At 38.5% G+C, this 144,179-nt stretch overlaps 2 protein-coding genes and 1 long non-coding RNA gene across 3 annotated transcripts; all 3 read right to left on the minus strand.

Annotated features, from left to right (window-relative positions):
- Positions 1 to 3,147: 3,147 nt before the first annotated feature.
- Positions 3,148 to 55,376, minus strand: LOC103183236 (mucin-4). Its single transcript, XM_042339235.1, has 49 exons — positions 55,314 to 55,376; positions 53,796 to 53,975; positions 53,023 to 53,159; positions 51,934 to 52,052; positions 50,004 to 50,219; positions 48,666 to 48,785; positions 47,865 to 48,076; positions 46,306 to 46,372; positions 45,772 to 45,939; positions 44,895 to 45,011; positions 42,781 to 43,044; positions 42,042 to 42,188; positions 40,376 to 40,560; positions 39,608 to 39,788; positions 38,670 to 38,795; positions 36,640 to 36,762; positions 35,515 to 35,634; positions 34,238 to 34,477; positions 33,760 to 33,882; positions 32,885 to 33,007; positions 32,503 to 32,631; positions 29,736 to 29,869; positions 28,586 to 29,651; positions 27,171 to 27,304; positions 26,614 to 26,775; positions 25,355 to 25,510; positions 24,202 to 24,332; positions 22,905 to 22,993; positions 22,478 to 22,660; positions 20,883 to 21,035; positions 20,627 to 20,746; positions 18,443 to 18,651; positions 17,950 to 18,031; positions 17,424 to 17,603; positions 17,105 to 17,206; positions 14,948 to 15,187; positions 14,369 to 14,497; positions 13,548 to 13,726; positions 11,430 to 11,592; positions 10,751 to 10,849; positions 9,374 to 9,562; positions 8,869 to 8,978; positions 7,565 to 7,623; positions 6,723 to 6,925; positions 6,462 to 6,630; positions 6,085 to 6,273; positions 5,337 to 5,389; positions 4,778 to 4,881; positions 3,148 to 3,817 (listed from the first exon to the last, which is right to left on the minus strand). Exons 1-49 carry the CDS (start codon positions 55,374 to 55,376, stop codon positions 3,764 to 3,766), a joined length of 8,001 nt encoding a protein of 2,666 aa, XP_042195169.1. The 3' UTR covers positions 3,148 to 3,763.
- Positions 55,377 to 59,321: 3,945 nt separating this feature from the next.
- LOC103176052 (serine-rich adhesin for platelets-like) lies at positions 59,322 to 99,407 on the minus strand. Its single transcript, XM_042339236.1, has 66 exons — positions 99,389 to 99,407; positions 99,148 to 99,255; positions 98,780 to 98,884; positions 98,222 to 98,329; positions 97,621 to 97,728; positions 97,099 to 97,206; positions 96,731 to 96,835; positions 96,173 to 96,280; positions 95,572 to 95,679; positions 95,050 to 95,157; positions 94,682 to 94,786; positions 94,123 to 94,230; positions 93,522 to 93,629; positions 93,000 to 93,107; positions 92,632 to 92,736; positions 92,074 to 92,181; positions 91,473 to 91,580; positions 90,951 to 91,058; positions 90,583 to 90,687; positions 90,025 to 90,132; positions 89,424 to 89,531; positions 88,902 to 89,009; positions 88,534 to 88,638; positions 87,976 to 88,080; positions 87,376 to 87,483; positions 86,789 to 86,893; positions 86,345 to 86,425; positions 85,982 to 86,086; positions 85,461 to 85,565; positions 84,993 to 85,100; positions 84,626 to 84,730; positions 84,106 to 84,210; positions 83,636 to 83,743; positions 82,749 to 82,853; positions 82,279 to 82,386; positions 81,912 to 82,016; positions 81,327 to 81,431; positions 80,857 to 80,964; positions 80,490 to 80,594; positions 79,903 to 80,007; positions 79,433 to 79,540; positions 79,067 to 79,171; positions 78,546 to 78,653; positions 78,076 to 78,183; positions 77,709 to 77,813; positions 77,122 to 77,226; positions 76,652 to 76,759; positions 76,286 to 76,390; positions 75,764 to 75,871; positions 75,294 to 75,401; positions 74,927 to 75,031; positions 74,340 to 74,444; positions 73,870 to 73,977; positions 72,963 to 73,073; positions 72,134 to 72,241; positions 71,522 to 71,677; positions 71,004 to 71,255; positions 69,783 to 70,058; positions 69,086 to 69,223; positions 67,973 to 68,101; positions 66,212 to 66,322; positions 63,176 to 63,289; positions 61,898 to 62,008; positions 61,471 to 61,584; positions 59,998 to 60,111; positions 59,322 to 59,326 (listed from the first exon to the last, which is right to left on the minus strand). Exons 1-66 carry the CDS (start codon positions 99,405 to 99,407, stop codon positions 59,322 to 59,324), a joined length of 7,278 nt encoding a protein of 2,425 aa, XP_042195170.1.
- Positions 99,408 to 124,827: 25,420 nt separating this feature from the next.
- Positions 124,828 to 129,590, minus strand: LOC121849908. The gene is made up of 3 exons (XR_006085394.1): positions 129,509 to 129,590; positions 128,491 to 128,558; positions 124,828 to 127,099 (listed from the first exon to the last, which is right to left on the minus strand). It is a non-coding gene; the product is annotated as an uncharacterized LOC121849908 (long non-coding RNA).
- Between the last annotated feature and the right edge of the window lie 14,589 nt (positions 129,591 to 144,179).

Consider the following 144,179-nt stretch of genomic DNA (forward strand, 5'->3'; position numbering starts at 1 on the left):
TTGTTACCTTTGCATTTGTTGTATTTGCTTGGATTTCAACATTGTCGAAACACTACATTTTGGAAAAAATGATAGTGTTATCTCAGGGCTGGTTGGATCCTTGCAGAAAGAAACCCAAATAGATGTTTCTCGTGTAGACTGAGAAAATCCCCTGTGTAATATAACGCTCGTCTAACGTTTTGATCTAAATTTATTGGAAGTGTTTTGTACATTCGATATGTGCATTTCTATTAGTGATCGCCTTGTTCTGAATAGCTTCTCTACAGAATTAATGCCTGTCATTAACATGAGGGCATTAGTATGTTGCTGCTAGGCTTTCTCCATTTCCCTTACTCCTTGTTTAGCTATCTACATATTCCGAGAGGACATTTCTGGGTAAGAAGAGTGCAATCGGTCAATCGCAGGCTCTCTAGTGATTTACCAATCCTAGTAAACCTGCATAGATACCTATAACACTGACAATGGCATATGGGCTATTACTGGTAAATTTATTTCCACCACCCTCCAAATCCCTTCATCTTACTGCAGATGCTTATTTGTTTTCCCTCCAGCACCACCTGAGAGGCTGATAATCATAGGTGAGCACAAACCATGAAGGTTGACAGACAAAATAATCATTGGGTGTCATCACAGCTACGCTTGAGCTTGATAGGTTCACACGACCAATTTCAAACAGAAATTACAACCTAGGAGTCAGAAGCAGGACATGGATCAGAAACTCCTGCTGATTTTTGATGCTCCCTCATGCAGATTACAGAGGAAGCTGCAGCTGAAATGAGATTGAACCTGAGACCTTCTTGGTCTATGTGGCTCAGTCAGTACCCACCACATATTACATTTACCAACTGAGGCCATGAGTAGAACTTTCTCGTTACTACTATTCCATTGCAGCTTTCCTTCTGGAATTCCAAGTATAAACATTGGCTCAGAACTGGTGATAACATCCTAAAAGGGAAAGTATCACAGTACAAGGTTGAATGAAATACTCCCTCCCTTCCCCAAATTACATTGATACAGATGTGTCTCGATCGCTTATAATACACAATATAATTGTATTATCTCAAAGACTGATCTGGAAAAGGAATGGTGGCAGTTTTCATCAGAATTTAAGATTAATTCTGTCTTTGGAAGAGTAACTCCTTTTCTCTCTGTACATTGCACAGGTATAATGAGCTCACCAGATACAATTACAGTAAGGATTACAAGTGTGTTGCTCAGGGTGTATATTGAGACTTACTGTAAAATGCATTGTGAGGAGAGTAAGGGAGTGATCTTAATACATAATGACTCTGCAAGGAAAAAGACACCATTCCCTGTGCATCAGTATGAGGGCAGCTCACACTTGTATTATACAGAAACATGAACTGCATGTGTAAAGCATTGTATAAATTGTCTTTTATTAATAAAAAACATGTTTATTTCTGAAACAAAACTACTTAGCTGTTCATTGTTAATTGTTGGATATTTCACTAATTTCTGGCCTAGTGTAGATCTGTTTATTTCCATGTCTTGTTTGCACTTGTTTGCCATCTGCACCAGAGCAGTAACTGATCAATTGTATCTCCCTATTGCCTTGAAGAGAGATACCCCTGAACTTGCCCTTGTTCTTTATTCTCTTCAGTGTTTGCTATATTACTACCCAATGATCTGTGGGATAGATTTTAATATTTATATATTATATATTATTATATATATTTATATATTATTTGCCGCGTTCGCCCACAAATATACAGTCAGTTCACTTTACAGTGTGTTCTGTGAAGCGCTTTGGGATGTCCTCCCGACGTGAAAAGCGCTATATCAAATGCAAGGATTATTATTATTATTTTAAGAATTTTGGAATAAGAAAGTGTTTGATAATACAGCCCCATTAGACAACCTTTTCGTATTGGATATCCACCTGGACCAGAGATGTACCAAGTTGCATGACTCAATGATTTACGTGATCATATTATAAATGCAGTCACTCTTTTCAATCAAGATCAATTTGTTGATGTGTCACAAGCTTAATATGGTGAGACTGCTTTGCTATCGTGGTTGCCTAGCCCAGCTTGAATCAACAGAACCATTTGGGGAACATTGAGTAATTACTTGTTTCATAATCGAAAAGTCAAAATTGCAATGAGCTATTTGACATTTTAACTGGCCACTTCAACATTCTGCTATTGTTTTAATATTTAAGCTGAGTGCTTCCCAGGCACATCTTTGTGGTTCGAATGTCAAGAATCAGTAAGTGTAAACAATTTTTTTAATAGTCGCTGTCATAAAATCTGAGATCTGATCAGTTGGTACTTCTTATTTCTGTACTACAGTAGAGCTACCATTTTGTTCGAAAGGGTCAATCAAAACAAGATTATAGAATTGGACACCTGAGTTACCAGGGGTATTTAGTCCAGAAAAATGTTTAAGGGGGTCATCTTCTTGATTTTTTTTGGGTCCTAAAGGACACAAATAAAGTGGACTCCAATAACATATTTGATATAATCAAGACGTCAGCTTGTGATGTCAGACATCACAGTTGCATTCTCACCTCTGAACTTGAAGGTTGTGGCTTCAAGCCCCATATCTAGGAAACTGCATTTTCTGTGGTACAGTCCTTTTGATATGAGATGTTCAGGTGGTAGTTTGCAATGTTACTATTCAAAAAGAGAAAATATAGTTTCTCCTCTTTTGGCTGTTAGTAGGAATTTCCTGCGACAAACCACTCTTGTCTCTCGGTCAAATAGTTGTAGGCTGAGTGCATCTGACTGATTGTTTGATTCGGCCCCGAGTGATTACTGATGAGCTTATTTGCATATTGCTGCGCTGGTGGAATTAGAATGTGGTACTGTAAATTTCATGCTGAACACGTGTGGCTGTGATGGCCATAGATGGGTTTTTCACTTTGCTGACGTTTTCCTTGTGCTATTAACTATTTAAAGTGTCAAAATACTGTGAAATTCACATCAGCCAAGAGGTCTTCGGATTTAAAACCATGGTTTACACATTTTGTGTCATTTTTTCCATGCATGGAAGTTCGTCAATCTAAATTTGTTCGCCTACAAAATACACAGCGACTGCACTCATTCTGTGAAGCCTTTTGAAATGCTGTATACCAAATGAAAGGATTAATTTTATTATTGGTTAATAATTTAGTAGATACAAATATAATTTATTGATTCCTTTATTTAAATGCTTCTGTTAAAGTATAGAATTTTTAAAAAATAAACTGCTTTGAAACACAATATAATTACCTCCTCTATAACTTTCATCAAAACAAAGTCCTGTTCTTCTTACCCAACCAAAACCGCCAACTGCATTTGTTGCAAGCTTAAAATTCAGACACCGATACAAGAACGTAACTACATATCCATACAGCTAATGTAAACATCAGAAAATTGATATTAAGTAGATTTCTTTAAATCTTATTTCATGGTTATTGTAAACATTTTTGTTAATGTATATTCATGAATTGTTACAATTATATAATCTGATAACATATTGATGACAAGTGTGCTTCATAGTAAATTGGCTGTAATTGCAAGAGCAGATGCCTGTTTTTTAATTCGCAGGACACCTTTAAGGAATTTGTTAATTCTCATTCTTTCTAACAAGTATTATGAATTGATTTGAATATAATGTGATTAAATTATAGGCTAAGCAATTGAAGACAATTACAATGAGCTTTGATGTCTGCAATTTTTACTTCTATTAACTCTTAAGTCTGTTCCGTTTCAGCATATTTCAATCCAGGAGAAACATTAAATCCTGTTGTGTTATGGATTTATTGTCCTGAGTCAGCATCATTCTTGTTGAGTGATGGCCTTTGAATGGATATCTAGAAGAGAAGGATGTAGCATCAGGTATGGCAGACACCGTATTTAAGAAATGAAATGTCTATCAGCAGGTGGTTGGATAGGAGAAGGAAGATGCAGCATCAAGCCTAAAGTTTTCTATGCTTTTGATGTAAACATAATTTAATTAATAAAACATAAAGCTGGATTGATTAAATGTTCCATAAGTACCATATCATTTGATGCACAAATAGGATATTGTGTGGCTAAGGCATCAAACAGCCAGCAACAATAAAACTTACAATTTAATTAAGTAATAAACTGGGTACGGCCATCATTTATACACAGAAATGAAACTAACATAGATAGCATTTATAGACAGGGGCATAATTACCTCCTCTCTGTGCGTTTAAGCAGAAATACTACACTTGATGGAATTTCTTTCCCCAAGTTAGTCTCTTATGGTGAACATTCTGTTTGGAAGCTGCTGCCTAAATAAATCCAGTTGGTGGCATTATGGCTTACTCACCAACCCACTACCAGTTGCCTCTGCTTGACTGTCTCCAGCCTCCTGCTTGTCCCTTATGCCCTCTGTTCCATCATCGGTTTCAGCCATTACAATCCCTTTGCCTTGCAGGCCTCCCCCATCTTCAGTTTGTGCCTGAAGAACTTCCTCTTTGACCGTATTTACGGTCACCTCCCCCTGGCTTGGAGTTGTGCTCCACCACCGTCAAGCTCTCTGGGTCGCTATTGTGTGTGAGGAGGACTTTATAAATGCAAGTTGTTGTTGTAGAAGATAATCACAAGCTGATGGGGACTTCATTTTGAGATAGTTACATAAATGCTTTATAGATTTTTTTTCCTTAATTCTCTTCCTAATCATAATATACTGAAGCACATTGTTGCCAAGCTACACAACTCCCAAAGGTTCTTGAAACCATACTGAATATTTCTCGTTAAAAACTATACACAATACAGTACTAAAAAAGAAGATTGTTTTATACCTTTGCTAGGTTGACACTGCTGAGATGTGGCTTCCAACTCACTGAAGACAAATTCTTAGGGTTTGCAGAAGGCAAAATAGAAGTTGATTCCATTTTGGAAGTCACTGAAACAAACAGTAAGTAAATTACCACCGATACAAGAGATAGCTAATACATTAGATATGCTTTTAACACAGAGGTGAAAATTAGAGCTCAGGTACAAATACAGTTACTTTGCACCATTGTTTTAAAACTGACAAATACATCAATTAATAATTTTTTAAGTGTCCGCACTTTATACACGAGCTACATTGCATTAAAAAGTGTATAAATGTTCAAGAAATTCAAGTCATTACAACGTTGATGAATCATAGGTTAACATATTGTGATGCCCATTCAATCTGGAGACTTGGAACTATAACCACAAACATTTGGCAACCAAAAGCTCTTCCCTCCAATATATTGATTAATCCAAACATTTATAATTCTTTGAATAAAGAATTTTCTTTTATGTTCCAAATCTACTACGGACTAATTTCTATTTGTACCCTCTGGTCTGAAGAATATTGGCTGTACTTACGGTGCCATGCGTTCTTTTGCCAAGAGAATGTTGTATTCCCTGCGCTCCCAGTACTGTTAGAAAAAAAATAAACAAGACAACAAGAAGATTACATTTGTACAGCAAAGCTCATCAGAGAGTTTCTTGCAACTATTACAAAGCGTAAAACTTAGTTAGTCCCTTTTTGCTTTCTTCAGAGTATTCTACTGCTTTTTGGAGTTGCCCATCTCCTTAACTGATATCTGCCAGCGACTTAGGAAATCCTGACTTGAAAGGCGCTATACAAATGTAATTTGTTGTTGCTTCTGTTGAAATTTGTGAGCCACATGATTACATTCGGAATTTGACCGAGGGCTAATTTGAAGAATGTTTAACACATTTGCCATTTCCTACTTCTCTTTAGTATTGCTTTCACAATTAATTCTTAATGGACAAATTTGGATGCCATCTACTTTTAATGTAGCTAAAACATTCCTCGAGTTTCTTTTATCCTTTCGATTCATTGTAAAGTTGAAATTTTTGGTGATTTACTTCTCTCCTAATCAACAACTTTCACTTTTCCACACAATATGAGAATTTGGAGCAGTTTCAGTAATAATTTAGACAGACTGGCTGTGAACCCAGTTCATGGTGTAATATTCTGGATTGCGCATTTAGGCAAGTAGTTACATGCTAATTTTTTATATGTATTGTAATTTTGCATGAATCTTAAAATATGAAATTAGGAATAATCTGTATATTCTTTGCATTAGTATGTGATGTAGCATACCTGCTTGTGTCATTGATGAGTTGCTGCCGTTTAGATGTTTTGCATTTCCATACGATAAGAAATATTGCTAATAATAGCAGGAGCAGGAAGGCAAGAGCTCCAAAGAGAATACCAAAAAATGCTCTGAGATTCATGGATAAGTGCTCGCAGCGATCACCAAAAGTGGAATATATGGTTCGTGGAATACAACTGCAAATGAATACAGATAGCATTTAGGACTTTCACATAATTGTATCTTGTAAGTTATTCTGTGTTTCATTCTACACTAGAGAATTATAAAATGTTTAACAATCCAGAAAGAGCTGAATCCACAATTTATTAAGGTTGACAATAAGACTGTTGATTCACTAAAATATTCAAATGAATGTGTTTCGTACATGCACTGTGGCCCTGTGGGCAGATGTTGGCACTTTGCTTCATTCAGACAATGGTCCATGTCGCAGGGAGATCTACAAACCACTCCGTCTTGTTCATCCCACTGAACCACATAGCCAGCAAATACAGTGTTGTTGCAGCTGAAGTGACTCAACAATTCATACTGCAATACTGCAAGAAAAAAGATGGAAGGTGCATTGTAATCAAACTATCACAAGGTTAGAGTGTACAGGTGATTTTCTAATATTGGGTTCAAACCTTACCCTTTTTTACATCCTGAATATCATCTCTGTTTACAGTTTCAAAATCAACAGTCTCATCCTGCAATGAGCGCCGTGACCGTTGTTTATTAAAGGCTTTTATAATCTCGTTGATTAATTCATCATTCAGGAAATCGATGATTGTCTTGTTTCCGTTATAATTAAATGATGATGCCACAGCAGTAGCTATTCTCCCACTCAATGCCCTGTTAATGCAAAGTAAAACGTTAGTTATGTTAGCTCTTTATATGAATAATTTATTACACGCAGGTCAAAATTATTTCAATTCCCGAGTCATATAAATGCAAGTTGTATAGCAGCGAACAAGAAAGGTATCTGTGGTATTATTTCAGCTATGAGAAAAGGTTGAGAACATTTAATACATAAGTTTTTAAGATATGAAAGGTTTTTGCAAAGTTTGAGGTAAATGGTTCACTGCAGCAAAAGTTTCAATATCAAGTATTTGTTACAAATTAGGAAGATTGAAGTGAAAAGGAAGTTATTATCAGACTTATGGTATGTTATCAGCAAAGGTCACTGAAACGCACTGAAACCTGGTTTCAGGAGACAATTAGATACATTTCTGCATACAATGTGCTATGGGATACGGTGATAAAACAGGTGGGAGTTGAGAATCAAAAGGGATGAACTTGTTAACCCTAATGGCCTTTTCTTTAAAGTTCTTATATCGCTTGAACACCATTTGTGCGGATTATTTTCCCCCCCGACCTGTTGGCTTAATTTAAACACTTAGGAAATTATTCTAAAAATCTTGTTTAGTTGATCTATTGTATGGGTTTAAAATAAACAACACTTTTAACAATTAAATCCTAAAATGTACCAACCAGAATACGGGCTCCATGTTGCTATCAAACCTTGGTATGTTGGACATAATTTTAAGGACCTAAGAAATAAAGAAAATAAAAATTATTTCTCCAATGGAAATACCTAAAGCACAATGACTGTCCTGCAGAAGTTATAGTTGATTGTGTCTGTTCATCTGACACATCTAAATCCTGGTGAGGTGCTGAAACCCATTATATAGGACACAAAGGATGTTAACCTTGAAGGGTGAAGAATTGACTGAGCGCATCAGAACCTTCTTGTGCTGAAAAACCTGAGATTTCACAATACTGAAAAATGCTGTGACCTCCCTCATTTTCGTTGTTTTCTACAGCCAACAGGTATTGTGTCACCCAAACCACAACCTTTTGATTTATTGTGTCTTATTTCTTACTTTTTTGACCTTGCAACAATTATAATGCCAGTACTGGCATTGTATTTACACTTAACTGGAAATTGTGGCTCACCAGACTGGATCCCCCCACCCCCACATAGTCTGGCTAACTCAGGTTTGGTGCAGTACTTGACGGGCAGACAGGAGCTGCTTGCATTTCTCATGCTTCAAGCCTGTCCAATGAAGAGAGAGGCGTTTGAATTGAGGCTAAAACTCAAAACTCTCAGTCCATAGGGTTGGGATTAAAACACTGTTTTTAGAAACTTGTCACAATTCAGTCCCCAATGTAAAATTCACATTAGTTAGGGCAGTAACATTTAATATGACTTACGCAAAGTCCGAATTGCAGGCAAACTGTGGAATTCGATTAAAATCAGATTTAATCAATAATCTACACTGCATGGGTAATTCAATGCAACTAGTAAGTCGCATGAGGTGATACGTTCACCAGTTCCCGCAATTCAATGCGTCTTGAACCTTCGCCGCATTCACACTTACCGGCAAGCATTGGAATCGCATTGAATCGTGAGAAATGGAAGTTTTTCTACCCATGCGTTGACGGATCAAAACTACATTTCCCGCGATTCAATGCAGCCAGCCAGTAAGTGCGCATGCAACAATGGGGCAGGATGTAATTTCCTGCAATTCAATACAGTCAGTAAGTGTGGGGTTGGGGTGTTATGAGTTAGGAAGTGATTATACGAGTAGTGCAAAGAAATCTTAAGCAGTTTTGATAGGAAACTGAATTGGAATCGGGTGAATGTACGACTTAACGATTATGATTTATAAAAAGTTTTGTTTGAGTTTTACTGTATTAGAGAACAGTACATGTAAATTGGCTTCAGTCATTGCATGTGGATGTGTGAATCATGGAAATACATGTTAAAGAAACAGCAGCAATTGGCTCTGTACCTTTTCTCTGGTGAGTTTGTTCATCAAGTCTGCGCTACTTTGGTTACTTAGAATGCTTGAATTGAAGTTGATCAGTCTTAATGTTATATTCACACGTCTCTGTGGAATCGCTGAGAATAAAATGTAATAGGATCAGTACAGGACCATTTGAGTCGATCAGTTGTTGTAGATCTGAAATCCACTTTTTCATCATATCTCTCAATCCCCTTCTTAAATGTATTTCAACTGCCACCATTCTCCATTTATTACTTGCCAATATTAATATTTTGTCCCCATAACTATAATTTCTTCTGCCAATGTATTTGTTGACCAAATTGTTTAGATTTTTGTTACAATCTACAGGCTTTTAAAGTCTCAGCTTGGTTTTGAAGAAACTGCTGAGTTATCTGGTTATTCTTCTCTAGTGAATCTCGTTGGTTTGCAGGCTAGAATCTGATGATTAACCTGGGTTCCAAATTCAAAAACAAACCTGTTTTTAAAGAAATCAGAAGCTGTGGAAACTTACTCGACAGAGGTTCTGCCATGAACTGCGAGGTTGGAAGGCTGCAACGATCTCCTTGGTACTGAGGTGGACATTCACAGGAAGGTGAGCAGGCATTGGTAGGCTCAGGAATACAGGTTACTCCATTGTCGCAGTAGGAGGCCGGACATGGAGAAGAATCACAGAGTATTGCAGCACACGTTGTACCATTTCCTGAAGCGGTAATTGAAAGTATTAGGTGTTAAAGTACCAAAGTTCTGACTTCTACAAATTCTGATGCATCTTTTAATCTAATTGAGACTTATTTCAATGTCGCTTAAATTTAAATTGTTAGATTACATTTATATTCCAAATTATTTATGCCTATGTATTTGAATGTTTTCCAATTGTCTGAGGAAACATTCAAATACATAAGTCTGGTATTTGAATGACATATCTGTGTTTTTGGCATGTGTCTGTTGACAAAAAACAAATACATTTGTCTGGTCTGTTGCATCCATTTGAGAGCATTTCCTCAGTTATTGTATCAGATTGCAAGAACATCCTGACTCTCTTTACCATTCTATAAAGAACTGGACACTATTCAACAGCAACTTTCATTTGATATTGTGCCCTTCACGTAGGAGCGCTTCACAATAGTTAGATTAAATACCAAGCAAGAGAGGAGGGGGAGGTGACAATAGGCGCAGTTGAAAAGGTAAGTATTCCTCTTAACATAACAACAACAACAAAATTACATTTGTATAGAGCCTTTCATGTTGGGAGGACGTCCCAAGGCATTGGACAATCAGTGTTTCGGATCTGAGCATTCTGTGTCACTGCAAGAGGAAACCCTGAATGATTTCCCCCTCCATACACCAGTGGTACTGAATCTAACTGTAAAGTGAATTGACTGTATATTTGTGGGCGAAACGTGGCAGCCAATTGCACACAGCAGTGTCCCACAAACAGTCGTGCATTGAAAATGATCAATTTATTATCTTTTGTTTTGGAGGGATTATTTTTGTTCCATTGCCTAGAATTATGTGGGAACCAGGGATCAGGGTTTAATTTAGCACAGTGTGGAAGTCAGAAATAACTCTTTGAACATTGGGGAAAGGCACTTTTCACAATCACCAAAATGATCCAGGTGATCTGATACCATGCTCTGTGAAGACAAAAGGATCTTCTAAATGTTCGAGCAACATATGTAGATCCTCACATTACCTCCCGTCCAAACTGACATTGTTATTGCAAAGGCTCCATTTTTCATTCCTGGTCTGTGCTGAGTTATACGAGTTGTTATAATTGATCTGATTTATATGATATATGAAGAATGAAATGATTACGTGACACTGAATCTGATGGCAACATGGCCCACAGAATTAGTGGAGCAGGCTTTAGGGAATGTTTATTGATTACCTGAAAATCCTGCATGACAGGAACAATTGTAGCTTCTTATAAGGTTGGTGCACGTTGCGTTCTGGGAGCATGGATTCATGTCATTGCATTCATCTATATCTGTTGGGAAATTTGAATGATGAAAAAATATACATTAGTATGTATTTCCAGCTGTCATGTAATGTGAGTGCACAGAATGCTTTCAGTCTAGTGTAGCCCACTATGTGGCTCTTTACATAATCCACTGCAAAATGGGGGTCAGTTTCCATGTTAGCATTCTCCAAAGACGATTCTATTCCCAATTCCAGCTGTGTTCTTGTTCTGACCCAACTGCCTGTTCCCGAAGTGCTGGATAAGAATAACTTCCTTAATATAAACACTATTTCGCTGCCAGAGCTGTGATTGCAGCAAACAATAACCTCACATTTAAGAAGAAACTTGATGCATACACCGGGAAGAGAGTGGATTAGGAGTGGTGGAGACACCATATGGACCATAAACACTGGCAGGTATTAGTTGGGCCAAATGGCTTGCTTAATGCCATATCATTGTTTATAATTCTGTGTAATATTAGTTGCAACTACAGTTTTTTTTCAATGTTGTCTCACCTTCCTTTCATTTGTCATGTATGAAATGCACCATACAAGTGAAAATTGGTGTTACAAACTTTGTAGATTGCTTGAAATTAAAAGGTGATTACCTGTGCACTGTTCACCGTTCCCACTCAATCCCGCTGGACAGGGACCACATCCAGAGGAGTCATTGCAGTTTGCCCCAGGGAAGCAGTTGATAATCTGACACTCATTTGTTTCAGTCTGACACTCACTGCCACTGAATCCAGTTTGACATCTACAGCTAGCTTTCTGCAGGAGAGGAAGGAGTTAAAATGCATGTATAAGAACTCCTTTGAGTTATTTATGTGCTTTTTTTTGTATTCCATATTGACAGGCCGACTCATTTGGAAGCACATTTGAGTTAGGTTCAGAAGGTTGTGAGTTCAGGATATTGATTAGTAAGTCTACTAAATTCAACAAGAGACGAGAGACTTAGTGGCACTACGCTGGCACTTCAGTGCAGTGCTGGGAGTATGCTGCATTGTCGAGGTGCCAAATTTCAGGTGCGATGTTAAACCTGATCCCGTCTCACTGTTCAGGTTAAAGATCCTATGGCACTGTTTGAAAAGGGCCCTTGAGACGTCCTCCCGACGTTAGAGAGTTTCTCCTAGTGACCTGACCAACAATCCCCCAGATAAAACTGGTCATTTACTTAACAACTGTTTTCTCGACATAATCATGAGCTTGACAGTGAAGCACTTTAAGATGGCCTTGTGATGTGAAAGCCGCTATATCAAATACCAGGATTATTATTTATTATTTAGAGCCTCTTCAATGAGATATGACTCATTGATGGTGGAGCCTCAGGTGGTTTTTAGTCTGCAGGTGGATTCCATCTCATAACAGCAACTCGAAACCTTGTGTAGGAGCTTGTATAGGAGCTGATTTTCGTTTTCGCATTGTCTGGGGAAAGTTGTATTGGTTAGCTATGATAATAATAGTAATCCTTGCATTTGATATAGCACCTTATGACATTGAGATGTCTCAAAGCGCTTCACAGTATGTATTTTAAAGCGCACGACTGTGCAGTTTGTGGGCGTACAGGGCAGCCAATTTGTGCATAGCAATGTTGAATGCATCAATGAGCTCTCCAGACAACTTGAATTCACAGCCCACCCCAGCCAGATAAATGACACTGCCAACAAGAAGTTAGATGTACTTTTGGAAGAGCCTGTAAGGTACATGTCAAGGCAACTTGCAGCTCCTGAAGGGCACCTATTTTGGGCTGAAATCCACAATTATCTTATCCAGAAGCAACACTCCTGCAATTGAGAGACTGACAATATTAATGCTGAGATAAGCCCGCTCCCCCTCTAATAATTTTATTTCATTCCCTGGACAGAAAAGACAGAGAGGATCCAGCACTGCTGTCCTACTCTGGCAATATGTTACAACTGAACAAGCCATGAAAATAGGACCAGAAAAAATGGAACAGAAGGTTTGCCAGGTGGGGGCTATGGATGAAAGGGACTTGGGCCTCAAATGTATTATGAATTACTCATGTGTCCGTTGCTTTAAAAATTACATGACACTTCAAAAAAGAATGTAGTTTCTTCTGAGTATACAAACCAGAATAATTCCAGATTAATTGGTTGTTCTCATGGCTGTTTGTGTAATAGTCATTACACTTTTCAGAAATTATTGGTGAAGCACTTTGAGGTGTTTCAAAACCAGAGTCCTGTAGCTCAGTGGTTAGAGCACTCGCTTTGCAAGCGAGAGACCTGGGTTCGATTCCTGGCAGGGTGAAACCTTGGGCAAGTTTCCTTACTCCACATGCCTGATAATCCCTCAAAAAACACAATAATAAATTGGTCATTTAAATCCACGACTATTTGTGGGACACTGCTGTGCGCAATTGGCTGCTGCATTTCACCCACAAATATACAGTCAATTCACTTTACAATCTATTCTGTGAAGCGCTTTGAGACATCTAGAAGATGTGAAAAGTGCTATATCAAATGCAAGGATTATTATTATGATATAAGGAGCTATAAAACTGCAAGTTCTTTCTCGAGAACACTGCGATGTTCAACGTTGGTACTACAAGAGTAAATTGTCCTTATCATCCATAGTCATTGATGCTCAATTATTTCATGCCAATATTGGCACTTTTGAAGGACCTTCAGCAATGTTTGTTAGACGGATCAATTATAACCAAATATTTTTCAGTCACAAACTGACTAAAGTATTCGAATTATACTCACGTAAACAGAGGATCCATTGATTCGCAAAGTTTCATTGAAGTTGCACTCCCCGTTATTATTGCAGTTACAAAGCACGAGTCTGGGATGAACAACTGAAGATGCATTATTGGATCCAGTTGCTTCAATTTCTAAGAAAAATCCATCTGTGCTTCTTGGAATCCAAGTTAAAGTTCCGTTCGCTGTTGAATTCAAAACAAAGTTGGAGGAGATGGAAGGTATTTTGAATAAATCTTTCTATATGGATATTTTGAATATAAATTATTCTCCAAGCCCATGGCATCTTTTCAATCTGATTTACGGCTTTACCTTTTCACTTTCTTTTCAGAAATTCTATTAGTTGAGGTGTGTACTCATTAAGTTGATGCTGGGACCAGGTTAAGTATAGTGCTCAATGCATACATTACTGCCAGGCTTGCAATTTCCGGTCTTGAACAATTTATTCTGGGTTTCAGGAGAGTTAAGTGTATTGGTATATTTACTTTCTCTAAGGGGCCTCTAATAGTGCTGGGGGAAAAGATCATCTAAATGCCAGATTTATCTCAATTCATCAATATTCCCAGCTACTCTGATGCCTGGTTTTTGAATAATGAAAATATCACATTGGTACAGAGGAGGAGGCAATTTTCTGGGGTTATCAAAAAACATTTATTTTTGAGAGAGTAGAGAGAACTTTACTCTGCATCTGGACACCATCTCACTGACCTGGAAGCGTTGATGCAACAACAGCCAGGGGACTTTTTTTTAGGTTGTCTTCAATGAAAATATCACTCCATATATCAAGCAAATGGTTTTACAATGAATGCTGTAATTTATATCAGTACCTGTTAGATTCAAATCTTGGGAGATTATAGCTGTAAATGTTCCTTCTGTTGCTGTGAAGTAGGAAGTTATTTTCTGCAGCAACACCCCCCGAATAACCTGGTTTCCTTCAATAAATGGTGGGAAAGAGCCTTAAAAAGAAAAGAGAATTTGGTGAATGATAACATTTGGTGTGTGTGTGTGTGTTTGCGCTCCCAAGGATTCTTCTCACTCAGCTCAAAATAGAAATAGAACTTTTGTAATTATAAGCTGTAATAGGTATTTATTTTAGAATTGATGGTTGATGCAATACTGATATTTGAGTAGAGTTATTAGTAATATCACTACTTTTTTCAGTGTCAAAATAAATATTAACCTGCTTGGAACTGCTGTAAGTCTAAGGGCGAAAATTTACATACATCTATAAATAGCAAGCTTATTTTAAGTAGGTCATCCTCCTACCCCTACCCTCCAGTCCTCCTGATCCCCAGCTCGGATACACATCCTTGACAGTCCTGTACATTAGGACATCCTCCTGATGTGAAATGCGCGATACAAATGTAATTTGTGGTGGTTGCTGTTGTGCAGCCACAAATGCTTACGTAGTGTACTATTCTGTATGGCAAATGCTGAGATTTGTGATGCTGTGGCCAACCCAATTTCTTCATTCCCTGTGGTTAATGAGTCAAAAATACACTGTGTGTTATTTTTGCACACGATGGCAATTGCTCCAAAGTTCGCAAACTTTCTGATGTCCTCCATAAAGACTGGTCGAAATGAGTCATTATGAGACGTGCTTAATCCAGTGGCTGTAAAAAGGGATCTGTCAGTGGGCACGGTCCCTGTTGCAATAGAAAGAGAATGATCCATTAGTTCAGGTTGATAGGTGTTACAAGGATATGGCTATGGAAAAAAATATTTGTGTAGAGAGCTGTACAGTACTTTTCTTTTGACAATGTTTTAACAAGCTTTCTTTTTGGCGTTTATAGTATCACATTGTTTAAAATAAAACATTTTCCACTTCTTGCCTAAAGCTACTCACTCATGCTGGGATACAGTTGCAGAAGTAGAACAGGAAGACATAGGTTTAGAGTTGCAAAGGGCAATTTCAGGACAGACACCAAGACCGTTTTTCTTTATCCAGTAGTAATTTATGATGGAACATTTTGCCGAGACAGGTTGATTGCGTTGAATCGTGGGAGACAAAGTTTTGATCCTTCGCGCATGCGCAGAAGAATTTCATTTAGAATCGATTCAATGCGAGTCCAATGCTTGCAGGTAAGTGTGTATGTGGGTCAAGACACATTGGCTTGTGGGATATGTAGTCTGGAACCGTCACTGCATTCGCACTTATGACTGGAGTGATGAATTACCGCATACGCACTTACCGGCTGCATTGAATTACCCATGCGCAGTGTTGATTATTGATTAACTCAAATTTTATACAACTTGTACAATTTTGCCTGCATCTTGGACTTCTCATAAGTCATATTAAATGTGATGGTCCCGACTGATTTGATTTATGTGAATTTTACTGTATTAGGAGTCTCTGCGTGTCAGCAGGGTGCCTGGAACAGGAGTAAGAATCTGAATTTGTCTTGTTCGAACTCAACTCAGCACAGATAGAAAACAAATCTGGAACCTTCATAAACTGTATGGCTGAGTGCCAGGGTCTGTCAACCTGGCTCAGTTGGTAAAACTCTCATCTCTGAGTCAGAAGATTGTGGGTTCAAGCCCCACTTTGAGACTTGGAATCCAGCGCAGTGCTGGGAGTGTACTGCATTGTCAGAGGTGCCGTCATTCGGGCAAGACGTTAAACCTAGTTCCCGTCCGCCTGTCCAAGTGGACTTTAAAGATTCGATGGTACTATTTGAAAAGAGCAGGGAGTTACTACAGATAAAAATCGTTGCTCAATCAATGGCTGTTTGTAGAGCTTTGTCGTGCTCAAATTGGCTGATGTGTTTTCCCACAAAACACACAACAGTACAGTATATCCTATGAAGTGCTTTGAGACATTTTGGCAATCTGATAGGATACTGTATCAAATGCATGGATTACTATTATCACACTCAGCTTTTGGGGAAAAGGTTGTTGATGTATAGAATTACAGGTTAAGTGATGGAATATAGCATTCAGTGAATGATAGTGGAAAAATAGAAACGCTGACCAGTTTCTTCTGGATATCGAATGCGATAACAAAAGGCATATTTTAGAATTAGAAATAACTGTGATGTTCACTAGCTCTGTCAGTGTCCCACAGGACGGCAGGCGATGAAGAGGCAAAGAATTAGATAAAGCAGTAAGTGTGCTAAGGACCACAAGTGAACAGAGTATCAGCTAAATAATGGAAATTAGCACTGAAGAGTATTGCTTCAAACAAGTACAGCATGGAGGATAGGAATATTAAAATAAATTCAAAATCTATGGGTGATGATAACCGTCTTAAGTGACTAATTCAGTTTGTTTACTAATTTGCACTTTTACCCATTTAAACAAAATTACGAGTGTGAAAATTCCCTCCGCAGGTGTGCTATCCCATCTACTTGTATAGTATACAAACCGGTTCACCATCAAATGACATTGCACAACTTTCAATTTCACGACAAATGACTCTGCTTAAATAAACATTTTGTTCTGAAACTGCTGACAAGTTCTAAAGCAAACACGGTTTATGTTGAATCTTATTGAATCTTCCCTGGGATCAGAATATTCTTGATATAACTGATCTCCCATCTCGGATATATTAGCATTGAACTCACATGTTCTCCCGTAATCAAAAATAGCAGATTCCGTGCTGTTGATGGGTATAATGGTACCGTTTGGCATTTTTAAGTCATCATTAGGATCTCTGTTCCATAGACCTGCAAATAGAGAAACAGCAAAACAATAGTTTGCAATAAGTTGGATTTTGAGTAAGTGTTTCAAATATACCTTTGCTAAATTTGCCAAATACTCAATAAGCAAACCTGCATTATATTTATAGTGCGTTATAACTGGATTGTACTGCACCAACATACTCATTTTGGTTCTAGTTGAAAGGGTTTGGGGCCAATCTCTGTCAATTGAAATGTAGCTTACCAAATAGTCCTTCTGTTTTGTTCAAGTAATCTTCAGGTAAGAATACTGCGATGGTTAACATGGCAAATTTTGCTGTTGCTGTTAATGAAATTCCTCCATCAAAAGTAGCTGTGATTGTTGATCCGCTTGCACTCTTTTCCAGAGAAAAAGCACCGTCCTCATAAATCTCTTTACTGGTATCTAGAACAACAAAATATATGCTCTTACATCTGTTATTTATCTTTCAAATATTCTGCATTGATGAGGTACAGTGCAGCTGTAACCTTATCTCAAACACAAGTATTTTGTTGGGAGGGAGGCATAAAACAGCTGAGATCAGGAAGTCATCAGACAGCAGTCACCAGTGCTCTGTCAAACCAACTGCTATATTTTGCCACTTTTGCAAAAGTCTGTACGTTTCATTTAAATCTGTTTTGCTCTTCAGCTTTTTCAGCAGCTGCTAAATGATGGGAATCCTCTGCATGCCACAGTAACCACAATGACTTTGGACATTCAATGGAGTCAGAAAAAAGTGAATTAGGCTCACCTTCAGCAAGAAGCACAAATGTTACATTCTGATCGTTCAATATGGCATTGATGGACTCATTGTCTTTTAAAATTATCTGGAGCTGCAAAGAAAGTACATATCTTTAAACTTTAAGCCATAAACTATTGCCCTTGTTGAGTTTGGCAGCACAGTAAAATGAGGACTTGACTTTGATTTCACACTTGATCTTTCTGATGGACTTAGTGAGCCACAAGTTTACTTCTGGAGCCCAGGTTCAAAAACAGCCCAGATTAATGGAATGAAACTGCTGCAATAGTCTGAAATTAACAGTTTGGACAGTTTTAACCTATTTCTCGTAGGTGTATGTTCACATCGAAAAAGGTGCAACAGATGAGCATAAGCTTAGAAATGCATTTCTCCTGCTGTTTCAAAAGGCTAAAATTATTGCTGGTTTGAAACATTCCTAGGCTGCAGGAGGCTGCTTTTACTACATCCATTCATTCTTAAGATGTTATATTAAGAGGTTACTCACTGTGGTATTTTTTGTAGACAAATGCTGAGCTGCAAATGCCATGAAGTTTGTGGCTTTAGCGCTACCAGTTTGTCCAGTGCGACCATGCAGCTTAAAAATGGTTTTGGTGCTGGAATCTTGCACATTGACCAATACGTAGTCACCAAGGCCGTTAAATGTGTAGTTCAGTCCATCTATGGTAGTGAAGTGAGGATCTCCAAGTGCCAAGACTGCAGAAATACAGAACGAAACTGAGGTTCACTTATGGTTCCATCAAATTAATCCAAATCTAAGCTTCAATCCTGCTCCTTATGTTTTAAAGTGCTTCAATACCTTCAACCTATAAATGGATTTACTTATGTTATGCCAATACATATTAATCGGGCAAATGTTACTCGAAAGACAGCATCTTGCATGCTCTTTGTTCTCTGCACTCTCACTGAAGTAGAGATCAATTGCATTGTCTACAAACTGATTCTTTCTTGGACTTCAAGATTGTGAAACTCAATTTTATTTTGTGTTTTTTCTGTAAGATTTATAATGAATAAATAATGCTTTACAGTTTTACCCAGTTAAACTCCAACAGGAGCCAATGCATACTGTGTGTCCCCAAATCTTGGCTCTTGCCAACCTGGGCCTAATACTCTTTAGAATTTGGTAAGCAGCATGTGTCTCTCCAGGGAAAGAATACACATTTCATTCTAGACATTGAGTAATTTCATGTATAGGTTGCGTACATACGTGGAACTCTTGGTTTGGATACTCTTAAGCATGGTGATGGGTTTCCTCATGTGTTAGACACCCGCTGACCAAAAAGAATTGTACTGTACTTTTCATGGAGTAATTGAGGGGCTGCTCCTAATCCCTTTACTACTGGTAGTGATAATGGTTTGCTCTAGCAGTACAAGTGATGCATTACAATTATGTCTGGAGTTATCTGATTTTCTTTTTCTGGCATTGGTGGTATCCTAATATAGCCTTGGCCATTCACCAAAGCTTTCTTATTATGAATCAGTACATAATGTGAAAGAAATTTTGGACTCACACTTAACAGGAGTTTTGATAGAATAGATAGGAAGAAACTGTTTCCTCTGGCAAGTGGGAGTCAGTAACCAGAGGACACAAATTTAAGATAATTGGCAAAAGTACCAGAGGGGAGACAAGGAAAATATTTTTTTTACCCAGAGAGTTATTACAGTCTGGAATGCACTGCCTGAAAGGGTGGTGAAAGCAGATTCAATAGCAGCTTCCAAAAGGGAATTGGATAAATACTTAAAGGAAAAATTTGCAGGGCTAAACGTAGAAACAGGAGTAGGCCATTCAGCCCCTCGAGCCTGTTCCGCCATTCTATAAGATCATGGCTGATCTGTATCTCAAGTCCAATTACCTGCTCTTGCCCCGTATCCCTTAATACCTTGATCTAACAAATATCCATCCACCTCAGCCTTGAAAATATGAATGGAATGGTTATGGGGTAGGAACAGGGCAGTGGGACTAGATGGATAGCTCTTTCAAAGAGCCGGCACAGGCACAATGGGCTGAATGGCCTCCTTATGTGCTGTAAGATTCTATGATAATAATAATATAATAATCCTTGCATTTGATATAGTGCTTTTCACGTCTTCTCGACGTCTCAAAGCACTTCACAGAATAGAGTGTAAAGTGAATTGACTGTATATTTGTGGGCGAAACGCGGCAGCCAATTGCGCACAGCAATGTCCCACAAACAGTCGTGGATTGAAAACGACCAATTTATTATTGTTTTGTTTTGGAGGGATTATTATTAGGTGTGTGGAGTAAGGAAACTTGCCCAAGGTTTCGCTCTGCCTGGAATTGAACCCAGGTCTCTCGCTTGCAATGCAAGTACTCTAACCACTGAGCCACAGGACTGATGTTTATCAAACATGCTGTGCAATATGTTTCACACTGATGAGTGAAGAAAGTATAAATTTGCAAAAGTAGCAATGGCAAAGCATTCTGATGAGGGGATATACTTCAGTAAATGATCAACTTGATAGATACTTTATATTTTATGTTATGTATCATTCTTTGTAATGCTCTCTCTGTACGGGGGGCATTTGAGGCCTTAATTCCATTTTTGCAGTCTTAAACAAGCCTCACTGATTTTCATGTCAGCAATAAAATTAAACATGACATTTATTATGGGGTTTCATAAGCATAACATCATTGCACTTGTAAAATTACCTGCAGTTGGTGCTCTGTATCCTTGACACATATCTTTTGGTCTTTTCATCTCATAATAGGAACAGAACAATGGGTCGTCAACTTTTATGCAGCACCAGTTGTATGGATCTAGGTCGAATTCTGTCCAGGAAGATTGGTAATCAATAATATGAATTATATACTTTTGTCATGAGCAAAAGATAAATAGATCAATAGAGAATTAATATGTGCATAGAGGAAGTAGAACAATATTTCACAATTTCAAATGAACACTTACTCTGGTTATTGGTTAAGGAGGTTATTTGTCTGAAGGAAACCCAGTATCTCTCCTGCCACCCTTCAATGAGTGCATTCTTCCTGTTGTAAATGCACCTCAGACTAGCATTAAATGCATTTGGACCAGTAGGACGGAGAAGCTTGGTTGATGCATCTTTGGAAATTCAACAAGAGTCATTTAGTGTTGGTCATACATCACAACACAACCCTGTGTGGTCTCCTGATTGATTAGAAGTGACTCAAATTTTAGCTAAAATAAAGCATTGATACTTAATACTGCAATTCAATCTGCTTGTTAGTAGCCGTGTTGTTTTGCTGATTTCTATTGTGTTGCAGAGAGAAAGTAAGATACAGATCATTCTCACTTCCTGCATTCATCTATATGTTTTTAAGGAAAATAACTGGGTGAAGGGGATATTTCTATTTTCCCTCAAGGATTCAATTTCAACCCGAACTGGACTGATGGGATGAAATCACCACAATAACAACTTGTATTTATATAGCACCCCTCACTCAGGATAACATCCCAAAGCGCTTGACAGTGACGGAGCACAACGCCGAGCCTGGGTGGAGGTCTTCAGTCGCAATCTGAAGATGGGGAATGAAGGAGCAAGGTGGAGGGATATAGGAAGAGTGTTCCAGAGTTTTGGAGCGTAGTGGCTAAAGATGTGACCATCGATGGTGGAACGGAGGGCATGGGGGACATGCCAGACAATGGAGCCAGTTGAGCGGAGGCAGTGGGTAGTGGGTTTGGGAGTAAGCAGGTCAGAGAGTTGGGGCGGTGCAAAGGCATGAAGAGATTTGAAAACGAGTGTGAGGATCTTGTAATCAATCCTTTCGGTGATGGGTAGCCCTGGTATGATGGAGGTGCGGAGTTTAGTATGGGTGAGTATTGCAGATGGCAGAGTTTTGGATCAGCTGAATTTTGTGGATGGTGGAACTGAGGAGACTGGCGAGGAGGGCATTTGAATAGTTGAGGTGGGAGGTGACGAATGCATGGAAGAGTGGATAAAGTCTCCTCTGCCTGTTGACAGCAATGTGAATTGAGTTTGGATTATTTCTCTGGGTGTGGGCTCATACACAAAATACTATTAATTTGGATATTTCACTCAGAGCAGAGTCACAGAATATCATGCTGTAAATACAGGAGAATGGAGAATCTTCTGAGACTGACATCTCAGAAAGGTGCATCCTCAGTAGGACCATTTATCAAGCATTTAATAGTAAATGGTTGTATTTCCCAGGACAATCATCACTTATCTTTAATCAGAGAGAAACAAAATCACCAACAAGTTTAAAAAAAAGTTACATTCAAAAATGAAATAATTAAAAAAGATTTTTTTAACAAGGATATAATGCCAGCAATAATAAATTATCTAATTTCCAAACCATGTTGGGGATTTATTTTTCCATCCCACTGAGACTGCCAAGCCTGCCTGTTCAGACTGAGGGAAAACTACTATGTAGATTAACTGTCTCTGGATTTGTTTCACATGTGTTAATTAGTTCAAATTCAAGATTGAGATACTTAAAGCAGTTAAGAAAGACAAAATAACTCATTATTTATCTTCAATAAACAGTTGGTGGAAATGTTACCTGACTTGAATTTCCGGAATCGATTTTCTGCCTGTCCTTGGTTAAATGTACATGGACAGGAAAATAAAGCCTGATTCCAGTTAGCTGGATCTGGCTCTGATAGAAACCAGTTCAAACATTCTGCTCTGTAATTCTTCTGTGGACTGCCCTCAATTAGTTTATATGCCCAGAGGCCTTTCAAATCTGAAGAATAAAATTAAAACATAAAAGTACTATTCCAAAGTTTGGAATAAATGTTTAATATTTAGCAGTATAAATATTAACATTATATAGATTTACAATTAGAATCTATACTTCTGTAATTTAAATATTATGCTATATTCCAAAGCTAACTCGCAATATTTGTTTTAAAAACATCTAGTTGTATTTTTTGTGAAACAGATGGTGAGGAAATAGTCTACAAGTTCTTTGTATGAGATGAACAGACCTGTATTTGTTCCTATATACTTGTCTGGACGATATCTTTCAGTCACAGTAAGTTCTGTTTGTTTGTCATTCTCAAAGTATCCGTCTCCACTGAAACAGAAAATAAACGTTCAGGAGCTATAACGTTACAGTAATTGTGATGAGATTACTTGAATTGATCTGGATTTTTGGAATTATCTTTGTACTCAGTCGTACCCAATGTTTTTGGTCAGCCAACCAAACACATTTCTTTATTGAATTTTTCTTCGTTTATGGCCGCATTATGGGTATCGTGGCTCGGTAGCTACTGGAAAATAAGTATTGATTCGTCGCGGACTTGTCTGGACTTGTGCAGGTGTTTGGGCCACTTCTTGACATTCCAAGAAATCAATCACAATTGGCTGGTTGGAGACTCCTGCTCTAACTCGTGTAGTGTAGCTTTGTAAACATTATCAGTATAAATATCCTATTTTGGATGACAAATCTGACCTTTGGTAGATCACCTTTCATTAAATGTTCTCCCCTCTTAAAGATGTGGTTCCTTGTTGGGTTACTGATCCATGGGGCACACTGGCATCAGCACTTTGTCAAACTACGAGCTTAATCAGTGACTCAGTAGGACACTTAGCTTGGCACATCACAACCAAACACAAAAACAGTCAGGAGTGGGATCCATTGGTTGATTTCTTGCACCCTTTTCACATCAGTGGCTCTAATCCAATCTGTACAGGAGACTGAGAAACTTCTTACCACCCTTTCCCTTTCGTCTCTTCTACAAAGTGCTGTCATTGAACACCCAAGTTTCAGGTCATTTATTCAATGCTTTTATTTTGTCAGCCGGGTGACTGACACCTGTGGAGACCCATTGCCATGCTTAAGAGATCCAAACCACCACCACCAACTTGCCCTTATGTAGTGCCCTCTATTCAGGTTAACGTCTCAAACCAGACTGAATTCCATTTATGTATGCTACCTACAAATGAAAATGTTCCTGTATCTGGAATGGATTGAACTCTCTCCCTGGGGAGACACACTGTTTCAACCAAATGATGTCCTGTACTGTGGGCGTCCCCTTCCCTCCACGTAGGTTTCTGAATAAAAATATTTAACTAGCTCCACACGTATAATTATGTTTACCCACACATACACAGTCATATCTTGTAAAATCACAGTAAAATCTTGTGAAACACTTTGAGATGTTTCAAAGATGTGGTAAATTCTGGGATTATAATGTTAACACTGTTGCCAATGTTATGGTTCGCCAACCAACCCAGTTTCTGTAGGGTAACATAATATTGTAGTTGGAGGATTAAACGTACCTGTTGAAACCTATGAGAACATTTGTAGAAACGAGGGTTGATACATCCCAGTTCATTCCATCACACTTGTAAAATATGAGAACAAAGGACTGACTGCCATCTGTACTTAAAACTGCTTGGAAGGTGTTTGTCTGAAAAACAAGATGGTACTGTTTGTAAATGGATTGTTTGGATGCTGCTCTAATACAATAGTTTTTTTAAGCAAATAATAAAACAACATAAGTATAATATGTAATTCATAATATAATGCAACATCCAGCAATGTGTTTAATAAAATATCACATAAAATGTAATGTTGTGTCATGTAAGTTTCTTCACCCCCGCTGGATACTCCACAACCCTCTGCTACCTGGTCCAAGTGGTCAAAGCGCATGTATTAGTTAGTGTTGGTCAGTGTGTGCACAGGGGAGGTTCAGCACTGAACCTGATCTTGGCTTTACCTGATGTTCAAAAATGTTGATTTTTCAGTGTCACTGAATAGAGATCAGAAGCAAGAACATCAGCTGTTCTTATTCCTGTAAATTATCTGGAATTATGACTTCTTTCACTTCGGGAGAATGTCTCAGAACACTTTACAAAGATGGAATGGGAACCTGAGCTAGGATGGAGATCAGGGGTGGGAACAAGTGATGAAAGGTGCAGTCAAAGAGATGTCTTTAGACAGGTTTTAGAAAGCAGAGAGGGATGAGGTAAAGTGATGTCAAAGAGTTTTAGTAAGGGTTAGAAATACACCTGGTGATGGGGCAGAAGGTGTGGGGCTTAATGTAGACCAGAGTTAGTGGGGAAGAGGGAGTAGAGCCACAGGAGACCAGAGGTTCAGTGGACCAAAGCTGCAGAGGCCTTTAAAACTAAGGAGGATCTCAAGCTTGATCTGCTGGGGGCGGGGAGCCAGCGGAGCTGCCTTAGGATGGGGTGATGGGCCTTTCTGCTCTTTATGGCTCAATTTGACAATTTGAGGCCGGAGGATATTCAGGAGAACACAATTAGGAGAATATTACTTGACCACTAAATACTGAAATATAATTTTATTAAGCGAAAATCCTTGAAATATTTAAAGAAATTAAAAAATATTATTTTGGTAATTATAATTGGTAATTGATAACCACTATTGATCTAATTGGAATAAATGTAAACATAAATAAGCAAATAATACCTTAGATTGTAACTGAGAGGCAGGGAATGCAGGTATTTTATCCCAGGTTATCTTTAGGGTCCATTTTGCCTTATATTGAATTTCAAAATACTTTTTTATTATTCCCTCTACTCTCTGTATCAAACTGGGAGATTCAGATCTATAGGTATGGTATTCCTGTAAAATACAAGCATATTTGTAATTAGAACAAAAAGCAAATCATCCTGACACTCTGAACCTCCATAATGCCCAGTGTTATCTACTGTCGGAATGCTACAATTATAGTAGATTTTAGAATGAAATAATTTGAAACAATTAACTACAGACAGCTCACCATAATATCAGATAATATTGATCATAGAATTACGTAGCACAGATGCCTAACTAGTCCGTGCTGAGGTTTATATTCCACAAGAGCCTCCAGATCCTCTCTCCTATAAACCCTATATTAACTTCTCCTCAAATATACATCAAGTTTCCTCTTGAATACATTCATACTTTTTGCTTCAACCACAGCTTCCAGCAAAGAATTCCATATTCTCAATGTCCTCTACATAGAGAAGTTCTTCCTAAACTCCTTATTAGATCTGTCCAGTCAACAGTGCGAAACATTTTGGGATATCCTCATAATATGGAAGGGCTATATAAATACTGTATAACTTGCATGTTATTGGCTTTCTTATATTTATCCCATTTCATTTAGGCTCACCAACAAATGGAAACATCCTATTAATTTCTACATTATCAAATTCTTTCATAATTTTGAACACCTCAATCAGGTCCCCTCTCAATCATCTCATCTCCATACAGAAACATTCCAGTCTGTCCAATCTTTCTTAATAGCTATATCCACTCATTCCTGGTAACATTCTAGCTGCTCTCCCTTCAATGTTATACTATCCTTCTTGTAATATGGTGAATAGAATTGCACACAGTATTCTAAATGGGATCTAATCAAGGTTTATGTAAATCTAACATTACTTCCCTACGTTTCTACTCTATTCCTCTGGATATAAAGCATTCTGAACCACGTGAAACCTGTATAATACTTTTTTTTCTTTTTATTCTCTGCTTCATTGATCCATGTATTGACTCGCATATCAAGTATGATGCCTATTTGACTGTGAGTGCAAATAGGCAGGCTTAAACTGAGCCTAATTCTGTTCTGGTTTGGAATGAAATGTTAGTTTCCCTCAGTAAACATTACGCTAGTCTAATTTAATTCAGTCTGTTCACAATGCAATTGATACAATTGCCCAACTGCCCAAATGTAACTCTACCTGATAGAAAACTGTTGCACCAGCTGAAAGGTCTGCGTCTGCCCAGAATGCGGCTATCATGGGGATTGTCGAAGATGCAGTAAAGCCACCTGAAAATGGATTGGTGTATCTGTAGACCTCAGACTCTGCTGATGGGAAAACTATCAGTCCATTGTCTGTAAACTGGTAAAACAACAAAAAACTTCACAAAAAGCAGTTTAAACATTACAATTAAATATAATCAATCCAGATCATTTGCTCGCTCTTTATCTCCCCACATGAATTATCTCATCAGCAATAATGTTGCAGTAAATATTCTGCTAGGTCCATTGTACATAATGTGAACAACAGAGGAACCAGCGCAGACCCAAATGCAACTTTTCTGGTCACTCCTTTCCAAAAAGCTATTTTCACTTAATCATTGAGATTTCCTATTAGTAAACTAGATTCCAACAAGCTACTTTGCCATGAATTATTATAATTATATCTAGTACTATTAATTGCAAAAGCTTTGATCTTCCTCTGAAGTCTCCCAACTTTGTCAAACACCTTTTGTTTGAGTTCATTACATCACTCACGTAAAGAAGAAACTGGAGGCTGTTTCCCATAGGAAAGCCGATTTCTGGCTTGAAAATGGGAGATGTGACATCAGATGCTGCTGTAGTCAATGTTTGATCTCCAAACTCCACTCCATAATCCAAAAGTTTGAGACCTACCAAAACAAAGTATAATTAAGATACAATACGAGGGCCAATATATTCCCAAGGTAAAATCAAACTTGAAAGTAAAATCACTTGACAATGGTGTTAAATATGCTGGGAAATCATAAACTAAATAGGTCTAGTCGAGATGGTTTGGTTTTCAAATGTCCAACAAAATTAGGCTTTTTATACAGGCACGTTATTTCAACCAGAGATGATTACTCTCAAGGCTGGGATCAAGGTAACTGTTATGGCATAGCAGTCTTTCCTGCTCACATGTGTAAAAACATGTCTGAGATGGATGAAAGTAGTACATCTATCATACTTGTGATTTGTTCAAAAAAAATCGCTACATAATTTTTAGCCAAACTGAGTTCAGTTTTATGGAAGTTATGTTCACGTCCAAAACAATGACAGGATCTGGGGGGGAGCATTGCCTTCTTTTTAGGACAAAATTGATGGAGTAGGTTAAAGATCAATAAAATGGTACCAATACAATGTACACTTTACAGTAGAGAGCCTGATATCCCAACTGATCAGCAATTATTATTTTCACAATAATGCCAAATAATACCAGACTTTTTCTCGCTTACTATGTTCTCTCTGTGTTTCTGACTTTCTGTCTCTCTCTAATCCTGTATCAGACCACTGATTAATTAAACCTTCTTGCCCTGCGAGAAGAGGGGGAGGAGCAGAGCTTGAAGGAGTTTTGGGATAAGGCAGAGTGGTGGGACTTGCTCTGTGAGCTGGTACAGACTCGGTGGGCTGAATGGCCTCTTTCTGTGCTTTACATTCCCATGTTTGTATGTTTTCTATGCTGTTTTAAATGGACTCGTGAATATTCCTACCATTGGTTTGTACAATCAAAGAGTTATGCAAACATTTCAGTCCGAATTTACTTCTGGGATGTTAGTGTTGATGCACTTAAGTGACATTTGATTATCTGGCGTGCAGATATCCAGTGTTGTACTATATAAACACTGTATTAATAGCCCATGTTTGTAGGGAGGGGAATATTGAGGGAATTAAGGAGGCCCCACAAACACAAGCTTTGTTTTGAGTTCCTACGAAAAAATTAACTGGAGCACAGATAGGTCAACAGGCCTTGATTTCAACCGTCAAAATGCAGGGAAGAAGAGAAAGAGTGTGTGGAATGTCTGGTAAGGAACGTTCAAAGGAAAAATAATCATAGTCTTTATACTTGGGAAAGAATAACTAGCATTAGTTGGTGTTGATTGATAGCTGAGCACAAACTGAACACAATGTATGGAAAGAATCATTTAAATTCTTACATCCACCACCAGAGGTACTTGGCAGGGTAGTTGTCGCTGATGTGGTTTTGGTGGTGCCTGCAGTGCTTTTGGTGGTGCCTGCAGTGGTTTTACTGGTGCCTGCAGTGGTTTTGCTGGTGCCTGCAGTGGTTTTGCTGGTGCCTGCAGTGGTTTTGCTGGTGCCTGCAGTGGTTTTGCTGGTGCCTGCAGTGGTTTCGGTGGTGCCTGCAGTGGTTTCGGTGGTGTCTGCAGTGGTTTCGATGGTGCCTGCAGTGGTTTTGGTGGTGCCTGCAATGGTTTCGGTGGTGCCTGCAATGGTTTCGGTGGTGCCTGCAATGGGTTTGCTGGTGCCTGCAATGGGTTTGCTGGTGCCTGCAGTGGTTTTGCTGGTGCCTGCAGTGGCTTCGATGGTGCCTGCAGTGGTTTTGCTGGTGCCTGCAGTGGTTTCGGTGGTGCCTGCAGTGGTTTCGATGGTGCCTGCAGTGGTTTCGATGGTGCCTGCAGTGGTTTTGGTGGTGCCTGCAATGGTTTCGGTGGTGCCTGCAATGGGTTTGCTGGTGCCTGCAATGGGTTTGCTGGTGCCTGCAGTGGTTTTGCTGGTGCCTGCAGTGGCTTCGATGGTGCCTGCAGTGGTTTTGCTGGTGCCTGCAGTGGTTTTGCTGGTGCCTGCAGTGGTTTCAGTGGTGCCTGCAGTGGTTTTGCTGGTGCCTGCAGTGGTTTCGCTGGTGCCTGCAGTGGCTTCGATGGTGCCTGCAGTGGTTTTGCTGGTGCCTGCAGTGGTTTCGGTGGTGCCTGCAGTGGTTTTGGTGGTGCCTGCAATGGTTTCGGTGGTGCCTGCAATGGTTTCGGTGGTGCCTGCAATGGGTTTGCTGGTGCCTGCAGTGGGTTTTGCTGGTGCCTGCAGTGGCTTTGCTGGTGCCTGCAGTGGTTTTGCTGGTGCCTGCAGTGGTTTTGCTGGTGCCTGCAGTGGTTTTGCTGGTGCCTGCAGTGGTTTTGCTGGTGCCTGCAGTGGTTTCAGTGGTGCCTGCAATGGGTTTGCTGGTGCCTGCAGTGGTTTCGCTGGTGCCTGCAGTGGTTTTGCTGGTGCCTGCAGTGGTTTCAGTGGTGCCTGCAGTGGTTTTGCTGGTGCCTGCAGTGGTTTCAGTGGTGCCTGCAGTGGTTTTGCTGGTGCCTGCAGTGGTTTTGATCGTCCCTGCAGTGGTTTCGGTGGTGCCTGCAGTGGTTTGGATGGTGGCTGCTCCTGAAGTGCTGATGGTTGTTGCTGTTGTGGGTGAAGAGTTGACGGCTGCGGTTGCGGGTGAAGTGCTGTTGGTTGTTGCTATTGCTGTTGTGGGTGAAGAGCTGTTGATTGTTACTGTTGCGGGTGAAGAGCTGTTGGTTGTTGCTGTTGTGGGTGAAGTGCTGTTGGTTGTTGCTGTTGCGGGTGAAGTGCTGTTGATTGTTGTTGCTGTTGTGGGTGAAGAACTGTTGGTTGCTGAGGTGGTGCTTGTGTTTGTGGGGACTGTTGTGTTTATATTTGCTCCAGGTGTGGTTGCTATTGTGGTCAAATTTCCTAAACCAGTGATATTTAAAAAAAAGAAAGGATTAGACAATATACAAGGTGTACCAATCGCTTCTACTACAGTTTAAAACCCAAGTTATTTTTGGTGATAACTGTGGACAGCATGACTGGTAGGATTGTATTTCACCTGAAAGCATCATGTATCCTTCATTCTGCAGCTTTTGCAATAAGCAACCACTAAGAGAATTTAGGTGAAGGATCAACACAAGCAGAAGAGGCTTTGCTTTACACCAAACTGCAATCCAACTTTCCTTTAACTGGCACTGCTATGACCGGTGGAGATAAGAACCAGTAAAAAAAACTAGTCCCTCTCTCAACACAATGGTTTCCTTGAGCACATGATCAGTGAAGTATTTTCATAGTATTATATTTTAGCCATAATATATGCTCTGTTAAAAACTTATTTTGTCTTTTAAAAGACAGGAAAAATCAGTTGATTTAACCTCAGTAGCCAGACTGTCACTGCACTTTTATAGTCAACAGAAATGTCTGTGCTTCTATTCAGCTGTGGTTGATAAAATGCATATTGTATCGCTTGTACTGTGAGGAACAGGTGGCTTCAAGACTTTTTCCATCTGTACAACATGTGCAAGTAGAACTTTAATAAAACTTCCAATTTGCTCAATCTCCTGAGGGAGGTGACAAACTACCAGAAAAACTCTGAAAGATGATGTTCCTTCATACCCAAAGATAATTGAATAAAACTCGGTTGGGGGGTGGGGGGGGGGGGGGAATTCTACCTGGGTCCTGCAGAAACTTGTTTGCTTTGTACTTTAGAGCATTGCATTTGGACAATTCTTAAATTGTACAGTTGGTTCCTTCATATCCTTGTGGAAAAGAAGTTGAAAGATCCCTCAATATTGATGCAAATGGAATTAATTTTCTCTGAACAGATATTACTATCAAGATATTCATCCACATCCAGAAAGATCAATAGAAAAAAAATCATATTCTTGTCATTTACTACAAAGGCTATGGTTAGGATAGTTCATAAATGCATCAATATTATTGCAAAGAAAGTTTTTAACATTGAATTGTCTCGTTACAATTTGAAGAAGTGCTAAAGGAAGAGAGAGCAATTTTGTATAAAGGCAGAATGCATTGGACTCCAGATGTTGAGGACGAAGAGCTAGGGGAATTGACGAAGAGGGTGGGAATTAGGAGATGCACAAAACTTGGAGAGGCTGGTCAGAATGTTCAAACTTGGCTACATTGGTCAGCCAATAAAAATAATCAGACACACAAAACAAGAGGCATAGAGTGAACAGGAGGAATGTCAATATGGAAGTTGTAACAAGAACATATTATTTTAAAATGTGAAGAGTTGATGATTTTCCAAGCATCTGTATAGGAAAGAATGTCGTGCCATGGCAAAGGTTAGTTCTTATGTTTCTAATACTTTTAGCTATAAAATTGTGAATTGATGGTACTCTAATAATTAGCACCAATCATTTCACTTGTTAAATAACTCCAAATTAGTGTACTAATTAATTCCATTTTATTGACAAAGTTTAACCTAACAATATTCAAAAGAACAAAGAAAGAACCTAAACAACTAAGCAAGGCGAGTTCTTCCAGAGACTCGGTCTTATCCTGGTAAACAGATGCAATTGAAAGATCCCTCAATATTCTCACAAATAGAATTATTGGTCCCAGAACAGACATTGTCATCAAGACATTCATTCACACCTGAAAGCATAAGAGATTTCTTAGGACTCGGGTTATTGTTAATGAAATAATTTAATAATTTGAGTGAGCAAAGGAAAATAAGACGTTGTTTGAAGATAATAAATTTGGAGGTGGTATAAAGGACAAACAAAAAACTGGGTTGTGCTAGTAAAGGTGAATAATATCAAAAAGTTCACACTGTAGATAAGGGATTGGTCAGATCTCATCTAATAATAATAATAATCCTTGCATTTGATATAGCGCTTTTTACGTCTTCTAGACGTCCCAAAGTGCTTCACAGAATATACTATAAAGTGAATTGACTGTATATTTGTGGGCGAACGCGGCAGCCAATTGCGCACAGCAATGTCCCACAAACAGTCGTAGATTGAAAATGACCAATTTATTATTGTTTTTTTTTTGGAGGGATTATTATTAGGCTCTGTGTGGAGTAAGGAAACTTGCCCAAGGTTTCGCCCTCTGCCTGGAATTGAACTCGGGTCTCTCGCTTACAAAGCGAGTGCTCTAACCACTGAGCTACAGGACTGGACTCCACAAGTACTGTGGAGTAGTGTGTGCAGCATTTGCCATCAGAAAATAGTGGTAATATTGGCTTTGACAAAGTCAGTGAGGAGATTGAGGGTCTTCTTTTCTGTTTGGAGTTTTGGGGAAAATGCAAAGCTTATGAACTAAAATAACTCAGACTTACCGTTGCATACAATCCCATCTCCAGAATATCCAGCTAAGCATTGGCAAGCATATGAACCTTCTAGGTTAGCACAGAGACCTCGACTTTTGGAACAGTTATTTGTTTCTGACAGTGAACATTCATCAATATCTGCAGATGGAATTTTCAGACATCATTAATATCAAATCATGAAATCTCTTATAGCGCTTGTTAAAAAAAAATAAAAGAAATAAAATCAAAACGACAACTCGCATTTATATTCGGCCCTTCACACAGGATAGTGTCAAGGAGAGCTACAGAGGTGGCAGGGTTGGAAGCTAATATAGAGGAGTATAAATCCCAATTTAGCACATTTATGATTAGCAATAATATTGAATGAAAATATTTTGTAATCCATCTGTACCTTTGCATATTCCACTGTTACTCACAAATCCAGTCTTGCATCCACATTTGTAAGAGGCTTCAATATTAACACATAATTGCCCCGTCTCAGAGCATTTATTTGTATTCTGACATTCATCAATATCTGGAAAAAGAAAACAAACCCAATTCCATTCAAAAGTGCTTGAATCAGAGAAATATTCCTGCGAACCTACATATATTGTACTTTCATCAGAGTGTGACCTTTATCTGAGTATCAAGGATGTATTTTCACATCTGCACTGAGCTGCTGATATCCTACTTGAATTCTAGTCATAATGATTCTGTGGACTTCAAAATTTGTAATGATATTTTCATCAGCCATAGTATTAACGGTAGTAGAGTAGAATTTTTCTTTGGCAGATTTTGTGAGCTAAAATATGCAGCACAATGTTAGATCGATGAGTTTCGATGAGTAATTTACAGTTCAATGTTTGCCAGATTCAAAGCATGTGAGCAATAAAGTAGTGATGTATTGGATTAGTGTGAAAATACTTTAAATTAATATGTTGACATTACTCAGAAACAATGCGCAAAAATAATGAAATTTGTAGTTTAAACTACGGTTAATGTTTTTCTTGATGTTGAGTCTTTGGTTGAGTAATCAGCTCCGACAGTCTAAGAGACTTTAAAGTAACCTGGTAACAATTATTAGCCTCAACACTTATCAAATTCCAAAATATTAATTAAGTACAGTTGATGTTACATAATTGACATTATGGGTAGATTTACTGAACATTGATACAATCAGTAAGATAAGATAATTCCAGTCAGCAAACTATTCCGGTGTAATATGTATCCTGAGTTTTGCTATATTCCATGAGACACTTACAATCAAACAATCATCTCTTCAGTTACCTTGGCAAGAACCGTTCACCCTTTCATATCCAGGAAGACATTTGCAGGCATAATTTCCAAAGCTGTTTTCACACACCTCATTGGAAGAACATGTTTCAGAGGTGTCTGCACACTCATCAATATCTGCAACATCATATAATTCATGTTTCTTATTAAAATCCATAACCTTTTTTTAAACACAGGACTCGCTGCTTAGATCAAGTCAATTTGCCTTGTTTTAGTTTCATTTGAAATGAGTTTTGAGGGATTACTTTTTAACCATTACCTCCCATTTGAAGGGATTTGTGCATCAATAATGCAGGATGAGATTTTCTGGCTAATTGATCAGATGTTGCTTCTCTGGCTCCCTGCCTTATAATCCTTTCCCCATTTTCTCCCTCATAAAATGTCTCATCATTCTTTCTCCCCCCACCCAACCACCCCATACCACTCCCATTTCTCTTCTCACAATTTGCCTCTATTGGACTGTAAACAATACCTTCACAGAACGTTCCATTTCCCTGGAATCCAGACATGCATGAACATTTAAATGAGCCCGCTGTGTTATTACAGGTCGCCATTTTGTGACAGTTGTCCTGAATCTTGGCACATTCGTCAATATCAATGCAGTTGGGACCCTCGTATCCAGTGTTACACATACATGTGTACGAGCCGACAGTATTCAGGCAATCCGAATTGAAGACACAGTTGCTCCGATTTGACGTACATTCATCAATATCTGTTTTCAATTAAAACAGCCAAACAAGGTAACAGAAATAACATGACTTCAAAATTATTGGTTAGATTCAATCAACCTCTTCCTGACCGCTCTAACATTCTCTCTGAGATTACTGGAATTTGACCACTCTGGTTTCACTCGCAGGTATTTGAAACATTATGGAAGTAGATTTTGGTATTGATAAACTTAAATGAGTGGCCGACAAACATAGGGCAGAACGCTACATAAGTGAGAAGTTGAGAGAGAAATCAAGAAATGCTAAGATAATGCCAAGCAATGTTTAAAAAATCTATACAGGAATTAGGAAAAAGGGGGACACTGAGGGATTTAAGGAGTTCTTGAAGTCCTGTGACAGAATAATTAAAGTAGGAAATTGAATTGTAAGTCTTGATTTCAACACAGGGAGTTGGACTGAGAGAACCAAGAGTGGGAGAGAAGAGGAATGCAAGTGAGGAGAATATATTATTACTGTGGTTTCTTCTACTGTTCTCGTCCTGTTAAGAGGGAGATGGTGAGGAAAGGACAATGGCGATAGTTTGAATAAACAGACTGAAGGTCATTTTTTGGGAAGAGGTCATCGGAGAGTACGTGGTAACTTTACTGCCACTCAGAACATTCCTCCATCAGTGGGGTTCAAATTGCAGGTTGTGCTAACTGTATATAAATGTGTCCTCAGAAGGAAATACAAGTCCATATAATGTAAATAACCAATGATTCTGTAACCCTTCTCATTGGTGGCATAATTAAGTGTACCTGTAAGTCCCTCTTTACACATGTGTTTACTAATAAATAGCACACCTCACAAATTTACACCTCAGTTACATGTTGTTAATTGATGGTACTCCATTGTGATTACTTACTAAATTCTAGCATTAAAATAATTAGTAAATTGGATGATTATTCTTTTTTAAAAAGGAACTTTGGTAAATAAAAGTTGCAATCGGTAATACTCTACAGAACGTTAGAGTCACACCAATGCCTGCTGCAAGACTCAGTTCTTCCAGATATAAAGTCTTATATAAAAACATATTTCTCACCTGCACATTGGGCTCCTTCATATCCCTGCAGACAGGTACAATGAAAAGATCCATCAGTATTGCTACAAGTTGACTTACTGATGGCTGAACATTTATTGATATTAAGACATTCATTAATATCTGAAAGAAAATGAAAGAAAATAATGGAAATGATTTTCATTCCATGTAATGATTATAACAATGTTCAATGGTTAGTGGAGTTAGTATAGAGTGTCAGCAAACTGAAGGAACTGAGACCTCAAACTTCCCATTACAATCTGATGAGTTGGCAGTCAAAGGGATGCCACTTAATATTAAATCACAAGTTTCTTCATTCCATTTATGCTGGAAATTAGAATTACGAATAACTTTGTGATCAATGTGACAGTATTATACAGAGATATGGGATTGTGCAATAGATCTGAACACTTCATTCAGGCTAGGTTTGGACACAGTACAGGGTGATGGGATGAAAGTTTTTTTTATCCCCAATACTATAACCATCCCAAATCAAATTTTCCAGAGGCATGAATGTTAGGAACAGGAGAATCCTATTTGGAGTTAGAGCTTCCATTACCTTCATGTAGAGGAGATATGACTCTGAAAGATATGTTTTAATCATTGTGATTGGACTCAGTGATATTTCTTGCATACGTAAATCTCTGACAACAATCCACAAGTTGCACGATTATATGAGAAGTCCTTGCACATGTGCAAGTCTATAAGAAATTTATTTGCTATCTCCGATTGGCAAATAGATCCAAATGGTAATGAAGCCAGGGAAAGCCTGAGGGAAAAGTCGCCTGATGATCAAATGCATCTTCGAGCCTCTATCAGTATTTGCATAAGGGCGATTGCAAAAATAAATTTCTAATAGTTTTCCATGAGAGCGAAAGCCTCAGAATTCATTATATGTATTATAGTTGTTTATGGATGCATCAAGTGTTAGTTTGTCCCTCAGGAAGCAAAGAGCCAATGTAAAAGTCATGGAAAATCAAAATGTGCCAACACATTCCGTGCCTCAGGTGCCCAAATATAAATATCACTAAGCAGACTTCATTGTAAAGTAAGATTTAGGGATTGAAATGACCTATTCTGTTTACACATTAAATGGTAAAATTAAAATTAATAGTCTTCATATTGTACCAATGCAGAATCGATATGGCTCGCCGTTGTATCCAGTCTTGCAAGAACATGAGTAGTTTCCCATTGTGTTGGTACAGTCTGCGTTCTGGGGACATGTGGAAGCGTTGTTGCATTCATCAATGTCTGAAAGTCATATGAAATGGGTAATTACAAAAATGTGTCTTCCTCAAGAGGCAAATAGGATTCATGGCAACTGTAATGGCTAAAGGTTAATTCTGTTCACGTCATATCTTTATAGATTTATATTTATGCTTGCTCTGTTTCTACTTCAGTTGCAAAGGTTAAAATAATTAGCTTTTTCACATATTATCAATAGTAGCCTTGTAATTAGGCGAAATGATTAAACAATTTTTCACAAGCAGCTACAATATGTTTCCAATAAAATGAACTAATATTGGAAAAAATAGTTTGCAGAGTACTTATAAAATTGTCTATCACAAGATTAATTTTAATTTTACAGATTTTTAATTAATAATCGAGTACGTTTTCTGGCATTGCTCAATCAACAGATTTTTTTCTAAAATTCCTTTTTTAAATTAAGAAACTTAAGTCAGAAACAAAAAGCTTAGCAATAGTAAGCAAAAAGACTAGATAAACCAAGAAGTAGGCAACTCCAAGCTTTGCTGTGAATTGTTGGAGGAAGGGAATAGTGAGAGTGGTAAAGGGTGAATAATAATAATAATAATCCTTGCATTTGATATAGCGCTTTTCACGTCTTATAGATGTCTCAAAGCGCTTCACAGAATAGATTGAAAAGTGAATTGACTGTACATTTGTGGGCAAAATTAATAAGGTAGTTTTCCTGGAAAAACATTCACTACACTTTACACTGAATCCTGATATGTGCTCCCGGTGTGAAAAACCTTGTCAAATTAAAGGACTTTTTTTTATATATGGGGAACGAAGTAATGAGGCAATTTTGCACGGGGAGAAGGAATGGCATGCAGGGCAATTTAGTTAGAACTTGGAAGGAAAGTTCAACAATAACCAGTATCACAAGATTGGTTTGGATAAAGAAGTCCCATTCAATCTCATCAAAACACCCACCCTACCAGCTGCCCATCACTTAATCCAGCTGCTTTTTACATGAATACCATTCTGGCCTCTACCACTTTTTCTGACAACCTGTTTCAGTCATTTATTCCCCTCTACCTAAAGAAAAACTTCCCAGTACCTGTCCGGAAATTGCCGTTTACAACTCTGCTTGTTCTACTGTCTTGATGCATCCTAAAGTATTGAACTGGGTTTATTTTTTCCAATCACATTTAGAATTTTATACACCTCTGTAAGGTTTTCTCTGAGTCCTCTTCTCTCTGAAGACTGATTAGCCCTAGCTTGTCTAATCATTGCTCATAGCTCATTCCTCACAGTTCATCGCTAACACTGGGGATCATCCTCATTGCTCTACACTGCACTGCCTCTAGGGCTCAGGCAGCCCTTTTATGTAGCCCCCTTACATTGCTGTAATTAGAACTGCACTCTCCCATACTTTCCCTCATGATTCCAACCCCCAGCTCAGGTGTAAAGCCTTAACTGTGCCTCTTGACGTGAAAGGCACGATATAAATGCAATTTGTTGTTTGTTGGTGTTGTTGTGTGTTCAATGTGCCATCTGACCAGAGCCTTCACAGCATTTCAGTTTGAATATCAAACCCAAGTGTCAACTGACTTAATAATATAAGCATCCTGCTTGCCATGTTTATTGCTGCCTCACTGTTTTTACGCAGTGATTCATAAATCAACTAACTTATCATGGACTTCCCCCATGACGAGTTCTATTCCATCCATGGAATACTTGTGTTTCCTATTCTTGGATCCTTTGTGTAATATCAATAAAATGAAGAGAAAGTTTAGCAGAAAGTATGAAAAAATGCCAGAAGAGTCTCTCTAAACAAAGGAGCAGCATTTACGTTTTAGCAGACTTTGAAATTAAGACCTGTTGATAGAAAACTGGCTATTTTGAAAAGGAACTTTAACCATAAAAGCTTGAAGATGTTCAGATAGTTAATAAGTATTGCATTGTTGTCGTACCAGCACACAGAGAGCTGTTGCTCTGGTCGATCTCATAACCCTCATTACAGCTGCAGTTGTATCCTCCAAACACATTGGTGCAGATCTGCTGACAAGAGGAGATGTTCTCCAGACATTCATCAAGATCTAGAAAAAAAAGTTTAGAAAGTAAGATATGTTGAAGCCAACATTTCTCTTGCTGTTGGGTGTTAAGCGACAGATTACCTGAATGCTGTCTCAGGATCATGTTCTTGCAAAAAAGGGCACGACGTGAAGAAAAGAACTAACATAAACATTAATTTTGGTGTAAATGATCAAAATATAAAAGTGCACTATAAGAAATGGTGAAGTTGTAAATGATATCTGATAATGTTAACAATAATGTGGAAGCAAGGGCAACAAAAGCAAAAATTGCAAGACCATGCAAAGTACAGCGAACATGCTATAAAAGGTGAGTGAATATACAAAGAATTTGCATTGGCCAAATCCCTTTTTCACCCTGAATTCATAGGAAAACTTCAAAAGAAGCAGAAGGTGCTAAAAGAATCGCACATGGTGAAATCTTCCCTACCCCCAAATGAAACAACTGATCCCATAAGTGGAGGCTGTGGTGTTCACGTGCATTATACATAGGACAATATTGTAGTTGAGTCAGAGCAGTATTGCAGTGCAATACCAAAATCAATATCTTTGTATCTATGCTGATTTTGCATCTACTCTCTTCACAGAACAAGGGATGAATTACCATGTCTGGTTTAGTATAGGAACTCCATGAGTCAAGACATCAACTATTAATACCCATTCTTACGTCTTCATAGTGAGACGTGATGATGCACGGTCAAGGCCCTGCTTGTCCCAACTGATTTTATTGGGAAAACTATCATCTAATACATTTGTTACATTTATTCAGTGTTGTATTTATTTTGATGAGAGACTTCAGTGAAAGTCATGTTCCTTACCATAACACTTTAAACCATCTCCTTGTAAATAATCTGGACATGGATCACAGGTATAGCCCTCTTGTGGTGCCGGTTGATCTTTGCAAGTGTCGTTCAGGAAACACTGATTGTCTTCACAACCATCAAAATCCTCTGTGCAGTAATCGCCAGTGTAAGCTTCACTGCAGTTACACATCGAGATCTTGATTAAAAACAAAACAGGCATTTACATTTTAGGATTCAATTAGAAGAATGTTTGTTTTCTAATAATTTCATAGGAATTCTCCTGTATTTTAAACCCAACAGTAGAACAGAATATCCTACAAAAAAAAACTAGGGGAATAATGTGGAATTAGAGTAGCAGCCAGGATTTACAACTCAAACACAAAGATATATGCATACTATAAATTAAGATCAGCAGAGACAAATGCACGGTGGCACACAAACTTTCTAAAGCTACATTTCTAAATTTATATAAAACCTTGGTTAAACCACATTTGAAGTTATGTGTCCAATTCTGGTCATCACACTACAAGAAGAATGTAACAGCGATGGAAAGAATAATGAGCAGGTTTACTAGGAATGATACCAGGGATGGCAGGTTCTACTGTTGTGAAACCCATTTTGTTCAGGTGCTATCACTGGTTGATTGACATAAGGAAACCAGCAGGAAAGGTAATATTTTGTGTTTGGATTCTCCAATGAATCTTCACCCATTCTCAAGCACAATCTCTTCAAATTACAGCACATGATTTTTTATTTCAAACTATTTCTTACATTCTACCTTACCTGAAAGGCACTGTTATTTCTGTCAATAGTCAGAATTGATCCAGAATAATCACAGGTTGAGTTGATGCTGCAGTTGCACAATATCAGTGTCAATCCTAACTCAGCAACAGCTTTTGAATCATTAGCTTGTACAATCACAAACACTGGAGTGGCACTTGTTGGATGCCAAGTGAAGTTTCCATTTTCTATCAGATTAAGAGCAGAGATGCATTCCTGATTTTCAGAAATTCTGTACATTCAAATACATTTACAAAGCAACTCCACCAAAGCAAAAGATCTGAACATTTTACTTTTTAAAAAACTTCTTGCCTGAAGATGCTGATAGACAAATACCACCCACCCTCAAGTAGCTTGCTTAAGTGGTCATTCCTTAATTGTTAGTGAGTTCTGTCAAACTATTTTATTGTGAGGGCCATCACAGCGAAACTCAATGTTTTCTTCGGTTAGTAATGTCCTTAACAACACTTTCCAGCTGGAGATACTGGTAACAGATCAAGAGGAGGAACTCTGAATTTCCTTTTCTGGAGCATGAAAGCACTGAGTTCACATCGAGTGCTGCTGAGAGCAACTGACTCAGGATAGAATGGGAATGGACCTGGGACCTTATTGTAAGTTTGTATTGGAAAGTGCACTTGATCAACTAAACTATTAAGGTTCTGAGGCCAAACTTGCTGGAAACATGTTCAGCATTTTGTGTGCCTCCTGCACTCAGGTTATCTAAGGCCAGGCTTCATAGTAGACACATAGATTGTAATTAGCTCTGATAGTTAACAGGTTATGTTTGAAAAACCTCTCTTCATTGGGATTACATATTTATTGCAGCTCCATAATTTTATGAGGTAGCTATGTGAAAGGCTGATTAAGAAAATAAATGTTTACAGTTTTGATAATACTGTATTTCAGTAATACTGTAGTATGAAAACAGCATTATGCTACTGAAGGTCTAATTTCTAATTGCTGTAATAATATAATATTAATTACAGATTTTTTTAAAATCATATAGTAACTGACTGTACCAATTAAAAATATAGCTCAGAACAATATTCACAAATTGGAGACATGTAGGTTACTATTGATATTTACTACAGAATGGTAATGAACAAGCTGAGAATATACTAGCACAGAGATTTATTGCATATAATCTGGGATCATATGTGTAATGAAAAAATAATTATTTAGTCTGAAATAAAGTATCAAATGGAATATTTCTTTGAACCATCCACAGGATCCTAGTGAAACTGCGTGGAAGCATGAGCGAGAGCAATTGGAAGCTATTTTCTCAAAATATATATAGAAATTCCAAATACAGCTTCAAAATGTGACTGAAGCCCAAAACTCTAAAAATAGGGTGTGGACTTACAGCCCAAAACTGTTCTTAATTTAGCATCAGATTGTCAATCTCATCAGAGAGCACAGGGCGTTGTAGAAATAGAAATTAACATCATGGTTCTTCTGAGAATGGGTTTGAACCTCATTGTTGAAGCAAAGTTATAGGAATTTAACTTAACATCTGATCATACTGATTTTGGGTGCCTTTACTGGTCATGGGTGATTACATTGGAAAAAGTTTCCTTTTACCTAACATCTTTCATCTTCATGATCACAAAATTGCTCAAATATGCTGCAGGATATGAAATGCAAACACATATGATAAAAGCATTGGTACCTGTCATACTGATATCTGCAGAATCAGTCAGCACTGAAAATATCACCTTATCGTCATTGAGATCAGTTGCGGAAAAAATAAAGAATACCGGCTCATCAAGACGGGTTTCAAAGACTGAATTTCCAGTGATGTTGGGTGGGAAATTATCTGTGAAATGTTACACATTTATTATTGACATTCCCAGCTCTCTTATATACAAGAACATTGGAGGCTTTGCACACAAGAGCAAAACATTCCTATTATAAATTAAAAAATAATTATAAATTAAAAGAAATCAAAATACGGAGTTGTGTCAAAGTACAAATACAAATACTGTAAACTGAGCAGTAAAATATTTAAGGCCAAACATATTCTTTTTGGAACAAGAAAACCGCAAGCCCTTTTTGATGAGTTTGAACCTACCCACCTTCTCATTACATCCCTTATTCCATTCATTCCATCCCTCATATGTCTACTTGCCTTTTGAACCTCCTTCAAGTCTCTCATAGCTATTACTGGTTTATGTTATGTTAGAAGTCACAACAAAAAGTCAAGGAGTTACAAATGAAATAGAATCAAGCTATATGACAAGCTAGTAAAATATATAGGTATGAAATCCTACCAATTCAAACTTATCGCCACAAATGAAACATTGAATAGAATAATACTCTGGAGGGAGTTGAAAGTTACTTTAAATAATGATATGGGACAAGAGCTTGTAAAGCACTTTGTATATTCAGGTATTATTTGACATACTTACTCATTGTACTATTCTGTGATCCAAAAGATGTGATACTTTGCAAGGTTGCTGCTCCAAAAGAAAAGTCGTCTGTACTTAAAATGTCAAAAATGCAATCATCATTTCCTTTGCAGGTTTCGTTCGCTTTGTTAATTTTCTCTTTATCTGTCGTATTCAACAGTTCATCGTAGAACTTGGGTACAAAGCTATTGTTGTTGTAGGTGTACCAGGTCTCCCCAGGATAACTGTTGTATGTGAACAGGGTGTTGTTCTCAGTCGTTTTCCCTAAAAAATGATTTTAGCAAATTGATAAAGGTTTTGCAAATCATAAAGTTATAAGAACATATAGAGAGAAATTAGTACCATGTCTTCGCCAACAATCCCCCAAATAAAATTAATCATTCTCTCCATGGCTGTTTGTGGGACAACAACAACAACAAAATGACATTTATAGAGCAACTTTCACATTGAGAGGACGTCCCAAAGCGCTGAACAGTCAGGTGTTGGGGTCCGAGCATGGGGGAGGGGGTGTAGGGGTGAGGGAAGGCAGAGAGGTGGGAGGGAGACCAAAGGCATGGTCGAAGAGAAAGGTCTTGACACCAGCCTTGAAAGAGGCAAGGGAGGAAGCGATGAGAAGGGAACATGGGATGGAGTTCCAGAGTGTGGGGGCAGAGAGGCTGAAAGCCCGGCCACCAATGGTAGAGCGGGTTGGGCGGGAGACGTGGAACAGGCCGGAGCCCGATGAATGGAGGGTGCGGGCAGCTTGGTACGGAGTCAGCAGGTCAGAGAGGTAGGAGGGGGCAAGGCCATGGATGGCCTTAAAAGTGAGGACAAGGATCTTGAACTTTGGAGTCCTGTAGCTCAGTGGTTAGAGCACTTGCTTTGCAAGCGAGAGACCTGAGTTCAATTCCAGGCAGAGGGCGAAACCTTGGGCAAGTTTCCTTACTCCACACACAGCATAATAATAATCATAATATTAATCCCTCTAAAACAATAATAAATTGGTCATTTTCAATCTACGACTGTTTGTGGGACATTGCTGTGCGCAATTGGCTGCCGCGTTCGCCCACAAATATACAGTCAATTCACTTTACAGTATATTCTGTGAAGCGCTTTGAGACGTCTAGAAGATGTGAAAAGCGCTATATCAAATGCAAGGATTATTATTATTATTATGGGGGATGAGGAGCCAGTGGAGTCGGGCGAGGGTGGGAGTGATGGGGTCACGGAGCCTGGTGCGTGAGAATGCACGAGCTGCAGAGTTTTGTATGATCTGCAGCTTGTGAAGGGAAGAGTTGGGAAGGCCGATGAGGAGGAAGTTCCCGTAATCGAGCCTTGATGTGACGAATGTGTGGGTGAGGGTTTCGGCAGCCTGAGGGGGCCGTGGCAGAGTCTCTCACTGTTGTGGAGGTGGTGGTAGGCAGTGCCGGTCATGGCGCGGATGTAGGGAGAAAGGATGGTTCAGGGTCAAAGCCAGGTTCCTGACTGGCTTAGTGAGGTTGAGTGTGCAGCCGTGGAGGCTGATGCTGCCAGCGTCTGAGGTGCGAAGGCAATGGTGCGAGCTAATCAGGAGGGCCTAGGTCTTGCTGACATTGAGTTGGAGAAAGTTGGCCCTTGTCTAGGACTTGATGTCAGACAGGCAGTCGATCAGGACGCCAATAGTCGTGGACATTGATGCATGCAAATTGGCTGCCATGTTTCGCCCACAAAATACACAGTGAATCCACTTTACAGTATATCTTGTGAAGTGCTTTAAGGCATCTCAACAGATGCTATATCAAATGCAAGAATTTGTATTATTTTCACAAGCATTATGCGTGAGCTTTAATAGTGAGTGACAGACCATTCAATCATATGGATATCACAATCAAGCCCAACCTTATCTCGCTTGAAATATACATGGGCACCTTGCTAAGAGGGTATCTGAATAGCGATCAGGAGAAGACTGTAGTTAATTTAACCTCTTCCAACTCAGAGGCATAAGAACAATTATAGCACCTTAACTACTGTCCTGGCTGAGATCAGCAAACTCAGCAAGGGTCAAGATTTGCACATCTCCAGCACAGTACCTTTACCCACTTGGCCGTTGGAGAGCTTCAAAGATTGTTTTTAAAGTATACCATTTATTGCCTTACATGTCAAGCCAAAATCAAAGAATATATCATTGTCACTGGGCAATTTTTTTCCATCAAAGTTGAGATATGTTCCATTCGCAGCTTTGAAGTCATCTGTTGCATCATCGTTCCAGACACCTGGGCATAGACGGAGGAATAGTTGCAAATGAAACACAAAAATTAATTCTTAAATCTGATTTTATTTATGAACACTTGTAACTATCGTATCCTGGTATCTCTGATGTTCTCGGACCCAACTTCTCTATTTGCTCTTCTGCTCAGATAAAACAGACCTGCTGTGCATCCTGCCTGCTCCACTCAGTGAGTGGCTGATGCTTCAGTGACTATACCCCTAATCTCTGGAATTCCCTATCTGTATCACTCTGCCTCATCCACTCTCTGTTTGTGTTTAAGTCCCACATTGAAGCAAATTAAATTTTAATTTCATTTCTTAAAACATGTTTTATTGATCTATGGTCATCGCCCCCGCCCCCTTCTCCCTCTCTCGCTAGGTGTCCAAACCTGATATTGTGCAGCATTTTGAGACTGTGTGAAGAGTGCTATATAAATGAAAATTGTTGTTGTTGCTCCTTTTCGCTGATTCTTAAACAATAAGATTACATTTGTATAGCGCCTTTCACGTCGGGAGGACATCCCAAGGCATTATTCAGCATTTCAGAACCGAGCTGAGATCAGGGAGGGAGAAGGGGGGTGACCAATGGCATGGTTGAAAATTAAATTAATTAAATTGATTAAAGCAGGGATCACTCATTCTGTGGTTATACTCTTGCAACAACAGCCTCAGTGAAGGTTTCCAAATGATTGGTGCAATGATGTGACTTCCTTTTCTTCTGACAAGATGTGAAGATATAATTTTGTAAGTGGCAGTAGTCCTTACCTAAGAGTCCTTCAGTCTTGTTTTTTAAATCATTATCTAAGAAGGTGGTAAAAGTCAGAGCCCCCTTTGTTCCTGAAACTGTCACAGATGTTCCACCTTCAAAAGTCGCCACTGTCTCGTTGTTACTGGTCGTCTGCAAGGTAACTTGATTGATGTAAGTTGAATTTTCTGTAAAGGACAAAGATCGCAAACAGAGTTCAATGTTAACGCATTCAAATAATGGAATAATATTTTCCCTTACAAAATAATAAGGGAATATAATAGCCAACAATATAATAGTGGAGCCCTCTTAAAATAAAATCAAAGCACTCTACATGTCAGTATAACTTAAATTTGGTATAATGCAAACATACTTTGGGCGCAATCAATTATAAAATCTAACCTTGTTTCAGATTCACATTTTGGGTAAAATCTAATCTTGTTTTAGATCCACATTTTAAGACCAAACTACTTTGTTGTATTTGTTTATTGTACTTGTGGATACCGTAGGTAGGCGTGCAGGAGGGCAAAAGTGAACTAACTAACTGCTCCTACCTGTAACATTTACAGCCATTCCATCTAACAACACGTTAATCTCATCACCAACAAGATTCCACTGAACCTGAAGGAAGAGATTCACATATGTACTTGCAGTCAATCAAACACACAATATTACATATTTGTCAATGCAGAAAGAAACATTTCCACCTTGTCCTAGCAACAATAACTCTCATATCAGGCACAACATTGATTAGATACAGAGTAAATTTCCCGCTGCTTTAGTGTCAATCATTATAAATACGAAACAGAATGACTAATACTTTTCATGATCATCATCTGATAGACCCAACTGTTCTATGAAGTTCTCCCAAGAAACCTGAAGTGTGATTCAGAGAGAAGCTCCGTCTTCACTGCCCAATCATTGATCCTCAGATCAGCTAGAGTTGGATATAAAGTGGATCTCCATCTGTATCGCACTGCAGAATACTTCAACATCAAGGAAAGGGCAGGTAAGATACAGTGCAAAGATTGTTTTACTATGGCAGGTCAGATAAATCATCGGTTAATTGCAGAGTAAAACGCCTTCTTTTCTGCCTTCATTGCTTAGGTGTGAAACCAGGAGAAGGCACAATTCTGAAGCTGAAATACAGGTGTTATCATTTTTAAAAAAATCTTTTCATGAATGGCCGAGCTGAAGCCAGGGATTATTAATAATAACAATAATAATCGTTGCATTTGATATAGCACTTTTCACATCTTCTAGACATCTCAAAGCACTTCACAGAATATGCTTTAAAGTGAATTCACCATATATTTGTGGGCGAAACGCGGCAACCAATTGCGCACAACAGTGTCCCACAAACAGTCGTGGATTAAAAATGACAACTATTATTGTTTTGTTGTTTGGAGAGATTATTATTATTGTTAGTGGTTCCCAGTCAACTGTTCCACCAATAATGCTATTGGCTATCCAAAACTTTGGAACTCTTCAATGCATTGGACATAGCACACCATTCATTACTCAAAGATTATAATATAAGAAATTAAATGTGTCATTTTTAATTTCAATAGAAATAGTAACAACACCAAACATTTGAACTATTTATTTTCAATATAAACTCTTTAATTGGTATCAAATAACATCTCAAACAAAATAGAAATATCAACCCACCAAAAATTTTAACAGGACTACCTAAATTTTGTACACTAAAGGAACATGAAATGAAAAATTAAGATTAAGAAAAGCTCATGCTGACCACCAAGTCACTCCTTCTTCAGATCACCCCCTACTCAAACGCCTGAGAGAAAAGTACTGCACTGTAATCCTGAAATGTAATCAACTCAAAAACAATTGAGAATATTCATCAATCCCCCACATCTGCACTATCTACCCTTTATACCAAAGTTCACAAATAGTCATAGTAATTCTGGAAATAATGTTCATTTTCTTCCATGGCTTTCCCTTTAAGAGAAATCTTGTACCCAATTAAATATTTATCTTGTTAAGATAGCACTCCTTTTAGACTTAAGCACGTCTTAGTTATTTGCACTTAAAGTAGTTAAGCCAATCAAAGATAATGTGCATTATCTATTGTCATAGCCACCATCCTTACCTTTGTTCCACTTGGTCCTTGCGCTGCCAGTGCTACAAAGTTGGTTGCCTCAGACGTCATATTTTCCCCGGCTTGAATGGTTCGTCCTTGGAGAGCAAATATCACTGTATTGCTTTCATCTTTCACATTTAACAGGATAAACTCGCCCAGACCATTGAACGTGTACTTTACATTGTCCAGGGACACCACATGAGGGTCTCCAAAGAAGAAGCCTGTCAACAAGAAACAATAATTGTGGAATAACTTACTGGATACAATCATGTCACTCGAGAATCTCAGAACTTGCAAAATCCTCCTCCACCTATGCCTTTTCTTAACCAGTCCAGTAAACATTGGGTATGGGGAAAGGGACTGAAAGGATTGCTCTTAAAATAGCCAGCACAGTCACGAGGGGCTGAATCCTTGCTGTATATTTCCATGGTTCCAAGTTTAATAATCTGAGCTCAAAATGAAGAGCTGAAGAAATGCAGAAGCAGAAACTGTGAGAGGAATCCTTGCCATTTCTCTTCCCTGCAAACCTACTTTTTGTGGTTGTTGATGCTGCAGGAATGATGAATTTGTAAGTTGCCCAGTATATAAGGTCCCATCAGATCAGGAGGTTCTAGATTCAATCTAGTGCGATCTCTTTCTGGTCCATGATGAGTGAGTTAATTGCAGGCAGGAAGACAAGTGAAGGGACCATAACTGGCATAAGTGTGCTGTGTTATAATTACTATTATTTTCATTGATTTTGGTTTATTGTATAATAAATAATACTTTCTCTCTAAAAGCAATTACTTTCAGTGAAATATTATTTTATACCTATACGAGGAGGAATGTAGCCAAAGCAGAAGTTCCGGGGCCTCTTCTCGCGGTACAGTGAACAGTAAGAATAGCTGCCCGAGTCTCTGCAGCAGTCATTGTACGGATCAATTTCATTCACTGAAGAGAAAGAAAGAAAAGTAACAAGTTAAATCAAAAGGGTCTCTTAGGATTATCAAGAATATGTACATAGGTTAAGATTAGATCAGAAATGTCATAGAGACGCCTGGTAAGAATAGACATTGTAAGAAACTGACACAGAGAGACTGACATTTTACTGTCTAAGGTTTAAGACTGTCTATGGATGCAAAAACTGCTGAGGTGAATTCATTTCCTTGGTACGTTTTGTTATAAATTTGAAACAATCACATGAATTTGATTGGTAATTTTGCTCACCCTTGTATTGTTGTCTATGAGCTGGTATGATATTGTTCCAAAAATTATTCCAGTATGAGTAATAATATCCCCTCCACCACCAAATCCACCAGTTGTAATATATCCAGGGTGTGGGGAGGAATCGTTCTTTTTCTCCATAAATCAAGCCTCCAAAAAATGAATAGTAACATCTGACTCCAGAACCAAATGCATCAGGGAATCTGTTCTGCATCGTGAAATATAACTCTGGAAAAAATAAACATCTTTAATTCTCTCCATATTTAATTGAAGACGATCATTCCTTGCCTTGCCAAGGATTCTGTTCTAATAGGACCACAAACAGGCCTTGAGTGTTGGTATAATTGCTTCTAATAGAAGTTAGAAAAGGGAGAAATTAGATGAGAAGTGCTCCTGATACAATTATGTCTACAATCCAAATGAGGAGTTACAACCAGTTGAGATAATACAATAAAAGGCACATTTGGAAATAAATATATTCTATTTTAAATGTAATATTTTATACTTATTTATCACATGTATAGATAGGTTCTGCATAAAAGTAGCAAGTTTTTTTTAACCTTAATTATCTCAGTTTAATCTTTCAATGAAAAGTGCATTTTTGCAGAATTGATTCCAGCTCCGCTCCCAAATGGTGCAAAGACCTACCAAGAACATTGAAGGGATCACATTTTAATAATAATAATCACATTTGTTCTACCATCTTTCATGTCTGGAAGAAGTCCCAAAGTACTTTACAGGATTTATTGTAAAGGAATTAAGATTGATGCTTGCAGTCCTATAATTTCTGTTTATTTGAATCAAATTGTTTAAACTTCACATGTCGCCATAAATTTCAGTTGTATTTCAATTTTTGTGTTCTTAAATAATCAACAGATCCAATAAAAATGTTTCATTTTGCACTACTATTTTGCAGATCATAACACCAAAATAAATTAAAATTACCTTGAGGTTCTTTAACTTCAGATCTGTAATAACTGTTGAAAGTGTTTCCCCAGATAAAGCGAAAGTCAAATATAGCCTGCCAGAAAGAGCAGGGACAGGGATTGGTATTCCAGTATGGAGAGGGCTCTTCTCTATACCAGTCCAAGCACTTTTGTCTTGGGTTTCTTGTCAACTGGGTATTTTTCTCCAGTCGGTAAGCCCATCGTCCTTTTCTTCCTATGAAAACAAGATTACAGAAATTAAAACAAAGAAACAAAGCGAGTAATCTCCTGTGCGTTAAACACACTGCGATTGAGACATTAAACTGAGTCCCTGTCCATGTGGGCGTTAAAGATTCCATGGCACAATTTGAAAAGAGAAGGGAGTTTATTCCAGTATCTTGGTGACAATCCCCCACATAAAATTGATCATTCACTCCATGGGACACTGATGTGTGTTAATTGGTTGCCTCATTCACCCATAAAACACACACTGATATACCACTTTACAGTGTATCCTGTGCAGTATTTTGAGATATCTCCAAACATAATAAGGTGCAATATCAAATGCAAGGATTATTATTATTACTGCAGAATGCAAGACTCTGGCTAAGGGCAGAGTCTTGCATTGTGTACTAATATGCTTAAATTCAGAGCCATTAGCTGCTTAATAACAATTGTGTTCCCAGTTGTTCAAAAATGACCCTATTTGGCAATGGTGCTTTTCAGCTGTTGCTGTTCCTTTCTTTTCCAATGAGTAAACAGCAATAATAATGACCTTTCCCCTGGACCATTAACATTTGGTAATCACCTGCTGGCTCTCATTGGCTGGCTCAGCTGGTAAAGCCTCTGGCTAGTGTGAAATAACCACAGTTTGAGAAGGTTCAATACCCTGGTTTGTGGTGAGTTAGTAAATCCTAGTCAGGAACTGATGAACTGTATATCAGTAACTTCAGAAGAGGAGAACAATATATTTGAGAGCAGTAAAACAAAAAAGTTACTTCTTTCTGGTGGCTCAGTGAGTAAATGCACCAGGTCATTTGATATTAGCACATGCATACTGCTGTCCGTTTGACTATTGGGCAATGTGTGCAGCCTTTGACTGGAAATAACAATAATCCTTGCATTTGATATAGCGCTTTATCTTGTCTTTAAGATGACTCGAAAAGCTTCACAAAATTTACTGTAAAGTGTATTGACTATGTTTTGTGTGCAAAACGTGGCAGCCAATTGCACACAGCTCTGTCCCACAAACAGTCATGGAATGAGTGACCAACTTATTATTATTATTTTTGGAAGGGACTATTTCCCCCGCACAAGGGATCCTCAACCTACTGCTAGATAAACAGAGGGTGTGGAGTAAGGAAACTTGCCCAACGTTTCATTCTACCTGGGAATTGAACCCAAGTCTCTCGCTTGCAAGGCAAGTGCTCTAACTACCGAGCCACAGGACTACACCATGTAATAGTAATGGACTTGGCTTGGCACTCATTGTCCAGCATCACTTGGAATGTTGACTTGAACCACCTACATTTGGATAGATTATGGTGTCTGTTGTATCCAGTGTGAGTTACATTCCTTGTAATGTAATTTCAGGTAACAAAGCAACAGGTGAGAAAATTACGAAACAAATAATAATTTTTTTTCTCTCGGCTGAGCCATGGTGAGAGCCAGCCAGCGATTGCTTAAAGTTTAACGGTCCAGGAGAAAGGTAATTGTTATTGCATAATGATGTTTAACTCATTGGAAAAGAAAGGCACAGCAACGGATGGAGTTCAAACATACTTTCTAATGGAATTTGGAAACTTATCTCGGATGTTTAAAGTAGAAAGTCAGTTTTAAATATCCTTAAGGAAAAATACATCTGTATTTCACTGCTGGAAGTGTTAATGTTTATCCTTTTAAAACAATACTAATGATTAATAGATTGGAGTTATATTAGCATGACATACCTGTTTGGAAGCCGATGTATTGATCTGGCCGATATATTTCTGCAGGTGATACGTAAAACCTGGTGTGAGGGTCGTTAAAGGCTGGAAAGTTTGAACCAGTTTTTGAAAATCTGGACCCACTGTAAATGAAAAAAAGGAATGTTGAATCATTTAGCTGCATAGGTGAGGAATAGAGAGGATTCCAGGCATTAATGATTTTAATTTATGAAGAATGGTTCTGAAAGTTGGACTAGATCTCAAAACCCTCTTTAAAATACTTTCTTGCTTCCCTGCTTATGGTCCACATTGTCTTTGTGAAGCACTGCAAAGCATTTCTAAGTGTAAAGTGTTGTTGATCTCTTTCGAAATAAAGAGATTGTGAGGTGACAAGGCAAAATGTTTCAAGATTACAAAGATTAACAAAATCTTCAATATGGAAACACTTTAAGCATCAGTTACAAGTTAAGATGTTTGGAGGAAGGGAAGTATTTTTGGGTATAGTGTCTGACACATGTAGACACCTATCACCATGCTTAAGAGTATCCAAACCAGACAGTGAGTTTCACATATATATACATGGAGATTTCCCTGTGGTTGGAATGGAATGTGCACTCTCTCTGGGGGGGATGAACTATGTTTTAATTCCAGAGAGGATTAAATGCAAGAGCCAAGGCTTCGGAACCTCAAACTGTGGGTTGGAGTTTAATAAGTTAAAACCTCATAGCTTGCCATTAAAACCCTTTTCTGGCAACTTCCCCCTGCATCCAGCTAGGACCACCCAACCCATAAGGAGTGCCAAGCCAAACCATCTTGGTTTGCAAGATTAACAGGAGCTGAGTGGGAATAATCCCCGTTTCCCCAATTTTCCACTCCATGTCCTGCTACTGAGTCAGGTTGGCTGATCTGGAGTACTGCAGATCCACCTGGCTCAAAGTATTGACTGGATTCCATCATTCTGATGCCAAGAAGACATCTTGGAGCTAGTTCAGCTCCAGGGAGACCCTGCTTACCTCTCTCCTCCAAAAGGTACACAACAGATAAAGAGATTTGTGGAATAGGTTACCAGGAAATGTGCTGAAGCAGAGAAAATGACAAATAGGTCATAAATACCTATAGTATCCCATTAAGGCATAGTTTCTATAGTAAGATCTTGAATTATAATTCCAGTTCATTCCACCATCTTTAAATTGAATTAGACAAAAGGAATAGACCCCATCTGTGGTCAGAACTGCCTGATAAGTGTTTGTCTGCAAAGCNAAAAATGTTTACCACGTTATTCATCAATCTAAAATTACGTAACAAAAGGAAACGCAAAGTATTCTTGAAGAATAGCCGATTGAGAGACGACAGTAATTAGATATATTATATTAGGTATTTTAGATATATTAAATGAGATGTCACTTTACAAACAATGCACCTTTTATATTTTTGTGAGCCTAAACTTCACCATTGTAATGAAAATACATACGGTGTACAAGTAACTTCATTTAGCATGGTGGAGGTTTTCTAGAAGAATAAATTAACAAAAAGTGGGTAGAATGGAAGTACCATTAAAGCAAATATAATAGGAATAGAATAAAGAGCGAAGGGGAAAGATTAGTCAAACCAAAAGTCAGAATTAAAACTACTGACCATTTTATTTTAATTAGTAGTTTTTTTAGTTTATTCCAATGAAAACTATACTAATAAATCTATTCCTGACTGCTATATTATTGCAATATTAATGATTGTCTCAGTTCAAAGAAACTCGTTACAAAAGCAGTCAGTGAGGCAAGAAGTCGACAGGAAGTCGAAATGGAACATTGTTCTGTGACTTTCTATCATTAAAATAATCAGTCACAAGATCTGGAACCTCAGACACAATTCAGAAGGTTAATACATACGTTCAGAGGATCTCTGTTTCTATATCCAATGTAAGGGGATACATTTTCCCAAGTAATCTTGAGGGCCCATTTAGGTGTGAAGCTTTCAATGTCAAGGTCGTAGTAAGCATTTACTTGCTTCTTGATGTCATTCTGAAGTTTCTGACTGTGAGAATCTCTTTTGACTGAGAAATCATAGTCCTGAAATGATACATAGCGTTAGTTTTTTCATCGGCTCTTTTGACAGATACACAGCATGTTCCATGAAATGTTAACGACTCAGAATCAATTGTCAATTATAAACAATATACAGTTTTTCAGTGAATTGCAAGGTTCAGGATCATTTACTTTTCGGATTCTTTTCTTCAATTTTTCAGCTAACTATTCTATAGATGGTAACAGTTAGAAAACAAGGTAATGTGTTATTTAGTTTTCAACATTTTGTTTATTTCAGGAAACAAAAGTACTTTTGAGTGTACATGTGCTGAGACCAATCAGTGATTTAAAGGTAGTTTGGTCTTGCTCCTGGAAAGAAACAGGAACCCTGAAAAGGTTAGGGTCACTGGTTTCAAATTGGTCATTGTTGTTAATTTATTTCCTCTTCCGTGCTGGCAGAAGGTGTTATTCTAAATCAGGGTGGTCCAACCTTTTTGGTGTCAAAGGCCGGATTAAATGTGTGAGAGAAATCTGCAAGCCGCAAAAGCAATATTTTTGATTTTCCCTTCCAGAAACAAATATTCATATAGAAATCCTATGCCTTGAATTATGTGACTATTATTTAATAGTGATCGTATCAAATGGAATTAAATGCTACAAATGTTTTAAAGTCAAAAGATAAGATATCAACTCAGCACATAATTCAAAATAATAAACAAAACAATTTTCATACAATCCAGTCTAAATCTACACATAATCAAATTATTTTACCTAACATACATTTCCTTGATATTTAGAAGACCATTAAATGTCTTAGCATGAACACTGTGGAAAATATTTCTCTTGAACCAGGGCTCCAATGTCACCTTCAAATTCAGTAATGGTAAGTCGGAGCCAGCACCCAGGGGTATTGCTATCAAGCCTGTTGTCATATATGGACTTAACGAGCTTCATTGTGGAAAACAAAGGAGGAGGAAGAGAATAGAACCCTGGGGCACAACACAGATGATCATGTGTAGGGTGCAGGAGAAACCATAAGAGGACACAAAATGGTGGCAGTGGGTTAAGTAGGACTATGTACATAATAGTTCTTTGTAGCAGGATTTTGGACCTCAAATTTTTTTGTTCTCAGGATCTTTAAAAAGAACAGATCATGGAAATAAGCTGTTCAGGGCTCTGATTTTATCTTTATATATATATATAAATATAGTATATGTATGAACTTGAAAAAAAGACTTATTAAGCTAAATATTGTCATTTTATTTACCGGTTTCAATTGCACACCTCTGTTATTATAATGGTATACATAGCAATACTGTTCAGCTTTAACAGCCAGTTATACAAAAAAATTCTACAACAAATATGAAATCTGATTCTACATACCTGGTAATATATGGCTCCAATTCCTCTAGTTAAATCTGCATCGTCCCAGAAAGCAGCGATCATTGGAGGTATACCCCGGGAAAAGTATCGGCTGAAACTCCAGAAGGTATAGGAGTATAGATATTGCACGTAGCTATTGTGTCTTTGAAATATGATCAATCCATTGTCTGAAAACTTTGCAAAGAAGATTCATTTTATTGAGCTGTATTTTGTGTGTTTTAATAATGAATGTAGTATTTCTCAAATCAAAAAAAGTATGTTTTGAGAAGACTGATTTTCTGTGAAGGAGGCATTTCTCCTACCGCTATCACAATTCTTATCAAGTGTATATATGGTACCTCAGAGTCATACAAAATTTTATATTCCTATTATAATTTGCAGCTGTATAGTATATTAAGAATATAAGTATGGAATGAGAGAAATGAGAAAGTATTTTTTAGTCTATCAAGCTTATTATTTCCATAGACTTTGTACAATTTACATTTTAATCTATTAGAAGGATAAGAGCCCTTTTACATAATTGTGTAAAAACTACCCAATTCATCCTTGGATACATATCCACTCTTCAACGCCTGCCCATTATCTCTACAGATAATCCTTTTAAATCCTGCCCCACATTGTCTCGCGGAGCATTTGATTATCTCAGGTACAGGTCTCTATAATCTCTAATACAATTCCCATCTAAGTATTTCTGGCATAATCAATTTGTTAAATGGCAGTCTTACTTCCAAATGTTACTTGGATAAGCACACTGCAAAATGTTTTAGAGGCTTTAGAAATAGACGTTAGTCACAATTAAAACAACAAACTGCAAACAAGAACAATGTAGAATAGCTCCAGCTATTTCAAGACCTAAGTATGCATCAAACTTTCCACTGTGGTGATACAGCCATAGAAATTTGCAGAACAGAAGCCTTGGCTCGGTCTCTGAAAGGTTTATTCATTTGTCCCAAGGGAGTAATCACACCCTTGCAATTATCACTGCTGTTTTTTTACGCCATGTAATTACTGCTTTAGTTTCTTTCAAAGTTTAGCTAAATCTGTTTTGAGAAACAAGAAATACATGTCTATGACAGAGCCCTTAGGAAGTTTGCCAGGAATATTGTAAATGTAGGAAATCATGTTTGAATGAATGTGGGGATGGATGATAATTCTGATCTTTTTATCTTTAGGAATTAGCAATCAATTGTCCAGAACTTGCCCTCAGAGATACAATAGGTGGAGTGAAAAAAGGCAATGGGTAATTATAGACATAATGATCTTGAAGAGACAAATGACCCTTTCTTAGCATTAAAATTAACAGTTAACAAAGAAAATCTTAAACTTACATATACTCTGTAGTAAAACGTATCATCAAAGGGAAAGCCATTAGGGATGTTGATGATTGGAGAGTTGAAGTCACGTCCTCTAATTTGGAGTTTTACATCTCCAAATTGTGGTCCGTAGCTGAATAGTCTTATCTCTACAGAAGAAATTAAGTGAAACAATCGTGTCTTTTACAAACAAATAATTGTGACAATGTTCAAAATGTTCAGTGGTTTCCAGCAAAAAATGACAGAACCATCGCATATCAGCTCAGATTCAAATTAGTCATTATACAAATCATAAATATTACAGTTGAAATATCCTTATGTGCAATTCTTGAAGTATAGATATCCAATCATGGGCGGGGGATCGGACTTCTGGTTAACAAATAGTACTTTGATTGTCAGCCTGGTTCAGTTGGTAGCACCCTTGAATCAGAAGGATATGAACTTAAGCTTTATGTCCCAACTTTGAACTCATGTGGAGTCTTGTAGCTCAGTGGTTAGAGCACTCGCTTTGCAAGTGAGAGACTTAAGTTCAATTCCAGGCAGGACAAAACCTTGGGCAAGTTTGCTTACTCCACACGCCTAATAATAATCCCTCCAAAAACAATAATAAATTGGTCATTTTCGATCTACGACTGTTTGTGGGACATTGCTGTGCGCAATTGGCTGCCACTTTCGCTCACAAATATACAGTCAATTCACTTTACAGTGTGTTCTGTGAAGCGCTTTGGGACATCCTCCGGACGTGAAAAGTGCTATATCAAATGCAAGGATTATTATTATTATAAATTAGGTTGACACTCCAAAACAGTCCTGGTGGAATCCTGCATTGTTGGAGCTGCCGTTCATCAGATGAGACATTAAATCGAGGTCCCATCTGTCTGTTCAGTGGATGTTAAACATCCCACGGCACAATTCAAAAGCATTTCTGTATTAGCCTAAACAAATGGTCACTGCACCTTCCAATAAAAATCCTGTGAAGTACATCTATATCAAAGGCAAGGATTATTATAATAATAATAATGCTTGCATTTGATACAGAGGCTTATCACGTCTTCGAGACGTCTCAAAGCGCTTCACAGAATATACTGCAAAGTGAATTGAACGTATACTTTGTGGGTGAAACGTGGCAGCCAATTGATCACAGCAGGTTCCCACAAACAGCCATGGATTGAAGTGACCAATTTATTATTAGTTTTTTTTCAAGGAATTATTACGCTTGGAAAAGTGATCTGCCAATTGACTAACAACCGAGTTCCTACTTACTGCTTGGTAAACACAGGTGTGTGGAGTAAGGAAACTTGCCCAACATTTCTCCCTGCTGGGAATCAAACCCAGGTCACTCGCTTGCGAGGTGAGTGTTCTATGAACCCCATATTATTATTGGAGCAAAGGGGTGTTCACAATGCTGTAAATTGATTTGTGCAATAACAATGCAAAATTTCTCATTTTGAATGTTAATCTCTGAAATGGTTAAAATCTGACGGTAAGATTGTGGTCAAGAGAAATATTTTCAAAATGAGGCTCAGGGAAACCTGCAACAAGCTAAGAACGCAGGTAAAACAAGCTTTTGTGTTGCCGAAGATACCTGTACAGATAACTGCACAAGTAAGATAAACAAAACATTTATGGTGTATACAGCATCCATTTCAAATAAAATACATCTTTTTCAGAGATGGGGCCAGCAAAATTCAAACACCTGTATTTTTTTCTTCACATAGTAACAAGATGACAACCAAAGGTAGCGTAGAGGGACAGATGGAGAGCCAAACCTGTACCACCAACTAACGGCTGTGAAGGAGATGACAGCCCATCTAATCCACATCCCATAGGGAGTGGAGAGGTTTTGAATTGTTTTGAGTGACACGACATCTGGTATTTTGTTAATGATGATCAATTTACTTTAACTCACGTAATACATGTTGTGTCTTATCTGCATAGTGACAACAACTACTTGCATTTATATAGCGCCCTTCATGCGGTTTAGCATCCGGGAGCGCTTCACAGTGGAGGAGTCTGACAACGAACCAGGGGGGGAGTTGACAGCAAGCTTGATCAAAAAGGAAGGTCAGACTCCGCCAATGTCAGGCGCTCCAGGACACTACCCCACGTGAAGGGCGCTAAGTAAATGCAAGTTGTTGTTGTACAGGCTTGATGTCACAGAATAAATGATGTAAATTCTGACTCAAAAGAAACTTTTCCATGGAACCAGGTGCTAATATCTCACAAGAATTATCCATGTAAAGTTACTACATTTATTTTCCTTAATTATGGAAGTTATCTTAAATTACATCATTAACATTTCTTGTGTAATTTTGACCTCAAGTTACTAAATTATCAGTGCAAGATAGGAATGCACTGATCAAAAAAAATAACCTCTTATGAAACTATACCTTTGCAACTGAAGCCATCACCTTCGTACCCTTCCTTGCAGGAACATGTGTAAGACCCCAAAGTATTATTACATATTCCGTAATTCGAGTCACAGTTGTCAGTCCGACGGGAACATTCATCGACATCTGAATAGGAGAAGCAAATTTCAAAATAGTATTAAACAATTCTTAAGTTGTCTTCATTAATGTTAATAAACAAACAAGTATCAAATTGAAAGAATGTGTATTAAAGTCTCATAAAAAGGTGCATGGCTATATTAGGGGCAGGAGGTAATAATTTATAAGATAACATACTGTGTAACATCTCAAACTATAGAATTAAACAATTATCTCATTCCTCAACAAAACAAATTTCTGATTTGCACAATATTAATTTTCTTCATGCCACAGAGTATTTTCAGGCCAAGAAAAGTAGCATTACGAATAATTCTGTATGAGTGATTTTATACACAAGATTGCTCTTCACTTTGTTCCAGTGTGGAAATATCAGGTTTCCGTGATCCTGTCCTGGCAGTTTGGATTAGAAATGGTGGCCCACAAACTCTGATCATAGCACTCTATGTCAAGGCATTCTGCTGCATCAATATGTTATGCCTCAGCACCAGCTTACACCAATGTTGCATTTATATTGAACCTTGGTGAACATCCAGTTGCTGAAATCAGATGGTTATTTTTGACCTGCTGCACATAGCAAAACGTCTAGAAGAAAAGCAACTTCACTCAGTATATAAATACAGTTCAAGAGTATTGCTCAAGGAACATTTGGGAGAGCAAATTATAATTTAAAAATATGTAAAGCAGTTTGTACACAAAGCAAAGTAAATGTATCGCATGGCAGCAAGGAATTCAATGCCTCCAAGATCTAATTCTATGTAGAAGTTAATACTAATGTTTTTGTCCTCCATTATTTGTTTGATGCTATTGTTGAATTATTATAATTCAATTAATCCAACCTTAAACATAACAATTCTGGGACTGTACCTGTCTCGCAGCTCTTGCCTTCCCAGTTGCTCTGGCAAAAGCAACTATAGTCATTAATTTCGTTCACGCAGAACCCATTATGTTGGCATGGCCTGCTGGCACAGTTGTCAATCACTGTAATTCAATTTTGAAAGAAGTTATCAAGAAATTGTATCAGTCAATCTCCAGAAACAATATTTATTTGAATCATTTAAAGCAGCATGCACCTTATTTAAAGTTCAACATATAATTTTAATTAAAAATGCTTTACTTTTACACCTACTTTACACCTAAAAACACAAGTTGTTGTTACATTTTTTTTTGAAACTTGTGAAAACTGTCTTATTTCTGAATGTGGATATAATTTGTTTACAGTTTTTGAAGTTTTCCTGTACTTCTCTTACCAATTTCATCCATTTGAACACTTTTGGTGAAAGGCACAATTGACCATAAGGATATTTAACAAAGCCTGCTATCCTCAAGGAGCATCCACACACACATACACACTTTAAAGCAAGTGGGGGTACAGGTGGAAGTAGTCAATACATAGAACTTCTGCAGCATGGGAATACTGACTTTAATTGTAATTCCCCTGATGCGATGTGTTAACATAGATGGAGGATTATAATTTGGAAATTTGATGTTCTTTTGTTCCAATAATGTGACAGGATCTTTAACATCCACCTGAACAGATAGATGGGACATCAGTTTTAACGTCTCTTTCGAAGGACGGCACCTCCGACAATGCAACACCCCCAGCCCTGCAGCTTGGACTACGTGATTCCAAGTCCTGACGTGAGGCTTGAACCCACAAGCTTCTGACTCAGAGGCCGGAGTGCTACAACTGGTGTGAATCGACTTAATCTCTGGTCAAAAATGGCTTCCCAAATGTTGACTCTCTCCGGAATTAGGTAAGCGGGGTGCTTCACTCCATTCCAGGCCCAGAAATATTTCTATGTGGATGTGGTATATGCATATGTGGAATGCTGTCATTTTTTTATTCCTGAGAGTAAAGATGGGTTTCCCCATATGTTAGAAATCCGACTAACCAAAAAAAAACACTTTTTTGACAGTCCACTGGGCCACAACAGAATTTTGAATAGGTTAATAATGTTGCATTTGACACTTCAATAGAATAATAAAAACACCAGTGTTTGGCACCAGGTTTTGGCACAGACATTTGCAGAGCTATATTACAGTAGGAAATATAAATGCTGTTTACTGCTTCACATCACTTTACCAATGAAAGCAACTTAAAATTGTTTGCAGCAGTTTCAATCAGTAAAGACATGATTAATGAGGAAGGAACATTTGATGGGAAGAGGGTAGCAAAGAGAGGGATCACAGCACAGAACAAAAGAGGACAAGATTCCTCTTTATCTCTTAAAGTGGCACTTGAATGAAAACATTCTCCTCCCTCAGCTATGCAACAATGATCCAACAACATGTTGGACAGTTACACATATTGAATATCAGATGCATCTAAATACTCACGTTGTTCACAAAGTCTACCAGTATATCCAGGGGCACACATACAAGTAAAAGCATTCACAGAATCTGTGCAGCTGGCTCCATTCTGACAAGGCTGGCTCAAACACTCGTCAATATCTGATGAAGAAACAATAAAATCTATTTGAACAAATTCAATGAACTATTTCAGATTTGTATATTTCTGAAATGGAAAGAAAAGGAACGGAATATAAAGACATGAAAAGTGTGATTATATCATTGAAATATAGTATATGAGCGGATAGCTACCATTTATATTGCTGATCTCATGCCCATATTTTTAAAATTATAGCTATATTTAAATATTAAGTAGGATTCAAATTTTGAGTAATTAGCATGTGATTTTTTTTAAATCTGGGGATTTGCATAATCTCTCTCAAACTAAAGGACAGAATGCAGATGAGTTGCTTACTGGTTTCACAGAGTTGTCCAGTGAAGCCTGTGTGGCACAGACAGCTGTAACTTCCTGGATTGTTTTCACAGATTCCATTAACACAGGGACTAGAAACACATTCATTTACATCTGAAAACAGGAACCGCAATTAGAGTTCATCCAATGAGCAAATTAAATCAAAACATTTAGACACATTACATAAAAGCTTCAGAGGATAAGGTGGAGCAGTGTGGTTGAACACCTTGCTCTGAAAGCCTTCCTTTTATGCTGTGAATTTCTATGATTCTACAGCACATTTAAGGATGTGAATTTGACAAATTCTCAATTAATGTAATATATTTTAAACTGTAAGCTATTCTGTTGAAGTGAATAGTTGCAACCACCTCAGCCATGGGTTAGTTTTTACAATACAATTGCATTCCACATTTCTTCATGCTGCTAAAAATGTTGTTCATTTGTACATCATAGTCCAATGAGAGTAAGTGGGCATGTGGATAGTTGCCTTGCGGATACTTTGATTCTGTTGTAGTTATTACGTCCTAGGAATTTTATTTGCATTTCTAGTCATGTTTTTTTTTGGAAGATGACAATGGCATATAAAAAAAAGTTAGGTTCAATCTTACCAGTTCCTATAGGTTGGCATTGAGTCTGATTACATGAATTAATATAATTTTATTTGTGGGAGGATGCAACACGTGGCTTGTAAGAAACAATAGGCTTGCTGAACTTCCTATTATTTGGGAGAGGGGATTCTTTAGTTTTTTCCTGTTGCTCTTAAAGTCTTTGACCCACACTGAGGTTTAATGCCACATGCAATGGCAGTCTTCCAATTTCACACAACTAACTATTTTCATGTGTGAACCTAAGACAACAAGTGTTTTAGGCAAGCCTAATCCAACAGCAACACACCTGCACTGTCCAACTGGAATGATTGAATTATGATAGCGAACAGGAACCCTAACTTAATTTTGTCCTCTTTAGCTCAGTAGCTTTTAAAACACTGAATGTTTGACAAAAACACAAAAAGTTAAAGATTCTATGGCCACAATCTGAATTGTGCCGAGGAATACTCTCCCAGTGTCATGGCCAAAAATCATCCAAATAAAAAATTGGCCACTCACCCATGGCTGTTTATGGGACATTGCTGTGCTCGCTGGCTGCTGCATTTCTCCCACAAAATAGTCAGTCAATTTTACAGTATATCCTGTGAAGCACTTTGAGATGTCTCAACGATGTGATAAGGCACTATCAAATGCAAGGATTATTATTATTAAGGTCTTGTATGAAACATCTTACCTTGTGAGCATATTTGTCCAGTCCAGCCAGTGACACACTCACAGTTGAATGAACCATTTGTGTTAATGCAATGACCTCTCCTGTTGCATGGGTTTGATAGGCACTCATTGATATCTGGTAGAAATACATCCAAATGTTTAAATACAAGGCAAATAGCATGATTATAACATAGATTATAACATTGTACCAGACATTCTGTATTCGCTCCATAATTTTTAATAATTTTCATTTTTTAAAAAAGAATTATCAATAAAAGAAATATGCTGTACAACAGTTCAGATTCTGCTGTATATATAGGTCCTCTTTCATCTGTGGAACGTAAACAGTGAGGGTTCACAAGATTATAATGTTACATCGAAGACCTTGAATTTTCACTTTATAACTTAAGGAAATTGTAGAGATTCCAGAGAAGTTAGAATTTTTATATATTTGATTCTAGCACTTAGATATTGTCCTGAAGCGAAAAGCATTGATAATAAATATAAATTTATGCTGTAATAAACGTTACCCAGGTCTTCACAGGCAATTTAGTCTAATTTGTTAGTGACTACTTCTCTGGACATTGTATTGAAGGAAGGAGTTTGTACGGTGGAAGATATGGTAATGGATATATTTTTTTCTTGATAACCTTTGGATTCAGACTCTACCAATGTTAAGCGCTCTGAGACACTACCTCTGCATGGAGGGCGTTATATAAGTGCATGCTGCTGCTGTTAGGAGAGTTTCTTTTGCAGATACTTGGCCCAGTGATTAGTGACTGAGATCACTTAGACTGACTTATGGTAGTTTTGTTGGTTATTTGAAGGCAAGTGTTTAATAAATTGTTTAATAAATTGTTTAGATATGAAAAGAGAAAATTGAGAGGTAACATGATTGCTGTCTTTAAGTTCCAAAGGGGCAAAACAATATCGATCATGACAGGCTGTTTCAGCTTGTCCAGAACAGTAAAACCAGAGGACATGGCCTGAGATTGAAAGGGAGTAAATTCAGAACAAATCTACACAAACACTATTTCAGTGAGCGAATAGTGAACCTGTAGAACAGGCTCCCCAGGGAGATGGTTGAAGTAGAAACGTTGATTCTTTCAAACACAGATAAGATAATTTTCTTTTAGGAAATACCATTATGGGATATAGTACATAGGTAATTCAGGACATATGTGCATGTGACCACCAGGAAAGTAGAAGGCAAACGAGTTGGACTTTGGTCTTTTTTTGTCTAGCGTTTCTTATGTTCTTGTGTTTAATTGTTTAAATTACTTTTCGTTCAAGTATACTTCTATGCTCTTATTCACTTCACTCAGGAAATTAAATAAGTTGCTTTGGGTTAACTTATTTAATTAACCTCTCTCTGTCATTTGGCACTGTTCCTTCCCTCCTCAAAATAGCTACTATCACCTCCCACCTTTAAGAAACCTTCCCTCAACCCATCACAGCTATCCAGCTACCGGCCCATCTCAAATCTACCCTTTCTATCCAACGTCCTTGAAAGAGCCGTTGCTTCTTCTCCATCCCCCGCGCTGTTTCGTGTGGTGTTCCTCAGGGTCCTGTCCTCGGTCCCCTCCTCTTCACCCTCTACCTGCTCCCCCTTGGTGATGTCATCCGCAGACATGGGGTAAATTTCCACACGTATGCGGATAACACCCAACTCTACCTCTCTGCCTCCACCCTGAATTCCAGGACTACTGGCATCCTGACCGACTACCTGTCTGACATCAAGTCCTGGACAAGAGCCAACTTTCTCCAACTCAACGTCAGCAAGACCGAGGCCCTCCTGATTGGCTCATGCCAGCACCTCCAGATCTCAGGCGCTGGCAGCATCAGCCTCCACAGCTGCACACTCAACCTCACTAAGCCTCACTTCGTGGAGTCCTGTAGCTCAGTGGTTAGAGCACTCGCTTTGCAAGTGAGAGACCTGAGTTCAATTCCAGGCAGAGGGCGAAACCTTGGGCAAGTTTCCTTACTCCACACGCCTAATAATAATCCCTCCAAAACCAAAAACAATAATAAAAAAATTGGTCAGTTTCAATCCACGACTGTTTGTGGGACATTGCTGTGCGCAATTGGCTGCCGCGTTTGCCCACAAATATACAGTCAATTCACTTCACAGTGTGTTCTGTGAAGCGCTTTGGGACATCCTCCTGACGTGAAAAGCGCTATATCAAATGCAAGGATTATTATTATTATTATTATTATTAAGCCAGTCAGGAATCATGGTATCTTGTTTGATCCTGAACTGTCCTTTCTCCCCCACATCTGTGCCATGACTGGCACTGCCTACCACCACCTCCGCAACATTGCCAGAATCAGCCACGGCCTCACCCCTTAGGCTGCCGAAACCCTCACCCACGCATTCGTCACCTCAAGCTTTGATTATGGGAACTCCCTCCTCATTGGTCTTCCCGACTCTTCCCTTCACAAGCTGCAGATCATACAAAACTTTGCAGTTTGTGTACTCTCACGCACCAGGCTCCGTGACCCCATCACTCCCACCCTCGCTTGACTCCACTGGCTCCCCATCCCCTAGAAGATCAAATTCAAGATCCTCATCCTCATCTTTAAGGCCATCCATGGCCTTGCCCCCTTCTACCTCTCTGACCTGCTGATTCCGTACCAACCTGCCCGCACCCTCCATTTATCGGGCTCCGGCCTGCTCCAAGTCTCCCGCCTGACCCGCTCTACCATCGGTGGCCGGGCTTTCAGCCTCTCTGCCCCCACACTCTGGAACTCCATCCCACGGTCCCTTCGCCTCGCTTCCTCCCTCACCTGTCTCAAGGCCGGTCTCAAGACCCTTCTCTTCGACCGTGCCTTTAGTCTCCCTCCCACCTCTTGGCCTTCCCTCACCCTCGGGTCCCCGACACCTGACTGTTCAGTGCTTTGGGACGTCCTCCTGACGTGAAAGGCGCTCTATAAATGTCATTTTGTTGTTGTTGTCAATGCTGGAGGATGCAGAACATGGCTTATTAGAAACAATAAGCTTGCTGAACTTCCTATTCTTCTCATTTTATATTTTATGTTCTTGTGTATCTGAACTAACCTTCGTTACACAATTCCCCACTCCAGCCAGAAGAGCAATCACATGTAAAAGAGGTTCCTTCATTGATGCAAGTTCCATTGATGCAGGGGGAGGATTCACACTGGTCAATTTCTAAAATAAACAGAAAAAAAATCATTTTTAAGGAGATTATTCAATTGAATTTCTTATGATGGTTTAAGTTAACATATGAAACATTGTATTAGAAATCTACCATTACATTTATCCCAGAACTCCTTACTGAAATATTCCAGTAAGTAAAATACAGTTTGCTTTTATATATGCTTTTCAAGTCAGGAGGATGTCTCAAACTGCTCTACATAGCTGACCAAGCATCTGAGCTGGGGGTGTGGGATGGGGGGTAGAGTTGAAGAGAGTGGTGAGTGGAAACATGACGGAAAAAAGGCTTAAATAAGCTTTAAAGGTGGGAAGGAAGGAGGCGAATCAGTATATCAGCCTTTTAATACATCAGTGATATTCTTGCATCATAATGCAAAACTTGAGTATCACTGACTGACTGGGTCTCAGAACTATCAATAATGGAGCCTATTCAGCTTTGTTTAAATTATTCCAATCTTTATATATCAGGAGCGCGTGCAGTAAAAATTGACAAAATCCATTTTTCTGTACATTCCTCCTCCCCCTCCTGCTTTTCTACGTCTATGCCACATTACACTCTTATCTCATGTGCATCACTGCTAAAACCCTCTATTATGCCTTTGTCACCTCCAGACTCAACTTTTTAATTGCCCTCCTTGCTGGCCTCCGCAGTCCACAAGCTCCAGCTCATCCAGAGCTGAACTGCCCACATCCTTACCCATACCCTGTTCTTGCTAGTTCCCCTGGCTCCCCATCCACCAGCGACTTGATTAACTTTAACGTTCTCACTCTCACCTACAAATCCTGCCATACCCTTGCACCTCCCTACCTCCATGATGTACTCCATGCTCACGCTTCTGCTCTTCCCTCCGCTCAACATATTTAGACTGTTGGATGTTTTCTGCCCCACCATCAGTGGCCTAGCCTTCAACAACTATGTTGCCCACCCCCTCCACCTCCCACCCCAGAACTCTTTCCCTCAACCATTGGGTGCAATCTCCTCTTTCTTTAAAAGACACCTAAAAATCTACCTCTTTGACTGTGCCTATGGTCACCTCTCTCCTCCCCTTACCGCCTGCAAGGTATTTGGCAGCATTTCAAAGTGCTCCAGGTCATTTCTCTACGTGAACTTGTTATATTGAGTTCAAAGTGTCTGACAGAAGTCTGGATATCTATTGCATATGCCATTTACTACATTCAAAGTGGCCAATACATATCAAACTACAACAGAAAGTATGTTATTGATGGAACTGTACTCCTTTTTGAGGTCATGGTCAAGAGAATAACAGTCATTTTTAAATTCCTGCCACAAGACATTTAGTTGGAAGTTGTTTAACTTATGAACATTTGGCAAGCAAATGTGCGGTGCTTAAATAGTTACTGGGAACAGGAGAGGATACTGCTTTAACTTGTGTGTTGGTCTCTCGGAGAAATATTCTGTCTAATTTCCTGGTTCCAATGTATCCAAATATGAAAATAAAACTTAGATAGTTCTTAAGGGCAATTTGAACCTTTAGTTTATCAAAATATTTGATTATCTTTACAAAACTCTGCAAATCCACAACAAGTCAATCACCATCCAAACAAGAAAGACAGGTCAATGTTTTGGATGTATCTCCCACTTTTGTAAATTGCTTGCGGTTTTCTAATTGAATTTTGACTTACCATTGCAACTTCTTTTGTCCCCTTCATCCAACACATAACCTGAACGACATGAACATTTATAGCTTCCCAAAGTATTTTGACAAAGCTGGGTACACATATTCAGGTCATGGGAATTGCATTCATTGACATCTGTATAAAAAATGAGATATACTGATGACATAGGCAAGATTACATTTCTATTCAGATATCCCGTACGGTAATAGACAATAAACGAGAAAATCTTTCAGTCACACATATGTGGAATATAAATTAACATCAAGGAAAAGGCAAAAAGCCAACAGTGACTGAAATGTGTTGATTATATTTAAATCATTGTGATATGCGAGATTCTGACTCAAGTCAAGTAGTCGGGTTTTGCTGCAATGAATATAAAAGAGGATCATGATTTAGCTCTGTTCTACTGTGTTCCAATAGACTGTTTTTCTTGTCAAAATAATGACAAAGGTTAAGGGCGATCCAATGTGGTACTTCGCCATACAGACCGATAATGTGATCATTATCCTGTCACCTCTGTTGGGAAGTGGATGTACGTGAATATTCTGTGACAGAATAAATAATCTGGTGGCAATTGCATGAGGTTTACAAAAGGCTATCAGCAACTGTGGAACCAAATGACAGCAATGATCAGTATCTTTGGAAGCGGAAGGGACAATATTCGAGAAATACTGTTTGACATATGTATTGATTTTTCATGCTGTATTATGAAGGTTTTAATATTTGTTTTTTTCTGTGAAGGTTAAGCTTTAATGCAACTAAAATTAAATGGGGTCTCTTATGTCCACCGTTTACATATATTTGCAAATATTCGTTTGATGTTATTCGCAAATAACATCAAACATACAAATATCATCCATGTAGTAATACCTTACCTTCACAGACTGTAAGTAAGTTATTTTGATTGAATCCTTTCTTACACAGACATTCTGCCTGTTCATTATCAACAAAACAGTTTCCGTTCGTGCATTGGAGTGTACAAACGTCAATGGCTATAACGATAACAATAGAATATATCATTAAAAGCTTCTTATCATTCCATTCCCCTACAAGACCAACATTTTTGACAATTAGAATCTTTAATGAGAAAAATATTACTTGTTGCTGCTTTCCTCTTACCTTGGCAAGTCATTTTATCTGATTTTAATTCAAATCCAAAGTTACAATTGCATTCATAGCCTTGGATGTCTTCAAACTTATTTCGTTCAATACAGTTCTGGTCACAGCCATTGTTTCCATTGCTACATTCATCTGAATCTATAAATTAAACAATATATATTGCACTTATTTACATACTTTATCTGATCTACCATTTGCCTTATCAATGTAAAACAAAATCTGTTTAAATAATAATAATAATCCTTGCATTTGATATAGCGTTTTTCTCATCTTCTCGACATCTCAAAGAGCTTCACAGAATAGACTGTAAAGTGAATTGACCGCAAACAGTCGTGGATTGAAAATGACCAATTTATTATTGTTTTGTTTTGGAAGGATTATTATTATGCGTGTGGAGTAAGGAAACTTGCCCAAGGTTTAGAGGTGGGGGAGGGCCCTGTAAGCTGGACACTTCATTATAACATGCTCTTCATCCCACCCCTGCCCCCCCATCCCTGCTGGTTTGGATAGTCCCACAGTGTTGTGAAATATGTTAAAACTAGAAAAACCTCTCCTTCTGAGTTCCTTGCTCACCACAGACCAGTTGAGAGTAAAGAAACATTGGAGGGCATCATAAGATGAAGTTCAGTAAATTAGAAATTCATGGGCAAAGGTTAGTCGATGGTTTCAATTAAAAATAATTTGTATTTTAAGTTACCTGTACTCTGCACTACTGACACTCCTTTGTTGGTTTTGTTCCCTGTTGTCACAGTTATGATTGTGATTGTGTAATTACGACCAGGTTTTAAATTTGAAAAGTTTGCAATTAAATATTCAGTCGACTGAACAACAATGTTTTGTTCTTTCTCCAACAGCGATGTCAATCTGGCATTATATGATAACAAAGTTCCTCCTGCTGCTTCCCAGGTGACTGCCAGAGAGGTGTTCCGAATTCCAGTAGGTGGAAATGTGATATTACTTACAAATGCTGGGACTAGATCAAGCAAAGACATTCATATATTAAATTCTAACACATGACAATACTTTCATTTCTGAACTGGAATAACCGCACGTCATTAATTCATCTGTTTCAAACCTCGTCATCAGGATACAATGCTGTAAATTTTTAAACCTACCATAAAACATAAACAGCTGAATAAAAACAATAATTTTCACTTAAATAATGCCTTTCTTCTCTCATGTAGAAGAACAACTCAAAGCGCATTAAAGAGACAGTGCAGATCAGGGTAGATGAGTGGGGTAAGCAGGACATGGCAGTCAAAGTGACTGTTTTTCTCCAGGATTTGAAAGCAAAAAGGGAGAGAGGCATTTGAGATTTAGGGAACGTGTTCCAGGGAGTATGATCAAAGTGGCTGAAAGCTCATCCATTGATTGTGGGATGACGGGTGGGCAACATGAAGAAGTAACCATCAACCATTTTATTCTTTATTCCTTTGAGGTTTCTTCTCCTGTTCCTCCAGAATTCTAATCTGCTCTACATGTACTCTTCATCTTACCTATTTCCCCATAGTGCTGAAATGAAGCTTCCACAAGCTCAACCTTTCCAAGGACCCTTGTGGAATTCTTTAACTCCCTTTGTCTTCTATAACTCCTATAATCTACAAACCATTAAACTCAAGCTTGGCATCATCATTCTCTCCCATACTTCACAATGTTCCTGAAGTTCGCAATTTACCAATGTTTCTCAATTAAAAGCTACAATAGATACACAGAATAAGATGATGTATATTCGATCGAAATAAAATGATGGACAATAGATCCAATTCCAGATTTCTATAATACTTAATAAATTTGATACAATTTAAGCATAAAGACCTGCTGGAAATATTATTTGATGGGTCGAGTTTATTTCTTTATTTAACGATTAGGTCCAGAATTCCAAGAAGAGTTCAACAGGAAAAACAGTTCAGGACTTTACCTGTAGTCACATTCAAGGATCGATTTAGAATTGTATTGAATTTTGTAATGAACAGAACATCAACGGTGTAGGTTTGACCTGGACTCAGTTCAGAAAATATGCAGGTATTTTTAGTAAAGTTAAATGTACAGTCGTTGTGGATCTCTCCATCAATTTTGACTTTGTACACTCCACATGATTCATAGATCTCATCAGACCACTTCAAGGTGAAACTTTTGTTTTGGATGTCTTCTTCTGAAATGTCTCCAAGATCTAAAGTAACATTTAACAGAGTCAATAATGATGACAGACAGGAGAAGTTAAGAAAATTACTTCAAATGGTTTGACGTAAATAAATCCTGCCATAAAACAATAAATTAACAATACATCCTGCAATAATTCAACAAGAATTCAGTAATAGACATATATACCCCATATTAAATGAGGAAATCAACCATATACCCTATCGTACATTAACATATAATCTTCAACAACAGTAATATAATCCTACAATTGAACAGTTATATATTGCACAATACCTTGTTGAGTGACAGAGTAACAGATGCCATGGGTTGTTACTGAGCTGCTTGGTGACAAATGTGTAATGTATGGAGTGGATGTTCCAATGGTTGAGGATATGACACTGAATTGTGTTGGAAGTGTTGTCACCGTGAAAAACGTTGTCTTTTGTGTACCTGCAGAGGAGAAATAACACACAATGTATCTACCTTTCTTCTTGGAATAGCTATTAGGAAGCAGATATTTAAATTGGTGTATCCAAACCTCTTGAATTTGTTGTTCCTTTTGCCTTATTTGATCCAATTGGCATCACCGCTGCAAAGGTCATGTACAGGAGTAGACCATTCACCCTGTCAAACCTGCTCCACCATTTTGTTACATTTATTGTTTACCTGCAACTTAATACTATTTTCCCCTACTATTTTCACCATATTGCTTGATACTTTTCCATAATATTTGTCAAAACAAAATAAATGTTAATTTCTTAATTCAAACATGAATAACTTGCATCTGCATTTAAAGGATTCACTTCATTATTTTGGGGAATATCAATCCATCTGTACTTTTAAGAAATGGATTTGTACTTCCAGTTAAATTATGAAGGATGATAAATACCTTGGCATCTTTCATACCTGTTGTTTCAGCTATTGATTTTGTGGTTGCTGAGGAAGGTCTCAGTGTTGTAGATGATTTTGTCGATGTGCTTGATCCTGATGTTCTGGTTGATGTAATTATTGCTGCTAATTTCGTGAAACATTCAGAAATATTGGTAAAATACAAAATAATCTCACACATTCTTCAATATCAAATGCAAGGATTACTATAAGTAACGTAAAATGGAAAAGCTGACCTAAATGTGGACAACACAAATAAATTGTGCATTTATTGTTTTACAATTTTAATTTCACTAAACTTTACATCAACTCCCGATTCTGATTATTGTGCTATTTTCAAATGAAGAATAACATTTTTGTATTTGTATTTTTTGTGAAGATATTCTAAATTATGACGTTTGACAAATAACATGTCAGTTCAGTTGTTGAAGAGGAAATGATCACAGTTGTAGATAGTTTTGTTGATGTACTTGAATCAGATATTATATTTGTAAACGTGTTGGCACCAAATTGAAAAATATTTAGAAATGCTAGTTTAAAGTACGAAAACCTCTTGCACATTCCACCATATAAAATCTAAAAAAGCTAATATTAGGATCTACAAATGTTTATCTCCCAAATTAAAATATAGATTTCTTGCTAAAAGTGCTATTATCAAATTTAGAATTTTAAATAACAGATTCATTGTTTAAATCAAACATCCCAAACAAGAATAGTGAATTAATAAGTAGAATTATTTCAATTTGGATTTGTTGTGTTATTGAGAACATGTTAATTATTATCATTTGGGTGTAGTCGCACTCAGTCGTACATTGCCGTACGAGCCTTAAGTTAGTGATGTTGATACCTGTTGTTTTGCTGGTTGAGGAAGAAATTGTTGTAGAAGAGATTGCAGCTGAGGAGGGCTGTATGTTTGTGGTTTTTGCAGATGTTCCAGTTGATATTGAGTCATTAGGGGCTGCAAAGTCAATTCAGAAATGCTATTCGTAAAAGCAAGTGGTCTTATTGTTTAAAATACTGTATCCTCAATTTATACCACAACAAAAACTGCTGCTTGCATTTATGTATTCATCCTTCAGGTTGGATAATTATTTCGGAGGACTATACAAAGGAGCTGGATGCCGATCAAGGGAGAGGAGTGGGGGTTGATCAAAGAGGTAGGACTTAAAAACAGATAGAGCAGGGGATGTGACAGTGGGTCAGAGGAAGGGAGTTTCAGAGGCTTGGGAAGTGCCAAGTAAAAAACGATGTGTATTAAGGTGGTGTGGATAAGAATAACAACTTGCACTTATATAGCGGCCCTCACGCAGCTTAGTGTCTCAGAGCGCTTGACAGTGCCGGAGCATGACACCGAGCTGGGGGAGGGGGGATGTGATCATAGGCACGGTTGGATAAGAAGTAAGCAGGTCGGAGAGGTAGGGAGGGGCCAGGACATGAAGGGATTTGAAAACGAGTGTGAGGATCTTGAAATCGATCCATTTGGTGATAGGGAGCCAGTGGAACCTGGCTAGAACTGGTGTGATGGGGGTATGGAGTTTAGTACCGGGGAGTATGCAGGCAGTGGAGTTTTGGATCAGCCGGATTTTGCGCATGGTGCAGCTGGGGAGGAGGGATTTGAATATTCAAGGCAGGAGGTGACGAATGCATTGACGAGTGTTTTGGCTACATCTGGGGCAAGGTATGGTCAGAGGTGGGCAATGTGGCAGAGGTGATCACCCAATCCCCCTGGTACGACAAGTTTATAGTGTTGATACCTATCGCTTCACTGGTTGACAAAGCAACTGTCGTAGAAGAGATTGCAATTGTTGATGGTTCTACTGTACTTGCTTCAGATGTTCCAGTCAATGCTGAGTCACTTAATGCTGTAAAGATAATTCATAATGCAATTCAGAAAAATGTGTGCTCTTATTTACTCGAATACTGTTATTGTGAACGTCTAATGTTCATGCGAGTTCAGGGAAATTATGACGTTTGCCAAATGCGTAGGCATTCACCAAACATGATGTTTCAGCTGTTGCTGCAGATGAAGAGATCGCATTTGTAGATGTTTGGGCTAATGTGCCGGATTCCAAAAATTGACCTTCTACTGAATTGGCAACTAATATTGGGAAATACTGTATCTAGAAATATCAGTGAAATGAGAGAAGCACTTAGACATTCTCTCATATTTAAAACAGTATATGAGCATGAAGCCATGAAATCGTCAAGTGAAAACTGTTGATACCTGTTGTTTCCCTGGTGGATGATGAAATTGTCGGGGTAGAGATTACAATTGTAGATGGTACTGTGCTTGCTTCAGATATTTCAGTTGATGTTGTGTCAGATTCTGCTGCAGAGATGTTTCAGAAAAAGATGTGCTCTTATTCACTCTAATACTATATTCTAAAAGATTACTGTTCAAGTAAATTGTGATGTTTTGCAAATATGTTGGCATTCAACATACATTATGTTTCAGCTGATGCTGCAGATGAAATGGTCACATTTGTAGGTGTGTGTGCTGGTGTATGTTTGCCAATTACACTGTATTCTGTGAAGCGCTTTCAGACATCTCGATGACGTGATAAGCCACTATATGAAATTTAAGGATTATTATTAATGTGTCAGTTTCCAATATTTCACTAGTTACAGATGTGGCAACTAATATTCGGAAATATTGTATTTAGAAATATGAGTGAACCGAGAGAAACTCTTATACATTCCCTCACGTGTAGAACAAAATGAGCATGAAGCCACTAATCTAAAATAAGCAAATGTGGGACTGCAAAGGCCATGCCTCTCAAATTGAAATCATCAAGTTAAAAGTGTTGATACCTGTTGTTTCCCTGGTGGAAGATGAAATTGTTGTGGAAGTGATTGCAATTGTAGATGGTGCTATTGTACTTGCTTCAGTTATTTTGGTTGATGTTGAGTCAGATTCTGCCACAAAGTAAATAGAGAAATGTCACTCAGAAAGCAACGTACTAACAGTTGCTGTACTGAGTTGACGACTTTTACACATCATTGGAGATCAGTTAAATTATGATGTGATAGAAGTATCAGAAAAATAACGAAAGCACTTACACGTTAAAACAAATGAACGAAAAATGAAGTTGAAGGAATTAATGTAAAAAGGAAAATATTCGGGGGCATAAAAGCCCCATCTTACAAATGAAAACTATCAAGTTTATAGTGTTGATACCTGTCACTTCACTGGTTGACAAAGCAATTGTCGTAGAAGAGATTGCAATTGTAGATGGTTCCAGTGTGCTTGCTTCAGTTGTTCCAGTCAATGCTGAGTCACTTACTACTGCAAAGATAATTCATAATGTGATTCAGATAAACATGTGCTCTTATTTTCTCCAATACTGTTATTGTGAAAGTCTGATGTTCATGCAAATTAAAGGAAATTATGACGTTTGGCAAATGCGTAGGCATTCACCAAACATGATGTTTCAGCTGTTGCTGCAGCTGAAGAGATCGCATTTGTAGATGTTTGGGCTTATGTGCCGGATTCCAAAATTTGACTTTCTACTGAATTGGCATCTAATATTGGGAAATACTGTCTCTAGAAATATCAGTGAAATGAGAGAAGCACTTAGACATTCCCTCATATTTAAAACAGTATACGAGCATGAAGCCATGAAATCGTCAAGTGAAAACTGTTGATACCTGTTGTTTCCCTGGTGGATGATGAAATTGTTGGGGTAGAGATTGCAATTGTAGATGGTTCGACTGTGCTTACTTCAGATATTTCAGTTGATGTTGTGTCAGATTTTGCTGCAAAGATGTTTCAGAAAAAGATGTAATCTTATGCACTCTAATACTGTATTCTAAAAGATTACTGTTCAAGTAAATTATGATGTTTGGCAAATATGTTGGCATTCAACATACATGATGTTTCAGCTGTGTCTGTAGATGAAGTGATCACATTTGTAGATGTGTGTGCTGGTGTATGTTTGCCAATTACAGTATATTCTCTGAAGTGCTTTGAGACATCCGGAAGACGTGATAAGTCACTATATGAAAATCAAGGATTATTTTTCACGTGACAGATTCTGAAATTTCACTTTGGAAGATGTGACAGCTAACACTGGGAAATATTGTATTTGGAAATACGAGTGAAGTGAGAAAACTCTTATACATTCACTCATATATGGAAAAAAATGAGCATCAAGTTAATAGTGTTGATACCTGTTGTTTCCCTGGTGAAAGATGAAATTGTTGTGGAAGTGATTGCAATCGTAGGTGTTTGTGCTGTAGTTGCTTCAGTTATTTTGGTTGATGTTGAGTCAGATTCTGTCACAAAGTTAATTGAGTAATGTCACTCAGAAAGCAAGGTACTAAAAGTTGCTGTACTGAGTTGCCAACTTTTACACATCATTGGAGATCAGTTAAATTATGATGTGATAGAAGTATCAGAAAGATAACGAAGCACTTACACGTTAAAACAAATGAGCGAAAAATGAAGTTGAAGGGATTAATCTAAAAAGGAAAATATTCGGGAGCCTAAAAGCCCCGTCTCCCAAATGAAAACTATTAAGTTTATAGTGTTGATACCTGTCGCTTCACTGGTTGACAAAGCAATTGTCGTAGAAGAGATTGCAATTGTAGATGGTTCCACTGTACTTGCTTCAATTGTTCCAGTCAATGCTGAGTCACTTACTGCTGCAAAGATAATTCATAATGTGATTCAGATAAACATGTGCTCTTATTTTCTCCAATACTGTTATTGTGAAAGTCTAATGTTCATGCGAATTAAAGGAAATTATGACGTTTGGCAAACACGAAGGCATTCACCAAACATGATGTTTCAGCTGTTGCTGCAGATGAAGAGATCGCATTTGTAGATGTTTGGGCTAATGTGCCGGATTCCAAAATTTCACTTACTACTGAATTGGCAACTAATATTGGGAAATACTGTATCTAGAAATATCAGTGAAATGAGAGAAGCACTTAGACATTCCCTCATATTGAAAACAGTATATGAGCATGAAGCCATGAAATCGTCAAGTGAAAACTGTTGATACCTGTTGTTTCCCTGGTGGATGATGAAATTGTCGGGGTAGAGATTGCAATTGTAGATGGTACTGTGCTTGCTTCAGATATTTCAGTTGATGTTGTGTCAGATTCTGCTGCAGAGATGTTTCAGAAAAAGATGTGCTCTTATTCACTCTAATACTATATTCTAAAAGATTACTGTTCAAGTAAATTGTGATGTTTTGCAAATATGTTGGCATTCAACATACATTATGTTTCAGCTGATGCTGCAGATGAAATGGTCACATTTGTAGGTGTGTGTGCTGGTGTATGTTTGCCAATTACACTGTATTCTGTGAAGCGCTTTCAGACATCTCGATGACGTGATAAGCCACTATATGAAATTTAAGGATTATTATTAATGTGTCAGTTTCCAATATTTCACTAGTTACAGATGTGGCAACTAATATTCGGAAATATTGTATTTAGAAATATGAGTGAACCGAGAGAAACTCTTATACATTCCCTCACGTGTCGAACAAAATGAGCATGAAGCCACTAATCTAAAATAAGCAAATGTGGGACTGCAAAGGCCATGCCTCTCAAATTGAAATCATCAAGTTAAAAGTGTTGATACCTGTTGTTTCCCTGGTGGAAGATGAAATTGTTGTGGAAGTGATTGCAATTGTAGATGGTGCTATTGTACTTGCTTCAGTTATTTTGGTTGATGTTGAGTCAGATTCTGCCACAAAGTAAATAGAGAAATGTCACTCAGAAAGCAACGTACTAATAGTTGCTGTACTGAGTTGACGACTTTTACACATCATTGGAGATCAGTTAAATTATGATGTGATAGAAGTATCAGAAAAATAACGAAAGCACTTACACGTTAAAACAAATGAACGAAAAATGAAGTTGAAGGAATTAATGTAAAAAGGAAAATATTCGGGGGCATAAAAGCCCCATCTTACAAATGAAAACTATCAAGTTTATAGTGTTGATACCTGTCACTTCACTGGTTGACAAAGCAATTGTCGTAGAAGAGATTGCAATTGTAGATGGTTCCACTGTGCTTGCTTCAGTTGTTCCAGTCAATGCTGAGTCACTTACTACTGCAAAGATAATTCATAATGTGATTCAGATAAACATGTGCTCTTATTTTCTCCAATACTGTTATTGTGAAAGTCTGATGTTCATGCAAATTAAAGGAAATTATGACGTTTGGCAAATGCGAAGGCATTCACCAAACATGATGTTTCAGCTGTTGCTGCAGATGAAGAGATCGCATTTGTAGATGTTTGGGCTTATGTGCCGGATTCCAAAATTTGACTTTCTACTGAATTGGCATCTAATATTGGGAAATACTGTATCTAGAAATATCAGTGAAATGAGAGAAGCACTTAGACATTCCCTCATATTGAAAACAGTATATGAGCATGAAGCCATGAAATCGTCAAGTAAATAGTGTTGATACCTGTTGTTTCCCTGGTGGATGATGAAATTGTTGGGGTAGAGATTGCAATTGTAGATGGTTCGACTGTGCTTACTTCAGATATTTCAGTTGATGTTGTGTCAGATTTTGCTGCAGAGATGTTTCAGAAAAAGATGTAATCTTATGCACTCTAATACTGTATTCTAAAAGATTACTGTTCAAGTAAATTATGATGTTTGGCAAATATGTTGGCATTCAACATACATAATGTTTCAGCTGTGTCTGTAGATGAAGTGATCACATTTGTAGATGTGTGTGCTGGTGTATGTTTGCCAATTACAGTATATGCTCTGAAGTGCTTTGAGACATCCGGAAGACGTGATAAGTCACTGTATGAAAATCAAGGATTATTTTTCACGTGACAGATTCTGAAATTTCACTTTGGAAGATGTGACAGCTAACACTGGGAAATATTGTATTTGGAAATACGAGTGAAGTGAGAAACTCTTATACATTCACTCATATATGGNAAAAAATGAGCATCAAGTTAATAGTGTTGATACCTGTTGTTTCCCTGGTGAAAGATGAAATTGTTGTGGAAGTGATTGCAATCGTAGGTGTTTGTGCTGTAGTTGCTTCAGTTATTTTGGTTGATGTTGAGTCAGATTCTGTCACAAAGTTAATTGAGTAATGTCACTCAGAAAGCAAGGTACTAAAAGTTGCTGTACTGAGTTGCCAACTTTTACACATCATTGGAGATCAGTTAAATTATGATGTGATAGAAGTATCAGAAAGATAACGAAGCACTTACACGTTAAAACAAATGAGCGAAAAATGAAGTTGAAGGGATTAATCTAAAAAGGAAAATATTCGGGAGCCTAAAAGCCCCGTCTCCCAAATGAAAACTATTAAGTTTATAGTGTTGATACCTGTCGCTTCACTGGTTGACAAAGCAATTGTCGTAGAAGAGATTGCAATTGTAGATGGTTCCACTGTACTTGCTTCAATTGTTCCAGTCAATGCTGAGTCACTTACTGCTGCAAAGATAATTCATAATGTGATTCAGATAAACATGTGCTCTTATTTTCTCCAATACTGTTATTGTGAAAGTCTAATGTTCATGCGAATTAAAGGAAATTATGACGTTTGGCAAACACGAAGGCATTCACCAAACATGATGTTTCAGCTGTTGCTGCAGATGAAGAGATCGCATTTGTAGATGTTTGGGCTAATGTGCCGGATTCCAAAATTTCACTTACTACTGAATTGGCAACTAATATTGGGAAATACTGTATCTAGAAATATCAGTGAAATGAGAGAAGCACTTAGACATTCCCTCATATTTAAAACAGTATATGAGCATGAAGCCATGAAATCGTCAAGTGAAAACTGTTGATACCTGTTGTTTCCCTGGTGGATGATGAAATTGTCGGGGTAGAGATTGCAAGTGTAGATGGTACTGTGCTTGCTTCAGATATTTCAGTTGATGTTGTGTCAGATTCTGCTGCAGAGATGTTTCAGAAAAAGATGTGCTCTTATTCACTCTAATACTATATTCTAAAAGATTACTGTTCAAGTAAATTGTGATGTTTCGTAAATATGTTGGCATTCAACATACATTATGTTTCAGCTGATGCTGCAGATGAAATGGTCACATTTGTAGGTGTGTGTGCTGGTGTATGTTTGCCAATTACACTGTATTCTGTGAAGCGCTTTCAGACATCTCGATGACGTGATAAGCCACTATATGAAATTTAAGGATTATTATTAATGTGTCAGTTTCCAATATTTCACTAGTTACAGATGTGGCAACTAATATTCGGAAATATTGTATTTAGAAATATGAGTGAACCGAGAGAAACTCTTATACATTCCCTCACGTGTCGAACAAAATGAGCATGAAGCCACTAATCTAAAATAAGCAAATGTGGGACTGCAAAGGCCATGCCTCTCAAATTGAAATCATCAAGTTAAGAGTGTTGATACCTGTTGTTTCCCTGGTGGAAGATGAAATTGTTGTGGAAGTGATTGCAATTGTAGATGGTGCTATTGTACTTGCTTCAGTTATTTTGGTTGATGTTGAGTCAGATTCTGCCACAAAGTAAATTGAGAAATGTCACTCAGAAAGCAACGTACTAATAGTTGCTGTACTGAGTTGCCGACTTTTACACATCATTGGAGATCAGTTAAATTATGATGTGATAGAAGTATCAGAAAAATAACGAAAGCACTTACACGTTAAAACAAATGAACGAAAAATGAAGTTGAAGGAATTAATGTAAAAAGGAAAATATTCGGGGGCATAAAAGCCCCGTCTTACAAATGAAAACTATCAAGTTTATAGTGTTGATACCTGTCACTTCACTGGTTGACAAAGCAATTGTCGTAGAAGAGATTGCAATTGTAGATGGTTCCACTGTGCTTGCTTCAGTTGTTCCAGTCAATGCTGAGTCACTTACTACTGCAAAGATAATTCATAATGTGATTCAGATAAACATGTGCTCTTATTTTCTCCAATACTGTTATTGTGAAAGTCTGATGTTCATGCAAATTAAAGGAAATTATGACGTTTGGCAAATGCGAAGGCATTCACCAAACATGATGTTTCAGCTGTTGCTGCAGATGAAGAGATCGCATTTGTAGATGTTTGGGCTTATGTGCCGGATTCCAAAATTTGACTTTCTACTGAATTGGCATCTAATATTGGGAAATACTGTATCTAGAAATATCAGTGAAATGAGAGAAGCACTTAGACATTCCCTCATATTTAAAACAGTATATGAGCATGAAGCCATGAAATCGTCAAGTGAAAACTGTTGATACCTGTTGTTTCCCTGGTGGATGATGAAATTGTTGGGGTAGAGATTGCAATTGTCGATGGTACTGTGCTTGCGTCAGATATTTCAGTTGATGTTGCGTCAGATTCTGCTGCAGAGATGTTTCAGAAAAAGATGTGCTCTTATTCACTCTAATACTATATTCTAAAAGATTACTGTTCAAGTAAATTGTGATGTTTCGTAAATATGTTGGCATTCAACATACATTATGTTTCAGCTGATGCTGCAGATGAAATGGTAACATTTGTAGGTGTGTGTGCGGTGTATGTTTGCCAATTACACTGTATTCTGTGAAGCGCTTTCAGACATCTCGATGACGTGATAAGCCACTATATGAAATTTAAGGATTATTATTAATGTGTCAGTTTCCAATATTTCACTAGTTACAGATGTGGCAACTAATATTCGGAAATATTGTATTTAGAAATATGAGTGAACCGAGAGAAACTCTTATACATTCCCTCACGTGTCGAACAAAATGAGCATGAAGCCACTAATCTAAAATAAGCAAATGTGGGACTGCAAAGGCCATGCCTCTCAAATTGAAATCATCAAGTTAAAGTGTTGATACCTGTTGTTTCCCTGGTGGAAGATGAAATTGTTGTGGAAGTGATTGCAATTGTAGATGGTGCTATTGTACTTGCTTCAGTTATTTTGGTTGATGTTGAGTCAGATTCTGCCACAAAGTAAATTGAGAAATGTCACTCAGAAAGCAACGTACTAATAGTTGCTGTACTGAGTTGACGACTTTTACACATCATTGGAGATCAGTTAAATTATGATGTGATAGAAGTATCAGAAAAATAACGAAAGCACTTACACGTTAAAACAAATGAACGAAAAATGAAGTTGAAGGAATTAATGTAAAAAGGAAAATATTCGGGGGCATAAAAGCCCCATCTTACAAATGAAAACTATCAAGTTTATAGTGTTGATACCTGTCACTTCACTGGTTGACAAAGCAATTGTCGTAGAAGAGATTGCAATTGTAGATGGTTCCACTGTGCTTGCTTCAGTTGTTCCAGTCAATGCTGAGTCACTTACTACTGCAAAGATAATTCATAATGTGATTCAGATAAACATGTGCTCTTATTTTCTCCAATACTGTTATTGTGAAAGTCTGATGTTCATGCAAATTAAAGGAAATTATGACGTTTGGCAAATGCGAAGGCATTCACCAAACATGATGTTTCAGCTGTTGCTGCAGATGAAGAGATCGCATTTGTAGATGTTTGGGCTTATGTGCCGGATTCCAAAATTTGACTTTCTACTGAATTGGCATCTAATATTGGGAAATACTGTATCTAGAAATATCAGTGAAATGAGAGAAGCACTTAGACATTCCCTCATATTGAAAACAGTATATGAGCATGAAGCCATGAAATCGTCAAGTGAAAACTGTTGATACCTGTTGTTTCCCTGGTGGATGATGAAATTGTCGGGGTAGAGATTGCAAGTGTAGATGGAACTGTGCTTGCTTCAGATATTTCAGTTGATGTTGTGTCAGATTCTGCTGCAGAGATGTTTCAGAAAAAGATGTGCTCTTATTCACTCTAATACTATATTCTAAAAGATTACTGTTCAAGTAAATTGTGATGTTTGGCAAATATGTTGGCATTCAACATACATTATGTTTCAGCTGATGCTGCAGATGAAATGGTCACATTTGTAGGTGTGTGTGCTGGTGTATGTTTGCCAATTACACTGTATTCTGTGAAGCGCTTTCAGACATCCGATAGACGTGATAAGCTCACTATATGAAAATTAAGGATTATTTTTCACGTGACAGATTCTGAAATTTCACTTTGGAAGATGTGACAGCTAACACTGGGAAATATTGTATTTGGAAATACGAGTGAACCGAGAGAAACTCTTATACATTCCCTCATATATGGAAAAAAATGAGCATCAAGTTAATAGTGTTGATACCTGTTGTTTCCCTGGTGAAAGATGAAATTGTTGTGGAAGTGATTGCAATCGTAGATGTTTGTGCTGTAGTTGCTTCAGTTATTTTGGTTGATGTTGAGTCAGATTCTGTCACAAAGTTAATTGAGTAATGTCACTCAGAAAGCAAGGTACTAAAAGTTGCTGTACTGAGTTGCCAACTTTTACACATCATTGGAGATCAGTTAAATTATGATGTGATAGAAGTATCAGAAAAATAACGAAGCACTTACACGTTAAAACAAATGAGCGAAAAATGAAGTTGAAGGAATTAATCTAAAAAGGAAAATATTCGGGGGCCTAAAAGCCCCGTCTTCCAAATGAAAACTATCAAGTTTATAGTGTTGATACCTGTCGCTTCACTGGTTGACAAAGCAATTGTCGTAGAAGAGATTGCAATTGTAGATGGTTCCACTGTACTTGCTTCAATTGTTCCAGTCAATGCTGAGTCACTTACTACTGCAAAGATAATTCATAATGTGATTCAGATAAACATGTGCTCTTATTTTCTCCAATACTGTTATTGTGAAAGTCTGATGTTCATGCAAATTAAAGGAAATTATGACGTTTGGCAAACACGAAGGCATTCACCAAACATAATGTTTCAGCTGTTGCTGCAGATGAAGAGATCGCATTTGTAGATGTTTGGGCTAATGTGCCGGATTCCAAAATTTCACTTACTACTGAATTGGCAACTAATATTGGGAAATACTGTATCTAGAAATATCAGTGAAATGAGAGAAGCACTTAGACATTCCCTCATATTTAAAACAGTATATGAGCATGAAGCCATGAAATCGTCAAGTGAAAACTGTTGATACCTGTTGTTTCCCTGGTGGATGATGAAATTGTCGGGGTAGAGATTGCAATTGTAGATGGTACTGTGCTTGCTTCAGATATTTCAGTTGATGTTGTGTCAGATTCTGCTGCAGAGATGTTTCAGAAAAAGATGTGCTCTTATTCACTCTAATACTATATTCTAAAAGATTACTGTTCAAGTAAATTGTGATGTTTCGTAAATATGTTGGCATTCAACATACATTATGTTTCAGCTGATGCTGCAGATGAAATGGTCACATTTGTAGGTGTGTGTGCTGGTGTATGTTTGCCAATTACACTGTATTCTGTGAAGCGCTTTCAGACATCTCGATGACGTGATAAGCCACTATATGAAATTTAAGGATTATTATTAATGTGTCAGTTTCCAATATTTCACTAGTTACAGATGTGGCAACTAATATTCGGAAATATTGTATTTAGAAATATGAGTGAACCGAGAGAAACTCTTATACATTCCCTCACGTGTAGAACAAAATGAGCATCAAGTTAAAGTGTTGATACCTGTTGTTTCCCTGGTGGAAGATGAAATTGTTGTGGAAGTGATTGCAATTGTAGATGGTGCTATTGTACTTGCTTCAGTTATTTTGGTTGATGTTGAGTCAGATTCTGTCACAAAGTTAATTGAGTAATGTCACTCAGAAAGCAAGGTACTAAAAGTTGCTGTACTGAGTTGCCAACTTTTACACATCATTGGAGATCAGTTAAATTATGATGTGATAGAAGTATCAGAAAAATAACGAAAGCACTTACACGTTAAAACAAATGAACGAAAAATGAAGTTGAAGGAATTAATGTAAAAAGGAAAATATTCGGGGGCATAAAAGCCCCGTCTCCCAAATGAAAACTATTAAGTTTATAGTGTTGATACCTGTCGCTTCACTGGTTGACAAAGCAATTGTCGTAGAAGAGATTGCAATTGTAGATGGTTCCACTGTACTTGCTTCAGATGTTCCAGTCAATGCTGAGTCACTTACTACTGCAAAGATAATTCATAATGTGATTCAGATAAACATGTGCTCTTATTTTCTCCAATACTGTTATTGTGAAAGTCTGATGTTCATGCAAATTAAAGGAAATTATGACGTTTGGCAAATGCGAAGGCATTCACCAAACATGATGTTTCAGCTGTTGCTGCAGATGAAGAGATCGCATTTGTAGATGTTTGGGCTTATGTGCCGGATTCCAAAATTTGACTTCTACTGAATTGGCACTAATATTGGGAAATACTGTATCTAGAAATATCAGTGAAATGAGAGAAGCACTTAGACATTCCCTCATATTGAAAACAGTATATGAGCATGAAGCCATGAAATCGTCAAGTGAAAACTGTTGATACCTGTTGTTTCCCTGGTGGATGATGAAATTGTTGGGGTAGAGATTGCAATTGGAGATGGTACTGTGCTTGCTTCAGATATTTCAGTTGATGTTGTGTCAGATTCTGCTGCAGAGATGTTTCAGAAAAAGATGTGCTCTTATTCACTCTAATACTATATTCTAAAAGATTACTGTTCAAGTAAATTGTGATGTTTCGTAAATATGTTGGCATTCAACATACATTATGTTTCAGCTGATGCTGCAGATGAAATGGTCACATTTGTAGGTGTGTGTGCTGGTGTATGTTTGCCAATTACACTGTATTCTGTGAAGCGCTTTCAGACATCTCGATGACGTGATAAGCCACTATATGAAATTTAAGGATTATTATTAATGTGTCAGTTTCCAATATTTCACTAGTTACAGATGTGGCAACTAATATTCGGAAATATTGTATTTAGAAATATGAGTGAACCGAGAGAAACTCTTATACATTCCCTCACGTGTCGAACAAAATGAGCATCAAGTTAAGAGTGTTGATACCTGTTGTTTCCCTGGTGGAAGATGAAATTGTTGTGGAAGTGATTGCAATTGTAGATGGTGCTATTGTACTTGCTTCAGTTATTTTGGTTGATGTTGAGTCAGATTCTGCCACAAAGTAAATTGAGAAATGTCACTCAGAAAGCAACGTACTAATAGTTGCTGTACTGAGTTGCCAACTTTTACACATCACTGGAGATCAGTTAAATTATGATACGATAGAACTATCAGAAAAATAACGCGCTTACACATTAAAAAAAATGAGAGAAAAATGAAGTTGAAGGGATTCATTTGAAAAGGCAAATATTCTGGAGCAAAAAAATCATATCTCCCAAATGAAAACTGTGAAGTTTAAATTGTTGATACCTGTCGTAGAAGAGATTGCAATTGTAGATGGTTCCACTGTGCTTGCTTCAGTTGTTCCAGTCAATGCTGAGTCACTTACTGCTGCAAAGATAATTCATAATGTGATTCAGATAAACATGTGCTCTTATTTACTCCAATACTGTTATTGTGAAAGTCTAATGTTCATGCGAGTTCAGGGAAATTATAACGTTTGGCAAATGCGTAGGCATTCACCAAATATGATGTTTCAGCTGATGCTGCAGATGAAGAGATCACATTTGTAGATGTTTGGGCTAATGTGCCGGATTCCATAATTCCACTTACTGCTGAATTGGCATCTAATATTGGGAAATACTGTATCGAGAAATGTCAGTGAAATGAGAGAAGCACTTACAAAATTCTCTCAAATTTAAAACAGCATGTTTGTATGAAGCCATGAAATCTTCAAGTGAATAGTGTTAATACCTGTTTCCCTGGTGAATGATGAAATTGTCGGGGTAGAGATTGCAATTGTAGATGGTTCGACTGTGCTTACTTCAGATATTTCAGTTGATGTTGTGTCAGATTCTGCTGCAGAGATGTTTCAGAAAAAGATGTGCTCTTATTCACTCTAATACTGTATTCTAAATGATTACTGTTCAAGTAAATTATCATGTTTGGCAAATATGTTGGTATTCAACATACATAATGTTTCAGCTGATGCTGCAGATGAAATGGTCACATTTGTAGATGTGTGTGCTGGTGTATGTTTGCCAATTACACAAAATTCTGTGAAGCGCTTTGAGACATCTCGAAGACGTGATAAACCACTATATGAAATTTAAGAATTATTATTAATGTGCCGGATTCCAATATTTCACTAATTACAGATGTGGCAACTAATATTCGGAAATATTGTATTTATAAATATGAATGAACCGAGAGAAACTCTTATACATTCCCTCACATATAGAACAAAATGAGCATGAAGCCACTAATCTAAAATAAGCAAATGTGGGACTGCAAAGGCCATGTCTCTCAAATTGAAATCACCAAGTTAACAGTGTTGATACCTGTTGATTCCTTGGTGGAAGATGAAATTGTTGTGGACGTGATTGCAATTGTAGATGGTTCTATTGTTGTTGCTTCAGTTATTTCGGTTGATGTTGAGTCAGATTCTGCTGCAAAGATGATTAGAAAAAGATGTGCTCTTATTCACTCTAATACTGTATTGTGAATGTTTACTGTTCATCAGAGTTCAAGTAAATTATGATGTTTGGCAAATGTGTAGGTATTCAACATACGTTATGTTTCAGCTGTGCCTTTAGATGAAGTGATCACATTGGTAGATGTGTGTGCTCGTGTATATTTGTTAATTACAGTATATTCTGTGAAGCGCTTTGAGACGTCTCAAAGACCTGATAAGGCACGATATTAAATGGAAGGATTATTATTAATGTGCCAGATTCCAATGTTTCACAAGTTCCAGATGTGACAGCCAATATTGGGAAATATTGTATTCGGAAATATGAGTGAAATGAGAGAAACTCTTATACATTCCCTCACATATACAACAAAATGAGCATGAAGCCTCTAATCTAAAACAAGTGAAAAATCGGACTGCAAAGGCCATGTCTCTCAAATTGAAATCATCATGTTAGTAGGGTTGATACCTGTTGTTTCCCTGGTTGAAGATGAAATTGTCGGGGTAGAGATTGCAATTGTAGATGGTTCGACTGTACTTCCTTCAGATATTTCAGTTGATGTTGTGTCAGATTCTGCAGCAAAGATGTTTCAGAAAAAGATGTGCTCTAATTCACTCTAATACTGTATTCTAAAAGATTACTGTTCAAGTAAATTATGATGTTTGGCAAATATGTTGGCATTCAACATACATGATGTTTCAGCTGTGTCTGGAGATGAAGTGATCACATTTGTAGATGTGTGTGCTCGTGTATGTTTGCTAATTACAGTATATTCTCTGAAGCGCTTTGAGACATCCGGAAGACGTGATAAGTCACTATATGAAAATCAAAGATTATTATTCATGTGACTGCTAACACTGGGAAATACTGTGTTTGGAAATATGTGTGAACTGAGAGAACTCTTATACATTCCCTCATATATGGAAAAAAATGAGCATGAAGCCAATAATCTAAAACAAGCAAACATGTGGGACTGTAAAGGCCACGTTTCTCAAATTGAAATCATCTATTTAATAATGTTGATACCTGTTGTTTCCCTGGTGGAAGATGAAATTGTTGTGGAAGTAATTGCAATTGTAGATGGTTCTATTGTAGTTGCTTCAGTTATTTCGGTTGATGTTGAGTCAAATTCTGCCACAAAGTTAATTGAGAAATGTCACGCAGAAAGCAAGATACTATTAGTTGCTGTACTGCGTTGCCAAATTTTACACATCAGTGCAGAACAGTTAAATTATGATGCGATAGAAATATTAGGAAGATAAGAAAAGCGCTCACACTTTAAAACAAATTAAAGCAAAATGAAGTTGAAGAGATTAATCTGAGAAGGAAAATATTCGGGAGCAATAAAGACAATTCGCCCAAATGAAAACTGATCATGTTTATAGTGTTGATACCTGTCGTTTCAATTGTTGACGAAGCAACAGCTACAGAAGAAATTGCAATTGAAGATGGTTCTTCTGTACTTGTCTCAATTGTTCCAGTTAATGCGGAGTCAGTTTCTGCTGTGAAGATAATTCAAAATACGATTCAGAAAATCACGTGCTCTTTTTGTTTATAATATTGCATTGTGAACATTTGCTGTTCATCAGAGTTCAAGGTATGATGTTTGACACACCATTCACGTATATTGAATACGTAGGCATTCAGCATACATGATGTTTCAGCTGCTGATGCAGATGAAGTGATTGCATTTGTAGATGTCTGCGTTAATGTGCCAGATTACAACATTTCACTAAGTACTGAATTGGCAGATGATATTGGGAAATATCAGTGAAGTGAGAGAAGCTCTCATTCATCTATTCCCTCATATGTAGACCAAACTGAGCATGAAGCTATTAATTGAAAACAAGCAAACATATGGGACTGCAAAGGCCAACTCCCCCAAATTGAAATCATCAAGTTAATATTGTTGATACCTGTTGTTTCGCTGGTGGCAGATGAAATTGTTGTGGAAGTGATTGCAATTGTAGATGGTTCTATTGTCGTTGCTTCAGATATTTCAGTTGATGTTGAGTCAGATTCTGCTGCAAAGATGATTCAGAAAAAGATGTGCTCTTATTCACTCTAATACTGTATTGTGAATGTTTACTGTTCATCAGAGTTCAAGTAAATTATGATGTTTGGCAAATGTGTAGGTATTCAACATACGTTATGTTTCAGCTGTGCCTTTAGATGAAGTGATCACATTGGTAGATGTGTGTGCTCGTGTATATTTGTTAATTACAGTATATTCTGTGAAGCGCTTTGAGACATCTCAAAGACCTGATAAGGCACGATATTAAATGGAAGGATTATTATTAATGTGCCAGATTCCAATGTTTCACAAGTTCCAGATGTGACAGCCAATATTGGGAAATATTGTATTCGGAAATATGAGTGAAATGAGAGAAACTCTTATACATTCCCTCACATATACAACAAAATGAGCATGAAGCCTCTAATCTAAAACAAGTGAAAAATCGGACTGCAAAGGCCATGTCTCTCAAATTGAAATCATCATGTTAGTAGGGTTGATACCTGTTGTTTCCCTGGTTGAAGATGAAATTGTCGGGGTAGAGATTGCAATTGTAGATGGTTCGACTGTACTTCCTTCAGATATTTCAGTTGATGTTGTGTCAGATTCTGCAGCAAAGATGTTTCAGAAAAAGATGTGCTCTAATTCACTCTAATACTGTATTCTAAAAGATTACTGTTCAAGTAAATTATGATGTTTGGCAAATATGTTGGCATTCAACATACATGATGTTTCAGCTGTGTCTGGAGATGAAGTGATCACATTTGTAGATGTGTGTGCTCGTGTATGTTTGCTAATTACAGTATATTCTCTGAAGCGCTTTGAGACATCCGGAAGACGTGATAAGTCACTATATGAAAATCAAAGATTATTATTCATGTGACTGCTAACACTGGGAAATATTGTATTTGGAAATATGAGTGAACTGAGAGAACTCTTATACATTCCCTCATATATGGAAAAAAATGAGCATGAAGCCAATAATCTAAAACAAGCAAACATGTGGGACTGTAAAGGCCATGTTTCTCAAATTGAAATCATCTATTTAATAATGTTGATACCTGTTGTTTCCCTGGTGGAAGATGAAATTGTTGTGGAAGTAATTGCAATTGTAGATGGTTCTATTGTAGTTGCTTCAGTTATTTCGGTTGATGTTGATTCAAATTCTGCCACAAAGTTAATTGAGAAATGTCACGCAGAAAGCAAGATACTATTAGTTGCTGTACTGCGTTGCCAACTTTTACACATCAGTGCAGAACAGTTAAATTATGATGCGATAGAAATATTAGGAAGATAAGAAAAGCGCTCACACTTTAAAACAAATTAAAGCAAAATGAAGTTGAAGAGATTAATCTGAGAAGGAAAATATTCGGGAGCAATAAAGACAATTCGCCCAAATGAAAACTGATCATGTTTATAGTGTTGATACCTGTCGTTTCAATTGTTGACGAAGCAACAGCTACAGAAGAAATTGCAATTGAAGATGGTTCTTCTGTACTTGTCTCAATTGTTCCAGTTAATGCGGAGTCAGTTTCTGCTGTGAAGATAATTCAAAATACGATTCAGAAAATCACGTGCTCTTTTTGTTTATAATATTGCATTGTGAACATTTGCTGTTCATCAGAGTTCAAGGTATGATGTTTGACACACCATTCACGTATATTGAATACGTAGGCATTCAGCATACATGATGTTTCAGCTGCTGATGCAGATGAAGTGATTGCATTTGTAGATGTCTGCGTTAATGTGCCAGATTACAACATTTCACTAAGTACTGAATTGGCAGATGATATTGGGAAATATCAGTGAAGTGAGAGAAGCTCTCATTCATCTATTCCCTCATATGTAGACCAAACTGAGCATGAAGCTATTAATTGAAAACAAGCAAACATATGGGACTGCAAAGGCCAACTCCCCCAAATTGAAATCATCAAGTTAATATTGTTGATACCTGTTGTTTCGCTGGTGGCAGATGAAATTGTTGTGGAAGTGATTGCAATTGTAGATGGTTCTATTGTCGTTGCTTCAGATATTTCAGTTGATGTTGAGTCAGATTCTGCTGCAAAGATGATTCAGAAAAAGATGTGCTCTTATTCACTCTAATACTGTATTGTGAATGTTTACTGTTCATCAGAGTTCAAGTAAATTATGATGTTTGGCAAATGTGTAGGTATTCAACATACGTTATGTTTCAGCTGTGCCTTTAGATGAAGTGATCACATTGGTAGATGTGTGTGCTCGTGTATATTTGTTAATTACAGTATATTCTGTGAAGCGCTTTGAGACATCTCAAAGACCTGATAAGGCACGATATTAAATGGAAGGATTATTATTAATGTGCCAGATTCCAATGTTTCACAAGTTCCAGATGTGACAGCCAATATTGGGAAATATTGTATTCGGAAATATGAGTGAAATGAGAGAAACTCTTATACATTCCCTCACATATACAACAAAATGAGCATGAAGCCTCTAATCTAAAACAAGTGAAAAATCGGACTGCAAAGGCCATGTCTCTCAAATTGAAATCATCATGTTAGTAGGGTTGATACCTGTTGTTTCCCTGGTTGAAGATGAAATTGTCGGGGTAGAGATTGCAATTGTAGATGGTTCGACTGTACTTCCTTCAGATATTTCAGTTGATGTTGTGTCAGATTCTGCAGCAAAGATGTTTCAGAAAAAGATGTGCTCTAATTCACTCTAATACTGTATTCTAAAAGATTACTGTTCAAGTAAATTATGATGTTTGGCAAATATGTTGGCATTCAACATACATGATGTTTCAGCTGTGTCTGGAGATGAAGTGATCACATTTGTAGATGTGTGTGCTCGTGTATGTTTGCTAATTACAGTATATACTCTGAAGCGCTTTGAGACATCCGGAAGACGTGATAAGTCACTATATGAAAATCAAAGATTATTATTCATGTGACAGCTAACACTGGGAAATATTGTATTTGGAAATATGTGTGAACTGAGAGAACTCTTATACATTCCCTCATATATGGAAAAAAATGAGCATGAAGCCAATAATCTAAAACAAGCAAACATGTGGGACTGTAAAGGCCATGTTTCTCAAATTGAAATCATCTATTTAATAATGTTGATACCTGTTGTTTCCCTGGTGGAAGATGAAATTGTTGTGGAAGTAATTGCAATTGTAGATGGTTCTATTGTAGTTGCTTCAGTTATTTCGGTTGATGTTGAGTCAAATTCTGCCACAAAGTTAATTGAGAAATGTCACGCAGAAAGCAAGATACTATTAGTTGCTGTACTGCGTTGCCAACTTTTACACATCAGTGCAGAACAGTTAAATTATGATGCGATAGAAATATTAGGAAGATAAGAAAAGCGCTCACACTTTAAAACAAATTAAAGCAAAATGAAGTTGAAGAGATTAATCTGAGAAGGAAAATATTCGGGAGCAATAAAGACAATTCGCCCAAATGAAAACTGATCATGTTTATAGTGTTGATACCTGTCGTTTCAATTGTTGACGAAGCAACAGCTACAGAAGAAATTGCAATTGAAGATGGTTCTTCTGTACTTGTCTCAATTGTTCCAGTTAATGCGGAGTCAGTTTCTGCTGTGAAGATAATTCAAAATACGATTCAGAAAATCACGTGCTCTTTTTGTTTATAATATTGCATTGTGAACATTTGCTGTTCATCAGAGTTCAAGGTATGATGTTTGACACACCATTCACGTATATTGAATACGTAGGCATTCAGCATACATGATGTTTCAGCTGCTGATGCAGATGAAGTGATTGCATTTGTAGATGTCTGCGTTAATGTGCCAGATTACAACATTTCACTAAGTACTGAATTGGCAGATGATATTGGGAAATATCAGTGAAGTGAGAGAAGCTCTCATTCATCTATTCCCTCATATGTAGACCAAACTGAGCATGAAGCTATTAATTGAAAACAAGCAAACATATGGGACTGCAAAGGCCAACTCCTCCAAATTGAAATCATCAAGTTAATATTGTTGATACCTGTTGTTTTGCTGGTGGCAGATGAAATTGTTGTGGAAGTGATTGCAATTGTAGATGGTTCTATTGTCGTTGCTTCAGATATTTCAGTTGATGTTGAGTCAGATTCTGCTGCAAAGATGATTCAGAAAAAGATGTGCTCTTATTCACTCTAATACTGTATTGTGAATGTTTACTGTTCATCAGAGTTCAAGTAAATTATGATGTTTGGCAAATGTGTAGGTATTCAACATACGTTATGTTTCAGCTGTGCCTTTAGATGAAGTGATCACATTGGTAGATGTGTGTGCTCGTGTATATTTGTTAATTACAGTATATTCTGTGAAGCGCTTTGAGACATCTCAAAGACCTGATAAGGCACGATATTAAATGGAAGGATTATTATTAATGTGCCAGATTCCAATGTTTCACAAGTTCCAGATGTGACAGCCAATATTGGGAAATATTGTATTCGGAAATATGAGTGAAATGAGAGAAACTCTTATACATTCCCTCACATATACAACAAAATGAGCATGAAGCCTCTAATCTAAAACAAGTGAAAAATCGGACTGCAAAGGCCATGTCTCTCAAATTGAAATCATCATGTTAGTAGGGTTGATACCTGTTGTTTCCCTGGTTGAAGATGAAATTGTCGGGGTAGAGATTGCAATTGTAGATGGTTCGACTGTACTTCCTTCAGATATTTCAGTTGATGTTGTGTCAGATTCTGCAGCAAAGATGTTTCAGAAAAAGATGTGCTCTAATTCACTCTAATACTGTATTCTAAAAGATTACTGTTCAAGTAAATTATGATGTTTGGCAAATATGTTGGCATTCAACATACATGATGTTTCAGCTGTGTCTGGAGATGAAGTGATCACATTTGTAGATGTGTGTGCTCGTGTATGTTTGCTAATTACAGTATATTCTCTGAAGCGCTTTGAGACATCCGGAAGACGTGATAAGTCACTATATGAAAATCAAAGATTATTATTCATGTGACTGCTAACACTGGGAAATATTGTATTCGGAAATATGTGTGAACTGAGAGAAACTCTTATACATTCCCTCATATATGGAAAAAAATGAGCATGAAGCCAATAATCTAAAACAAGCAAACATGTGGGACTGTAAAGGCCATGTTTCTCAAATTGAAATCATCTATTTAATAATGTTGATACCTGTTGTTTCCCTGGTGGAAGATGAAATTGTTGTGGAAGTAATTGCAATTGTAGATGGTTCTATTGTAGTTGCTTCAGTTATTTCGGTTGATGTTGATTCAAATTCTGCCACAAAGTTAATTGAGAAATGTCACGCAGAAAGCAAGATACTATTAGTTGCTGTACTGCGTTGCCAACTTTTACACATCAGTGCAGAACAGTTAAATTATGATGCGATAGAAATATTAGGAAGATAAGAAAAGCGCTCACACTTTAAAACAAATTAAAGCAAAATGAAGTTGAAGAGATTAATCTGAGAAGGAAAATATTCGGGAGCAATAAAGACAATTCGCCCAAATGAAAACTGATCATGTTTATAGTGTTGATACCTGTCGTTTCAATTGTTGACGAAGCAACAGCTACAGAAGAAATTGCAATTGAAGATGGTTCTTCTGTACTTGTCTCAATTGTTCCAGTTAATGCGGAGTCAGTTTCTGCTGTGAAGATAATTCAAAATACGATTCAGAAAATCACGTGCTCTTTTTGTTTATAATATTGCATTGTGAACATTTGCTGTTCATCAGAGTTCAAGGTATGATGTTTGACACACCATTCACGTATATTGAATACGTAGGCATTCAGCATACATGATGTTTCAGCTGCTGATGCAGATGAAGTGATTGCATTTGTAGATGTGTGCGTTAATGTGCCAGATTACAACATTTCACTAAGTACTGAATTGGCAGATGATATTGGGAAATATCAGTGAAGTGAGAGAAGCTCTCATTCATCTATTCCCTCATATGTAGACCAAACTGAGCATGAAGCTATTAATTGAAAACAAGCAAACATATGGGACTGCAAAGGCCAACTCCCCCAAATTGAAATGATCAAGTTAATATTGTTGATACCTGTTGTTTTGCTGGTGGCACATGAAATTGTTGTGGAAGTGATTGCAATTGTAGATGGTTCTATTGTCGTTGCTTCAGATATTTCAGTTGATGTTGAGTCAGATTCTGCTGCAAAGATGATTCAGAAAAAGATGTGCTCTTATTCACTCTAATACTGTATTGTGAATGTTTACTGTTCATCAGAGTTCAAGTAAATTATGATGTTTGGCAAATGTGTAGGTATTCAACATACGTTATGTTTCAGCTGTGCCTTTAGATGAAGTGATCACATTGGTAGATGTGTGTGCTCGTGTATATTTGTTAATTACAGTATATTCTGTGAAGCGCTTTGAGACATCTCAAAGACCTGATAAGGCACGATATTAAATGGAAGGATTATTATTAATGTGCCAGATTCCAATGTTTCACAAGTTCCAGATGTGACAGCCAATATTGGGAAATATTGTATTCGGAAATATGAGTGAAATGAGAGAAACTCTTATACATTCCCTCACATATACAACAAAATGAGCATGAAGCCTCTAATCTAAAACAAGTGAAAAATCGGACTGCAAAGGCCATGTCTCTCAAATTGAAATCATCATGTTAGTAGGGTTGATACCTGTTGTTTCCCTGGTTGAAGATGAAATTGTCGGGGTAGAGATTGCAATTGTAGATGGTTCGACTGTACTTCCTTCAGATATTTCAGTTGATGTTGTGTCAGATTCTGCAGCAAAGATGTTTCAGAAAAAGATGTGCTCTAATTCACTCTAATACTGTATTCTAAAAGATTACTGTTCAAGTAAATTATGATGTTTGGCAAATATGTTGGCATTCAACATACATGATGTTTCAGCTGTGTCTGGAGATGAAGTGATCACATTTGTAGATGTGTGTGCTCGTGTATGTTTGCTAATTACAGTATATTCTCTGAAGCGCTTTGAGACATCCGGAAGACGTGATAAGTCACTATATGAAAATCAAAGATTATTATTCATGTGACTGCTAACACTGGGAAATATTGTATTTGGAAATATGAGTGAACTGAGAGAACTCTTATACATTCCCTCATATATGGAAAAAAATGAGCATGAAGCCAATAATCTAAAACAAGCAAACATGTGGGACTGTAAAGGCCATGTTTCTCAAATTGAAATCATCTATTTAATAATGTTGATACCTGTTGTTTCCCTGGTGGAAGATGAAATTGTTGTGGAAGTAATTGCAATTGTAGATGGTTCTATTGTAGTTGCTTCAGTTATTTCGGTTGATGTTGATTCAAATTCTGCCACAAAGTTAATTGAGAAATGTCACGCAGAAAGCAAGATACTATTAGTTGCTGTACTGCGTTGCCAACTTTTACACATCAGTGCAGAACAGTTAAATTATGATGCGATAGAAATATTAGGAAGATAAGAAAAGCGCTCACACTTTAAAACAAATTAAAGCAAAATGAAGTTGAAGAGATTAATCTGAGAAGGAAAATATTCGGGAGCAATAAAGACAATTCGCCCAAATGAAAACTGATCATGTTTATAGTGTTGATACCTGTCGTTTCAATTGTTGACGAAGCAACAGCTACAGAAGAAATTGCAATTGAAGATGGTTCTTCTGTACTTGTCTCAATTGTTCCAGTTAATGCGGAGTCAGTTTCTGCTGTGAAGATAATTCAAAATACGATTCAGAAAATCACGTGCTCTTTTTGTTTATAATATTGCATTGTGAACATTTGCTGTTCATCAGAGTTCAAGGTATGATGTTTGACACACCATTCACGTATATTGAATACGTAGGCATTCAGCATACATGATGTTTCAGCTGCTGATGCAGATGAAGTGATTGCATTTGTAGATGTCTGCGTTAATGTGCCAGATTACAACATTTCACTAAGTACTGAATTGGCAGATGATATTGGGAAATATCAGTGAAGTGAGAGAAGCTCTCATTCATCTATTCCCTCATATGTAGACCAAACTGAGCATGAAGCTATTAATTGAAAACAAGCAAACATATGGGACTGCAAAGGCCAACTCCCCCAAATTGAAATCATCAAGTTAATATTGTTGATACCTGTTGTTTCGCTGGTGGCAGATGAAATTGTTGTGGAAGTGATTGCAATTGTAGATGGTTCTATTGTCGTTGCTTCAGATATTTCAGTTGATGTTGAGTCAGATTCTGCTGCAAAGATGATTCAGAAAAAGATGTGCTCTTATTCACTCTAATACTGTATTGTGAATGTTTACTGTTCATCAGAGTTCAAGTAAATTATGATGTTTGGCAAATGTGTAGGTATTCAACATACGTTATGTTTCAGCTGTGCCTTTAGATGAAGTGATCACATTGGTAGATGTGTGTGCTCGTGTATATTTGTTAATTACAGTATATTCTGTGAAGCGCTTTGAGACATCTCAAAGACCTGATAAGGCACGATATTAAATGGAAGGATTATTATTAATCTGCCAGATTCCAATGTTTCACAAGTTCCAGATGTGACAGCCAATATTGGGAAATATTGTATTCGGAAATATGAGTGAAATGAGAGAAACTCTTATACATTCCCTCACATATACAACAAAATGAGCATGAAGCCTCTAATCTAAAACAAGTGAAAAATCGGACTGCAAAGGCCATGTCTCTCAAATTGAAATCATCATGTTAGTAGGGTTGATACCTGTTGTTTCCCTGGTTGAAGATGAAATTGTCGGGGTAGAGATTGCAATTGTAGATGGTTCGACTGTACTTCCTTCAGATATTTCAGTTGATGTTGTGTCAGATTCTGCAGCAAAGATGTTTCAGAAAAAGATGTGCTCTAATTCACTCTAATACTGTATTCTAAAAGATTACTGTTCAAGTAAATTATGATGTTTGGCAAATATGTTGGCATTCAACATACATGATGTTTCAGCTGTGTCTGGAGATGAAGTGATCACATTTGTAGATGTGTGTGCTCGTGTATGTTTGCTAATTACAGTATATTCTCTGAAGCGCTTTGAGACATCCGGAAGACGTGATAAGTCACTATATGAAAATCAAAGATTATTATTCATGTGACAGCTAACACTGGGAAATATTGTATTTGGAAATATGTGTGAACTGAGAGAACTCTTATACATTCCCTCATATATGGAAAAAAATGAGCATGAAGCCAATAATCTAAAACAAGCAAACATGTGGGACTGTAAAGGCCATGTTTCTCAAATTGAAATCATCTATTTAATAATGTTGATACCTGTTGTTTCCCTGGTGGAAGATGAAATTGTTGTGGAAGTAATTGCAATTGTAGATGGTTCTATTGTAGTTGCTTCAGTTATTTCGGTTGATGTTGAGTCAAATTCTGCCACAAAGTTAATTGAGAAATGTCACGCAGAAAGCAAGATACTATTAGTTGCTGTACTGCGTTGCCAACTTTTACACATCAGTGCAGAACAGTTAAATTATGATGCGATAGAAATATTAGGAAGATAAGAAAAGCGCTCACACTTTAAAACAAATTAAAGCAAAATGAAGTTGAAGAGATTAATCTGAGAAGGAAAATATTCGGGAGCAATAAAGACAATTCGCCCACATGAAAACTGATCATGTTTATAGTGTTGATACCTGTCGTTTCAATTATTGACGAAGCAACAGCTCCAGAAGAAATTGCAATTGAAGATGGTTCTTCTGTACTTGTCTCAATTGTTCCAGTTAATGCGGAGTCAGTTTCTGCTGTGAAGATAATTCAAAATACGATTCAGAAAATCACGTGCTCTTTTTGTTTATAATATTGCATTGTGAACATTTGCTGTTCATCAGAGTTCAAGGTATGATGTTTGACACACCATTCACGTATATTGAATACGTAGGCATTCAGCATACATGATGTTTCAGCTGCTGATGCAGATGAAGTGATTGCATTTGTAGATGTGTGCGTTAATGTGCCAGATTACAACATTTCACTAAGTACTGAATTGGCAGATGATATTGGGAAATATCAGTGAAGTGAGAGAAGCTCTCATTCATCTATTCCCTCATATGTAGACCAAACTGAGCATGAAGCTATTAATTGAAAACAAGCAAACATATGGGACTGCAAAGGCCAACTCCCCCAAATTGAAATCATCAAGTTAATATTGTTGATACCTGTTGTTTCCCTGGTGGCAAATGAAATTGTTGTGGAATAGATTGCAATTGTAGATGGTTCTATTGTACTTGCTTCAGATATTTCAGTTGATGTTGATGATGCTGCACTCTCCACCTCTCAAAGCCAGTCAGGAACCTCGGGGTTCTGTTCGACCCTGAGCTGTCCTTTCTTCCTCATATCCGCGCCACAACTGGCACCGCCTTCCATCACCTCCGGAACATCGCCAGACTACGGCGCTACCTCACCCCTCACACTGCTGAAACTCTGGTCCACGCCTTTATCATCTCAAGGCTGGACTATGGGAACTCTCTCCTCGCCGGCCTTCCCGCCACCTCCCTCCACAAGCTGCAGGTCATTCAGAACTCTGCAGCTCGTGTACTGTCCCGCACCAGGCTTCGGGACCACATCACTCCACCCTCGCTCCCTCCACTGGCTCCCCATCCCCCAGAGGATCGAATTCAAGATCCTCATCCTCACCTACAAGGCCATTCACGGCCTCGCTCCCTCCTGCCTCTCTGACTTACTATCCCCCTACTTATCTGCCCGTACCCTCCGTTCCTCTGGCTCCAGTCTGCTCCACATCCCCCGCCCCAACTGCCCTACCATCGGTGGCCGGGCCTTCAGCCTCTCAGCCCCGAGGCTCTGGAACTCCATCCCCCAGCGCCTTCACCTTGCTTCCTCCCTTTTCTCCTTCAAGGCCGGTCTCAAGACCTTTCTCTTCGACTGTCCCTTCAGCTCCCCTCTCGACTCTCTACCCCCTCCTCGCTCCCTCCCTTCCCTCACCCTGACCATTTACCCCCTGCTCGGGTCCCGACTCAACTGTCCAGCGCCTTGGGATGTCCTCCCGATGTGAAAGGCGCTCTATAAATGAAATCTTGTTGTTGTTGTTACTTTTAGCTGCTGTACTTAGTTGCCAACTTTTACATATGATAAAAGTTCAGTTAATTTATGATGCAATGGAAATATGAGGAAGATTAGGAAAGCGCTTTCACATTAAAACAAATGAGAGCAAAATGAAGTTGAAGGGATTAATCTGGAAAGGAAAATATTCCGGAGCAAAAAAGGCAATTCCACCAAATGAAAATGATCAAGTTTATAGTGCTGATACCTGTCGATTCACTTGTTGATGAAGCAACAACGGTTGAAGAAATTTCAATTGAAGATGATTCTTCTGTACTTGTTTCCATTGTTCCAGTTAATGCGGAGTCAGTTTCTGCTGTGAAGATAATTCAAAATGCGATTCAGAAAAACACATTGTTTATAAAACAGTATTGTTTATAATACTGCATTGTGAACGTTTACTGTTCATCAATGTTCAATTAAGGTATGATGTTTGACACACCATTCATGTATGTTGAATACGTAGGCACCTACCATATGTGATGTTTCAGCTGTTGATGCAGATGAAGTGATTGCGTTTGTAGATGTGTGTGTTAATGTGCCAGACTCCAAAATTTCACTTGATACTGAAGTGGCGGCTAATATTGGGAAATATTTAGAAATACTAGTGAAGTGAGAGAAGCTCTCAATCATCTATTCCCTCACACGAAGAGCAAACTGAGCATGAAGCAGTTAATCTAAAACAAGCAAACGTGTGGGACTGCAAAGGCAATCTCTCTCAGATTGAAATTGAGATTGCTACTGAAATGGCAACTAATATTGGGAAATATCAGTGAAGTGAGAGAAGCTCCCAGACGTTCCCCCATGTTTGAAGCGGCATATTAGTATGAAGCCATTAATCTAAAACAAGCAAACATATGGGACTGCAAGGCCAACTCCCCCAAATTGAAATCATCAAGTTAATATTGTTGATATCTGTTGTTTCGCTGATGGCAGATGAAATTGTTGTGGAATATATTGCAATTGTAGATGGTTCTACTGTACTTGCTTCAGATATTTCAGTTGATGTTGAGTTAGATTCTGCTGCAAAGATGATTCAGAAAAACGTGCTCTTATTCACTCAAATACTGTACTGTGAATGTTTACTGTTTAGATTAATGGCTTCAGAGTTTACTGTTTACGTTTGACAATGCGCTCAGAGATGCTACCCTGCATGGAGGGCGGTATACAGGTGCAAGTTGTTGTTGCTCATCATAGTTCAATTAAATTATGATATTTAGCAAATACATAGGCAATCACCACACGTGATGTTTCAGCTATTGCTGCAGATGAAATGATTGCATTTGTAGATGTGTGTGCTATACAGTATGTCCCAATATTAGCTGCCACATCAGTAGATAGTGAAATGTTGGAATCTGGCACATTGATAATAATAATACTAGTCCTTGCATTTGATATAGCGTGTTATAACATTTTCAAGACTTCTCAAAGCTCGTCACAGAATAAAATTAATTCCAATCTCTTCCACAACAATTAATGTGCCAATTATTTACAGTGTATTCTGTGAAGCCATTGTGTGGTCTCGAAGGAGTAATAATATGCTGTATCAAATGCAAGGATTATTAATCTGCCAGATTTCAAAATTCCACTTGCTACTAATCTGGCAGCTAATATCAGGAAATACTGTACCTAGAAATATCAATAAAGTGAAGGAAGCTCTTGTACATTCCCTCATATGAATAAACAAAATGAGCATGAAGCCATTAATATACAACAAGCAAATATGTGCAAAAGCCATCTCTCTCAGATTGAAATCATCAAGTTAATAGTGTTGATACCTGTTGTTTCCCCGGTGGAAGATGAAATTGTTGTGGAAGCGTTTGCCATTGTAGATAGTTCTATTGTACTTGCTTCAGATATTTCGGTTGATGTTGAGTCAGATGCTGTTAAATTATGATGTGATAGAAATATGAGAAAGATAAGGAAAGCGCTTACAATTAAAACAAATAAGAGCAAAATAAAGTTGAAGGGATTAATCTTAAAAGGAAAATATTTGGGAGCAAAAAAGACAATTCTCCCAAATGGAAACTATCAATTTTTGTAGTGTTGATACCTATCAATTCACCCAGTCCACCCCCAGTCCCTTCGCCTCTCTCCCTCGCTTACTCCCTTCAAGGTCCGTCTTCGGTCACTCTCCTACCCTCCCTGCCCTCCACTCCTCCTGATCCCAACCCCCAGTTCGGATCCAAATCCCTGATTGTCCAGCGCTTTGAGATGTCCTCTCGATGTAAAAAGGTGCTATACAAATGTAATTTGTTGTTGTAAGATAGAATAAAATAGGCCATTAGAGGGACGTGCTCCGGGGCATGAGCTCGAGCTTCAGGAGCCGAAGCGCAGTTGCCCTGCACAGCCAGCTCCACCCTCCTTGCTCAAAACTGGCACTGTTTGTTACTCTTTGCGTTTCCATTGTTACTAATCGCTCAAACCGGACTTGTGGCTGGGATGAAGTTTGGACAATGGTATGTCAAAGCCTATTTTTTTTCCCCAAAAAATGCTAAAGGGGGAAGGTTTGTCCCAAGTAAATCAGGGAGGACTTGGAGGCTGCAAATACTGCCCTGGCAATGAAAGAAAACGAATACTTGCTGAACACTCTCCCTTCACTTAAGAGGTTCTAGACCAAAAGACTTACATAAATGACTAACATGTCAATTTTTCTGCTTTTATTTACCATGTTCGACTCTTCTTTAAACTCATATAAACCCCTACTTTCACAATACTTTGCTTTTAGCAGAGCTCAAACTCTTCTCAGGATCAGCAGGTTGTGAGTTCTGTCCAAGACTGACAATCTAGTCCAGTGCTTTAGGAGAAGGGAGTGATTCATTAACTTTGAATGAGATGTGAAATCAAGGGCCTGTTTGAGTGTTCAGACATTAAAGATCCTTTCACACTATTTAAAAAAGAGCACAGAGTTTCTCCCAGTTTCATGACCAACATCTTCCAGATTAATTTGTCATTCATTTTATAGCTGTTTGTGAGACTATGCTGTGTGAAAAACTCACTACATTGTTTGCTTACCAAAATAGTCACTACACTTGATGGTAATTATCTGTCAAACTCTTTGAGATGTGTAGACAAAATTAGGTGCTGTATCAAATGGATTATTATATATTAGAATACTTCCAATTGTAATATTTCCATTGATTAGTTATGGTTTTGATGTTGCATATCTTATATCAAATGTGAATATTATTATTTTTCTTCTGTAAGAGAGGTTCCCAATTAATGTTGTCTCTAAATTACAGTTGCTGTTAAGAAACATCTTGAACAGAAACTAGCCCAGTACATGTTATGATGTGATCCAAGTAAGCATCCTTCGAATGTCAGTAAAGCCTGATCAGGACTTTGAGTTTATAATAATCTTTACATTTGTTCAGTGCACATGGATCTCAAGATCAAAAGATGAACAAGAATGTTCTTAAGGTCATTCTCTTACAGAGAAAGACTGCATTGCATCAGCTTTGAAAGTAATGCAGCATAGGTAAAACTTGAAGAACAAGTTTTCTTATCAGACATATTTTCTTAGGAATGTACCTTGAATCAACTAATTCACTCATAATACAGTAAAGGTTTCAAAATGGAAATTTTCAGACCCATTTTTTTTCGGAACAATCATTTTTAACCTGTTTTTTATTCTCTGTAAATTTTTTATTTGAATGTTCCTGTTGCCTCCCCTGATTTCATTGTATTTTTCTTGCAGTGGGAAATGTTCAAATGTGTGAGTTATTTAAAAGTGTTTGTTATAAATGGAGATATGTGCAGCCTTATACTTTACACAGTTGTCAATTGGAGAAAACACTGACAACTGTAGCTATGAGACTGTGCTCCAATCTGACGTGAGTGGGTGAAGTTCTTCCTCATAACACATGGAGACAATTCCTGAATAAAATTGTAACTCAATCCATGGCTTTTTGTGGGGCACTGCTGTGTGTAACTGGCTCCTGCATTTTACCCACAAAATACATTTTGCACTGTATCCTGTGAAGCACTTTTGAGACATCTCAACGTTGTGATAAGGTGCTTTGTCATCCGCACATACTCACATCCGCACCACAACTGGCACCGCCTTCCATCACCTCCGGAACATCGCCAGACTACGCCATTACCTCACCCCTCACGCTGCTGAAACCCTGGTTCACGCCTTTGTCACCTCAAGGCTGGACTATGGGAACTCTCTCCTCGTCGGCCTTCCCGCCACCTCCCTCCACAAGCTGCAGGTCATCCAGAACTCTGCAGCTCGTGTACTGTCCCGCACCAGGCTTCGGGACCACATCACTCCCACCCTCGCTCGCCTCCACTGGCTCCCCATCCCCAGAGGATTGATTTCAAGATCCTCATCCTCACCTACAAGGCCATTCACGGCCTTGCTCCCTCCTACCTCTCCAACCTACTATCCCCTACCTACCTGCCCGTACCCTCCATTCCTCCGGCTCCGGTCTGCTCCACGTCCCCCGCCCCAATCGCCCTACCATTGGTGGTCGGGCCTTCAGCCTCTCAGCCCCGAGGCTCTGGAACTCTATCCCCAGTGCCTTCGCCTTGCTTCCTCCCTCTCCTCCTTCAAGGCCGGTCTCAAAACCTTTCTCTTTGACCGAGCCTTCAGCTCCCCTCTCGACTCTCTTCTCCCTTCTCGCTCCCTCCCATCCCTCCCCTCACCCTGACCATTTCCCCCCTCCTCGCTCCCTCCCCTCCCCTGACCATTTCCCCCCTGCTCGGGTCATGAGCCAACTGTGCAGCGCCTTGGGACGTCCTCCTGACGTGAAAGGCGCTTTATAAATGGAATCTTGTTGTTGTTGTTTGTCAAATGCAAGTATTTTTATTATGTTATCTTTAACATCCAACAAACAGTGTCCCACAAACAGTTGTGGATTGAGTGACCAAATTATTTTTGAAGGTATTATTACGCCGGAAAATGACTAAGAAATGGGTTCCTACTTGCCCTAGGTAAAGAGTTAATTAGCAACTGTGTGAAAGTATATCAGGCAGTTTAACATTTACTACACACAGCTCATCCGTTCTGCCTTCAGGTCATAGGCAGCCACACCAATGCATTTATCTGCATTAGGCTCACATTTCCAAATGTGGCAGTTACTCTTCGTATGTTCTTAACACAACCAGTAACAGTCTGTGAAGTTGAACGCCCATTCTCAAAGATGAAACTCATCAAGAACTCACTCAAATGTACAACGATCCAGGATAGACTGAATGCAATCACAATCCTGTCTATTGAGCATGATTTAACACAGAACACTTAATTTTGATCAGCAGTGACCTGTTTGCAACTATGAAGTCACAAAAGAAAATATTTTAATACGGTATTGTTGCATATTTTGCATAATTCACAGAGCCCCCAAACATGATCTGGTTTAGAGCCCACAGATACGTTAATCTGGCCTTGCTGGTGGGAAAATCAGTAGTGCGAGGCACAAGTTAGCCGCAAAACAGCAACAACTCGCATTTATATTGTGTCCTTCATGCCGGATGGCATCTCGGAGCACACACGGAGAAAGAAAGCATGGAGAATCCCTGTCCCCAGTGATTGTTCAGCTCCTCCAAATCTTACCAATGAGCCAGACTGGCTGATCAGTCTTCAACAGAACTGTGGAGTACTGCAGACCTGCCTGGCTCAGGAACTGGACTGCAGAGTTGATTTACTCAATCACTTGAATACTTGCTGGTCATGGCTGGTCAGGAAGGGAAAGTTAGCAGAGCAAAGTAGTTGCTCTCAGAAAGTTGCTGGTCATTATTACTCAATTACTTGATTCCATTAACAAGGATGTTACATTGGAACCAATTCAGCTCCAAGGAAACCATGTTTCTCCACCCTCACCTCCCAGAAAGGTAATCACTTTTTGGTCATTTGATATCCAACAATCACAGATTTGAGTCCTCACTAGGCAAACTGCAGGACCAGGAACTTTCTATGAGCTTACAGAATAAACTATACAGTATAATGGTATCAGATGCAAGCGACAAACAATTTGACACAGTTCAAAAACATTAAAAAATTCTCGATATAATGTCTCCATAGTTTTTTTGTAATTCTGGTTGCCAGTGGCCTATACCATATCCTTTCTTTGGTGCTTTAAGGAATGTCATTCTATAATACAATACAAAAATACAAACAAGTTCAACATTTTTAGACTGTTGCTTGTCATAGCCCTTTTAAATCTAGCCTTCCAATAACAAATGATGAATTCGACCTTGGTTCTAACAATATTTATTCAGGGCACAGTTGCTTTCAATTTCACTTGAGGCACTGCTGAAACTCATTAATCTTAGTTGGTCATAATGATCAAACCAGCAAATATTTTATTCAAATCGAAACAGAGGGACGCATAGTGGCCAGCAACTTTCTGAAAGCAAAATGCAAATTTTCTCTGGCTGACCAGCCATGACTGGGAACTTGCTATGTGGGCTATCGTGCAAGAGGTACCTGCATCCTCACCCCTTCAACACACGCCAAATGAACAGCATTCCCCACATAATGGTTGTACGTTTGCTTTTTGTTCCAATTTCACCTCTTTGTGTGCTTCCCTTGTCCTGAATGCATCGTTTCCTTCTCTATTCATTTTTTTTTCCTCAATTTTTTTCTCTATATCTGATCGGTTTTGCTATTTTCCCCATTGCGTTGTCTCCTTATTCCAGATGACCCAAATCCTTTCAGTTCATTTTTTCCACAGGAAAAATGAGGCGTTGTGCGAAAGTAACACATTTACATAGATTCTATTTACTGAAACAGGGTTTCGGTGGGGGGTTTTGGGGGAAAAAAAGCAACGAAAGATGAGTTTCTTTTGTTCAGTAAAAAGCTCTCTAGGAAACAGAAACAGAAATTTCCCGATGACAAATCTTAGAGGTGTTAATTGATTTTTTTTAAAACTCAATACGCTCAAGATTAAATGTAATAGATCGCATCAGAACCTGTTGCCAACTTAAAAGTTGCTCACTGGATGTATCTGAAGAATGTAACTTCGTTGCACTAAAATAATTTCCAAAACTCGCAAATTAATGATTCGTTCAATTATTGCCAATAAATGTTTGGAACAGTTACAAAGACTATTGGATTTCTCTGGAAACAAATCATTTACAGGCAACGTGATCATTCGAACAAACGGTTTACAATCTAAACCTGTAAAAGGGGAGAGAAATTGTAACCTCCATTTTTTTAAAATAAATTAAAGTTCCTTACCTGTGCTCTGAGGAAGACCACATGACTGTTGAGCAAGAACACATGGCTCTTGAGCAAGAGCAAACAATATAATGAAGTAAACCCACATCTTGTGGCTGTACGCAGCCGTGAGATGCTTCTTGAATCCACAAGAAACTGATTGCAGCTTCCACCAGCTCACACAAATATCAGGAGTTGAAACAGGTGTCGCTTTGGCGAATACCTGATAACAATGAAACTTGTTTTGCCAGACACAGCAGTCAGAGGCGGAGTTTCTAATCCCGTTCTGTTGTCCCATTGTTCTCAACCATACCCAAGCTATTTTGACAGCGTTAATTGCTAGGTTTTGCAAGAGGACAGTGAAAAAGCCCTTGCCAAGTTGATATCTTGCATTCAAAACTTGAAAAAATGGTTCACTCTCTATGAATTGCGCAGATTTTCAACTTTAAATTGAAGTGGTTCAATGTGTTTTGCAGGCAGGTAAATATTTCTTCCGCATGTAAGAAAGTCTACAAAATAATGTGTATATTTCTTAGCAAGTCTAAAAAGTCTTGTGTTCTTAGCTCTACAGTATGTGAGCAAAGGCAAACAATCATATAAATAATGGAAAATGTACATTTACAGAGAGGAGGCACATCAATGGGTCACTTTGTTGGAAGCTTACGTAAAGATAGTTTTGTTCTAAAGATCTTGATGCAAGGGCTCAAAAATGATAATGAAATCCATGCATTAAAATATTTCTTTACACTCAATTTGTGAAGTCAAGGCCATAAATTACCAAATAAATGTAGTGTAGTGCACTTGTCAGTTTGTTGCTTAGGGAGTAACATGAATATTCTTGACTATAATTGCAATTCTATGAACAATGGGTATTTCAGCCTTGGCAATGAGTACGAATCCAACAATCTTCTATACTGAAACCAAATATGTTGCCAACTGACCTGTTGAATCTCAGTTGCCAACTGAACCTGTTGAATCTCAGATACAAAACATTAAAGTCTCAGTCTTTTGTGCCTCAGTCAGTCTTCAATGTTTTTGAATTATCTCATTGTGTGTCTCTTTCAATGATTCCCTCATCACACATTTGTTAGTTACGTTGGAAAATTTATAATTGTTGTCTGGCACTCAGCCAAAATGCAGATTAGTAAGAAAGCTTTCACATTGTTTTGATCAACAGACAATGTTTTAAAATTTGTTTTGAAAAGACTTGGATTCCTTTGAAAAGCGTCATCAGAATTTTTTAAGATACTTTTCAAAGGAATTCAAGTCCTTACAAAATAGGCTGTCATTCTTAATTTAGAAATGTTGTAGAATGTATGTGAACTAGATTTTGAAATCCAAAACAAGGTTGTGACCTCTACCTGAAACTATTGGTTAGAAACTTTGATTCTATCAGAACCATATTTACCACACCACTCTTAGTTTCGAAAAATAGGGATTTATTCAAGTGAAAATACCACCAATAAAAAAACATAGGAAAGAAACAATCTAGAGAAGCCAAAAATATATTAGAGGTAACATAATAGACATAATAGACAACCTTGAATACGTAACCTATAATACAATACCTGTTTATAAAGAGCAGTTACCATGTTTTTTTTGTCTTGAATCAATATGAATGAGATTTAAAATGTATGGATGCAATTCCAGGCCCAACTTTCAAAAACACTGGCCATGGAGGGTATTTAAACATGAGGACGAGGACCTTGCATTTGATCTGTGAGGGAATGGAGAACCAGTGAGGCAAGTGAGGATGGGCTCAATGAACATGGTACAGGAGATAACATGGGCTGGAGAGTTCTGGGTGGCCTTCAGTTTGTGTAGTGAGGACCATTGGATGAGTAGGGTGTTGGAATAATCACGCCTAGATGTAATGAAGGCATGAATGAGGCTCTTGGGCTGTATTTTGATCAGCCTGACCCATACAAAAACCCATCATCATATTTGAGTACCCAAACTAAACTGAGACTTTGATGCTTGCCATTTACACGTGGATATGGAAATCTGGGTTGGATACTATTAAGCAAAGTGATGTGTTTCCGCATATGTCAGATACCTGGTTGACCCAAAAGAAACATATGTATCTTATCCATACTTGGGTTACACATTAGTTTCCTCTTCAGCTTTTTGTTGTTATTAAAGAAAAATCCAATCCAAATTATTCTTCCTCATGTTAGCTTGTGTGAAGTTATATCCCCTCAATTGACCTTGTTCTGTTGTACGATACCTCACAGAATATAAGAAGCTAAACAACAAAAAAACCTAAAAACCTAGTAACAGTACACAAGGTTACACAACAACATAAAAAGAAACACACGTATGTATCCTGCCAGTGTAGTGTTTAAGATCATGTTATTGGATATATGACGTAGATAGAGCTACCCATATTACTGGGAGTACTACTATTCATTCTGTAAATTTTAGACATATGCAGTCTTGAGGTATGCTATTATAAGATTAAACAAAAGGAATCTTGCATTACATCAAATGATTGCTTAATGTTAGGTGTTTATTAACGGCTGTAGATTCTCATTTTTGAATGTAATTTGAGCACATCCTATTTGGATAATAGTGAGATTACAGTTGCTGTAAAACAACCATCTGACCTGCAATAAGGAAACCGTGCCTGTCCTTACTGATGAATACAGGAGAAACCCTTAATCTTTAGCTTGTGTTAGAGTTTGAACCGTTTGGGGTAAAATCAAATATACTGAGTTTATTGCAATACAATAATATTTTTGTATTAATTTAGATCAGATGTGGATACTCCAAAGTTAGTACTTTTTATTGATGAGAACATTTTTACCTCTTGATATCATAAACTTATACCATACAAAGCCAATTGTAATAATAATAATATTAATAACTGTTTTTGTACCTTTTACATTCCGAGGGCACCTTAAAGTGCTTCACAAGATTCTCCACAAAGCTTAATAACTGTTTTTAACAGAAAACTACTGTCTATAGCTAAATGTTTAACCCCTAGTTATCTCAGAGATTGCTATTCAGTGTAATTACATTTTCAAATAAACCTATATAATGCTATATGCTAAAATATTTTACCAAGCACATATCTTTTAAAAATGATTAAACTTTTCAGTCATAAGAAACTTAAAATGTACAGGTTTACAATGTTGATGAAATTTAAAATGTACAGGTTTATAATGTTGATGAAGCAGCTTTACAAATCAGATTAAACAAGCCAATTACATTTCTTGATTGCTTGTTTAAGGACTTCAGGTTCAATGCCTATCTGCGTGCTTTACTTTTCCCTGAAAACTAGAGATGAGACTGATGTCACTAAAGAATGTGGGATAAAACTTAGGCTTCCAAACTGTACAATGGGAAGCTGTACCTTCTATATCTAGCAAAACAACTAATTTAGGTAATTACTATATTCTCAACACAGCTGTAGACCTGGGTTCGATTCCCGGCAGGGCAAAACCTTGGGCAAGTTTCTTTACTCCACACGCCTGATAAGAATTCTTCAAGAAAAAAAAACAATAATAATTTGGTCACTCAATCCACAACTTTCTTGATTGATGCTCTCTGAAAGCTATTGACATTGCTACTATGGATACCAGCCATCTTCTGGGCAGGGGACAGAAAGTGGGAGGGAGGGAGGGATGGTGGGAGACCTCCCATCAAGACTCATTGCTAAATGAGTGGAAATGAATGGCGCAGACAATTGATTATGTTTATAGTAGACCATGACTTTGATCTTGGAAATCAAACCAGGACTATCCTGGGCTTTATAGTTCAGCTATGTTGTGCATAAACGCACAGATGATTTAACCGCAAAATCATAATTCACATATTTGTGACAACATATTTAGTGCCCAATGATGCAATGCTAATTATTTTAATTATTTATAAGTTTTTTTAAAAAAAACTTGCATTTTGATGTAGTGCCTTTATGTTACTGAGTCATCTCAAAGCACTTCATAGGATATATGTTAAAGTGGCGTGACTGTGTAGTTTTATCTTTAAACATAGCAGCAAATGTACGTGCAGCAACTCTCCTCAAATATGAAAGACAAATTTTATTTGGGGGATTGTTGGCCAGAACACTAGAAGAAATTATTTTCTCTTTTTGAATACTATCATGCGATCTTTAACATCCACCTGAATGGGCAGATGGACTTTGACAGATGGACCTTGGTTAACGTTTCATCTGAAGAAGAGTATCTCTGATAATGCAGCCTCCTCGGCATTGCATTGGGAGGTCAGCATAGACTAGATTCCAAGACCTGACAAGGCAATTGGACGCACAACCAACTAAGCCAGACTGGCACACCGATGATCAAATCATACAACTAAAAGGACCTTCACCTGCTCATATAAAACAAAGAAATAAAACACTTTTATCTAACTAATGAGGTGACAATAATCCTCATTCATCATAGATTACATAGAAAAAACAGAGCTATTGTCAAATATAATCTTTCAGATGAGACACTAAACTGAGATCTCCTCTGGTAGTTCAGGTGGATGTTAAAGATGCCATGAAAGTTTTCAAAAAGACAAATGACTGCTGTGTTTAGCTGAAAAAGTCACCATAACTTGAGGCATTGCTGTATGCAAATTGGCTGCCATGTTCATTTACAATCACAGTTACCATACTTAAAAGTAAAATCATGTGAAGTGCTTTGAGATATTTTGATGTAATAAAGCTCTATGTCAAATGCAAGGATTATTATTCCTGCTCTTACACAAAACTATGCAGTTAAACCATGAACTATTTCACCATCAAATAAACATTGAAACCTAGTAACAGAAAGCATGGTGACGTGACAACATTATGAACACACACATATGTTATGTCGATTTACTGGTTGAACTGAATTTTGCTGTTGATTATGCTCCAGCAGATCGAGCTATTAATAGACTTAATGGGGCATCCATTATGAAAGATCCTATCTGAGATATGTGTTGTCGTAAGGAATGTAATTATATGAGAGGAAGATTGTCGTAATAAAGAATAGTTTCACTTCAGCTTTATTCAGAATTGAGTTCCACACAAGAATTAGGTTCCCCTATGTTCAGAAATCGTATTTGAAGTTCATGTTACTTTCCATGGTTCCTTTCTGTACTTAGAATTTGGACTTTAGTCAAAAGATAATTTGCTCAGCAAGCGTTCCAGAGATCATCATGAGAAGCTTGATTTCCCTATCTTTAGATATTTTTAATGCATATTTTAACTATATTTCCAAGTGGAGAACAATACATGTCTTTACAGGGATTAAAGGGTAGTTTCTCTCTGACTGGACATTTTAATATAGACTGAATAGGTTCTGCAGCAGGAATTGTTTGATTGACACTGCATTGTCATCTTAGACTGTGTGAGTTCAAGTCCCGCGTGGGATTTGAACCCACAAACTTCTGACAAGGCGACAGTGCTACCACTGCACCAGGCTGACACACATATTGTGCGTTACATGCATAACGTGATGCAGAACAGCATTCAGATTGTTTTTTGATCCAAAAAATGTAGAATAGATACAAAATAGTAAAAATAAATAGTAAAATAATAAAAAAGGTAAAGGAAAGAAAAGAAAATAGGAATAAAACAAAATTTTGCAACAGGTAGTGTGCAAATACAGAGGTTGAATTGCTATGCCGGATATTAAAAATATTAAAGAAGACAGGTTGGCATAATGTAGGAGAAAAAATGACCAGGAAATTCTCCCAACCATCCTCCAATCACAGCATCAAGCAGTGTTTTAAATGATTCCAGTGTCAGGGCCTCAGCGACCCTTCATGGCCCCCTGTTCCAGTCGTTGATTAGAGACACTCAGAAGAAGACGGGGGAATAAAATAATTACTTAATACACCAGTGTTGCGGATTGGTAAACATTACAGTATCTGTTGTGAAATTGCCTTTTGCACCTCTAAAACTATTTCCTCTTGTTCGACTGTCTTAATGCTTTTTCAATCCCATTTAAAATTGGCTCACAGATGTACATTTGTTACTTAGAACGTATTGGAGGATGGCTGGCAGGCATTAAACAATATCTCAAGATGATAATACCTTGGGAATGTCCTCCTAACGTGAAATACAAATTACACTCTATTTCACGTTTGGAGGACATCCCAAGGCACTATACAAATATAATTTGTTGATGATGTTGTTTTCATTCATAGGGAAGTCAGTGACTAGCGGCATTGCTCTAAGATATCCACAAGAACAGCGAAAGAAGAACTTGGAAGGATTATTTTCACCCAGAGTTGTTGGGATGGAGAATGCCCTGCTGAGTGGGAAGGTGAAGTTGGAGTCTATTTCAAGAGGGAAGAGAAGTGCTTGAAAGGGTATGTGGATAAAGTGGGGCAGTGGGATTAAATTGATCTCCTTGCTATGTGAACCGGTGCTAACTTGATGGGCCAAATGTCCTCCTTCTGTTCTGTAGATTTCTATGTTTCTAATGTGAGTAATTGCCTTCTGAAAAAAGGGAGAAAAAGTGCAGCAGAAAATAAATCAAAATATGGAATATAAAAAGAAATACATTTAAATAAATGTAGAGGATAATTATTTCATTTCAGTGACTATTTCAGTAATTCATTTACCAAATCAATCTACAATTGATATTCCTTATGCACGAAGGCTTTGTGAATTATAATGACCATATTCTTGTCTTGTAAACAAACAGAGAGGTGGAAGCAGTTAAATCCAAATCAGATACATTTTATGGACCATTGTGATCTCACAACATAAACCATTCAGATTGCTTTCTAAATATAATACATTATTTACCTGAAGTGCAAGAGAAATTAATTGGATTATTTTTTAAAAAATGCAGTTACTCTCCTATTTCAATTACTAACTAAAAGCTATTTATGTAATTCTTCACAGAATGTGGAGCACATTTGTTCACAGAGGGAGACAAGGAGATTGGTATTGCATCCAAATTCTTAAACAAGGATTTTGTTAAATTTTCAGGACTCAGGATTTCAGAATAAAGAGAAATTTTCAGGATTCAGGATTTCAGAATAAAGTTAAGGGAGGAGGAGTAGAGAGCGAACTAAGCTGTATTTCTCCATCCAGAATGCTAATCTTTTGTAACTGGACTCTTTTGAAATGTATTCTTTCTTCTCTAACAGACCCGTACAACAAGTTTTTCAAGTTACTTCTGTAATGGTGAAGGACAAAGAGTGTTGAAAAAGAGGTGGAGACAGGAACATCACTTATATTTACTAACTTAATGGATCACTTGGTTTGCTAGCATGATAAGAATTAGCTTTTTCTTCTGTTGTAGAGATTGCTTTAATAAAGTTACAAGAAAAAAAATCAAACTATACTTGCCTTTAACAATTCAATGAGCTATTTGCTGTATTTTCCTTTACAGTTACAGCTTTATATGGAATGTAGGATATCGGCCCCAAAATTGCCAAGTAAAAATTAAACTGTTAAATGTAAAGTACTACATATAGGATATGTTGCTGATTGATCAATGTGCCCAAACTGGAGGGAATGTCAGCAGCTTGCTCCTTCCCACGATCCTGCCACTCTTAAACTAATCTGTAAAAACAAGGGAGAAATAGCTCAATTAAGACCTTGTTAAAGATCATTAAAAAAAATTACCATTGCAGCCAAGAGGGAAAACTGCCACGGGAGTTATTTACACAGGGTGTGGGCTGACACTTGGAAGTTTAACAATGGCAAAAAAACGTAGCCGAGGACTGCTGGAAGTGAACTATTCACAGCGAGTGCTGGTATAGTGTTGTAGTAGCCAACAAAATAAATTTTCTTGATTGAATATTTCTTGATTTATCCCATGAATCAAGAAAAGACTGAAAACACACAACCGATTGAATACGGACTTCCCTCGACTTGGGCGAATGTTTGGGGGTCTGCGTCTTGACTGCCGCCCGGGTCACTTCTGGCCCACGGGCCACAGGTTGGCCACCACTGGTGTAGTGGCAACGATCGATAGTGTGAATCAGAACATCAGCCAACCAAAATTCCCAGCTAACCTCTAGGCCCCAGAAAGTCCCTTGTGTTGCACTGACCAGAACTGTATGCAGTATTGAATGTCTGACTACTGTAGGCCTGAGAAACCCTCCCTTGATGCATCGCAGCTATCAAGCTACCGGCCCATCTCCAACCTCCCCTTCCTGTCCAAGGTCCTGGAATGAGTTGTCGCCTCCCAGCTGCGCTCTTTCCTCTCCACCCATTCATTATTCGAACCTCTTCAGTCAGGTTTCCGTGCTGCCCATAGCACAGAAACTCCACTGGTCAAGGTCACCAATGACATCCTGACCATCTGTGACCAGGGCTCCCTCTGCCTCCTCGTCCTCCTCGACCTATCGGCAGCATTCGATACGGTCGACCATGCTATCCTCCTCCACCGCTTGTCCTCCCACCTCAACCTTCAAGGCCCTGTACTTGAGTGGTTTAGGTCGTACCTCTCCCACCGTCTTCACTTTGTTTCCACGAATGGTTTTCCTTCCGGCCCCCGCACTGTCTCGTGCGGTGTCCCTCAGGGCTCTGTCCTCGGTCCCCTCCTCTTCACCCTCTACATGCTCCCCCTTGGTGGCATCATCTGCAGACATGGGGTTAACTTCCACATGTATGCGGATGACACCCAACTCTACCTTTCCTCCTCTACCCTCAACTCCTGACAGCCTGCCTGTCCGACATCGAGTCCTGGACGAGAGACAACTTTCTTCAGCTCAACGTGCGTAAAACTGAGGCCCTACTGATTGGCTCGCGTCAGCGCCTCCGCACTTCAGGCGCTGACAGCATCAGCATCCAAGGCTGCACTCTCCACCTCTCAAAGCCAGTCAGGAACCTCGGCGTTCTGTTCGACCCTGAGCTGTCCTTTCTCCCTCATATCCGCACCACAACTGGCAATGCCTTCCATCACCTCTGGAATATCGCCAGACTACGGCTTACCTCACCCCTCACGCTGCTAAAACTCTGGTCCACGCCTTTATCACCTCAAGGCTGGACTATGGGAACTCTCTCCTCGCCGGCCTTCCCGGCACCTCCCTCCACAAGCTGCAGGTCATTCAGAACTCTGCAGCTCGTGTACTGTCCCGCACCAGGCTTCGGGACCACATCACTCCCACCCTCGCTCGCCTCCACTGGCTCCCCATCCCCCAGAGGATCCAATTCAAGATCCTCATCCTCACCTACAAAGCCATTCACGGCCTCGCTCCCTCCTTCCTCTCCGACTTACTATCCCCCTACCTACCTGCCCATACCCTCCGTTCCTCTGGCTCCGGTTTCCTCCACATCCCCCGCCCCAACCGCCCTACCATCGGTGGTCGGGCCTTCAGCCTCTCAATCCCTAGGCTCTGGAACTCTATCCCCCAGTGCCTTCGCCTTGCTTCCTCCCTTTCCTCCTTCAAGGCCGGTCTCAAGACCTTTCTCTTTGACCGTGCCTTCAGCTCCCCTCTCAACTCTCTACCCCCTCCTCGCTCCCTGCCTTCCCTCCCCTCACCCTGATCATTTCCCCCCTGCTCGGGTCCTGACCCAACTGTCCAGCGCCTTGGGATGTCCTCCCGACGTGAAAGGCGCTCTATAAATGGAATCTTGTTGTTGTTGTTGTTGAGAATGATGTCCATGGTATCTAAATTTAACTGATTTAGCAATATAATGCAGCAACCTGATTGCCTTATTTATTGCTGCCTCATATTGTTTTAGCACAGTGAGTGACGAGTCAGCTGACATCCCTAGATCTCTTCCAACTTCAAATTTCAGTCCATCGCTTGAGCCCTTGTGTTTTCTATTCTCACATCCAATATGTAGTACTTTACATTTTTCAGTTTAATCTTCACTTGGTAGTTATTGACCCATGTACTTATCAAGCTATCTTTGTGAGACCATTGCTGGCTCCTCCGGTTGCACAATCCCCTCCATCCCCAACTTGGATCTGTGAATTCGGGTCATTAATATATACGAAGAATAGGAGGAGTCCCAATACAGACGCCTTGCTCCCCTCAAAGGCCCTCTGCTTCCTTCCCTTCAGCCAATTCGGAATCCACACCCTTGTCTTGTCCTTGATACCCAGTGACGACAGTTTGCAGAGGAATCTTTGAAGTGGCCCTTTGTCAAATCTCATTTGCCATTCCAAATTTACGACATCATATGGCTTCCCATAGTCAATTTGGGCTGTCGCCTCCTCAAAAAAGTAAATGAGATTGGTCAGAACCAGTGAGGGGTGGAATTAGGAGGCTGGAGAACAGGATGTCAGACAAGTCTGATCTGGGTGTAGCAAAAATACTTGTGAGGATTCAAAGAGGATTCAGCTCCTTAACCAGTTTTACCAGTTTAGACTTTATAAATAAACTCATCATTGTTAAAATGGAATTGTGCAATTGTGGAATTTTGTACATCTCTATGCCTCATTGTTTCAGCTAAGATCATGATAATAGCAAATAAGCCAAATACTTATCCCTCACTGAAAGGTCGCCAAGTTATATATTCCCATTGCTTTGCCTGTATAAAGTGTTTCATTGTAGAATGTAAAAAAAATGAATCAAAAGAAAAACTGTTTTGTGGATACATATTAAGGTTTTCAATATGCTTAAACCCCTGGAGCTGCTGCTTGTGGATGATGGAACTAGGAAGACTGACAAGGAGTATGTTAGAAAAGTCAAGTTGTTTATTAAAAAGAATGAAAGAGGGTTTCAGCAGAGTTTTGTCTGAGGTCGGGACTGAGGCAAGTAATGGGGTGAAGATGAAGAAAAGCCGTCTTGGTCAGGGCCTGAATAGAAGGAAGGAATGCTGAGGATTGAACTTAACACCAGGGCTTACTGGTTTAGTGAGTTTGAGAGATAGGCCAAAAAGGTTGAGAAGATCAGAGTTGGAAATGAAGAGACATAGACAAAAGCTGAGAAAGGCTTTCTGTTTTGCCCACATTGAGCTGCAAGAAACTGAGACTCATCCAGTCCTTCATGTCTGACAAGCAGGTGGACAGAACGTTAAGTGTTAACCAGAAATCAGGTGTTAACCAGCTTTGTCACATGAAGGGTTAGAAATACAAGTTATTATTGTTGGAATCAAGGGTAGAAGTGGTGAAGTAGATTTGGATGCCAACTACACAGATGTGAAAATTAACCATGTGTCTCTGGATGATGTCACCAAGAGGGAGCATGTGGATGAGAAAGTGAAGGGGCCACGATGTAAGGTGGGAGGAGAAATTGTGAGAGGAGATGAAGTGGAGACAGTGATTCAAGTAGGATTGATAAGGGTTTCAACACCATTTGATCTGAGGTAGAGATTGAAGCGGGCAATAGAGTAGAAGTGAAGAAAAGCAGCTCTGATAAGGGACTGAATGTGATTAAAAAAAAGAACAGTTGCAGATTCGAACTGAATGCAAGGTTGCGCAGTAGTTCAGAGGCCAGCGAGGTTGAGGAGGTCAGAACCGGAAGGGAGGAAACTTTGTTGTGAGGTAGAACCATAGAAATTTACAGCACATCTATTATCTATCTAGTTCCCTCTTGAAAGTTAATATCAATTCTGCAGTGACCACCACACCTGACAGGACATTCCACAAACTAACAGTCAAAGCACTGATTCCTAATACCACCCAAGTAAATTTTTTCACCCTCTCTATGGCCCTGACATTCTTCCTAAAATGGAATGACTAAGACCTTACATAATATTCTAATAATTTATACACGTTATGTATAAATATATTTTTACCCAGTTTCCTATTCTTCAGTCAACTTTCTATCTATGCTTTAATCCATGAATCCATTAATTAATGTCTGTTCTAAAATGAAATATTACTTTTTTACCTTCTATCTAAATGACAAACAGCAATGCTAGTGTCTGAGACCTGATTTCAAAAAAGAATTTACCATTTTAAAAAAAAACTTTCACAAGTTTAACATTTAAAGAAAAACATAACCTCTTTTGTCCACAATTGCGGTGACGTTGTCTTGTAATGTGGTATGTTCAGAAATGCATGTGAAAGGGAACAATAGAACAGAAAGTTGCAAAACATGATATATGAGGCTGATATGCCTATGTTTTCTTAAAATGAAACTAGCTTTTGTAAAGACACAGAAAAAGTGTACCATCCAATAAAGAAGTAACTTACATTTTTATACACCCTTAAGATTTAAAAATATCTCAAAGGAATCACAGATAATTATTGTCAATGTATTAACTAAATTTGTTGACAAATACACTAGCCAAATGCAGCAGTTAAGTCCTACAAATAATTATAATAATCCTTACATTTATTATAGCACCTTATCACGGCTTTGAGACATCCCAAAGTGCTTCACAGAATATACTGTAAAGTGAATTGGCTGCATGTTTTGTGGGTGAAACCCAGCAGCCAATTATGTACAGCAGTGTCATAGCATCAAAAATAGAAGTGGATTGAGTGACCAATTTTTTTTTAAGGGATTATTGCCCCCGGAAAAGCAATTGACAAACAACCGGGTTCCTACTTACTGCTAGGTAAACAGTTCTTTTATTCCCCCCCCAAAAAACCCAAGGTAAAGAACCAATTCCAGGACTCACGGAAGGTAAGTCAGGCAGCAGCGGGAGTCACAGGACTGGTCTCACAGGGATTGGGACTAGGGCTAGTGAGAGCGGGGGCCGGGGTCCCAGGGATCGGGACCAGCGTTAGCTAAAGGCAGGGGCTGGGGTCCCGGAGATCGGACCAGCGGTAGCCAGAGGCAGGGGCCAGTAACTGCCGGCTGGGCTAGGGGTCTCGTGGATCTTTAGATAGGGCGGGTGTCGCGGGGATCGAGCGGCGGCCATTACCGGTCAGGGGGAGCCGCCATTTTAGTTTTTCCCCGCCATTATGCGTGACGTCACTTCCGCCCGCCAGGTTTGAATCCCTGGTAATACCTACAGATTAGAACAGCACAGGAGAGTACAGCCTGTACCAGTGTCTGTTTGTCTCCCTCCCACCCTCTGTCTGTCTGTCTGTCTGTCCTGTCCTTCCCCTGCAGGCTGCTCGTTGCTATCCACAATGAGCGCCCTCCTCCCATGTGCCAACTCAAGGCCCCACAGCCTCCTGCAAGCTGACAATGTCCTACTAAACCCACCGCCTCTTGTCCCAGCGAGCGCATCTTGGCTGCCGCCCCCGACCCGAGCTGGCCCTCCCTCAAAATGCCCCCTCCCTGCAACTCTGTCCTGCTCTCTCTCCGCCGTCCCCGCCTCCTATCTCTGCTTGACACCTGCCTCTGCTCCAGCCTAGGAATCATCCGCCGGGCTCATCGTGGTACTCGGCGCTGGCTGTCCAGCAGCAGCCGCACCGACTGCCCCATTCCCCACTACTGCCGCAAGCCATCCCGGACCCTGACCCCGGGGCCTAACCTCTCCTCCCTCATCAGCATCCCCACCCTCCCTCTCAACCATTCCACTACCCCCTCCCATCCCACACATCCCCCTGCCAACTGTCCACTCTGCTTTGGACTTCAAAATGTCCGCTCCATCTCCAACAAGACCCTGGCCATTAATGAACTCATCCTCAATGAGAACATATACATTATGGCCCTCACAGAAACCTGGATCACCCCAGGTGACACCTTCCCCTTCACTGAGGCCATACCACCCGGCTACACCTACCACCATGCCCCATGTCGTGGCGGTGGTGTGGCCCTCATATCCAGGGCATCACTTGCCCTTTCCCCCTACTCCACCGGCTCGTTCCCCTCCTTCGAACACCTCACTCTCTGCCATCCCTCCCACCTCTCTGAAAATTCTCTTACTTTACTGTGCCCTCCAAAATCCTCTCCCACCTTCATCTCTGACATCTCCACCCTCTTTGCTTCCCTCTGCCTCTGCTCCGACCGCCTCATCATCGTAGGTGATTTCAATCTCCACTTCACCTCCTCCTGCTCCATCTCCTCAGACTTCTCCTCTCTCAACCTCTCCCTCCACATCCACTCTGCTACCCATATCCATGGTCACCCGCTCTACCTGGTGATCACCCGGGGCCTCGGATGTCACCATCGCTGACAAGGCCATCTCTGACCACCATTTCATCTCCCTCAACTCCCATATCCTTCTCCCCAAACCTACCACCATCTTTTACCAGCTGTGGAAGAAGATCTCCCCGCAATCCCTCTCCGGTGCCCTGGAGTCCTCTGATCTCCACCCCTCTGGCCCACCTCTCACAACAATCCACTTGCTGCACTTACTCTTCTCCACAGCACCCTCTCCACCACACTCGATGTCCTTGCCCCCCTCACCTCCCGAACTGCCTCCTACTCCCGATCCTCACCCTGGTTCACCAGCCACCTCCGCTTGCTTAAGGGCCAGGTGCAGTCTGCCGAACGCATTTGGCTCAAGTCTGGCCTAACGGTCCACCGGTACATCTGGCTGGACCTCATCAAGATCTACCGCTCCATTCTCGCCTCAGCCAAATCAGCCTTCTATTCCAGGTTAATCCTGGAGGCGAAAGGCAATCCCAGGCTCCTGTTCTCCACCACTAACCAGCTCCTTCGCCCTCCCCAACATGCCTCGGAGATACTTTCCTCCAACTCTCACTGCGATAAAATGCTGGACTTCCTCGAGTCCAAAATCGAGGGAATCCGCTCAACTGCCACTGCCCTCCCAACTTCCAACCCCTCCCTACCCCCACCCCACACAATTACCCATCCGACAATTATCCATCCCTCCTTCCACACCTTTGAACCTGACACCCCCTCCTCTGTCTTCAACATGGTAACCTCCATAAAATCCACCACCTGCTCCCTCGACCCCATCCCTACCTCTCTCCTTAAATCTCAACTCCACCTTCTTGCCCCACTACTTGCGGACATCATTAACCTCTCCCTGTCATCTGGCACTGTTCCTTCCCCACTCAAAACAGCCACCATCACCCCCCACCCAGCAGAAACCTTCCCTCGACCCATCACAGCTATCCAGCTACCGGCCCATCTCAAATCTACCCTTTCTATCCAAGGTCCTTGAGAGAGCTGTTGCCTCCCAGCTTCACTCTTTCCTCCCCTCTCACTCCCCCCATGAACCCCTCCAATCGGATTTCCATGCTGCCCACAGCACAGAAACTGCTCTGGTCAAGGTCACAAACGACATCCTGACCATGTGTGACCAGGGCTCCCTCTGCCTCCTCGTCCTCCTTGACCTCTCCGCCGCCTTTGACACCGTGGACCACTCAATCCTCCTCCACTGTCTCTCCTCCCACCTCAACCTTCAAGGCTCTGTCCTTGACTGGTGCAGGTCCTACCTTTCACGCCTTCACTTCGTCGCGGTAAACAGCTTTTCCTGCAGCCCCGGCACTGTCTCGTGCGGTATTCCTCAGGGCTCTGTCCTCGGTCCCCTCCTCTTCACAGTCTACATGCTCCCCTTGGTGACGTCATCCGCAGACATGGGGTAAATTTCCACATGTATGCGGATGACACCCAAATCTTGCCTCTCTGCCTCCACCCTGAACTCCAGGACTACTGGCGTCCTGACCGACTGCCTGTCCGACATCAAGTCCTGGACAAGAGCCAACTTGCTTGAACTCAACATCAGCAAGACCAAGGCCCTCCTGATTGGCTCATGCCAGCACCTCCGCACCTCAGGCGCTGGCAGCATCAGCCTCCATGGCTGCACACTCAACCCCAGTCAGGAACCTGGGTATCATGTTTGACCCTGAACTGTCCTTTCTCACCCACATCTGCGCCATGACTGGCACTGTCTACCACCACCTCTGCAATATTGCCAGACTCCGCCACGGCCTCACCCCTCAGGCTGCTGAAACCCTCACACATTCGTCACCTCAAGGCTTGATTATGGGAACTCCCTCCTCATCGGCCTTCCCACAAGCTGCAGATCATCCAAAACTCTACAGCTCATGTACTCTCACGCACCAGGCTCCATGACCCCATCACTCCCACCCTCGCCCGACTCCACTGGTTCCCCATCCTCCAGAGGATCGAGTTCAAGATCCTCATCCGCACCTTTAAGGACATCCATGGCCTTGCCCCCTCCTACCTCTCTGACCTGCTGACTCCCTATGAGCCTGCCCACTCCCTTCATTCATTGGGCTCCGGCCTGCTCCATGTCTTCCATCTGACCCGGCCTATCATCAGTGGCCGGGCTTTCAGCCTCTCTGCCCCTACACTCTGGAACTCCATCCCACGGTCCCTTCCCCTCGCTTCCTCCCTCGCCTCCTTCAAGGTCGGTCTCAAGACCTTTCTCTTCGACTGTGCCTTTGGTCTCCCTCCCACCTCTCTGCCTTCCCTCACCCCTACACCACTCCCTCTCCCCCATGCTCGGGCCCCGACACATGACTGTTCAGCGCTTTGGGATGTCCTCCCGACGTGAAAGGCGCTCTACAAATGTAATTTTGTTGTTGTAAAAAGGAGGATTGTTGGCCATGGCACTTTTGAATAGTCCATGGGACCTTTAATATGGGAAGCGCCGTAGCTTACTAGATCTCATCAGTACTTCCATTTCTGAAGAACGTCCAGGAAAAATAAGTAGCATCGATTCGTGCAATGCCGGTTGATGTTCCAAATAAGGAGAGTGGGCTCCATTCTTTTTCCACAACTTTGGCAATGATGAATCCTTCACTGTTTCACAAAGAGGAGAGTGGCGATGATATTGGTGGAGGACTTCAGTATGGTGCAGCCACTACTACTATGTCATGGTCTTGCACCCCGGTTTGGAGATTCAACTTGGTGTTGTTGGCCTCCCAACCTTGGTGGCAGAAATGTCATTAAGGAGGCTGTCAAGAGTCCATCCAACATCACAAGTGATGGAGGAAACTGAGGTAATTCCAAGGAACTCGAGGCCCCGTCCCATCTAAAATCCACCTTTGTGCCCATACAAAGGGATTGAGGTGGTCATCATTTAGGCCAACATCAATGTACAGGTGGGAGAGGACACTATCCATCCTCCTCTCCCTAAATATCTTTGTCATCAAGGGACACACTTGATATCCCTGCATTCCCAAGTCAGCTCCCCTTTCTGGTCAGATGTATCTTCTTGTCACTTTGGTGAAAAATCACTGAGGAAAAGTAACTGGGTTGGAAAAGAATATACCAACTGATGGTAGGCACACAGTAGGCATGTATATATTTTAATTACATTTGTGTGCTGGACTGATCCCCGACTGTTGAATGCCTTGGGACGTACTCCCGACATGAAAGGCGCTTTCCAAATGTAATTTTATTTTTGTTGTTGACTGTTCAAATGTTTTTCTTCTACAATCATATATGAATTTTTAACCAAGTTTACAAGCAGAGGGAAATAGCAATAAAATAAACCTTCCACAATCTTTAAGTAATTGGTCAACAAACAAAGTGCTGTTTTGCTATAGCTGTTGCTCAATGGTTAAGGTATTGTTGATCAGGTATTATCCTGCAGCCATGCCTGTGGAATTGTTGTTATACTTCTTATCAAGACTGCTTCATGCCCCACTTCCACCTGTCCCACTAGCTTCTGATATACTTGCCAGGGCTTGGAACGTATCTCCTATTGCAATGTTGTGTAACAGTAGAGATGATGACACCACAATATGGTTTTCTCAGATGTTACAGCAAATGGCTTCCCATTGTTTCAAAACATACATCCTCAATGACAATTCACATGTGCACAAGGATAACCTTGGACTGCTCTTTGACCTAGGTCTGTGGGTTTGGCACAGGGATAAGGAGCCAGGGATCAGTCCATAGCCATTGTGCCCAAGAGGTACCCATCCATTCTATTGGATTCATGGAATTTTTTAGCAAAGGCAGAGAATTTGGACATGACGACTTTGTGAATATGAATGCTCTAGTGACACAAGCAAAATACTGCAACTGCAATTTTTCTGCACTCTGGAAATGACTTTTGCACAGCTATTTGTTAAAGCACCTGGTAAGCTTAATTTTCAATGAGTGCATCAAGTTATCATCCAGTAGTAACACCAGATATTCTAGCATTCCAGTGTGTTAACATGAACAATGGTAAATCAAGAGTATTGATGAGTTACCATAGAGCAAAAGCTTCTTCCTGATACTGTAAAATCACGTTAAGTAATAAAAAATGTCCTTGCATTTCCCACCTTATCACATCGTCAATGGCTCAAAGCACTTCAAAGGGTTTTACTGTAAAGTGTAGTGACTCTATGTATAAGTATAAATTAAAACATGGAATGATTTAGCACACACCACTATTGATAGCAGAATTTGAAAGGAAACTATAAAAACTTGAAAAAAATTTAAAGTAGCTACTCTATCACATATATTCAAATTATCCTTCATTTTCTCCTTTGCAGAGAAAACCACATTGCACGTGGACTTTTTAAAAAATTGTATTTTTAGATTATTTTTCAATTGCTTCCAGAAATGCTTGAAATTAGACTTATCCCCAATTTATTTAATCCCCTAGTCTGTCTTTGTATTTCTGAAGCATCTCTCATATGTTTCCATGAAGTATTTTAAACTCTCAAAAATAAACCTCCTTTATAGAGCAACTACAGAAGTTAAGATTGACGATGGAAATAGGCACATCCAGAATTGGAAATTTCTTACTTTGCAACCTATAACATTATTCAATCTTTGTGCATCAATGAAAGGGAGAACAGCTAGTATTTTGTTTTTTGATTCATCATCTCATGGAAGTTTGTCAAGGTCACCAGCTGCATCCAATTTAGCAAGTCTATCACCAAGATTTATGGTATGATCTGTTATATTGAGGACAATAAATCTCATATAAAGATATCCACTACATCACCTTGGTATCTCCAATTGAGTGTTGATCCAATCCTGATGTTATTTGTAAATAGGCCTTATTTAGAAAAGTAAGACGTATTTTCTATGCTAAATAGCCCTGAAATTTCATCTGTGAAATCTGTAAACCAATTTCATCCTAAGTATAAGATTGTGCAGAATTGTGGAAAATTCTTAAATTCAGTATTAATTTGGAGACTAATTTTCCACACTTTTTAAAACTAACCACTTACAGCTTAAGATTGAACTTAACAAATTTCCACAAATATGTGTGCAATTTTAGATCATAAGATAAAATTGTCTTACAAGCTAAGACTGGGTCTTTGGAATCCTTTTTTTTCAAAGCACTGTGAAACACTAAGATTAAATCATATGAAGTGAGTTGTAAGAAATATTAACAGCAATTGAAATAGCAATATTAATACTTATTACAGTTTCATATGGCTAATCAATGAAGTATGGTTATAAGGAAGTGACAGTTCCATTAATGTGAATAAATCCATAACATGATTATCGTCCTTAAGCAGCAGAGGTAAGGGAAAATGAGTCTAATTTAATATGACATGATTTTACCCAACAAAATAATATTTTCTTGTGTGTCTTGTAGTGCAAAAAACAGGTTAAGACAAAGTAGTATACTTCAGGAGATCTGATTCGCTGTCTTCTGTCAATTATCTGTTATTCATTGCTTTTCTAATGGATTGTAGATACATTTCCATTTCTTCCTTTAGCTGGTCAAAAGAAATGCAATATCAATGTTATTAAGATGTTCCACTGTCTATAGATTTATACACATTACACATTGCACAACACTGACGTACATTACATTTCAGTTTTATGTTCTTTGTTTAACTCCGAGTGAATGTGAATGTATAGCTTACATAAAAATAGCAAATACTGTATAATGATCTCAGGTAGACTGGTAAAGTTGCAACCCAGAGATAATTATGTTTTATTGGGGATTGGTCAAAGATAATAAAATAATTCTTGCATTTGATATACTATCTTTCACAGTGGGAGGTAGTCTCAAAGTGCTTCACATTTACTGTAAAGTGTATTTTGTAGGCTACATGGCAGCCAATTTGTATCTGTGTCCCACAAAAAGCCATGAAATAAATGACTAAATTTATCTGGGGAATTATTGGCCAGGACACTCTGTGAAATTTCTTTCACTTTTCGAATAGTCCCATAGGATCTCTAACAGATGCAGTAATAATAATAATTCTTTCATTTGATATAGCGCCTTATCTTGTCATCAAGACAAAGCGCTTCACAGAATATAACTTTGGATTGACTGTTTTTTGTGAGCATATTTTGTGAACATCCACTTAAATAGGCAGACAACACTTTGGTTTAGCATTTCATCCAAAGGGCAGCGCCTCAATGCAGCTCTTCCTGAGCACTGTATTGGAGAATCAACCTAGTCTGTGAATTCAAAAGGAACACAAGGTGTAACAATGTGCTGCTAAGGATGTTTGCTTACTTCCAACGGGTTCTATAACATAAAGATCCTAACTGATCTAATTCTGAGCAGTATGTAAACATTTTTTATTTTAAGCACTGGCCTGCACCTTGTTAATTATGCATCTATGACGAATGAGAAAAGAACAGCCATTTTTTATCTGACCAAATTTTAATTTATTTTGGTGATTGCAAACGAAAGTGTTTGGATGTCTGTTTATTATAATGTGCACCTTTGGTTCAGGACACAATACAATTCAACTGTGTGTTGCTCCCCATGATCACAGTAAGAGAGAAGTAGATAATTATTTGAGGAGGATAAGTTTGCAGAGCTATGGGGAGAGAGCAGGGCAGTGGGATTCATTTGGATAGCTCTTTTGAAAAAGCCAGCACAGACACGATGAGCCAAATGGCCTCCTTCTGTGCTGTATAATTCTATGATTCTATGATCCCATAACCCGCCAAAACTCAATTTGTATACTTGAACTATGGCTACTTTGGAGTACCAACTGTAAAAGTGTACCCCAGGTTGAATAAGTACCTTCAGGGAGGAGATTTGTTTGAGAAATATTTTTTTTACACAAGATACTTAGCTTTTATATTTCTTAAAAGTCAGTGATTATCACAAATTCTACATATTTGTTTTTTTGACATAGCAAACCTTCTGTTTGATCTCCGGTGTTATCTTTGCATTTTGAACAGTGATTCTTAAAGTGAGGGTATTCAGCTCTGTGAATAACACAAGAAGTGATTAATGCCAATAGTAATCAATAGAAGCCAAGCACATGAGTGGATGAATATTTGCATGTTTCACCACCCTTTTCTGTAGTCAGGGTGCTGTAGATCAGGTCCCAGCACCCAAACACTATCAGTACTACAGACTAACCAGCTCTTGATTTTTGGGCTTCAGTCACTGTTTTCACAATAAAAACAATTGTTGCTCAATAAAGACAAATAGAATGCTGTTTCATTGACAAGTACGCAATAAAAGTAACACATAACAGAATGTGTAGAGTCCCATTTATACTACAGTCATCTGAATTAATTTATTGATGACATTTTGCTTTCTACACAAGGTGTCCATAATAATTCACTTAATAATTATTAACTTTAAGAAAAGATTTGTACTTCAGATTTAATATTAGCTTGTTGCAGCTCACTATTGTTCTCTTTGACCGTGCCTTCAGCTCCCCTCTCGACTCTCTATCCCCTCCTCGCTCCCTCCCTTCCCTCCCCTCACCCTGACCATTTCCCCCCAATGCTCGGGTCCTGACCCAACTGTCCAGTGCCTTGGGACGTCCTCCCGACGTGAAAGGCGCTCTATAAATGAAATCTTGTGGTTATTATGTTGTCTCGTTCAGAAGCAAAATTGTTTCTGTATCAGAAAATTCTGGGTTTTGGTGCCAAAGTACAACTTGAGCTCTCTTAACTAGGCTGCTCCAACTATGTTGTACAAATAGAGTGGTGCATTGTTAGATATACACCCCGCATGCCTCCTTCATCACCCTCTCCTACCATGGCACCCATCGCACACTCTTTTGGCCCCATCTCTCCCTCCACCTTCCATCAAAAAAAATCTGTCTTGAGACGAGAATGTGTGAATGAATGAAAGAAAAGTGATGTCATTTCAATATGAAAAGGGAAATTGACAGTAAATCAATGAGCACAAAAAATCATACCATCACAAAGGAATGCATTGGTACTGTTGATGGTGTACCCTGTTTGGCAACTGCATTCATAGCTGCCAATGGTGTTCTTGCAGATTTGTTGGCAGGATGATGTATTTGTTGCACATTCATCAATGTCTGGGAAAGTAAATGAAGATTCTCATCACAGTAACAATGTTTCCAATGTCAGAATATGCAATAATAATTGTATGCAATTCAATACCTGATATGAAATCATATATTTGTACACCAATTCTACTCTAATAATATAATAATACCCTTTGCATTTGACATAGCTCTTTTCACATCTTCTAGATGTCTCAAAACGCTTCACAGAATAGAGTGTTAAGTGAATTGACTGTATATTTGCGGGTGAAACGTGACAACCAATTGCACACAGCAGTGTTCCATAAACAGCCGTGATTTGAGTGAACACATTATCATTGTTTTTTTTTGAGGGATTATTATCCCTGGATAAGCGATCAGCCAATCGACTACCAACCAGGTTCCTACTTACTGCAAGCTAAACAGAGACGTGTGGAGTAAGGAAACTTGGCCAACATTTTACTCTACCAGGAATAGAACCCAGGTCTCGCTTGAGGGGCTGGTACACTAACCACTGAGCTACAGGTACATTAATGAGTAGTATATCATTTTATGAGCTATATACTAGTGATTGATAGATGCATGTGATTTTCCGAAAGAATTAGTAAAATAAAGAAAAATGATCACTAGTTTGGTAGGATATGACATGTTCACAGTATATCAATGAGCATGAATGCAAAGAATTAATACCATCACAAAGGAATGCATTGGTGCTGTTGATAGTGTAGCCAGATTTGCAGCTGCAGCTGAAGCTGCCAATGGTGTTGTCGCAGATTTGTTGGCAGGATGATTCATTTGTTGCACATTCATCAATGTCTGAGAAATGAAACGAAGATGCTCATCAGAAAAACAAGGTTTGCAAAGTCAGAAAATGCAACACAAATTCAGGGCATTTTTACTTCTGAGGTGAAAGTAGAAATTTTTAAATGTCAATAAGAGTTAATATTGATCAGACACAAAATGCTGAGAGGGACGTGTGTGAATGAAGGAAAGTTAGAGCTATCCTAACTGTACTCAAAGGGAATCTCACAGCAAATGAATCATCAAAAAAAATCATACCATTGCAAAGGAATGCATTGGTGCTGTTGATTGTGTAGCCAGACTTGCAGCTGCAGCTATAGCTGCCAATGGTGTTGTTGCAGATTTGTTGGCAGGAAGATGTATTTGTTGCACATTCATCGATGTCTGAGAAAAGAATTGAACATTCTCATTACAACAGCAATGTTTTCAAAGTCAGAAAATTCAACACATATTGAGGTCTATTTTATTCCTGCATTGAATTTACAATAATTTGAATGTGAATAAGAATTGAATATTGATCAGCCACAAAATGCTGAGAGGAGAGAGTGTGAGTAAAAGAAAGTTATAGAATGTCCAATCAGTATGCAAAGGCAAGCTCACAGCAAATGAATCAACACAAATAATTATTACCATCACAAAAGAGTGCATTGTTGCTGTTGATTATGAAGCCAGACTCGCAGCTGCAGCTATAGCTGCCAATGGTGTTGTTGCAGATTTGTTGGCAGGATGATGCATTTGTTGCACATTCATCAATGTCTGGGAAAAGGATTGAACATTCTCATTACAACAGAAATATTTGCAAAGTCAGAAAACCCAACACGTATTGAGGGCATTTTTATTTCTGATGTGAAGGTACAATACTATGAATGTCAATAAGAAACGAATGATGATGAGACACAAAATCATGAGAGGAGAGAGTGTGAATAAAAGAAATTTAGAGCATATCCTATCAGTATACAAGGTGGAGCTCACGGCAAATGAATCAAAACAATTAATTCATACCATCACAAAGGAATGCATTGGTGCTGTTGATTGTGTAGCCAGATTCGCAGCTGCAGGTAAAGCTGCCATTGGTGTTTTTGCAGATTTGTTGGCAGGATGAAGCATTTGTTGCACATTCATCAATGTCTGAGAAATGAAATGAAGATGTTCATCAGAAGAACAGAAGTTTGTAACGTCAGAAAATGCAATACGAATTCAGGGCATTTTTACTTCGGAGGTGAAAGTTGAAAAATGTAATGTCAATAAGAATTAATATTGATCAGAGACAAAATATTGAGAGGAACATGTGTAATTGAAGGAAAGTTAGAGCTATCATAACCGTTCTCAAAGGGAAACTCACAGCAAATGAATCATCAAAAAAAATCATACCATCGCAAAGGAATCCGTTGGTGCTGTTGATTGTGTAGCCAGATACGCAGCTGCAGCTATAGCTGCCAATGGTGTTGTTGCAGATTTGTTGGCAGGATGATGCATTTGTTGCACATTCATCAATATCTGGGAGAAGAAGTGGACATGAGAGTCAAAGCGATCTGAAATGCTTCCATCCGTGTCGAGCGCTATGAAAGTGCAGGCTCAATTTTTGTTGAATGAATGAAGGAAAGTTAGAGCGAATCAAATTCGTACTCAAAGGGAAACTCACAGCGAACGAATTATCAGAAAATACCATACCATCGCAAATGAATAAATTGGTGCTGTTGATTGTGTAGCCAGATACGCAGCTGCAGCTATAGCTGCCAATGGTGTTGTTGCAGATTTGTTGGCAGGATGATGCATTTGTTGCACATTCATCAATATCTGGGAGAAGAAGTGGACATGAGAGTCAAAGCGATCTGAAATGCTTCCATCCGTGTCGAGCGCTATGAAAGTGCAGGCTCAATTTTTGTTGAATGAATGAAGGAAAGTTAGAGCGAATCAAATTCGTACTCAAAGGGAAACTCACAGCGAACGAATTATCAGAAAATACCATACCATCGCAAATGAATAAATTGGTGCTGTTGATTGTGTAGCCAGATATGCAGCTGCAGCGATAGCTGCCAATGGTGTTGTTGCAGGTTTGTTGGCAGGATGAAGCATTTGTGGCACATTCATCAATGTCTGAGAAATGAAACGAAGATGTTCATCAGAAGAACAGACGTTTGGAAATTCAGAAAATGCAACACGAATTCAGGGCATATTTAATTTGGAGGTGAAAGTAGAAAAATATGAATGTCAATAAGAATGAATATTGATGAGAAACAACACACTGAGGAGAGAGTGTGAATTAATGACATTTAAAGCAAATCCGATCCATCTGCAAACGGTAGTTCACAACAAATTAATCAGCAAAAATAATTTCTACCATCACAAAGGGTTGTATTGGTGCTGTTGATTTTGTAGCCAGATACACAGCTGCAGCTATAGCGGCCAATGATGTTGTTGCAGATTTGTTGGCAGGATGATGCATTTGTTGCACATTCATCAATGTCTGGGAAAAGGATTGAACATTCTCATTACAACAGCGATGTTTGCAAAGTCAGAAAATGCAACACGTATTGACAGCATTTTATTTCTAATGTGAAGTTACAATAATTTGAATGTCAATAGGAAATTAACGTTGATGAGACACAAAATGATGAGAGGAGAGAGTATGAATAAAATAAAGTTAGAGAATGTCCTATTAGTATACAAGTGTGAGCTTACAGCAAATGAATCAAAACAAATAATTCATACCATCACAAAGGAATGCATTGGTGCTGTTGATTGTGTAGCCAGATTCGCAGCTGCAGGTAAAGCTGCCATTGGTGTTTTTGCAGATTTGTTGGCAGGATGAAGCATTTGTTGCACATTCATCAATGTCTGAGAAATGAAATGAAGATGTTCATTAGAAGAAAAGAAGTTTGCAACGACAGTAAATACAATACGAATTCTGGGCATTTTTACTTCGGAGGTGAAAGTAGAAAAATTTAATGTCAATAAGAATTAATATTGATCAGAGACGAAGTATTGAGAGAACATGTGTAATTGAAGGAAAGTTAGAGCAATCCTAACCGCTCTCAAAGGGAAACTCACAGCAAATGAATCACCAATTAAATCATACCGTCGCAAAGAAATGCATTGGTACTGTTGATTGTGTATCCAGACTCGCAGCTGCAGCTATAGCTGCCAATGGTGTTGTTGCAGAATTGTTGGCAGGAAGATGCATTTGTTGCACATTCATCGATGTCTGGGAAAAGAAGTGAACATTCTCATTGCAACAGCAATGTTTGCAAAGTCAGAAAATCCAACACATATTGAGGGCAATTTTATTCCTACGTTGAATTTACAATAATTTGAATGTGACTAAGAAATGAATATTGATGAGACACAAAATGCTGAGAGGAGAGCGTGTGAATAAAAGAAAGTTAGAGAATATCCTGTCAGTATGCAAAGGCAAGCTCACAGCAAATCAATGAACACAAATAATTATTACCATCACAAAGGAGTGCATTGGTGCTGTTGATTATGAAGCCAGACTCGCAGCTGCAGGTAAAGCTGCCAATGTTGTTGTTGCAGATTTGTTGGCAGGAGGAAGCATTTGTTGCACATTCATCAATGTCTGAGAAATGAAATGAAGATGTTCATCAGAAGAAAAGAAGTTTGCAACGACAGTAAATACAATACGAATTCTGGGCATTTTTACTTCGGAGGTGAAAGTAGAAAAATTTAATGTCAATAAGAATTAATATTGATCAGAGACGAAGTATTGAGAGAACATGTGTAATTGAAGGAAAGTTAGAGCAATCCTAACCGCTCTCAAAGGGAAACTCACAGCAAATGAATCAACAAAAAAAATCATACCGTCGCAAAGAAATGCATTGGTACTGTTGATTGTGTATCCAGACTCGCAGCTGCAGCTATAGCTGCCAATGGTGTTGTTGCAGATTTGTTGGCAGGAAGATGCATTTGTTGCACATTCATCGATGTCTGGGAAAAGAATTGAACATTCTCATTACAACAGCAATGTTTGCAAAGTCAGAAAATGCAACACGTATTGACGGCATTTTTCTTTCTAATGTGAATTTACAATAATTTGAATGTCAATAGGAAATTAACGTTGATGAGACACAAAATGATGAGAGGAGAGAGTATGAATAAAATAACGTTAGAGAATGTCCTATTAGTATACAACTGTGAGCTTACAGCAAATGAATCAAAACAAATAATTCATACCGTCACAAAGGAATGCATTGGTGCTGTTGATTGTGTAGCCTGATTCGCAGCTGCAGCTAAAGCTGCCATTGGTGTTTTTGCAGATTTGTTGGCAGGATGAAGCATTTGTTGCACATTCATCAATGTCTGAGAAATGAAATGACGATGTTCATCAGAAGAACAGAAGTTTGTAACATCAGAAAATGCAATACAAATTCAGGGCATTTTTACTTCGGAGGTGAAAGTTGAAAAATTTAATGTCCATAAGAATTAATATTGATCAGAGACAAAATATTGAGAGAACATGTGTAATTGAAGGAAAGTTAGAGCAATCCTAACCGCTCTCAAAGGGAAACTCACAGCAAATGAATCATCAAAAAAAATCATACCATCGCAAAGGAATGCATTGGTACTGTTGATTGTGTATCCAGACTCGCAGCTGCAGCTATAGCTGCCAATGGTGTTGTTGCAGATTTGTTGGCAGGAAGATGCATTTGTTGCACATTCATCGATGTCTGGGAAAAGAAGTGAACATTCTCATTGCAACAGCAATGTTTGCAAAGTCAGACAATCCAACACATATTGAGGGCAATTTTATTCCTACGTTGAATTTACAATAATTTGAATGTGAATAAGAAATGAATATTGATGAGACACAAAATGCTGAGAGGAGAGCGTGTGAATAAAAGAAAGTTAGAGAATATCCTGTCAGTATGCAAAGGCGAGCTCACAGCAAATCAATCAACACAAATAATTATTACCATCACAAAGGAATGCATTGGTGCTGTTGATTATGAAGCCAGACTCGCAGCTGCAGCTATAGCTGCCAATGGTGTTGTTGCAGATTTGTTGGCAGGATGATGCATTTGTTGCACATTCATCAATGTCTGGGAAAAGGATTGAACATTCTCATTACAACAGCGATGTTTGCAAAGTCAGAAAATGCAACAAGTATTAACAGCATTTTTATTTCTAATGTGAATTTACAATAATTTGAATGTCAATAGGAAATTAACGTTGATGAGACACAAAATGATGAGAGGAGAGAGTATGAATAAAATAAAGTTAGAGAATGTCCTATTAGTATACAAGTGTGAGCTTACAGCAAATGAATCAAAACAAATAATTCATACCATCACAAAGGAATGCATTGGTGCTGTTGATTGTGTAGCCAGATTCGCAGCTGCAGGTAAAGCTGCCATTGGTGTTTTTGCAGATTTGTTGGCAGGATGAAGCATTTGTTGCACATTCATCAATGTCTGAGAAATGAAATGAAGATGTTCATCAGAAGAACAGAAGTTTGTAACATCAGAAAATGCAATACAAATTCAGGGCATTTTTACTTCGGAGGTGAAAGTAGAAAAATTTAATGTCAATAAGAATTAATATTGATCAGAGACGAAGTATTGAGAGAACATGTGTAATTGAAGGAAAGTTAGAGCAATCCTAACCGCTCTCAAAGGGAAACTCACAGCAAATGAATCATCAAAAAAAATCATACCGTCGCAAAGGAATGCATTGGTACTGTTGATTGTGTATCCAGTCTCGCAGCTGCAGCTATAGCTGCCAATGGTGTTGTTGCAGATTTGTTGGCAGGATGATGCATTTGTTGCACATTCATCGAAGTCTGGGAAAAGAATTGAACATTCTCATTACAACAGCAATGTTTGCAAATCTGAAATTCCAGCACGAATTGAGAGCAATTTTATTCCTACGTTGAATTTACAATAATTTGAATGTGAATAGGAAATGAATATTGATAAGGCAGAAAATGCTGAGAGGAGAGAGTTCGAATAAAAGAAAGTTAGAGAATGTCCTATCAGTATGCAAAGGCGAGCTCACAGCAAATCAATCAACACAAATAATTATTACCATCACAAAGGAGTGCATTGGTGCTGTTGATTATGAAGCCAGACTCGCAGCTGCAGCTATAGCTGCCAATGGTGTTGTTGCAGATTTGTTGGCAGGAAGATGCATTTGTTGCACATTCATCGATGTCTGGGAAAAGGAATGAACATTCTCATTACAACAACGATGTTTGCAAAGTCAGAAAATGAAAAAAGGATTGACAGCATTTTTCTTTCTAATGTGAATTTACAATAATTTGAATGTCAATAGGAAATTAACATTGATGAGACACAAAATGATGAGAGGAGAGAGTATGAATAAAATAAAGTTAGAGAATGTCCTATTAGTATACAAGTGTGAGCTTACAGCAAATGAATCAAAACAAATAATTCATACCATCACAAAGGAATGCATTGGTGCTGTTGATTGTGTAGCCAGATTCGCAGCTGCAGCTAAAGCTGCCATTGGTGTTTTTGCAGATTTGTTGGCAGGAGGAAGCATTTGTTGCACATTCATCAATGTCTGAGAAATGAAATGAAGATGTTCATCAGAAGAAAAGAAGTTTGCAACGACAGTAAATACAATACGAATTCTGGGCATTTTTACTTCGGAGGTGAAAGTAGAAAAATTTAATGTCAATAAGAATTAATATTGATCAGAGACGAAGTATTGAGAGAACATGTGTAATTGAAGGAAAGTTAGAGCTATCCTAACTGTTCTCAAAGGGAAATTCACAGCAAATGAATCAGCAAAAAAAATCATACCATCGCAGAGGAATGCATTGGTACTGTTGATTGTGTAGCCAGAATCGCAGCTGCAGCTGAAGCTGCCAATGGTGTTGTTGCAGATTTGTTGGCAGGAAGATGTATTTGTTGCACATTCATCGATGTCTGGGAAAGAATTGAACATTCTCATTACAACAGCAATGTTTGCAAAGTCAGAAAATCCAACACGTATTGAGGGCAATTTTATTCCTACGTTGAATTCACAATAATTTGAATGTGGATTAAAAATGAATATTGATGAGACACAAAATGCTGAGAGGAGAGCGTGTGAATAAAAGAAAGTTAGAGAATGTCCTATCAGTATGCAAAGGCGAGCTCACAGCAAATCAATCAACACAAATAATTATTACCATCACAAAGGAGTGCATTGGTGCTGTTGATTGTGTAGCCAGATTCGCAGCTGCAGCTATAGCTGCCAATGGTGTTTTTGCAGATTTGTTGGCAGGATGAAGCATTTGTTGCACATTCATCAATGTCTGAGAAATGAAATGAAGATGTTCATCAGAAGAACAGAAGTTTGCAACGTCAGAAAATGCAACACGAATTCAGGGCATTTTTACTTCGGAGGTGAAAGTAGAAAAATTTAATGTCAATAAGAATTAATATTGATCAGAGACGAAGTATTGACAGAACATGTGTAATTGAAGGAATGTTAGTGCAATCCTAACCGCTCTCAAAGGGAAACTCACAGCAAATGAATCAACAAAAAAAATCATACCGTCGCAAAGGAATGCATTGGTACTGTTGATTGTGTATCCAGACTCGCAGCTGCAGCTATAGCTGCCAATGGTGTTGTTGCAGATTTGTTGGCAGGAAGATGCATTTGTTGCACATTCATCGATGTCTGGGAAAAGAATTGAACATTCTCATTACAACAGCAATGTTTGCAAAGTCTGAAATTCCAGCACGAATTGAGGGCAATTTTATTCCTACGTTGAATTTACAATAATTTGAATGTGAATAGGAAATGAATATTGATAAGGCACAAAATGCTGAGAGGAGAGAGTGCGAATAAAAGAAAGTTAGAGAATGTCCTATCAGTATGCAAAGGCGAGCTCACAGCAAATCAATCAACACAAATAATTATTACCATCACAAAGGAGTGCATTGGTGCTGTTGATTATGAAGCCAGACTCGCAGCTGCAGCTATAGCTGCCAATGGTGTTGTTGCAGATTTGTTGGCAGGATGATGCATTTGTTGCACATTCATCAATGTCTGGGAAAAGGATTGAACATTCTCATTACAACAGCGATGTTTGCAAAGTCAGAAAATGCAACACGTATTGACAGCATTTTTATTTCTAATGTGAATTTACAATAATTTGAATGTCAATAGAAATTAAGTTGATGAGACACAAAATGATGAGAGGAGAGAGTATGAATAAAATAAAGTTAGAGAATGTCCTATTAGTATACAAGTGTGAGCTTACAGCAAATGAATCAAAACAAATAATTCATACCATCACAAAGGAATGCATTGGTGCTGTTGATTGTGTAGCCAGATTCGCAGCTGCAGCTAAAGCTGCCATTGGTGTTTTTGCAGATTTGTTGGCAGGATGAAGCATTTCTTGCACATTCATCAATGTCTGAGAGATGAAATGAAGATGTTCATCAGAAGAACAGAAGTTTGCAACGTCAGAAAATGCAATACGAATTCAGGGCACTTTTTACTTCGGAGGTGAAAGTAGAAAAATGTAATGTCAATAAGAATTAATATTGATCAGAGACAAAGTATTGAGAGAACATGTGTAATTGAAGGAAAGTTAGAGCTATCCTAACCGTTCTCAAAGGGAAACTCACAGCAAATGAATCATCAAAAAAAATCATACCATTGCAAAGGAATGCATTGATACTGTTGATTGTGTAGCCAGAATCGCAGCTGCAGCTGTAGCTGCCAATGGTGTTGTTGCAGATTTGTTGGCAGAATGATGTATTTGTTGCACATTCGTCGATGTCTGGGAAGAAGAATTGAACGTTCTCATTACAACAGCAATGTTTGCAAAGTCAGAAAACCCAATACGAATTGAGGGCAATTTTATTCCTACGTTGAATTTACGATCAATTCAATGTGAATAAGAAATGAATATTGATGAGAAACAAAATGCTGAGAGGAGAGAGTGTGAATAAAAGAAAGTTAGAGAATGTCCTATCAGTATGCAAAGGCGAGCTCACAGCAAATCAATCAACACAAATAATTATTACCATCACAAAGGAGTGCATTGGTGCTGTTGATTATGAAGCCAGACTCGCAGCTGCAGCTATAGCTGCCAATGGTGTTGTTGCAGATTTGTTGGCAGGATGATGCATTTGTTGCACATTCATCAATGTCTGGGAAAAGGATTGAACATTCTCATTACAACAGCAATGTTTGCAAAGTCAGAAAATGCAACACGTATTGACTGCATTTTTATTTCTGATGCGAAGGTATAATAATTTGAATGCCAATAAGAAATTAATGATGATGAGCCACAAAATGACGAGAGGAGAGAGTGCGAATCAGAGAAATTTAGAGCATATCATGTCAGTATACAAGGTGGAGATCACGGCAAATGAATCAAAACAATTAATTCATACCATCACAAAGGAATGCATTGGTGCTGTTGATTGTGTAGCCAGATTCGCAGCTGCAGCTAAAGCTGCCATTGGTGTTTTTGCAGATTTGTTGGCAGGATGAAGCATTTCTTGCACATTCATCAATGTCTGAGAGATGAAATGAAGATGTTCATCAGAAGAACAGAAGTTTGCAACGTCAGAAAATGCAATACGAATTCAGGGCACTTTTACTTCGGAGGTGAAAGTAGAAAAATGTAATGTCAATAAGAATTAATATTGATCAGAGACAAAGTATTGAGAGGAACATGTGTAATTGAAGGAAAGTTAGAGCTATCCTAACCGTTCTCAAAGCGAAGCTCACAGCAAATGAATCATCAAAAAAAATCATACCATTGCAAAGGAATGCATTGATACTGTTGATTGTGTAGCCAGAATCGCAGCTGCAGCTGTAGCTGCCAATGGTGTTGTTGCAGATTTGTTGGCAGAATGATGTATTTGTTGCACATTCATCGATGTCTGGAAGAAGAATTGAACGTTCTCATTACAACAGCAATGTTTGCAAAGTCAGAAAACCCAATACGAATTGAGGGCAATTTTATTCCTACGTTGAATTTACGATCAATTCAATGTGAATAAGAAATGAATATTGATGAGAACAAAATGCTGAGAGGAGAGAGTGTGAATAAAAGAAAGTTAGAGAATGTCCTATCAGTATGCAAAGGCGAGCTCACAGCAAATCAATCAACACAAATAATTATTACCATCACAAAGGAGTGCATTGGTGCTGTTGATTGTGTAGCCAGATTCGCAGCTGCAGCTATAGCTGCCAATGGTGTTGTTGCAGATTTGTTGGCAGGATGATGCATTTGTTGCACATTCATCAATGTCTGGGAAAAGGATTGAACATTCTCATTACAACAGCGATGTTTGCAAAGTCAGAAAATGCAACACGTATTGACTGCATTTTTATTTCTAATGTGAATTTACAATAATTTGAATGTCAATATGAAATTAACATTGATGAGACACAAAATGATGAGAGGAGAGAGTATGAATAAAATAAAGTTAGAGAATGTCCTATTAGTATACAAGTGTGAGCTTACAGCAAATGAATCAAAACAAATAATTCATACCATCACAAAGGAATGCATTGGTGCTGTTGATTGTGTAGCCAGATTCGCAGCTGCAGCTAAAGCTGCCATTGGTGTTTTTGCAGATTTGTTGGCAGGATGAAGCATTTGTTGCACATTCATCAATGTCTGAGAAATGAAATGAAGATGTTCATCAGAAGAACAGAAGTTTGCAACGTCAGAAAATGCAATACGAATTCAGGGCATTTTTACTTCGGAGGTGAAAGTAGAAAAATTTAATGTCAATAAGAATTAATATTGATCAGAGACAAAGTATTGACAGAACATGTGTAACTGAAGGAAAGTTAGTGCAATCCTAACCGCTCTCAAAGGGAAACTCACAGCAAATGAATCAACAAAAAAAATCATACCATCGCAAAGGAATGCATTGGTACTGTTGATTGTGTATCCAGACTCGCAGCTGCAGCTATAGCTGCCAATGGTGTTGTTGCAGATTTGTTGGCAGGATGATGTATTTGTTGCACATTCATCGATGTCTGGGAAAGAATTGAACATTCTCATTACAACAGCAATGTTTGCAAAGTCAGAAAATCCAACACGAATTGAGGGCAATTTTATTCCTACGTTGAATTTACAATAATTTGAATGTGAATAGGAAATGAATATTGATAAGGCACAAAATGCTGAGAGGAGAGAGTGCGAATAAAAGAAAGTTAGAGAATGTCCTATCAGTATGCAAAGGCGAGCTCACAGCAAATCAATCAACACAAATAATTATTACCATCACAAAGGAGTGCATTGGTGCTGTTGATTATGAAGCCAGACTCGCAGCTGCAGCTATAGCTGCCAATGGTGTTGTTGCAGATTTGTTGGCAGGATGATGCATTTGTTGCACATTCATCAATGTCTGGGAAAAGGATTGAACATTCTCATTACAACAGCGATGTTTGCAAAGTCAGAAAATGCAACACGTATTGACAGCATTTTTATTTCTAATGTGAATTTACAATAATTTGAATGTCAATAGGAAATTAACGTTGATGAGACACAAAATGATGAGAGGAGAGAGTATGAATAAAATAAAGTTAGAGAATGTCCTATTAGTATACAAGTGTGAGCTTACAGCAAATGAATCAAAACAAATAATTCATACCATCACAAAGGAATGCATTGGTGCTGTTGATTGTGTAGCCAGATTCGCAGCTGCAGCTAAAGCTGCCATTGGTGTTTTTGCAGATTTGTTGGCAGGATGAAGCATTTCTTGCACATTCATCAATGTCTGAGAGATGAAATGAAGATGTTCATCAGAAGAACAGAAGTTTGCAACGTCAGAAAATGCAATACGAATTCAGGGCACTTTTACTTCGGAGGTGAAAGTAGAAAAATGTAATGTCAATAAGAATTAATATTGATCAGAGACAAAATATTGAGAGATCATGTGTAATTGAAGGAAAGTTAGAGCAATCCTAACCGCTCTCAAAGGGAAACTCACAGCAAATGAATCATCAAAAAAACTCATACCATCGCAAAGGAATGCATTGGTACTGTTGATTGTGTATCCAGACTCGCAGCTGCAGCTGTAGCTGCCAATGGTGTTGTTGCAGATTTGTTGGCAGGATGATGTATTTGTTGCACATTCATCGACGTCTGGGAAAAGAATTGAACGTTCTCATTACAACAGCAATGTTTGCAAAGTCAGAAAACCCAACACGAATTGAGGGCAATTTTATTCCTACGTTGAATTTACGATAATTTGAATGTGAATAAGAAATGAATATTCATGAGAAACAAAATGCTGAGAGGAGAGAGTGTGAATAAAAGAAAGTTAGAGAATGTCCTATCAGTATGCAAAGGTGAGCTCACAGCAAATCAATCAACACAAATAATTATTACCATCACAAAGGAGTGCATTGGTGCTGTTGATTGTGTAGCCAGATTCGCAGCTGCAGCTATAGCTGCCAATGGTGTTGTTGCAGATTTGTTGGCAGGATGATGCATTTGTTGCACATTCATCAATGTCTGGGAAAAGGATTGAACATTCTCATTACAACAGCAATGTTTGCAAAGTCAGAAAATGCAACACGTATTGACTGCATTTTTATTTCTGATGCGAAGGTATAATAATTTGAATGCCAATAAGAAATTAATGATGATGAGCCACAAAATGACAGAGGAGAGAGTGTGAATCAGAGAAATTTAGAGCATATCCTGTCAGTATACAAGGTGGAGATCACGGCAAATGAATCAAAACAATTAATTCATACCATCACAAAGGAATGCATTGGTGCTGTTGATTGTGTAGCCTGATTCGCAGCTGCAGCTAAAGCTGCCATTGGTGTTTTTGCAGATTTGTTGGCAGGATGAAGCATTTCTTGCACATTCATCAATGTCTGAGAGATGAAATGAAGATGTTCATCAGAAGAACAGAAGTTTGCAACGTCAGAAAATGCAATACGAATTCAGGGCACTTTTACTTCGGAGGTGAAAGTAGAAAAATGTAATGTCAATAAGAATTAATATTGATCAGAGACAAAGTATTGAGAGGAACATGTGTAATTGAAGGAAAGTTAGAGCTATCCTAACCGTTCTCGAAGCGAAGCTCACAGCAAATGAATCATCAAAAAAAATCATACCATTGCAAAGGAATGCATTGATACTGTTGATTGTGTAGCCAGAATCGCAGCTGCAGCTGTAGCTGCCAATGGTGTTGTTGCAGATTTGTTGGCAGAATGATGTATTTGTTGCACATTCGTCGATGTCTGGAAGAAGAATTGAACGTTCTCATTACAACAGCAATGTTTGCAAAGTCAGAAAACCCAATACGAATTGAGGGCAATTTTATTCCTACGTTGAATTTACGATCAATTCAATGTGAATAAGAAATGAATATTGATGAGAAACAAAATGCTGAGAGGAGAGAGTGTGAATAAAAGAAAGTTAGAGAATGTCCTATCAGTATGCAAAGGCGAGCTCACAGCAAATCAATCAACACAAATAATTATTACCATCACAAAGGAGTGCATTGGTGCTGTTGATTGTGTAGCCAGACTCGCAGCTGCAGCTATAGCTGCCAATGGTGTTGTTGCAGATTTGTTGGCAGGATGATGCATTTGTTGCACATTCATCAATGTCTGGGAAAAGGATTGAACATTCTCATTACAACAGCGATGTTTGCAAAGTCAGAAAATGAAAAAAGGATTGACAGCATTTTTATTTCTAATGTGAATTTACAATAATTTGAATGTCAATATGAAATTAACATTGATGAGACACAAAATGATGAGAGGAGAGAGTATGAATAAAATAAAGTTAGAGAATGTCCTATTAGTA

This window comes from Callorhinchus milii, unplaced genomic scaffold (assembly GCF_018977255.1).
Source record: "Callorhinchus milii isolate IMCB2004 unplaced genomic scaffold, IMCB_Cmil_1.0 Scaffold11, whole genome shotgun sequence".
Taxonomy (NCBI): domain Eukaryota; kingdom Metazoa; phylum Chordata; class Chondrichthyes; order Chimaeriformes; family Callorhinchidae; genus Callorhinchus; species Callorhinchus milii.

Excerpts from the sequence above, each read along its gene's own strand:
- LOC103183236 (XM_042339235.1), bottom strand. The coding sequence starts at position 55,376 with ATGATCGCTGCTTTCTGGGACGATGCAGATTTAACTAGAGGAATTGGA. Across the intron at positions 46,373-47,864 it reads AAGGACCAAGTGGAACAAAG|GTTCAGTGGAATCTTGTTGG; the intron begins GTAAGGATGGTG and ends CTCTTCCTTCAG. Across the intron at positions 29,870-32,502 it reads AGATGGGATTGTATGCAACG|CACTTCACCCGCAACCGCAG; the intron begins GTAAGTCTGAGT and ends AACAACCAACAG.
- LOC103176052 (XM_042339236.1), bottom strand. Across the intron at positions 96,836-97,098 it reads GTCAACAATTGAAACGACAG|AATTTGAATCAACATCAACC; the intron begins GTATCAACACTA and ends ACTTTGTGGCAG. Across the intron at positions 86,894-87,375 it reads TTCCACCAAGGAATCAACAG|CAGAATCTGACACAACATCA; the intron begins GTATCAACACTG and ends ACATCTCTGCAG.